General features: G+C 47.6%; 3 protein-coding genes, 1 long non-coding RNA gene, 1 other non-coding gene and 1 pseudogene across 11 annotated transcripts; 1 reads left to right on the top strand and 5 right to left on the bottom strand.

Moving 5' to 3' along the window:
• Positions 1–23,506: 23,506 nt before the first annotated feature.
• Positions 23,507–25,892, bottom strand: LOC125944006 (uncharacterized). Its single transcript, XM_049663693.1, is given in 3 exon segments — positions 23,507–23,749; positions 23,751–24,929; positions 25,830–25,892. Coding segments are annotated over 3 exon segments (1,425 nt in total). The 5' UTR covers positions 25,833–25,892.
• A 17,465-nt stretch (positions 25,893–43,357) lies between these two features.
• Positions 43,358–43,536, bottom strand: LOC119447021 (U2 spliceosomal RNA; annotated as a pseudogene).
• An 18,094-nt stretch (positions 43,537–61,630) lies between these two features.
• On the bottom strand, positions 61,631–85,399 carry LOC119444868 (calphotin-like). Its single transcript, XM_037709209.2, has 3 exons — positions 84,980–85,399; positions 61,813–62,845; positions 61,631–61,720 (listed from the first exon to the last, which is right to left on the bottom strand). Coding segments are annotated over exons 1-3 (1,455 nt in total). The 3' UTR covers positions 61,631–61,718.
• A 13-nt stretch (positions 85,400–85,412) lies between these two features.
• Positions 85,413–129,167, top strand: LOC125944008 (uncharacterized). 5 transcript variants are annotated; one of them, XR_007466055.1, is made up of 5 exons: positions 108,441–108,565; positions 108,683–108,775; positions 108,887–108,913; positions 128,039–128,146; positions 129,028–129,167. It is a non-coding gene; the product is annotated as an uncharacterized LOC125944008 (long non-coding RNA). The 5 variants fall into 5 exon arrangements; XR_007466054.1 differs by lacking the exons at positions 108,441–108,565; positions 108,683–108,775; positions 108,887–108,913 and adding an exon at positions 85,413–85,493 and having other exon boundaries at positions 127,976–128,146; XR_007466057.1 differs by lacking the exons at positions 108,441–108,565; positions 108,683–108,775; positions 108,887–108,913 and adding an exon at positions 108,239–108,364 and having other exon boundaries at positions 127,976–128,146.
• On the bottom strand, positions 98,991–99,172 carry LOC119446922 (U2 spliceosomal RNA). The gene has a single exon (XR_005190852.1). It is a non-coding gene; the product is annotated as a U2 spliceosomal RNA (small nuclear RNA).
• On the bottom strand, positions 107,586–130,311 carry LOC119445882 (calphotin-like). Of its 3 annotated transcripts, XM_049663697.1 has the most exons (4): positions 130,285–130,311; positions 128,380–129,338; positions 127,647–128,095; positions 107,773–107,920 (listed from the first exon to the last, which is right to left on the bottom strand). In XM_049663697.1, coding segments are annotated over exons 1-4 (1,413 nt in total). In that variant the 5' UTR covers positions 130,288–130,311; the 3' UTR covers positions 107,773–107,918. The 3 variants fall into 3 exon arrangements, with proteins under 3 accessions (XP_049519651.1, XP_049519654.1, XP_049519653.1); XM_049663694.1 differs by lacking the exons at positions 127,647–128,095; positions 128,380–129,338; positions 130,285–130,311 and adding exons at positions 108,012–109,350; positions 111,117–111,208 and having other exon boundaries at positions 107,586–107,920; XM_049663696.1 differs by lacking the exon at positions 107,773–107,920 and having other exon boundaries at positions 128,091–128,495; positions 128,556–129,338.
• Positions 130,312–144,179: the final 13,868 nt, after the last annotated feature.

Raw genomic sequence — 144,179 nt, 5'->3', positions numbered from 1 at the left:
AGCAGCTAGCGCAAAACGGGTAATTTGTGAACGTAGGGAGAGTCCTTCGTCCTGTAGTGGATGAATACAGGCTGATGAGGGTGATGATGATAACCGTGTGCTCGTTATAAATTGCACGAGTACCTGTCTAAACATAGTGTCAACCTTCAGTTCGTTGTGCATCGCGTCTTCGTGCGCCTCAGTAAAAAAATGCGACCAGCTTGACACTAGCCGGGCCAACCCTGAAGAAAGGGCGGAGCTGGGCGACGTTCCTTAGCAACTAGTTGATGTAGGCTTAACGTGGCTTAACTTGGCTTTCTTTAGGCAAAGTTGGGCTATCAGGGAAAGGCTAGGCTATCATGGCAAGGCTGAGCGCTGAGGCTTGGCTTGATTCTCGCGTTCTCAGTATTGCGGATCGGCTCGGTGACGTCGCATATCGGTTGCTTTGTTGGCGAGGTAAGCTCGATCGGCACGAAGAGAGCGATTCCTTTCCCGCGTGGCTTCAAGGCTGTTCTCTCGTCGGGCAGCCTCTTCTTCCGGCGTCAAGGTGCGCTTAGGTCGAGCCATATCTCGGTAGAGCGAGAAATGCCCGGGCGCCGCCGCCCGCAGGCTTTCATTAGCGTGGTCACATGACACTGTTTAGCATGTGTTCGGCGCAGCTATGACGTCAATGTCCTGGCTCCTCTCTTGTAAGCATAGAGCGCGGCGCGCGCTATGCTCGAGAGAGACGTGACTCCTCCTCGCTCAACCAGTTTTAGCGTTGCACACCGGAATTTGACAAGCTTAAACTGTTCCGCTGTTAAAGAGAAGATCAAATCAGGAGGTGCTAGAGTTTCTGTGGAAGCCAAAAGCAAGTCAATGCTAGGTATAAGTAGACAAGCGTATATGCTTACGAGAATGTTTCGTTCGCTCACACGCAGTGGGAAATAAACCACGTGTATTCTCACCTTGATCACTTCTTGAATTTACTACTAGCTCTCCATCATTTGCTCACTGGTCGGCTGATAAAGCTTACTTTTTATTTCGTGACTGCTTTTTCTCTTCCACATTCTTTCTGCCTTTAATTTACCCTTCCCCTTCCCCCAGTGTAGGGTAGCAAACCAGAATCTTTTCGCGTTAACCTCCTTGCCTTTCCCACCACGTTTCTTTCTCTCTGATAAAGCTTGTTCGCTTGTCGCGCCGAAATCTTTATGTCGCATTCAGATGCCACCGTCATCAGAACAGACATGTGTATACCTCATCTGCCTCACTAACCGTTCTTTGAAGCACCGTGCGCAGGCAACTTTCATGACATTGTATGTTTAGTTATTAAAGCGAAAGCTTGAAATGTCTCATTAGTGAGTCGATTGAGCGAATACTCGTCGGCAACACGAAACGTACACAAAGGCTATGAACCCTCGGCCTTCCATGGGAGTCGAACGACGACCGTTTCTGGAAGCCGAACCCATGGCCTTTGGTATTAATGAAGGCGAAGTTAATCCAGGCACAGTTAATTACGATAGCGTTGAGGCAGTTGAAGCCACGACCATTGGCGGGAGTTGAACCCATGACTTTGGTCGAAGTCAAGCCCTCAGACTTTGGTGGGAGTCGAACCCACCAGCATGGGTGGTAATTAAGGTCAAGGTAATTAAGGTACAGATTATTAGGATATAGTTAATTAAGGCACTCGAACCCACAACCTGTGGTGGGAGCCGAACCCACGACCTTTAAGCCCAAACCGCATGCGAGCGATTTTGTGCGCGATGGCGACGAGCGACGACTTTGAGCGACGAAACGGACCGTCGCGCGAACAGATCACTCGGTCTTTTCGCTCCATCGCTCGCTTCGAGAAATCTAGAATTCGTCACTCGTCGCTCGGAAGTGCTATGAGCGACTAGCCAATAGCGCGAAGCCGGAACAGGATATAAATCAGTCGAGTGCTACCGATTGTCGCACGGAACGAGCAAACGACCTAATTTTGATACGTGCAAGGATAAGAACCTAGTGCAAGAACTTTAGAAATATTTGTGATGCTCTTTACAGTAAAACACATCAACTTAAATTAATAAAGCACGTGTCGCGCCAGTTTCGGCGCGTATTTGCTGCCCTCATACCTTCAACACCGGGGAGACGTCGCTCGAAGTCTTCGCTCGCATGTGGTGTGACTTGTGAGCGACGAACGAACGCGACAGCTATATCCGTCGCGTCGCTTATCGCTGTCGCGCACAAGATCACTTGCATGCGGTTTATACTTTAGTGTTAATGGAGGTGAAGTTTATTGGGGCAGAAATAATTAGGATACAGTTAATTAAGGCACTCAAACCCTCGACTTTGGGTGGGAGTCGAACCCTCGACCTTTGGAAATGAGAGGAATGATTAAGCGAAGTACACCAAGCGATTTAGGGGAATGACTAAGCCTATTAAGAGGATGAATAAGCGAAATAAGAGGAATGAGTAAGCGAAATAGACTAAGTGATTCAAGGGGATGTGTAAGTCATGTGCACGTCATGTGTCCGTCTTAATTGCTTCGGCACTTGGGCTTTCGACTTGAAGTCGTCTTAGGGATAACAAAAGACCCTGTGAGTGTTTCCCTTTTTTTATTTGTGACTAGCGCGATCTCACATAAAATGTCTTCATGGGGTGGATATTATTATTGCTTTGACATGCGACAAAAACAGTGAAAGATATTCTGCCCCGTCAAGTTGGAGACTTGCGTTAGAATGTTTCTAGCTTTTTCAATATAATGAGTGCTAGGAAATACAACGAATATTTGAAGGAAATAATTCTTAAGAATTATTAAGCTATGAGCATAGGGTGCTGTTTTCTTGTAGCGTGACCTGCGAAGCAAACATTGGGAGCAGTAACAATGTCGTATGGATATTAATCAAAGTGGAAAAAAAATTGGAGAGTTTCTTCTTCTTTCTTCTTCTTTCTGGGGTTTTACGTGCCAAAACCAGTTCTGATTACGAGGCACGCCGTAGTGGAGGGCTCCGGATTAATTTTGACCACCTGAGGTTCTTTAACGTGCACTACAACGCAAGCACACGGGTGTTTTTGCATTTCGCCTCCATCGAAATGCGGCCGCCGCGGCCGGGGTTTTCCCCGGAAGGCGGGCGAAGCATTGAACAATAACAAAATTTAGCATTGTGCTCGAACTCCTTGAATGATCGTACAATACTTGGGTCCAACATTATGGACCCTAGGAGCAGCGCCCTTGTAGCTGTACCTGTAAAGATTACACGGACGCATGCCGTATGTGACAAAAGTGAAATATCTAGAGAAGTACTTTGAGGAAAAATTATTGACGACATATAATGTTAATCATTTAGCTAACTTATCTTAGAGAATTGTGTGAAGGAATTTATAAGACAAGGTTGACATGCAACGTGAACTAAAAAAAAGGTCTACAAAGCACTGGGTGAGTCTGTACTGACATACGAGATAGCAATCTACAGCCAAGCAGCACCCTCTAAATTGTACGCGCTTAACAGCGTTATAAACAAAATAGTACTGAATATCTCCTACGGGGCACTAAATGTAAATGCGGCGGCTTCGCAAAGAAAGCTTCGATTTGAAATAATATCACTCCATGGTTAACTGTGCGTATCCTCATCATCATCAGCCTATATTTATGTCCACTGCAGGACGAAGGCCTCTCTCTGCGATCTTCAATTAACCCTGTCTTGCGCTAGCTGATTCCAACCTGCGCGTATATAAACATCTAAAGCGAACAAAGTTACTGTATTCTGGTAGGCGGGCAAAACAAAACAAATTCCCAATTTCTTGCTGATATTTTATTTTCGTTCTAAGTGCGGAAAAATGCAATCAGAATGATCCTCCAGTAGTTTTCCTTTGTCAGAAAAATTATGGCGCAGCAATTACAGTAAGTATGAAAAAAGACTTTTAAGTCAGAGATGTCTTATTTTTCATCCGACCTCAGGTCAAAATGAGGCCAGAGTGGATAAAATTAAACAACCTCAAAAAGTAGCACAATTCATTGCTACCAAATGGGCACTAGATGGGCACACTTGCTGCAGCTTGTGCCCTTCGTTCATAGAGACCCTCCAGAACTTGCATATTAAGCAAGTTGCACCAGTGCCCTTTCGGTGCAAGCCGTGTACCTGGAAGAAGGCTTTCCCTTCACATGCTTGCGCATTAAATGAGTGCTTTTGCCTTCGTTTTCTTTAGCCTTCTTTGATAGTGTTGCGGACTCGGTGTAGCGTTGAGGCCAGGAATCCTCGAGTCACAGGGATGAGTACGTCTGCGAGTAGGAACGAAAGAAAGAGATTTATTTTAGTTACCAATACTGGCTCCAGATATAGGAGCCCACTCCGATAGGAGCACTTTAAATGTCTGCGCTCAACTACATGTCTGAGCACAAACATGTGAGCACACATCAGGACACCCTCATTGCACGAAAGGCGTCCGCTTTTAAAACAGCCGTCTTCTATAGGATTACTAGACGAGCCAATCTGGTGACTGCATCTTGGCCAATCGGAATCGTCGAATCGTTCGCAAAATCCCACCCATGATGTCGCACCATTCCGACGGACTGCACCTACGATGTTGTGCGATCGTCCCCGCATACGACGCAACCACCTGGCAAATTCGGGAACCTGAAGTCGACGCAGTTCCCGAGGAGGCCCTCGACGCTGGCCCCTTGCATCAATTGTCTACCGCGTCTACAGAATCCGGTGGTTGACAAAGTAGGGAACTTCTTTGTTGAACCGTCAACAGTCGGCGCCGAGGCTCCGTCGGCGTCAGGCGGGCCCTGATGCAGGGGCTGCTTCGTGGGAAGCACCCAAGGGCTGCCCATCGCAGATTTGAGACGTAACAATTTATACTCATCTGGGTGAGTAGAAATTGCCTTGTGGCGCCTTAGCCCACAACATGATCTAGTAGCAAGACGAGGTGATAATTGTGCTCATTCTGCATTCTTTGCTATAGCTTTTATTATTTTAGCGCAAGAGAAATTTCATGGAGGCTTTTATCACTTTCAGTAGGCTCAATGGGTGTTCCAGAATGCCTCAGTGGCATACGAAAAACTTTTCTCCTAGGTCGAAAAAAGCGCGTTCCGCCGCTGGACGGCTTTATTAGCTCTTCGCATGTCATTTTCGGCGAAAGCAGCTCTGGATGTCTTTCTCTTGTATGCCCGTACTATCAAAGGAAAAAAAAGGTTCGGCGGGACCCATCCAACTATGACTGTTCACGGTAAGGCATTTAGCATTTAGTAAATATAGAGGCACAACGTATCGCCACTACCGAAATGAGTTATGTACGAGGTGTGCGCTGCAGGAGGACTCCTCTTTCGCGCATCCTTAAGAATAACTGGCGCCATCTAGCGACACCGCCGTGAAGCGTGCGCATGGCTTCCGAAGCGCATGACGATTGCGTTCGAATGTGTTCAGAATGGAAGAAATTTAAGTGATCTTTTTGGTCATTGTAGAGAGACGGAAAACTATTGGCGCATACCCAGTGCCTCAAGGTGGCATCAAGGAAGATCATTGAAGACCAGCATAGTCCGAGTGGCACATACTCCAAGTCGGCGTCAAGGGGGGGGGGGGGGGGGGAGAAAAACATTATTGAGCTCAATGACGGCGTCTTCTCAGACGTCGGATGGGGTGGTTCCCTGGTTTCGGGACCCATATACGGCCAGCAGCTCCTGGCCCCTAGCCGCCAGCGCGAGCTGGATCGACAGGGCGGGGCTGGACCGTAAGGTCTCCCATCGCTAATGGGGTGGGGTAGTGGGGGACGGAGGGGGGATGGGGGGGTATAGGGGATTTGAGTGAAGTGCACTGCATCAGAATGTGTGAGAGGGTGCCTGTGTTGTTTTTGCAAAATGGACAAATGTCCTCTTCGGTTTGTGGGTAGAATTTATTCATCAGGGCAGGGTGGGTAAGTGAACCCGCCTGAATGCGCCTGATGATTGTTTGTTGTTCCCTGCTCAGGGTGCGGCGCGGCTCGGGGGAAGATGCGCCGATACTCCCTATACTCGGAGGTAATCTCTCTGTACGTGAGCACCGGGTGGGTGGTGTCGGCGTCCTGCCCTGCCCGGAGGGTCATCGCTCAGGCATGGCAATCGGCTATGACATTGCCGGCTACCTCTGTGTGGGCAGGCACCCATACGAGCTCTAAGGCTCGCTCCGGTGCCCTTTTCTTCGTTAATATCGCGGCTGCCTCTGAGGAGATCACCCCTTTCCTGTAGAGAGAGAGAGAGAGAGAGATAAATGAGATGCGAAAGGCAGGGAGGTTAACTGGAAGGCAAATATCCAGTTTGCTACCCTACACTGGGGAAGGGGTAAGGGGAGACGGAAAGATAAAGAAAAATGCACACACCTAGAGAGGGAGATAAAGAAAAGAAAAAAAAACACGTACACACACACACACACACACACACACAAAGGAACTCAGGAGCGTCACAGTCGTTCAAACAGGTCGCTTGACCGGAGGAACTTCAGTAGCGCCCTCGTCGCCTTCTGCTGTGAAGACCGTATCAGTCGGCATTCTAAAATCGTCTGCTCAGAAAGCGGCCGGTCGTCGAGGCGTGCCAACTCCGTTACGAGCGACTGTCTCTGGGAGCTGTAGTGGGGACAATGACACAGGATATGTTGGAGTGTTTCCTCGCTGCCGCAAGTATCACAGGCAGCACTGTCGGCCATTCCGATGCGACAAGCAAAAGCATTCGTAAAGGATACTCCAAGCCACAGTCGGCAGAGAGCAGTTGTCTCGATTCGAGGAAGTCCAGATGGAATGCGTAGTCGGAGGGATGGGTCCAGGCGGTGCAGTCGAGTATGTTGGAAACCAGGTGTGTTCCACATGGCTCGAGTGGAATCACGCGCGATTATGCGAAGCTTTGTTACTGCATCGGCTCTTGATAGCGGGATGGGTTCCTTCACAGCATTTTCGTGAGCCCTCCTCGCAGCTTCATCGGCCTGTTCATTGCCCATGATGCCGCAGGGGCCTGGGAGCCACTGAAAAGTGATGTCATGTCCTTTTTCTGCCAGTTGGTGACAAAGGTGCCTTATTTCCAGCACAAGTTGGTCTTGTTGTCCACGACGTAGAGCGGATAGCAGACAATGCAGGGCGGCCTTTGAATCTGTAAATATGCTCCATCTTCGTGGTAAGTCTTCGTGAATTATGTGAAGTGCGCAGCGAAGTGCAGCAAGCTCCGCCGCAGTCGACGTTGTCTGGTGAGAAGTTTGAAACTGAAGGGTCACAGCTTTTGCGGGGAAGATTACAGCCCCTGTAGATCCGTTAAGAGTTGTCGAGCCATCAGTGTAAATGTGAAAATGGTCCTTGTATGTCTCGTGCAACATGAGGAGAGATAGCTGCTTGAGAGCTGGGGACGAGAGTCCTGCTTTCGTTCGAATCCCTGGTACCGAGAGTCAAACTTGTGGACGAGCCAAACACCAAGGAGGTGATAGCAGTCTCTCGGCAGGCGTATAATCTCGAGGGAGGCAGTCACGGTACGCCGATATCGCCTGGCAAAAGGAGGCATTGGGTCGGTCATTCGGCAGAGTAGCGAGGTGATGGAAAGGGGAGCGGGCAATGTGCCTGATGTGTGCTCTGAGCACTTCCAATGTCATATGAGTTGTCACTGGGTAATCTTGAGCTATTGCAATTGTTTCCGTTGTCGATGTGCATCGTGGCAATCCAAGACAAACCCTTAGTGCCTGCGCCTGAGCACTTTCGATTGTGCGGATGTTGCTTCTGCAGGTATTGCTCAGTACAGGTAAGCTGTATCTCAGATATCCGAGAAACAGTGCCCTGTATAGTTGTAACATTGCGTGTACTGACGCTCCCCACGTTTTCCCTCCAAGAAACTTGAAAACGTGTGAAATGGCCATTAGGCGCTTCTTCAGGTAGGTCACATGGGGACTCCAGTTGAGGTCTCGATCAATGATCACCCCTAAGAATCTATGCGTCCTGGTGTAACAGATGTTTTGCCCATTGATGGATATGGCGTAAGGCGTCATTGACTTCCGCGTAAACGCGACCAGCGCACATTTCTCAGGTGAAATCTGGAGGCCTTGTTCGCTGAGATACGCCGAAATTGATGTCGCAGATTTTTGAAGTCTCGCGCGCACCTGAGGACGTGTTACACCTGACGTCCACACGCAGATGTCATCGGCATACATTGATATATGGACAGCATTTGGTATGCGTTCCACGAGACCGACAAGAACAAGGTTGAATAGCGTGGGACTCAAGACGCCACCTTGAGGAACACCACGGTATGTGCAGTGTTGAGACGTCGGACCGTACTCGGTCTGCACAAAGAATGACCTCATATGTAAGTAGTTGCGGGTCCACCGGTACACGCGGCCACCAAGGCCAACCGATTCCAGAGCATCAAGTATGGCATCATGAGCAACATTGTCATAAGCTCCTTTTACGTCCAGAAACATAGCGACCGATAATCGTTTACATCTCTTTTGATGTTGGACGTAAGTGACCAGATCGATGACGTTATCGATGGAGGAGCGGAGACGTCGAAAGCCGGCCATAGCATTTGGAGAAACTTGGTAGCGTTCCAGGTACCACTCCAATCTGGCAAGGATCATGCGTTCCATCACCTTCCCTACGCAACTTTCCAGCGCGATTGGGCGGTATGACGCGAGCTCGAGTGGTGACTTGCCAGGTTTGAGGAGTGGCACCAGGCGGCTTGTCTTCCATTCTTGAGGAACGTTTCCATCCTGCCAGGATTCATTGAATATATCAAGCAAGGCATTTCGCGCTCGCTCACCCAGGTGGCACAAGATGCGGTACGATATGCCATCTGGTCCAGGAGACGACGGCCGATTACACAAAGCAAGAGCCGCATCAAGCTCCTCGGTGGTGAAAGGCAAGTCCATGCGTGAGTCCCGTGTATGCGGCTCAATGCTATCCGTACCAAGGGGGCCTGTGTAGGTTGATTGACCTGCAATCTTTCTGCAGAAATCTTCCGCTACCTCGATGTCCTCTCGACGTTGGAAAAGTGCCAAGGCTTTGAATGGCACGCGTTGTTCGGGAGACGTACGTAGGCCTCGCACGGTTCTCCATATGTGAGAAAGAGATTTTCGGGGGTCTAGGGATTCACAAAATTTTGCCAACCGTTGAGATTCCAGTTTGGCCATTCGGCGCTGGATTTTCTTTTGCGTGCGTCTGGCTATTCTGAGATCATGGATGGACTTAGTGCGTCGGTATCTTCGCTCGGCCCGCCGACGAATCGCACGGAGTCGCTCTAACTCCACGTCGGATTCGGAGAACCTTGGATTCGGAGAACCTTGGATTCGGAGAACCTCCCTCCAACCGCTGCATTTTGGAATTAATCGCTTGAGCTCTGGCTTCTCTCCTGCCATCATTTTTCTCCGGTGTCATGTTTCGGGGTAAGGGCTTGGTGGTGATTGTCGTCATCCATTCAGTTGGGATGTACCTCTTGATTGTTGCTCTCTCCTTGCGCCACCCTATCTTATCCAGCACCGCGCGGCCATGATTTGTCTGGCTCAGGCGGAGTCGCTGGTTAGACAGGTGGGCTTCTATGAGTTCGTCGACTGTGTTGTGTGCCCCCATGGCTTGAAGGCGCTGGGTCGACGAATAGGTGGGTAGGCCTAGGGCTTGCTTGGTGGCCTTTCTGATGATGGTATCGAGTGTATTCTTTTGAGTCCTATCTAGATTGAGTTACGGGGCCGAATATGTTATCCTGGATGTTATGAATGCCTGCACTAGTCTGAGGGCATCGTCTTCCTTCAGTCCTCTGTTTCTAGTTGAAACCCATCTCAGCAAGGCTAAGATCTTCTCCGCGCTGGTCTTCATCTTGGTGATGGCGGCGTGTGCTTTGCCATTGTCTTGTATTAGGAGTCCGAGAATTCTACATGCGTCCGTCGGCTTGACTGTGGTGCCGTAAATTTGACATCTGCATCTAAATTGACGGCGTCAAGGCTTTTCTTCGAAAAGCGGTACCTACCCAGTCCCTCATCTACAGTGTGAAAGAGGTTGAAGAATGTCACCCCTGTACACATTGGCACATATTCATCATCATCATCATCAGCCTATTTATGTCCACTGCAGGACGAATGCCTCTACCTGCGGATCTCCAAGTACCCTTTTCTTGCGCTAGCTGATTCTAACTTGGGCCGGCAAATTTCCTAACTTCATCACCCCACTTGGTTTTCTGCCGTCCTCGACTGCGCTTCCCTTCTCTTGACCCCATTCTGTAACGCTAATGCTCCACCGGGTATCTATCCTATGCATTACATGGCCTGCCCAGCTGCATTTCTTTCTCCTAATGTCGGCTAGAATATCGGCTATCCCCGTTTGCCCTCCGATCCACACTGCTGTTTTCCTTTCTCTTAACGTTAGGACTAACATTTTTCGTTCCATCGCTCTTTGTGCGGTCCGTAACGTGTTCTCGAGCTTCTTTGTTAACCTCCAAGTTCATTCCTCAAATGTTAGCACCGGTAGGATGCAATGGTTGTGCACTTTTCTTTTAAATGACAGTTGTGAGCTCCCAGTCAGGATTTAGCAATGCCTTCCGTATGCACTCCAACCGAACTTTATTCTTCTGTAAATTTCCTTATCATGATCTGGGTCCCCTGTGAGTAATTGACCTAGATTCTATTACAGACTCTAGAGGATGAATGGAGTTCTTGAATTCTTGTTCCCTTGCCAGGCCATTTAACATTACCTCTGTTTTCTGCATATTAATCTTCAAGTTCACTCTTACACTTTCTCGGTTAACGTCCTCAATCATTTGGTCATTTGTGATATTTCGTTCACATTGTAGCTGAATAAGACAATGTCACCTGCAAACCAAAGGTTGCTGAGATATTCGCCGTTGATCTTCACTCCTAAGTCTTCCCAGTGTGAGAGCTTGAATACTTCTTCTAAGCATGCAGTAAATAGCATTGGAGAGATTGTGTCTCCTTGCCTGACCCCTTTCTTGATACTCAGTGAGCCCAATTGTTCAGGTGGTTGGCGTTGAACCCTGTTCTCTCAGCACAGCAGCCGCATGCGCTATCCATCGACCACGTACTACCCAGTTCCTCAGGTGGGTAGATAGAACGTAAATAGATAGATAGATCGATCGACAGACACACAGACAGACCGACCGACAGGCAGACATACAGACAGACAGATAGCCTCCGAAAAGGGCATAAAAATTATGCTCAAATTCAGCGCGTAAGGTAGCTCTAATGTAGTCCCAATCCAGCGCTTGTGTAGTTTAAGTTCTGCGCTTAAAGTAGTTCCAATCCAGCTCAAATCCTGCACTTAATATAGCTCAAATGTAGTTCCAATCGAGCTCAAATACTGCTCAAACCCAGCGCTTAATGTAGCTCCAATTCTGCTCAAATCCTGCGCTTAATGTAGCTCCAATTCTGCTCAAATCCTGCGCTTGTAAAGTTCAAATGCAGCGCCAATGCAGCTCCACTATCGGGAAACCTGGAGAAGTACGGCGCAGTGATGCGCCGGTGCTTTAGTAGTGCTGGAGGGAGGAGCAATCGAGCGCTTGTGGGGTGGTGGCGCCCTCTCTTGCACTGCGCTGGTACCAGTCTGGCGTTTCAGAACCAAATTTAATGCGTTTCTGCTAATTAGTACGCTCAATGCTTGAATATTCCTGTCTTTTAAATTATTCTGTATTATGTTAGTTTATTTTGAACCGGTTTTCATCAATTCTGCACTTGTTTTTACCCTGTTTTGAGCACTTGTTTTGAACGTGATCACGACAGACCATGCGCGATGGACGCCGACGCCGACAGCCCGGGCCCCTAAAGTGCTTCGCAATTAAAAAAAGAAGAATCTTTCGCAGAGCTGCTGGCTCGGAGTGCGCGGTGTCGCCACTCACCGACACCTCGGGGTAATGTTATTACCCCTGAGGTGCTCCTGCTCTCTGCCGCCTAGAATCTCTTGCTGAGGCGTGCGTGACTGTTGGCTCAGAGTGCGCGGTGTCGCCAGTCACCGACACTTGGGGTAACTTCGCTACTCCTAAGATGCTCCTGCGCCATGTCACCTCGAATCTCTCGTCGAGGTGTGCGTTGCTGTTGGTTGAGATTCCTACGTAGTTTTTCTCGTAGGTGCATGGCAGAACCACTGTGATGCCGAACCCGCCGTGGTTGCTCAGTGGCTATGGTGTTGGGCTGCTGAGCACGAGGTTGCGGGATCGAATCCCGGCCACGGCGGCCGCATTTCGATGGGGGCGAAATGCGAAAACACCCGTGTACTTAGATTTAGGTGCACGTTAAAGAACCCCAGGTGGTCCAAATTTCCGGAGTCCCCCACTACGGCGTGCCTCATAATCAGAACTGGTTTTGGCACGTAAAACCCCATAATTTAATTAATTTACTGTGATGCCAACCTGGTCCAAACCCCTGCCACTAGTATCAAGTTGTGGGTTCTAATGGCGTAAGACGTACGAGTCATTTTAGTAGGTTGTCTACAACCAGAGCTGTATGTAATTCGTCATAGCAGCCATTTGTACATGATGCTACTCAGGTTCAGCGCCAAGCACTTCGTGTCAACCAAGCCCAGAAATTTAGTATATCGCGAGCGGTGCCACTTCAATCTTGCAGCTCCTATAAGCTGGTCTTCCTCACGATTACCATGACCTACCACTGGAGCTGTGCGAGGTGACATGAGCTGCGTCCTGCACGTTATTCTCAACTATGACATAGAAAAAGACAAGCCACAGCCTCTACCACCGTGCGAAACCAAGCAGTGACCCCACGTACCGAGGCTGCCAGCGCGCCAAATGCAGCGTCATACTACCCAGCGTAAGGACTGTGCTCAGACGCAACGTTGTTGCCTTTAACAACGTCGTGTCGAAACCGGGGCACCACTGCTTGAACAAGCAACTCTTTACAACTGGAAAGGCGACCACTACGCTCAGAACCTGAGAACATAGTAGAAACAGTGTGGTGCCTTTCATTAAATATATTCATATATATTACCACTACGCTCAGAACCTAGCATAGTAGAAACAGTGTGGTGCCTTTCAATAAATATATTCCCTAAGTCATGAAAATTTGCTAATAATTCAGACATCGGACTAATACTAACGCCTTTCACGTCATGGAATAAAAAATGGCGCCAGAACCCCTCTCTCGATGACTGTCGACGGCAATGTGTTAGCAATGAATAAATATAGCGACACAACGTACTGCCACCTACGAAACAAGTTATGTATGAGGCATGTGTTGCAGCGGGACTCCTCTTTCGCGCTTTCCTAAGAACACTCGGCGCCATCTAGCGCCGTCGCGGAGAGGCGTGCGGCGGCTGCTCCTTACGGTGTGGCCGCACGGGTGCCGCATCTTGACAGCGACCTGCAGTGTGGACAAAGTGCGCGCCCGCGCGGGCCTCATCTTCAAAACTGATGTGCGATGCGGACAAATACGCCGTGGCGGCTAGCTTCCCATGCGCTGTGCTTTCGACGTTTAGTTTGCGTTGAAGCGATAGACAACAGCACGAAAGTCACTTCGCTCGCTGCTGCTGCCGCGCTTGATTATTAATTAGTCAGTAAAGCTAATGTTTACAATTTTATAAGGCTGCTAAACCTACTTTCCTCAATTCGTATCATCATCATCATCTTTAGCAGCAGCAGCCTATTTGTATGTCCAGTGCAGGATGAAGGCCTGTCCCTGTGATCTCCAATTACCCCTGTCTCTATTCCAACTTACGCCTGCAAATTTCCCAACTTCATCATCCCTCCTAGTTTTCTGTCGTCTGCTTAGTAGCTACTACGTAGTAGCTGTTTACTAATTCGCTATCGCAATCGATGCTTCGCCTTTCGGGCTAAACGGCGACTTTTCAAGCGAAGGTTGTATTGGCTCACAAGTTTCGGTGGTGTTGTCGTGGTCACGCAAAAAAAAACCCGGCTGCTCCCAGAGTAGAGCAGCTATTCCAGAGGTTTACGGAGCTGCACCGGCATCATGCACATCTATTATAAACACAGAGGCAACAGACACAGCTGAGTCAACCAACGGACCCATCACCACGCGATCAAACATGGCGGCACCCACGGTATCACCGTGAAAACTATCTTAAGATTTTATAATATGAAACGGAACGACAGGGATGATGGCCGTTCATAACTATGGCATTCATAAAGGGCTACCCCGAAGAAAACAATGCATAAAAGGTCAAGCAACGTGGGAGGGTCTACTTTCTAAGAGCCAACGCGCAAATTGGTACCCAAGGGACGGAAGGGTGGCGTCACAGAAGGTTTCGTTTAGTGTTGCTGGAGGCTAGAGCTACTGATTTAGCAGAAGGCCTTCCGATTTTCCTCAAATTTTAGTCATCAATTGATAAATGTTTCTATTACACTTATTTTTGGTGCCTTAATTCCAGACGAATGATAGCGAAATGTGCTGCTTTTATTTTTTACTCCTTTTGCTACTTGTAAAAAAGCTTTTACTTTTTTTCTTATACTTACTACGAAATCTGCTGATATTTTCAGTACATAACTGATAAAGCGCGACCAGCATTTACTACGCATGAGCAATGAGCGTTAAGTGCCTTTTTTTTTTCATTCTGATGCGAGAGCCTCAAATGGCCCATTGAGCGAAAAAGGTGGCGTCTGTCGTCTGGACAAGCGAAAAATGGCACCTAAATTCCCATTGGCTGCAATGCCGCGACACGAGCGTGCCTCGATGGCGCCGAGCTGGCGAAAGCGCACACCTGCGGCTGTGTTGCACGCCAGGTGTTGCGTGAGGGGAGAGGGCGTCGCCGAGACGCCACGTCACCCTCGCTCTAGTAGGCCTGTGTTATCCGCGCAAGCTGTCACCTGCCTTCTAACTGCGCCTCGGTAATCTCTGTAAGAAGTTAATGTATAAAACAGAATGAATTTGAAAGGAGTTCGTTGGCGGTAGTTAGTTTCGAACCTAGGACCCCACGCTCATAAGCCGAGTGTCTTAGCCACTTGGCTAAACCACCGCGGCTTACTCGGGAACGTCGCCATTTCATTCTATGATATCCGGGAAAGGTATCAGGACGTCACGGATCGAAGTACACCGGCCTTTGCTATCGAGGAGGCGTTCGCCAACCGTCTCAAAGCGCTAGCTTGCCCGCGAGGAGTTCCACGCTCGAAGGACCGCTCAGCGGCGTTCAATTCGACATTAATGCTTTCGCATTTGCAACTCATAAGAAGTGGTTAGGTGTCGGATTTTTTCGATGGTTCTTATATTCATTGCAACTTGTCTGCAATTAAAATGTATTTTTTCGTGGCCCGAAATTAAAGCCTTAATTGCAAGGTGTATCATATATGTCACGAGGCAATGTTTGGTCAGAAGCTCTCCACCAAGAGCTTCTTAAGAAAAGTGAAGTTGATTTCGGCATTTATGGTATAAACTAAATCTTCCTTCCACTCTCTTTTTATTATTATCCTCCTACTCCTCCCCCCCCCCCCCCCCCCCCCCGTGCAGGCTAGCCAGCCGGAACTCCATCTGGTTTACATCCCTGCCTTTCTATTGATCATTTCTATCTCTCTTGTGTAAGATTTGGCAAAACAAAATTTATGTATTACGGGGTCTCATGAATTGTGTTATTTAGATGACAGAAGTCTATATTCTGACTGCGAGTATATCGCAGAATATGCGTTGTTACTGTGTGGAGAATAGGATGATGCAACCCATTTAGTATTAATACCGTATTTATTCGAATATACTGTCAATAATTTTTCGCAAAATGTCATGCAAAATCAGCTCTCGACCTATATTCGTGGCCAAAGAATATCAATCTATATTCATGAACAAGGCTAGCAAAAAGTTGCGGTCTATCGGAGTTTACATCATGCCCGCTTTGTAGCCAGTCAGAAGATTATCGAGACTAGATTTAAGAAATGCTGCATATCCAGGACACTCGACTGGCACCGAAGACGATGCAGTTTGAAGTGCCAAGGACGCCTGAGAAGCATCCGACGAGGACGACTTCTCTGGCAGTTCCGACGCGGCTGCAGCTTGCGGCATCGTCTAGCAAGATTTACTTGCTGAGCTTGCACTAAATAAAAGTGTGTCATGCTCAACGTTTTTCGTTATTCTAAAAAGAGAGCGGTCGTACCTATATTCAAAGCATTTTCTTTTTATTTCTCAGGGAGTTCAATATTGAGCCATTCACCCAACACGCCGAGAAAACTCGCCAAAAGGCATGGCCTGCACACCACGCAAAATCAGAGCACAGACGCACGCTGCTACATCCTTCGTCTCGGACTAGTCGAATATACCAGCCGGGAGACCAAGTTTGGGTGTGGACACCTGTTCGCGAACAAGGGTTATCCAAATAGATGCTTAGTCACTACATTGCACCCTACAATGAGTTGCGTCGCGTTAGTGACGTCAACAATGAGATATTTTCGGTGTGGCGGGATGTCGTCCCCGTGTCGAAAGCACCACTCAACGTTTGTGCACGTTCTTCGAATGAAGCCGCATTTCACGCTGTAATGCCACTGCCTCCTCAACTTTATGAGAAAGATTTTTCCTCACTATCTTCACGTCAGAGAACATTCAAAGTTGCCCGCTACATCCTGGGTGCAGTCGTGTTCCGAGGCTGTATTGTGTCTGTCGTAGTTGTCCACTTTCGCGAGCATCAGAACGATGCCTTATTATTTTTTTTTAGGGTGGGAATAATGCCACCGGATGCTGCGAGCCGGCCTTCGGAAAGAAAGAAGTGGTTTGGGACTGCACGCGCTGTCATACTCATACGGGGGTTTTCGGCCACCTTAGGCTAGTGCCCGCCATTCTGCTGGTGTAACACCTTTTGTGGCACGTTTTGTAGTACAGCTACAGCGCAAAAAGATGAGCACAAGTGACCGATCACCTGATCACATAAATTGCTTCACGCGACGCTGTTGTGCCCTAGCACGCCGAAAACGAGGATGCCAGGCACCCATCTTTGAAACATGAATCATGTGGCACTTTAGATACCAGTGTGCACGGGAACAGGAGCGCCGCGTACCGTAATTTCCCTGTTCCGTCCATCGGCCACTTGCTGTAATCTTTTTCCGCTGCAGCTGTACGTCACAAGATATATGGGACCACCTATATTCGAGTAAATACGGTAATTCTCACGCATAATAAGTTTCCTTTTCTGCCAGCGAGTACTGCAGACTACGAATGCGGCGGTCCGCATGTGAAATATCTACCGAGGTTGAGTATACGCAGAAAAGCTTTCAAAATACACGACCGGCCATGTTCACGGTTGACTCTGTGATAGAAACTCTGCTCTTTCTTTGGAATCGCAGGTAAGAGCCGCCATCTGGCGACTCTCCGGCGAAGCTCAAAGACGTGTCATTGTTCTGCACCGCAAGGTGTCACTAGCTCACAACGATCTATTTAATCAAACTGCTCACGCTTAACATCAGTGTGAATCAAAGCGTCGAGCCACTTTTGAATTGTGTTCTTGATTCCAACTTTCCCCTTAGTTTCACTTAGTTCACTTAGTTGACTTCGGTTAAAAGAAATAAAGCAATACGTGGAACGAAGATAAAACCCAAAACTTGGGTACATAACACACACCTGGGTAATTTTTAGTGGACGTACGCAACTTTTTTTTTTTTTTCTTTTGAGAGATTGTGTGATGCCTCCTCAATGCATCCTGGTAGCGAGCTCGTCAGAATTCCAAGGTACGCATCGGAAATGTCTGTTGAGGTTGAGCGTTCGCAGGGATGTCAAATAGGCTTTGAAAATAAAATACGATTGAACATCATTATGGCTGATTTCACTTCTGGCACGGTATTTTTGTTATTGTACATCTGCAGTCACCAATTTCGTGAAACGCAAGTGACTCAGTCCAACTCAGCTGGCCGTGAAGAAGTCAAATACCACCGAGAGCGCAAGCGGGTGTATGCCTTGTTTTCCAACCAGGTCTTGTAGTTCGCGGACACTGCACAGTAGAGGGCACGCATAATTACGCAAGTCATCCATCAGCTCTAAAAAAAGTCTAAATGAAACCAAGATGCACTCGTTCAACTGCGCGTGCCTAGAGCCTTAACCGCAAGTGTGGATTTCCTCAACGAAAACTAAGGGTTGATCCTTTAGATAGTGCAGTCTAAAAAGGGGGCCCAATAACGAAAGTAGTGCAGCCTCAACAACAAGCCACACGGTACACTAAGAGCCCATAACGATGTCGGCTTTCTTTGGTGTCAATCGCTGTTTACTCTCCTTTTTATATAGAGCTCCCGCCACGTTGTGTTACATCTGGAAAGAAAACAGGGAACGCTTCGCCAACTTTAGCTATACTTACTTGACATCGTGTGTAATTAAAGCTTTCCCCGCCGACGTGGCGTAGTGGCGTTGGCGTTGGGCTGATAAGCCCAAATGCGCGGGATAAATTCCCGGCCCTGGCGGCCGCATTCCGGTGGGGGCGAAATGTAGAAACGCCCGTGTACCGTGCACGCTAAAGAACCCCAGGTAGTGTAAATTATACTGGAATCTCATACTACGGCGTGCCTCATAAGCATATCGGGGTTTTGGAACGTAATACCTCAGAATTGAAATATAATAATTAAGCTTTCCTTACTGACAGTGACTCTGCTTAACAAATTGTATTTAGAATTTAGCGCTATGTGTTCGTGTGTATGAGTGCTGGATTGCCAGTCACGCCTCTACTGAGCAAATATTCTAAAACAGCATGCCAGTAAGGTAAGATTCGCCATCATAGAAAGTGTTCTTTTATTTATGCAAGATTTTAGTGACAGAAGTGGGAAACTCACGACTTTCATTATTGGGAAAAGTAACTCAGAAGCGAAAGCTATGGATGTTTTACATTATTATTTGGTGTCAAAATATATATACACTTGTGAGGCGGGAAAGAAAGAGCAAGGAGCAGGCTAACGACTGCCACTACAAGGGGCACAACGCCTGCCTCCTCTTGAGAAAGGAGAACGGGACAGAAACGTAGAAATGGCAGACATAGGAAGAAAGGTATGATGGAAAGAACAAGATGACAGATCTCAAAGAGTAAAGCAAAACATTAAGAAAAAAAAAGAGGATACGACCGGTTTCTGTAGGTCACACTAATAAAGAATTCACCGAAGATGACGAAATTTTAGCGCTGCTGTTTAGGTGTATTGAATTCCACCGGTTGCGTCGCTCGCTGTTCAGAAAGAAAGCGTGACATGAGAAGGCGTGACTTGCGCGGAGCGCATGGTCTATAGTGATGGTGCCGCAGGCGAAGTACCGCTGCGGTATGCGCGACACACTCCGGTTTCATCCTACTTTGCTGAGCCACGCGTTTGCCAAGGAAACCCATGGGCATGGCGGCATGACACCGACGCAGTGACGACGACCGAATGACGAAGAAGGAATGACGTCACTGGAACGACAAAGGCGGTATGATTACAATGGCATGACGACAAAGAGGAGATGATTCCTAAATCATGGCGACGATACAATGACGACAGCGTGACGACGATGACATGAAAACGATGGGATTACGACAAGCATATGACGACCATGGCACGGCCAAGACGGCATGGCGGGGACGGTATGAGAACGGGTGCACAATAGGAACTATTTGACGACGACGAAGCGGCGGCGTAATCACGATTGAATGACGTCCGCATGATTAGGATAAAATTACGAACACGGAGTGGCGTAATTCGTCAGATGGACGAAGGTGGTATGATGACGATGCCATGCCGACAATGGAATGTCTTTACCGAAGTTACGAGGACGGTAAAATTTAGAAAGGCGGCAACACCACAATGACAATGATATGTTGAGCGTGGGGCGACGATGGGGGGGGGGGGGGGGGGGGGGGCTACAAGTCGGATGTTGAAGTGAGAATGTCGACGATAGAAAGACCTCGACGGCACCTGGAATGATGACGAATGCAAAAAAAAATGGGCTCCAATCCACGCTGTAAATGTTGTTGGCCAGATGAGCTGTGGTATTGCCTGATCCGGTAGACCAATGTGAGGTAGCTTTGAAAAATTGAGCAATGTACTCCATGTAATTATTGACAGCAAGACCACTAAATGCACTGTACCTAACCAACGTAAAAAGGTACAGCGTAAAAGGCGTCCTAACTGTGCGTGGCTTGCTTTGGGCAGGAAGGGCCGCTCAGCGTATTCACGCCGCTCTTCGGGAGTCCCAGCTACGCGTGGCCTTCCCATAGAGCTATTACAACACAAACGAAATAACTTGCTTGGCGGGTTCTTCTTTTACATATGAAAGTTTAGTGACATCAATCTCTGCTTCGTATGCTACAGTTGCCGCTTCCCGGCAACTGCAGCTAATGCAACCGTAATCTTCGCCGGGATATGCATGCGGCGAACGCTACGTGCTTCGTATTGTTCAAATGCTCCTTATCACGTGGTTTTGACACTTGTTTTGTGACTTTCTTTATTGAAATGAATACTGAGGTGCGTCTTGCATGCGTAATTCCAATAGAGATAGGCCCTTTCACTTCAATTCGTGGATCGCTTTGTCTGTCGACTCTTCTGTCGACGAAGGCGAAGAAATCTCGGGATTCGAGTCATCACAGCTTCGCTGTAAAGCAACGACTGTATGACGCCGAAATGACGCCGATGGTAATACAACGGTATGAGGACAATGGGGTCTACGGCGAGTGCATTGACGAAAATGGCAAGTCGGCGAATGTATCACGAAGCGCGTTTGACGACGATGGCATGACGATGACGCAGTGATGATACTAGGGTGACGAAGCTGACCGACGATGACGAAACAACCACGCTGGCATCACGACGGTTGTGCGACACAGAATGCATGACGACCGTGTGACGACGACGGTACGACGACAGTCGGATGACAAAGCTGAAGTAATGACGATAAAATGATGACAAAGACATCCACGACCACGAGGGCATAACTAGTGGCCCAAGTTATGAGACTAATTGGGACACTGGGTGGGCGTAGAAGTTGAGACCACGACGGCATGACGAGAGTCGGATTACGAAGCTTGAATGACGACGATGAAAATACTATGACGGCATCACGACCACATACCTATAGTGGCCATATGGTCAGCGTATGATAGATAGTTAGATATATAGATGGATAAATAGATAGATAGATATGTAGATAGGCGCAAAAAGGCTGAAGTATAGGCAAATAATTCTAAGCGAAATAAAATGCTGCACATTATCGTCGGAGTGGTAGTACTGGATGTACAGAATTCTGATTGGTACTCAAGTTGATGCCAAACACGCTGCGGCTTCTGCAACTTCTGGTTACACGTTTTATTAAATTACACGGACGCTTGAGGCGTGGAGGGTGAGAGGGTCTCTAGAAACCCGTATGTTTGGCTGCAAAAATTACGTCAACGCTGCGCTTAATCCGCTCGGTGGCAGAGCAAGGGCTGCAGCGTTTTACCTTTCGCAGCTGGTATGAGCATTCTGCGCACTATAATGAATGTGGCGTTCCTGCTGAGCAGTTCTGCGTAATCTCTTGTGCAGGCTGTAAACGTTAATCAACGAGTTTTAGAGTAGGATCTAGCGCTAGTTCTTTGTGTCGTGCGCTTGCAGCGTTTCGACGAGCAACTACGGAAGCTTCAACAAAATGTAATCTAAAGCAAAGCGAAAATTCGGCATGGACACTTAAGACTGCCTCTGGGAATGCGGAAACATTTTACCGTTTGTACACCTCGGAACTTCATGAACGCGCTTATGAACACATCATTAACTAACGCACTAGGCACTCCTTTAGCCAGCCAGAACCGTGTAGCCGCCGCGGCATCGAGGAAGCTTGCCAGTCTCACGTCCCGGAGGCCCGGGTTCGGTTCCCATACAGACGGAAATTTACCAAATTTTCTTTTCAAAGCAATTGCAACCCCTCTGACAAATGTGACGTCAATTCAAACACATTTTTACGTGTTCTTTCTCTACGGAATCGGCTATTTTTGGTGCCATCTTTCGGTCACGCGGACGGATTTTCGCGATATGGGGCATATAATCCTTTCGTATTATTAATGGCTCTTTGAATACGGGCTTCATCATTAATAGCAAGTTTTATATGCAGTGTCTATTATAAAATCTGTCATGTTAAGCTGTGAATTCAATCTCAGCCGACCTAGCATTGAGACAGGCCTTTTCCTGCGTTTGTGTTAGGCCTGGCGGCGTGCATGTTTGGCTGCCGATCTAAAGAATAAGAATAATTTTTCATTTAACTCTTGTTTTTTTTCTATGAAATGAGTGAAAGCGAAATTCTACGACATCATTCATTGCTTTTGATGGCTTCAGGTTAACGAGGACTGGGGTTAAATGTGGTGCAAGGTGAGAGCCGAGGCATCGATGCATGTAGCCACGTGCGCTGACACGAAACTTTTGCGTTGAGTTTGGGTCAGAGTGCTATTTCCGTAAAATAGTATCGCCGTCGAAATTGGTTAGCTCTCTTTGCGTGTCCCGCATGCGCGTTGGATCTGACGCTATTTCTTCGGGGCTGCGAAACCTGTGAGGGCCCTTACTCTAAAACCCTGTAATCTCTTCCCCAAGCTCAACGCTCGAAAATACAACGATCGAAGTACAGTTTCAGGAATAGATAGTTATAGATAACTGTCTGTCGCCTGGCGTACGTGAAAGGAGCTTTTTTTGCGGCACAATACGGTGAGCGTCCGTTCAAGACTTTTGGTTTAACCTACGGGAACGCAAACGTAAGGAATAAGTTAGAGGACAAGAGCGCTTGTGGTGCCTCGAGCCAAACGTATATAAAGCCAAGACAATCCATAACCTACCACCGTATTGTTTCTATGCTGACGCGTCTCTTTAGGCCTATGCACGCCGAAATAGCCGAACGATCTCGGAAACTGGATGCGTTTGCTCTCATAACTAGCATTTCAGGTAAGTTCAAGGGAGGCGAAAGCTCATTTCGACATTAACTGACAATGAACGTTAGTGAGAGCGTTTCCATCGCGAGAATGCAAGCTCAAGCAGGAGCCATGGGCGACCGCATTGTACGACAACGCCATTTCTTAGCGTACGTATACATAACGTGCCGTGAACTTGCCGTATACCATATGTTTGCATGGTGTGCGTAAACCGCGGAAACCCAATAACATACGGAGCACGCACAGTGAGAGCGCTATTTCTTTAAGCACGTAATGCGTTTACGTTGGGTTGCAAACGATATTACCCCATGGTGTTTTGAGCCAGCAAATGATAAGCATTGCGTGCCCAGCAAGAACAGCGAAGAAGACGACGAAGTGGAAGATCCCGCGCCAGCTGAAGAACCGTCCCTTCGTGTCTGGCGTTCTTCGTGTCTGGCTGCTGGTACTGTTGACTGCTCTTGCCTTAGCGCGTGAGAATATTAACTATTGAGGCCAAAGGAATAGCTAACATGCCGACGCCCAGAACGCACTCGTTTACTCTCGTTCACTATGTGAAGCGGAGAGCAATCACGGTGCTTTCATCGAGCTCTCCTGCTAGAACTGGAGGCATTTATTTTCCAGCAATATTTATAAATATGAATAACTGAGCTTAAGCTCAACATATTCTTCTTTTCCTTGTCGTTGGACCATGTCTTCTGAAGAGTAGAGGGTTTTCTGCAAGAAGAAAACAGTAGGCATGACACACTAGTTTTGTGCTACTGAACATATTTTAGCGAATGTTATGTTGTACTTACACTTACTTCTTCCTGCGGAGGAGAGTGTTGTAGTCGAATGGAGTGCCAAGACCATAGCCGTAGTTCAGGCCATACACACCAAAGCCATGGCCGAAGCCATAATGTCCGGCTCCGTAGCCGAGGTTTCCAACACCATAGCCGTAGACGGGGGCGGTCTGGTAGGCATTGTAGGCTGGTGCAGCGTGGCCCACGGTGGCCACAGCTGGGGCGTGGTGGACGGTGGCAACGGTTGGGGCAGCGTTGACTGGTAGCGACAGCTGGGGCTGCGGCGTAGGTGGCGACTGGGGCAGCGTGGGAGACGGTGGCCAAAGCTGGGGCAGACTGGTAGGTAGTTACGTGGGACACAGCTGGAGCAGCGGCCACGGTGGCGACGGCTGGGGCAGACTGGAAGACTTTGGTAACAGTTGGGGCAGCGTAGGCAGTGGCAGCTGGAGCAGACTGGTAGGTGGTGAAGCGCGACACGCTTGGGGCAGCAGCGACTACTGGGGTGCTCTGGTAGGTGACGCGGGAGACAGATGGAGCAGCGTAGGTAGCGACCGCTGGAGCAGCCTGGTAGGTGGTGACGCGGGACACAGCTGGGGCAGAAGCGACGACTGGTGCACTCTGGTAGAGCTTAGTCACAGCTGGGGCAGCCTGGTACGTGACGCGGGAGACAGCTGGAGCAGCGTAGGTAGCGACAGCTGGAGCAGACTGGTAGGTGGTGACGCGGGACACAGCTGGGGCAGCAGCGACGACTGGGGCACTCTGGTAGGTGACGCGGGAGACAGCTGGAGAAGCGTAAGTAGCTACAGCTGGAGCCGCCTGGAAGGCGGTGACGCGGGACACAGCTGGGGCGCTCTGGTAGACCTTAGTTACAGCTGGGGCGGCTTGGTAGGTGACGCGGGAGACAGCTGGAGCAGCGTAGGTAGCGACAGCTGGAGCCGACTGGTATGTGGTGTAGCGGGACACAGCTGGAGCAGCGGCATAGGTAGCGACCGCTGGAGCAGCGTGGTAGGTGGTGGAAACAGCTGGGGCAGCGGCCACAAGTGGAGCGGACTGGTAGCTGGTCACGCGGGACACAGCTGGAGCTGACTGGTAGGTGGCGACTGGTGCCGCGGCGTAGGTAGCGACGGATGGAGCATTCTGAACAGTGGTCACGGCTGGAGCAGCCTGGTAAGTGGAGACGGTACGAGCTGGAGCAGCTACGGCGTAGCTGGCGGATGGTCCGTAGGCAAGGCCGTTGCCGGCACCGAAGCCGGTGAGGCCGGAGTAGCCAATTCCGTGACTAATACCATAGCTGGCGAGGCCAACACCGCTACCGAGGCCAACGCCGCTACCGAGGGCAGCACCATTGCTGAGGCCGACACCACTGCCAAGGCTATAGCCACCGTGAAGGTATCCAGCAAGGGCGCTGGAGGCCAGGGCAAGGATGACGCACACACGGAACTATAAAAAATTGTTCACAATAATGAAGTATGAATTGCATTCGCATTTTTATTATTACTACAATATTTTTCAGTTTTGTGAAGGACATTTCGTTGGTTGGGTAACGCATTTATAACTTACGGGTCACATGCATTAGAGACCCGGAATAAAACTCGGGTGGTTTGAAGCAGGGATATTTTTGTGTACCGTAATGTAAGCGATGTACTGGCCTAGCGGTCTTGGCTTCATATTTTTAATTAGAATGTTGCGGATATTTCCGTCTGCCGGAGGAGCGTTTCTTTAATATGAGGTTTAAAATGCCCAAAGAGCTAGACAGATGCACAAGGGAAGGATGTTTTTGTGTAACGAAATTGTTGGGAGCCCTTTCAAATGGCGTACATTTATGCGAGAGGTACCTTTGCTATGCACTGCCCAATAAGCCATATATTATTAAGTATGGGGCGATTTATATAAGAAACAGTTTTTTTACCCTCTTCCAGAACCCCATTCTGATGTATTATTCCAATCGCGTTCATTGTCACTTATATTCAGAGACAATAGAGAAAAGAGTTTGATTCCCGAGCTATTAAAATATTGCACTTCTGCTAGCCAATAAAAATAACCAAAAAACCGGCTGAGAGCCGAGTTTTAACCGTTCATTAAATAAATTGACGCTCCAAAATAAGGCTTTCTCAAGAGAGTCCTATTTCGAACAGAAAAGTGAATAATTAAGAAGGCTGGGAAATACAGAAACAAACGGTGGAAAACATACGCTTCTGCACACTTTTGCGCAGTCGGGGAAGTGGGAATTGTTGCTTTCATTATTAGACGAGGAGGCGGTCGAGACTAACACTGGAATGAGTGTTCTTTAAAGACTTTCAACCGACCCTAAATGAAAGGCTCAAGGCGGCTTGGGCTTACCATGGTTGTGGCAGTAGTACCTTTGACAAACCAAAGACTGCTGAAGGTGCCCCGTCTCTCATCCGCTTATATACCTTACATGAGAAGAGTGGAAGCGACAAGGAAATGATAATTAGTCCGTGGGGGAGAGAATGCATGAAAGCAAGAGAATTCAAGAAATTTGAACGGGTAGCTCGGAGCACGTACATAAAACCACAGATCCGGTTGAGAACGCACCTAATGTTATATTCTGCTGGAAGAATCGCCGTTTCTTTTTTACCTTTTCTACTTTGTGATCTTAAGCACTGCCTCTTTCTTTTGCTCCACATCTGGAGCACTTGCGCCTCTTTCATCGAAGCTAGGCTGTCTTTTATTTTTGTCCCTGGTTGGCAAAGTATGTGACGCAAGAAGTATACTCGGAACGACAGAGCATGGTAATTAGTCTTTAACGCGACGATGGCACGAGAAGGCTCAGATACTGGTGCTCGCACTATGCGAGTGTCTTAATTGCATGATACAACTGTACGGTCCCAAGGCGTCATTGTTCTTGAGGAACGTGATGCAGGTCGCCGGATGCGTCCCGTTGTGGGTCTCAGTTTATATGTATTTTTTTGCTCTAGAGTTAAAATGAGTGCGTGTCTTGTTAGCGCGTTGCTGACTAAAGCGGTACAGATAACTTTAACGTGGGAATTTGTTACTGGACTTTCAGCGCTATAGGGCTCCACCACTGGAAAGAGTGGCGATGCGGTCGGCCTGACGTAGCATGAGGAATCACGGGTGCACAGCTGCCGTGTCGGCGGCGTCGGAAATAAGGAAACTGGCTGACCAAGAAATTTTTAGCAACTCTAGGATAGCCTTAGCCGGGCTGTGCTTCACTGTTATCCCTCATAAATAATTAAACATCGATAATATTCAGAAAAAAAATCCTTCTTGCGAAGGGCTCACGCATCTCTCGGTGAGGGACGAAGTGTTTAGCCACAGAGCGAAATTATTTTCTAACAGCTTTGTACCGTCACATTGCTCAAACTGCCGTAGTGCTGATTTTACTGTATTGCAGCTGGTAGAATAACTATAGTGGTAGCCCGATGGTGCGCGAAACCAAATCCCAGCCGCGGCGGCCGCATCTCGATGGGGCCGAAATGCGAAAACGGCCGTGTATCGTACATTGCGTGCACATTAAAGGACACTGAGTCCCCACAATGGCGTGCCTCATAACCATATAGTGGTTTTGGAACGCAAAACCACAAAACCTGATCTAATCTCTAACTGCAGCAGTGCTCAGTTTACTCTAGTATAGCACCTGGTTGAAGTAGTTTAACCAATGCTTAGGAGTGAGGATCAACGGCGAATATCTCAGCAACCTTCGCTTTGCAGATGACATTGTCCTGTTCAGCAACAATGGGGATGAACTACAAAAAAAAAACAATTGAGGACCTTAACCGGGAAAGTGTAAGAGTCGGGTTGAAGATTAATATGCAGAAGACAAAGGCAATGTTCAATTGCCTGGCAAGGCAACAAGAATTCAGGATTGCCAGTCAGCATCTAGAGTCTGTATAGGAGCACGTTTATCTTGGTCAGTTATTCATGGGGGAACCTGATCATAAGAAGGAAATTTAAAGAAGAATAAAGTTGGGTTGGAGTATATACGGCAGGCATCGCCATATCCTGACTGGGAGCTCACCACTGCCGTTGAAAAGAGAAGTGTACAATCATTGCATTCTACCGATGCTAACAAATGGGGCAGAAACTTGGAGGTTAACAAAGAAGCTCGAAAACAAGTTAAGGACCGCACAAAGAGCGATGGAACGAAAAATTTAAAATCTAACGTTAAGAGTCAGGAAGAGACTGGTGTGGATCAGAGAGCAAACTGGGATATCCAATATTCTAATGGAAATTAAGAGGGGAAAAAATAGAGCTGGGCTGGCCCTGTATTGCGTGGGATGGATAAGCGGTGGACTATTAGAGTTGCAGAATGGGTGCCAAGAGAAGGGAAGTGCAGTCGAGGATTGCAGAGAACTAGGTGGGGTGAGGAAGTCAGGAAATGTGCAGGCGCAAGTAGAAATCAGCTAGCGCAAGACAGGGGTAATTGGAGAACGCAGAGAGATACCTTCGTCCTTAGCCATAAAGTGAGTGAGAGAGAGAGATTCAACTTTTTTTGGTGCCAGCAATTCACGAGGGCGGATGCAGCCTCCCTCCGCGCCTAGCAGACGGCCGAGATCCCCTTGGTCTCAGCGGCTGCCTCGGCTAGCTGGACGGCCCAGAACTGGTCTTGCTGGTCTGAGCTGAGCAGCAGGGTCTCCCACTGCTGCCGGTTTTGAATTTTGCGTCCCTCGAAAGGAGCCGCCTTCTAGCATGCCCATAGAATATGTAGCAGATCCGCCCTACCTTTACATAATTTGCATTGATCGTTGTATTGCCCTGGATAGAATGGGCTGCAGGCCACCAGGTTTAGATACTTGTTTGTTTGCAGGAGGCACCAGGCTTTGTCCTGTCACAATGCTCAAACTGCAGTAGTGCTGATTTCACTGTATTTCAGCTGGTTAGAATAACTGCAGCGGTAGCCCGAGGGTTGGCGAAACCAAATCCCAGGAGTGGCGGCCGCATTTTGATGGGGCCAAAATGCGAAAACGCCCGTGTGTCGTACATTGCGTGATGATGATGATGATGATGATGATGAATCAATGCTTCCGAAAGACAATTGTAAATGAAGTTTCTTTGAAAAAACAGAAGTGCAAGCATGTTGTACTTTAAAAAAATGTAGTCATGCCTACGTACTCATTCATGACTGCTTTTTCTAAGCTACGCAGTCCTTTCATGTATATGAGGAGCCCTTTCAGGCTTTCGACATACATAGACGAGATATGCATATTCTGAATGCCGCCACATGGGTAGGCATAAGTTAATCCTTTAAAATTGGACATCCAGCACTTTGAAATTCTGAAAGAAGCTTGTAATGACTATTCTTTTACAAGCAGGGGCGAAGCTGCAACACACTGACAAATCCAGCAATAAGCACTAAAAATGCTGAAACAACAAGCGCATAAATATTAGTCAAATCAGTTAAACTATAACACCAATAAAGACAAGCACACATAAAGGAAGACGCACATTTTATTAAACTCGGACCAAATTCTAGCAACACAGATGTTGTAAAAAACGAACACCAAGAACAAGCACACAACAAATTCAACCACAAGTAAATTAAGACGCTAGCAGGCAACAAAAAATTAGCTTCAATGTGCTGGTTGATACAACCTATTCAACAACACAAGCGCCTATGCACCCATTCAACAAAGTTGTTGAAAATACACTATTGGGCCACCGAAAATACCCCATTTAAGGCAAACGCAGGGCGAGACGACTCGAGCCTCCGCCAGTATGGTGGCGCCATCTAGCTAAGATGCCTGCCAAGGCAGCGCCCGCAGGCACAGACGACCAACGTTACTAGACGACGATATGCGATTCAGACGAGGCGCACAATCAACGCGCGCCCGATCTGCCGAGCCTCTGCCAGTATGGTGGCACTATCTAGTTAATGTACCTGGAAGCACGGTGCGCCCGAAATGTAAGTCGATGACCGGTGGACAGGTCAGATCGTCCTCGTGAAAACGAGGCGAACAGACTGCCGCGAAGAACCTGTCGTGCGTGGTGCCCAAATTGGAGCTACTCTTGAGCGCTCCACCAGCTTACGCCGTGACTGTGCTGCGTGTGCCGCGCAGGCCTGTGACTTTTTTTGCCACCACGTGGCGTATTGACACGTGTACATGTTTATCTTTCACCGGTCGCCGCTTTCCGCCGACTAACAAATGTTAAACGTTATCGCTCGGCGCAGGACGCGCCTGTATCTGAAGTTTCTAGAACGTTATCGATGCTTCTTTTCGTTGCCTGTTTTCACCGACGCTTATGTTATCTGATTGTGTGACCGACGCGAATTGTCTAGAACTTTTTGGAAGACACGCGGGCATCAGGGATTAATCTGGAACCTTCGATGACTCAGGTATAAAAGCCGACGCGTCGCGCCGCTGATCAGATTTTCGACGACCGCCGACTGTGTTCGCCGCTTTCGTTGTGCTTTGAGTGTAGCTTGCTTTTGTGGGCACAGGTTCGCCCAATAAAAAATCAGTTTCGTCATACACAGTTTTACGACTGTTCACTTCAGCGTCACTACTACGTGACATCTGGTGGAGGTGCTAGTTCGTTCATGCACCGAACGCCCCCGCAAAGCGGCGAGCCAAGCCCGAAACCGGAGGACGAGACCAACGTCGCCAAGGAACAGCGAGCTAGCCTTAGGCAGCAAGGACTTCTGCTGAAGTACGGACTTCTTCCCGAAGAGACCACTGCAATCAAGGCCAAGTCAACAACCAGAATGGCAGCACCAGCGTCCCCCATCCTGCTACAACAACCTCGGGAGCCACCGACCTTTCGTGGATCATCGGCTGAAGACCCTGAAACCTGGCTGGAGACATATGAGAGGACCGCGACGTTCAACAAATGGAGCGACGACGACAAGCTGCGCCATGTTTACTTCTCGCTTGAAGTCGGCGCCAGAACCTGATTCGAGAATAGGGAGCGTGCACTAACAACCTGGGACCTCTTCCGAGCCGCATTCCTGGAAACCTTCACGAGCGTCGTCCGTAAAGAAAGAGCTGCAGCCTTGTTGGAAAACCGTGTACAGCTCCCGAATGAGAGCATCGCTATGTACACTGAAGAAATGACTCGATTATTCCGGCACGCCGACCCCGCTATGCCAGAAGACAAGAAAGTTCGCTTGCTCATGCGGGGAGTTAAGCAGGAGCTATTCGCCGGACTGGTGCGGAATCCACCAAGGACAGTCCAAGACTTTCTCTCGGAGGCTACGACGATCGAGAAAGCACTGGACATGCGCAACCGGCAATACAATCGCCGTTCGACCCCACATTACGCCGAAGTCCAAGGACTCTCCCACGACCTACGAGACACCACCAGGAAAATAGTACGCGAAGAGATGCAGAATTTGCTACCGTCGTCGCAGCCTCAACTTGCTTCCATCGACGATATCGTGCGGGAGGAAATCCAGCAATCGCTAGGACTTTCCGAATCACCGCAACCTGAGCCGGAAGCGCTGACCTACGCCGCCGTCGCCCGTCGTCGAGACCCCCATCCGCACTCGCGCCAGGGCCCCGTAACGCCGCAGTTCCGACGTCCACCACCGCCGCCGCCAGCACGCCCGTCAGTCGTCCAGCGCAGCTACCAGAGAAAGACGGACATTTGGCGCGCCCCCGACCACCGCCTGCTCTGCTATCACTGCGGGGAAGCTGGTCATATCTACCGACGATGCCCATACCGTGAGATGGGCCTACGAGGGTTCGCCGTCAACGCGCCGCGTCCAGTGCGGGGTGAACGACCGCGCGACATTGCCGACTACCTTGCCGGAGCCCAGTGGCAACCCCGACGACCCTCACGGTCGCCGTCACCAGGCCGCTACATCTCGCCGCATCGCCGTCAGTACACCGGTCCCACCAGCGGCCGATCTCCCAGCCCTTACCCGGGAAACTAACGGCAGCAACCGATGGAGGTGCGGTTGCTGTACGAAGCAATGCCGATGATCCTCCGCCACCGCCGACGACGGCGACGACGATGCGCGAATCATCACGACGAGATATCAGCACGCCGCCTAGAAACAGCCTTGACAGCACTTCGCCGCCGCAAGAAGACCGGCCGACGCGACGTAGCAGCAGCGGAGCAAGCCGACGCAGCCGTGATCCGACGCCACGACTTAACCGTAATGCTAGACGAAGGTCTACTGACTTAGACGTGCTCATCGATGGTCATAACGTCACCGCTCTCGTCGACACTGGCGCCGACTATTCCGTTTTCAGTGGCGCGTTCGCCGCCAAGTTAAAGAAGGTGAAGACGGCCTGGCAAGGACCCGATATCCGGACAGCGGGAGGCCACCTAATAACGCCGGCTGGAATCTGCACAGCGCGAGTCACGGTCAACAACCGCACTTACCCGGCGAGCTTCGTAATCCTGTAGCACTGCTCCAGGGATGTCATCCTAGGCATGGACTTTCTAAACCAATATGGCGCAGTCATCGACTTAAGATCCAAGTCGATAACGCTTTCAACGCAGAACGCGATACCACCGGATACAAGCATAAGTTACCATGCCTTGAATGTGCGTGAAGAACAAGTCACCGTTCCGCCTCGCTCCAGCGTAATGATTTCCGTCGGTACCGAAGTGCCTGCAGACATGGAGGGCATCATCGAGGGCGATCATCACCTACTGCTCGACCGTGAAATTTGCGTCGCTAGAGCCATAGCTGAGATACGTGCAGGGAAAGCAAGGGTGATGCTCACGAACTTCAGCCCTGAATACAAGCACATTAACAAAGGCACCACGGTCGCCTACATCGACGAAATAGTACAAGCCAGCAGTGCTTTCGCCTTCACGGATTCCAGTGCACCTGCAACGACGACTATAATACCTGAACCAACTTTCGACGTCAATCAGAACCTTCCCAGGCATAAGAAAGAACAACTAAAAGCTCTGCTCCTGCAATACAAGGACTGCTTCTCGTCGTCGTCAAAAGTTCGACAAACCGCTGTCGCCAAGCACCGCATCATCACCGACGAAAATGTCCGCCCACTGCGTCAGAGCCCGTACCTAGTTCCGGCCCGCGAACGTGAAGCCATAAGGCAACAAGTCGACGAAATGCTACGCGACGACATCATCCAGCCGTCCAAGAGTCCGTGGGCGTCCCCCGTGGTGTTAGTGAAGAAGAAGGATGGAACCCTACGTTTCTGCGTCGATTATCGTCGCCGCAACAAGATCACGAAGAAGGACGTATAATCGTCGTATATCCACTCCCACGGATTGACGAAGCCTTGGATCGACTCTACAACGCAAAGTATTTTTCGTCGATGGGCCTCAAAACCGGCTACTGGCAAATCGAAGTCGACGAGAGGGACCGGGAGAAGACTGCGTTTATAACACCAGACGGACTGTCCGAGTTCAAGGTCATGCCGTTTGGTCTTTGCTCGGCACCTGCGACTTTCCAACGCGTCATGGATACAGTACTGGCAGGCTTGAAGTCGCAGACTTGCGTCGTCTATTTGGACGACGTCGTTGTGTTTGCCTCAAGCTTCGAAGAACACCTGCGGCGCCTTGAAACAGTTCTTCAAGCAATCAAAACCTCCGGACTCACGTTTAAGCCAGAAAAGTGCCGCTTCGCATATGAGGAGCTCTTGTTTTTCGGCCACGTCATCAACAAATCTGGAGTGCGCCCCGACCCTGAGAAAACTGCAGCCATCTCCAACTTTCCTCCGCCCGCCGACAAGAGGGCAGTGCGTAGATTTCTTGGACTGTGCACCTATTACAGGCGCTTCGTCAAGGAATTTTCGCGGATCGCTGAGCCACTGACGCCCCTCACGAAGGCCGACGTCGAGTTCAAGTGGGAGACGCCGCAAGTCGAAGCATTTCAAGAACTGAAGCGACGCCTGCAATCGCCGCCAATACTTGCGCATTTCGACGAAAACGCCAATACCGAAGTCCACACCGACGCAAGCAGCGTAGGACTCGGCGCCGTTCTTGTGCAGAGGACTGACGGACTAGAAAGGGTTGTAAGTTATACGCTAGCCGGTCGCTATCGAAGGCGGAAGCAAGTTATACCACAACAGAAAAGGAGTGCCTCGCCATCATCTGGGCTACATAAAAGTTTCGTCCCTACCTCTATGGCAGGCCCTTTAAAATTGTGAGCGACCACCACGCCTTGTGTTGGCTAGCTAACTTCAAGGATCCTTCAGGTCGCCTCGCACGATGGAGTCTAAGACTTCAAGCATTCGACATCACCGTCGTTTACAAGTCCGGGCGAAAGCACTTTGACGCCGACTGCTTGTCTCACGCCCTCGTCGAACCGCCGCCACAAGACGACCAGGATGACGACACTTTCTTGGGACCCATCAGTGCCAACGAATTCGCCGAACAACAGCGAGCCGACCCGGAACTAAGGAGCCTTGTAGACTACCTGGAAGGCAAGACCGTCATTATGCCGAAGGTTTTCAGGCGAGGTTTGGCGTCATTTTTGTTGCAAAACGACATTCTCCTAAAGCAGAACTTCTCGCCTCTCCGAGCCAACTACCTCCTCGTGGTACCCGCAGCATTGCGTCCAGAGGTTCTGAAAGCTCTCCATGACGACCCAACGGCTGGGCACCTCGGTTTTTCCCGCACGCTCGCGAGGATACAAGAAAAATACTACTGGCCTCGCCTCTCTGCCGACGTCACCCATTACGTAAGGACGTGCCGAGACTGTCAGCGACCCAAAACACCGCCGACAAGGCCAGCCGGAATTCTACAGCTGATCGAGCCACCTCGCCGACCGTTCCAGCAGATCGGGATGGACTTACTGGGGCCTTTTCCGACGTCGACGTCCGCCAATAAATGGATCGTCGTAGCTACGGACTACCTCACCCGCTACGCCGAAACAAAAGCCTTGCCACAAAGGCAGTGCCGCCGAGGTAGCCCAATTCTTCGTTGAGAACATCCTCCTGCGTCACGGTGCCCCAGAAGTCCTCATCACCGACAGAGGTACGGCCTTCACGGCTGAACTAACTCAAGCCATCCTGCGCTACAGCCAGACAAGCCATCGCCGGACCACCGCATACCACCCGCAGACGAATGGCCTCACCGAACGCCTAAATAAGACCATCGCCGACATGCTGGCAATGTACGTTGACGTCGAACACAAGACGTGGGATGCCATCCTTCCGTACGTGACCTTCGCATACAACACGGCCATGCAAGAAACGACGCACATGGCGCCGTTCAACCTGGTCTACGGAAGGAAACCGGCAACGACGCTTGACGCCATGCTACCGGATGTCTCCGACGAAGAAAATCTCGAAGTTGCCACCTATTTCCAGCGTGCAGAAGAAGGTCGACAGCTCGCCCGGCTGCGCATCAAGAACCAGCAGAGAACCGACAGCCGACACTACAATCATAGAGAAAGAAATTCAACAAGAGGGGACACTCGGCAAAAACTGGCAACAGGAAACACGTCACCATACGTCACGCTATACTTTTGACACCGAACGTTAGCTGCCGCGAGCATCGAAAAAAAAGAAAGTGAACTTAAGTTAACAGGCATTCATTTATTTTTTTTAATTCTTTGCCGCGAAAACTAAAACGTTTTGCGTATAAATGAACTTAAGCTTTGCGACTCATTTTCCTTGCCTTACCTAGCCACAGGTCAATGACGCGCCAGATACATGCGTCATCCGCCAGACACTCCCCCGAAGCCAGCGAGGATGGCTGCTCGCGCGTTTGAGCGCTCGCGCGCGGCGATCCGTCTGTCTCCTTCCTTTTTTCTTTTTTAAATGTAACCTGGTTTATTGGGCTCTCGGCGTATTCTTGCGTTCTTTCTGCACTGGGACAAGACACCAATGCACTATTGGACTACGGCAAGGTGAGAAATCTTGTTTCACAGTCTACGACGCAATTAGGCTTACGGCACGGGACCGAGACTTAAGACGCAGTTAGCGAAAAACAGCTCGGCCATCCTGGCGCAGTTAATTTGAGTAAATGAATCGTGCTGAGGCATGTTTCCGACGCTTCCTAGGGGACTATTGTAACTTATTTCGTTTTTTGAGCCACACTGGCCGCACAGCGCGCTGTGACGCAGTTAGCGGTAAGCAGCTCTGGCGTGGTGATAAAGTTAGTTTGGCGTGTAATGAATCTTAGAGGGACAAGTCTGTGACGTTTTTTGTGGCTCCGCAACAACATATACTTTCTTTCGGTACTCACGTCTGTTGAAAACGCGATGGGCGATTGCCAAGAGTAATAACATGGGGTGTGCTGCTGGCGCCGGCAGAACGCGCGAACGACGAACATATCAGAAACTTGTAATTCGAAAATTACGTCTTCTAAAGGACTGAAAAAAGGCATTGCACCCACGCATTTGTCTTGAGTGCCTGTTGCGTCCGTACGTCTCTGTGTATGTCGCGTACCGTCGCGTCGCCCGAGGCCAAGTTTTGGAAACGCGAAGTCGCTCGTGTATTTGTGCTGCCTAAGTGCAGGAAATAATGCCCGGAAATTGGGGAACGCTTGGAAATCAGATGTTTTCATATATGCTTGGGATGAGTCGGGTATTTTCTACGCCATGTATGTAAAAGCGAATTGCTTTTGTTTGTAATGCCGCCCATTCACTTCTTTCGCACGTTTCGCCTCGCCGTATTCCTATGTCTAAATACCAAAATGACTCATGCTTGTAACATGCTGTTACGTGCTTGCAAATGTAACATGCTTGTAATTTACTTTTTTTTTTCTCAGCTGGTACCGTCCGGTAGAGCTTCATACAGGAACTACTGCCTTACCTGCTGGTGTCACAACGTTGGATGAACGCACGAAAAGCGCGGAACGAGCTTTTATAGAGAGCAAAATAAATATTTCCTCATTGCACAAAAGGTCTTGCGTCTACTTTGTGAAATTGCACGTGGCACAGATTCGATGGGACTTTACGAGATCGTTCGCAATCATTTTTACTAAATAATAAACCCGATTCTGCACGAAGAGCAAAAAAAAAAGGAAAATTTTGGGCGCGCGTTCACAATACGCGCGCCCAAAACCGAAACCGGAAGTGATGCAAGTGTGATCGACACCGACCGCTTGGCACGCTGCAGTCAATTCGGCCGCTGGGCCCTATGGGAGTGTCCCCTCTTGTTGAATTCCTTTCTCTATGCTACAATCTTCGACGACGCTACGTCGAGTACCAGCCCGGAGATCGTGTTTGGGTCTGAACTCCGATACGCCGACGAGGACTTAGCGAGAAACTCTTACGTCGCTATTTCGGACCATATAAGATCATCCGACGTATATAAGATCATCCGACGTATGAGGTCGTGCCGGACGGTATTTCGCAATCACAGCGGCGCCACGCACGACCTGAAGTCATCCACGTGGTGCGTCTTAAGCCCTTCTAGGCCCGCTGAGGAACTTAGGTCCTTTGTTGCTTTGTTATTTGTGTCCCTTTCTGTACGCGTGGTTTTGTTATCGCCTTCGTGTTTGTCGCATCGGGACGATGCTTTTTAAGGGGAGGGTATTTACACGTATACATGTTTATCTTTCACCGGTGGCCGCTTTCCACCCGCTAACAAATGTTAAACGTTATCGCTCGGCGCAGGACGCGCCTGTATCTGAAGTTTCTAGAACGTTATCGATGCTTCTTTTCGTTGCCTGTTTTCACCGACGCTTATGTTATCTGATTACGTGACCGACGCGAATTGTCTAGAACTTTTTGGAAGACACGCGGGCATCAGGGATTAATCTGGAACCTTCGATGACTCAGGTATAAAAGCTGACGCGTCGCGCCGCTGATCAGATTTTCGACGACCGCCGACTGTGTTCGCCGCTTTCGTTGTGCTTTGAGTGTAGCTTGCTTTTGTGGGCACAGGTTCGCCCAATAAAGAATCAGTTTCGTCATACACAGTTTTACGACTGTTCGCTTCAGCGTCACTACTACGTGACAGTATCGACCTTAAAGAATTTGAAGTTCCAGCTATGACGTATGCTATGACGCACAACTAAAGAAAACACATTAAAAAGAATCACACACTGAGACATGCTGAGACGGTCGCTTCATCTCGGCACTTGGAAACGACTGCGCTTATTTATTATTGTTATCTCGAAGATGGCCAGCTGCTTGCTCTACTGGCAACGAATCAACGATTTTCCTAGACAACTGGCCAGACAGCTTGCCGGCATTCCGGAGAGATGTCTCGCCGAGATAATTCGCTCCCGTGAAGCTTCGATTGAATATTTATTTTTCTTGCGCGCTCGTCTTTTACATGTGCACCACTGTCGCCATAGGCTTGCGTATACGTCAGCGTTCTGTTTCATGGGTTTCCTATAGAAACGGCGTGATGCACTGAGAGGCAGCTTTAGGTCGGAGGCTCCTATCTAAATACATAGAAAAGCAGAAATGGCTACCACTGCACCAAATTTGATGAGGCTTGCTGCATGTAAAAGAAAATGTTCAAATTTAGTAATGGTTGGTTGCAAACTTATGTTTAAGGCCATGGATATTTTCATAAAAACTATTAAAAGGAGCAAATTATCAGAAAATAAAACTTTCAAATATACAACACTCTAACTCTATAATAGTATATCATCGTACGTATAAAGCGGACAAGATTGCTTTATTGTACATGTCTCTCAAATATGCCACTAATAAGTGAGTAGTACTTTTTCGAAACCCTCGTAAGCAGTGTACTACATTCACGTAAGATAGAAAATGATATGAAAAATTTGTCCGCTTTGGACTTTCTAACGGAATGCCGTTTAGAGAACTGCGATATATGTTCTTGGTGCTCAGCTACGAATTTGTAAACTTTTTGCTTCTGTTCTTCTCAGACATAACAATTTCAAAAAATTCTTTTTAAACAGGTAACGCCTGTGGGGTCTCACGTGTGCTCTTGGGACAAAGGAACGACAACACAGTAGTGCAAACAAACAAAGCGAAATTTATTGCACCTTTCATGCACTAATGCGCGCTAGCCGAATTACTACGCATAGAACATTGACATGGGCGCGACAAATCAAGGAAGTCCGACTCACCGCGACCGGATAGCGAGCGAATATGTTCGCCCCATGCTATGACACCATCGCCACCGTTCGCGTGGTACATTCACGCGAACGGTGGCGTGTTCGAACGATCCGTGTTCGTCCATACCAGTGTTCTGCTCCTAGCCTCGTGAGACTGTCCCGCCAAGCGGACCGGCGCACGCGCGAAGCGTTCGTGCGTGTTGGTCGCCAATCCCAACCCGGAAAAGGAACAGCCCGCTCCCTTTTGCGCCCGCGTAACCCCCCCCCTCCGCCGTCAGGTGGCGTTAGCAGCGCAACACTAGCGCCATCTCTCGCATTACGCTGCAACTCCGCCGCCGTAGAGCTACGCGGCTAAGCCGGATTATAGGAGACGGGAGCAATGCGGGGAAAACAACATCCGGGGACGCGTTAGAGTTGCGCATCCCCACATCCCCCGAACCATGAAGCACTACACATACTCCGGCGAAACATGTCACACGGTCTGTCAACGCGCGCGTCGCGAGCAAAACTTAGTACATGCGACAGGGGCCGCGCCGAGGAAATGTCCACACGTTATCCACAACATGCGAGCCGACATTGTTTCTGGGGTTCACCGCTGGCGTCCGTTGGTCACAGCACCACCTCTGCAGATTCGATGGCACGACTCCAGCCCATGACTCCAGCCAAACGGCGACGCAGAAGTCGTAGCCGTTTCCGCTGCAACTTCGCTGCTATACGCTGCAACTTCGTCGCCGTAAAGCTACGCGGCGAAGCCGGATCACAGGAAATGGAAGCCATGCGGGGAAAACAACATCAGGGGACGCGTGAGTGTCGCGCATCCCCACACGCCTTAAATACAAATTCCACTTATAACAATCACTAGAATTTAACTTTGTCTCTCAAGTGCATCAAGATTAATTAAAATTGGCCAAGTGCTTACCTAAGAAAAAGCGTTTGTGCGCATTACGTGTATTTGAATAGGCAGCATCACAGTTGGCTTCGAGGTAAAGCTTCCTCTTAAAGAAGCTTAAGCTTGGACCTATCTCCGATGCCGGCTACTCAAACGTATCTAAAACGCAGGAATGCTTTGATGAGCAAACCGCTGAACCGATTTGAATGAAATTGGTTGCACTTAAGAGAGAAAGTTAACTTACAGTGACTACAGCAAACAATTTTGATATAGGCCAAGGAATTTTTGGCAAGAATGGGAAGAAATTCGTACAATTCGCGGCCCCGGTCCAGCCCCACGCTGCCGTAACCAGTTGCTGCCCTTTGCCACGAAGGCAATCGCCAACGCCACGTCAGCGGCACAACGGCCGACTGGCCCAGACCGCGTCCTGTGCCACGCGGGTCTCTGTGGAAGACTACAACCTCATCGCTCTCGACGGAGGTCGACGCCCACGCTGCGCCGGAACCACGCAGGCCAACGTCCTTTGCCACGCTGGGCCGGAGTTCGACAGCACGACTGGCGACGGTCAGAAGGTTTTATATGTATAGCTAGTTCTTGAACCAAGCTAAACGCCCTCATATGCAAGGCGTACAAATGTGCGTTGGGACTTGCGCCCGGAGTGAACACCACCAAGCTCCTAGAACTAGGCTTGCACAATACGCTCGAGGAACTCGTGGAGGCGCAACAAGTGTCCCAACTCGAGCGCCTATCCAAGACCCGCTCGGGCAGGCACGTGCTCGAAAAGCTCGGCATTACATACCACACGCAGTACGGCATCAAACGGCATCAAAGTGGAAATGCCAAGAACCATGCGCGAGCAACTACACGTGCCCCCATTGCCTCGCAACATGCACCCCAAACACCACACGGGGAGACGTAAAGCCAGGGCACAACACATGAACAAAAGTTACTCCAACGACAAGGAGGCAGACTTCACCGACGCAGCCCGTTATCGAGACAGGAAGAGTTTCGTGGCGGCAGTTACTAGCCACCGAGGTAACCACCTCACGAGCGTCACCGTGAACACGACATATGCCGAAGCGGCAGAGGAAGCGGCCATAGCACTGGCCCTTACACAAACCAAGGCTACATACGTGATCTGCGATTCGCAAACAGCAATTCGCAATTTTTCAAATGGGTGCATATCGGAAGAGGCGTATGACATACTCAAGCGACATCCTATACACCAGGGAGAGGCCGACGTCGATAACCGAAGGCACTTGCTTTGGACCCCGGCACACACTGGACTGAGCACCCCCAACGAAGCGGCTCACCGCGTTGCTCGAGGCCTCACTCACCGAGCATCATCGGAGGAAGAGCCCCCGCGGGGTACTGCAAACGTCTGGGCGTGGGAGGATCGTTTGACCAGGTTCCACGACATCACGACACACTACCAGTTACAGACACGCGTATACCCATTCCCTCACGCTAGGTTAGACAGGGCGCAAGCAGTACAATACAGGCAATTACAAACTGATTCTTACATAAACCCAAGACTCTGTGATGTGTAGTGGGCGACACGGTGCGGTGGCAGGAGACTGTGATATGTGTAGTGTGCGACAAGGTTCGGTGCATTTCAAACAAGAAGCAGACGACAAGGAGAGCGCGCGCCGCTGTACCGCGCCGCGCCGAAAACGACGACGCCGAAGACCGTCCGGCGCGTGAACACGCGGCACAAGAAAAACACCAAAACAAAGCGAACCCAATCACAAAAGAACACGGAGCCTCGAGCAGCCAATGAGAAGTCGACGAATCGACCAGGGCAGCAGAAAAAGGAGCCGCGCTGGCAGTAGGGGGGAGGAGTTCCAGAAGCGGCACCAGGACAAGGTCGGCCACCGGATCGGGAGTTGAAGATGGCCGTCGGGTTCCGGACCCGAGCCACCAGGACTTCACCCGGCCGGGGCCTCCTGCCAACCCGTTCCTGGGAGTCGCCACTCGTCCTGATCGTCAACCGCTGACCGAGGCCGGCAAGCGTCTGCGCCCGTGGGCAGAACGAGAGCTGTCGGGCTACGGGCCCGAGCTCCACGACCAGCTGCCCGGCCAGAACGCCGCCGTCGTCAACCCCTGCTGCCAAGTCGCCTGCCTTCCCGGGAATCGCCACCCTGCCCGATAATCTACTGCTGCTGCCCGAGACCGGTGAGCGTCTGCGTCCGTGGGCAGAACCTGAGCTGTCGGGCTATGAGCCCGAGTGCCACGATCAGCTGCCCGACCAGAACGCCATCACCGTCGGCCCGCGCTGCCGAGCCGTCTATCTTCTCCCTCCGAGCCAGAGCTGCCACGCTCTGGTAGCCGGTCCGATACAGGGACCTTTTGGTGAGACCAACACCGCTTATCTCGTCGTCTCGTCGTCTCCGCTTCGCAGCGTCTTGACTGTAGTGCATACGCACACCCGCAGCCTGCCCGAACTTGCCTCATACCATTAGCGTTCTAGCTACATGTTTTCATGTTATCTTTGTGTGTTTGTTTTTATGGGTTAATTTTCGTTTCTAGTTTCATTAAAAGTTTGTGTGTGTGTTTCCTAACAAACGGCTTTGTCCTCGATTGGGTTCTGGGAGGCTCCGCCTCAGAGAACGGCCAGAAAATATTAACACAAAAGAACCTGCTCATCACAGACTCATGCACGCCATGTATCCAGACATGTACACAACAAACAGATGCACATCCTGTGGCGAGGTTGCCACACTTAATCACATGTTATGGGATTGTCAGGACATAACAAACAATTCGGGCAGTGTCGACACCTCCGTCTCTTCCACCGCCAGCCTCCGCTCGCGTTGGAAGACCGCTCTGCTCAGCTCTAACCTGACAGTACAGCTCTGGGCCGTCCAGCGAGCCGAGGAAGCCGCTTCGAGACAAGGTCTCGGAACCGCGTCCGCGGAGGGTGTCCAGACCCACTAAAAATACGCCGGACTCAAATCTTATCGATTTGATAATAAAGTTTACGTTCTTCGTACACTTGAAAAAAGAAGAAGCAGTATGAAGTTTACAAATCGACAACTAAACATGAAAAACAAAGTATCGCACTTCTCTAAATTGCATACGTGGGAGCATCAGAAGCGAAGAAATTTTGGCTTAAATTTACAATTTATGTGAATTTGTTACAATGTTTGGAAGGGCTTTGTAAATACAACATTATCAAATTAGCGTTATGTTTCAGGGTGTCGTAACATATATATCATTGCTGTCCACTTTTGAGTTGCAGCTTACAAAGTTGCGATATCGTTTTTAGTTGCTGAGGTTAAGAGTTGTATACGTCAAGTTTTGTGTTTTTGAAATTTTGCAACCACTCAAAAATTTACTTTAAAAAAGTAGGCAGCTTAAATAAAATAAAGCTTGCTGAAATCACCACATTGTAACTTCTTCAAAATTCTGCATAACTCACCAGATTTGGCGCCGCGGTTGCTTTGAAAAACGATTGCTAATTTCGCATGTATTTAGATAGAAGCCCCCGAGCTATAACTTCCGCTTAGGTTCCAGTTAGAATATTGTACTTGTTGGTAGGATATGTTTGTAAAGTTGCTTGGGAAAGAAGAGGAGAAAAGAAAGGGAGAAGGCAGGGATGTTATCAGAAGAGCGTCTGAATGGCTTAAAATAACTTAATGCCTACTTCTGGAATTATGTTACGCTTAGAATAAATAATTGAAAAAAAATGCTACCTCAGTGTGCACGGGACTATTTCGAAACGCTACGCTGGAAGGTGCGTTGCAGACGTTGTGTTCTTCTCTAATTATTCTTATTATACGGCTGAAATATTATCAAGACACACCCAGACCACCTAAGAAGCACACATCCTGTGTGCGACCCTACAAAATCCAGCAATATTTCCAGCAACGCTGTTTCTATAGAGCAGTTGCATTAGGAATTTTAATTGCTAGTCATATTAACACATAGCTTAAAACTTTGCCTGCATATGATTTTGCAAAGTATGCATGCTTCAGCCTCATTTCCTTCCAATTGAAAGCCAGTGACACGTCTCGTTCTCCCAAGACGCCTAAGAACATGAATATAAGGCTCGTATGACTGTAATTCAATTGCACTTCGACCAAAAACATGGGCCGATCCCGAAGATAGAGCAATACCGGACCGACCCTCGGCGGAGTTGCCACAGGCTGCGAGCACTTCGCCAACTTGCAAAATAAGTTTAATATCTAGGTTCCAAATACAACCCGTATCAGATATTAAACTGATAAGAACATATACTACACTTTAACACCCGTCGGCCATGTCTACGTTCGCACCATACACGTGTACGCCATCCCGCGTATTCAAACTAGTGCCTACCAATTTGAGTGCCTTCCGTCTGCAGACGTCATGCTCTACGTAGGCTCCTTTCCTCAGTTCTGCTCTGACTGTGAAATGGGTAGGCCGCGTTTATTACGGTCTGAAGAGTAACAGCGTGCCTACCAAGAACGACGGCGTGAACAGAAAAGTGAATGGGCGCGGCGGCGGAGGAAGGAGACCACCGGCGATGAGCGGGCCGCGGACGCCAAGCGTAAGCGTGCTGCCCGCCAGGATCGCGAGGCGGAAAGAAATGAGAACCATCCATGTGGCCTCGATCGCAACGATCAATCCCCACATACACGATTCGCTGGTCATCCACCTTCATAGAATGGAATTGCATCGAAATTATTTATTGCACATTTCACGCAGCACAAAAGTTGCACAAACACGGCTTTCCCATACATAGCTGCAGAGGTTCAAAATATTTCTTGGTAATATTTTCATCAATGTTGGGAAAGCTTACCAGTCATAGTGTCTAATCATGAAGTGACAGCGCCAAAAACGTCGTGAAAAATTTTTATCAGAATTTTGCGATCTGCTGTGAGGGTGTATTCGTTCACTGGAAGTATACGATGATATGCAGGCATTGGGGGTACAAGAGGACAAGTGCGGCCGTATCTGTGAGATATTATTCAGGCGAAAGCCTTAGGTGCATATGATGGCGGGTGCCCTCGGAGGTTACCTTGGCGAAACTGTGCAGTGAGGACAAATGACCGACGCCGCAATGAATAAAAACACGTCTACAAATGCTCGGACTGATGGCACATTTCCCAGGGTGGTTCTTGTAAACAAAGTAAATTAGTGGCTTTGAAAAGAAAATTTGGTACATTTCAGTCCGGGTGGGAATCGAACCCAGGCCTCCGGTGTGCGAGACGATCACGCTTCCCTGAAGAAACGGCTGCTCGATGGTTCTGGCTCACTAAGAGTGTGCCTATAGTGCATGCCTGATTACGCCGGTCACGTGCCAGTGCTCGCGCGTTCGTCGTCGTCGTCTTCCACCACTGGATCCCGTGCCGCTTATCATTCCAGCGTTTCCATACCGCCACCCCCTCTGCGAAGACGCGGATCGCACTGGCGGATCCCACTCCGGATCGCACGCGGATCCCACTACCAGTAGGTGCGGCGATTTCGGTGAGTTCTGTCGTGTGCTCCGATGGACAGTTGCCCCAAGTGTTCAGAAACGTATCTTAATCTTGACGGGATGTGTGTCAAGTGTGCCATCAGGCTTTCGCCTTCACGTTTTACGAATGTGTAACACTTGCGTAATTTTATTATGTTTATCAAGCCGATGTTCCTGCGCATCATGTATTCCGAAGTGTGAAATTGTTTCTACAATAATAGCAGCGTGTATTCGTGGTTTTCTACCTAACTACTTTACTCATTAATAAGTGAGGAGCGTTTTTTAGCCAAGCCAAGTTAAGTTCTCGAAATCGAAACCACCCCCTTACACGTAATACGCAGTTAAGCGTTTTGCCTTATCCACGCGTGTGGTAATATTGTAGTGCTGACACCAATTTACGGCACAAGTAGTCGATGGCATTTTGTTTCTCACAGGAAGACCACACAACTCTGGGTACTTACTCGCAAACTGGCGCGCGTACAACCGTATGTGCGCCGCCATGCATTGAGGGATGCCTAGGGCACTGGTTAGCGTGGACTTTCTTTGCTTCGTAATACGCATAAAAAAGCGCAAGCGTCTAATAATATGCGAACTTCAATGTTAAGCAATAAGTATGCTGTACTTAATAACAACCGACTTACGTAGAGTAATATATACTACATCCGGAGTACCAAGGTTTCGCCACCAGGCCACTCCACTTTCTGGTTTTCGAGACTTTCAGTACCAATTTAAAATTATAATTCCTACTTATATCGCGAGCAGCGTGCTGAGTTTTATCACAATAAGTAATGGTCATTTCATTTGCATCAACGTCTGGCCAGTTGTCAGTCCCCAGTCAAAAAATCCGTCAAAGCGTTCTTGTCGGAACGACAGCATTCTTGTCGGCAACGACAAGATTCTTGTTTGCAACGACAGAATTCCTGTTTGCTGCCTTCCGACACCGACAGCAATGCTGTTTGCAACGACAGCATGCCTGTTTGCTGCCTTCCGACACCGACAGCAATGCTGTTTGCAACGACAGCATTCCTGTTTGCTGCCTTCCGACATCGACAGCAATGCTGTTTGCAACGACAGCAAGCCTGTTTGCTGCCTTACAACACCGACAGCAATGCTGTGTGCACGATTGACTAGCAGATCGACACTAACGACGGAGCTCCAATATGGCGCCCGCGATTAGATGGGCTCTGCGAAATGCGTCGCGGCGTCGACGCATGTTAGCTAATGCACGCATTTATGAAGGCACGAGGCAGCACCAAACCACAGGTATTCGATAAAGTGTATCTTCATGAAAGATCGATGCAAGTAGATTGGTATGGTGAGCCATCAACGAAGAAGGAAAGACGTCGCGATGAGTTGCCAAGGAAGCCCTGTCTTCTGCATGGCTCCGGCATTATTTGTAAACGCTGAAAACAGTCGTCCACGCGTGTCAGCTGCGTGAAGGCAAGAGCGAGTCTACGGGTGCATGCGCACATGACCAAAGTTGCCTTCTCAGTTGGCCTGCATGCCGGCGTATTTCAGAAGATTTGAGCTACGTACGCGCGCGGCAACTATATGCGAGCACCGGTAAAGAGCGCTGCTTACGCTCCACGCCGCTAAGACTTCACGCTCTGAGATAGTGCAGGGAACTGCGTAGATTTCGCATTTGATAAGCGCGTCTTGCCGAGACGCAAGCGACGCACTATCAACTCGGCTGCCATAAAATCCCTATATAATAAAAGTACCGCCATCCTTTGATAAACGCCGCTTCTCTCTCTCCTGTATCTCCGATTGGACGATGATAGCGCGCGCTTTTCACTTCTTTATATTTTCTTTTTTTCCGCCTCAGAGCCATGTTGAAAGTCCTCTGCGCAGCCGCAGTCGCCGCCGGCGGCGGCGGCGCGCGCCCGGCCTGAAAGCTTCAACGTGGACTTTCTAGGTACGCCACCGTCGACTTGGCTTTCGCAAGCAAAAAGTAAAGAAAAAAGCAAGCGCTTTAGGAGAGGAGGCGGCGGAGGAAAGAGTAGATGGCGGTACTTTTCTTATATAGGGACTTTAGGCTGCAAAGGCTGCAAAACAACGAAGAAGCCAAGTAGACACGCTATCACGCTCCGCTCAGTCAGCTTTGTAGCGGAGCGAGGGATGCGGTCTTCGTTCCGCTGCCGGTATGAGCGTCGTGCGCAAGCGCAATTATATCGTCCCCGCTAAGCGGTTGTGTGGCATTTGCTAGCATATGGGTTTGGAAAGGAGACTCACAGTTGTCAATCCAAGTGAAAGGAATGCCTGCAGGACAAACTTGTGCAGTGGTGATGCTATACGTTTGCGAAATGAGAGATGAAGTGTCTATAATAGGACGCTAGACCAAGGAAACTCCGCAAGTGTTTTTGATGTGGGCGAGGAAGCCAAGTACGGCAGCAATCTTGTCATGGTCTTGTCGGACGCCATCCTTGCTGACAAGGCAGCCCAATACTTTGGTTGCCTTGCTAAGAAATCTGCGCTTTTTAGTGTTGACGTGAAGATCGGCCTTCAAAATTCAACCTCTGAAGGTGCTGGTGAAATTGGAAGAAAAATAACGATGTCGTAAAGATAACACAAACAGGTTTTCTACTTCAGGCCACGTAGGACTGTGTGTGTCATACGTTCAAATGTTGCAGGAGCGTTGCACAACCAGAACGGCATCGCGTTGAATTTGCAAAGTCTGTCTGGTGTAGCAAAGGCGGTTTCGTCCTTGTCTGCTTCGTGCATAGGTATTGGCCAATAACCCGATCGGAGATCGAGAATTATGAAATGTTCATCGCACTGGAGGGAGTCAAGGACATTTTCGATTTGTGGCGTTGCGTATACGTCTTTGCGCGTGATCGTATTGAGTACTCCATAATCGACCCAAAATCATACAGAACCATCATTCTAGTGGAGCAGCACAACAGGAGACGTCCAAAAGCTTGAGGAAGACCGGATAACGTCGCGTTTGAGCAAATGTCGCCGACATTATTTTAGATTATGTTCCACTCCGCGGAAGACACGCGGTATGGACGGTGGGGTACAATTGAGCTGCCGTCAGTTACGATGTGATCCACTGTGACGGAATTGCAGCCGAGAAGTTTTGAGCGCACGTCAAACAAAATTCTCTTCTTCAACATAAATTATGTTTTTTAAGCAGAAATAAAAATTCAGCTCAGCTCAGCTTGCCCTCAGCTGAGGGGAACCCTCAGCAAAGTGGTGCAAAGCTAGGCGAAGAGGAGCGTGTTTTAGCAAAGCAGCATCCAAGCAAAGCAAGGTCTAATGGTGTTAAGCATTGCTTTGCTATCGTTTTCGCTTGGCTATCAGCATTTCTAGGGTACCTCTTAGCTATTTCTTCGCTTCTTGTTCGGGAGTTCTAGTGGTTGGCATGGCCATTGCGCTAGGCCTAGAAAGTACAGGGCGAGAAAGAGGCCCGCCGATGTGTGAACGCGCTTGTTACTAGGGAGCGCTGACGTCATTACTAACGTCATACCACGCGTGCCCTGTGCGGCTGTGCATTGGCTCTGCTCCCGCTCAACTCCACCCTGTCACCTGTGGCGCCGGTCCTCCTCTCCAGTCACCTTCCCCCTCGCCACACTCTTCTCTCGAGAGAGCTTTCCCTTTCGCTATACACTTGCACCTCTCCCGACTTGGCTATGATGCGAACATCGCTTCGCTGTAGAACAGCTCCGCTGTAGAAGGTCTTCTTTCGGCGCATCGTGAGGTCGACGTTGATGGGGGTGGTTAAAGCTGGAGTAGCATAAGCGTAAGAGCTAGGTTCGGTGTCCGTAAATAAGTCAAAGCGGTGTCTTGGGGCAACACAATTTAAGTTTTGTTATGCACTTTTACTTGCGCTATCCTGCCGTGAAATCTCAACAGGCTAAGAGCTATGGTGAGCCCACTAGAGATGTGGACGCGGAATGGTACAAGGAACGCATGACTATTATTGATGATATCCGAAGTCAATGTGAGAGTATGCTCATGGCCAGGTGAAATCAAGCAATCGGCAGCTGTGACGAAGCGCAGGCGGTTTTTGTCGAGTTCAGATGAGCATTCAAAGTCTCTCATATGAATTGCACGTTGACGGCAAGAGATGAAAGCTGCTGCAGATGAGAGTTAGTCGCATCCTAAAATGACTTTGTGAGGGCAAAGGGCACCACGAGACACCGAATGTGGTGATGGATGCCTTCCTATGAAAACGCGCACTGTGGAAACTCTGGAGGGCTGAACAAGGACGTGATTAGCAGAAGGAAGTGGTGGGACATTGTACGACGTCTTCGTTTTTAGCAAACAGAAGCAGAAATCATCGCTAAAAAACGATTAGCCTTGCACTCGGTCGCGCAACGCTGGAAACAGCGAAGCTGGGCGATCGTAGCCAAGCATTTTCCGTAAGTGCGCGCGAACTTTTCATCTCATTACTCATGATGATGATAATTTCTTTTCGCGCGTCTCGGACTTACGGCCGTCACTGCGCGTTGCATAGCACAGCTTGCAACACCGACACCGCGTTGCAATACAAACAACGCGTTCCAGCAGACGGGCTCCGCGAATGCGTCTCTCTCTTTCTCTCTCTCGCTCTCATAGGGCGCAAAACCTCTTCACCTCGCAGAGCTCGAGCGTGCGAACGCGCCAGCTGTGGACGAAGACGACGACGCTCGCACGCAATCATATGGATCGCATAAATGCAGGCTCTGCAAGCGTGGCTGTAAAAAACAAAAGAAAGAAAAAGTAAGAGTGGTTGTATAGCCTAGTCGCTACGGACGCCCACCTTGGGACCGAGGGTACGCGGGTTCGCATCCCACCTCGGCCAGAAAGTTTATTTTATTTCTTCATAGTTTCTTGATACGAACGACAAATTACGGCTGGCTTAAACAGCTTCGGTGTTAGAACTTGAAGTGAGGCACCCGTATGAAGCACCCGGGAAATGTGGAGAGCTTATGGAGACCTCGTATCCCAACACACCTGTGCTACTTCTAGACGATTTTAACTTCCCGTCAATCGATTGGTCTAATCTAGCTTCCTCGATAGCAAAAAATAACATGGCCAGTGACTTCATCAGCAAGTGTCTCACATTTGAATTATCGCAAGTTGTCAGTCATCCCACCGCACCACAGACCATTTTTCTAATATAATGAATTGGTGCGAACTTCACACCATGAAAACCTTTCCCTTATCAGGTATTTAAATGGCCTCAGTGACCATAAAATATTGCACGCTACATTTTCGTGCCATCTGTCCAAGCAAAAAACAAAAGAAAACACTCACACTTTATGACACAGGCGACTATAAACAGCACGACCCGAGATTTAACAACCCTTTAGGATAATTTCACGGTTACCTTCTATTTTCGTTCACTTGAGTCTAACTAGTTACTGTTTAAATCTGAATTCTTGCGTGTAGTTAAAGTGTATGTTCCCACCATAACAATTAATGAACGGAAACAATCCCCGTGGTTTAATAGCACACTAAAACGCCTAAAGAACAAGAAAAAACGTCTCTTCCGTTCCGCAAACTCTTCTCAATCCGAATTTGAGTGGGAGAAATATAACCTTGCACTCAAGCAATACGACAAGCAGGTCTCGGAGGCCGAACATGGCTTTTTTTCAACCAGGTTACCCTCTATGTTGCACAATAACCCGAAACGTTTCTGGCAATGCATTAATCCCCAATGGTCCAACACTGTTTTTCTCCGTGACAGTTCTGGCTCCCCAGTCCCCGAAACCAAGGTTGCTGATGCTTTAAACACTGCTTTCTCTTCTGTTTTCACTAATGACTACCCTGAAACTCTTCCAGTATGGCCACTTTCTACTTATCCCTCCATGGCAAATATCACTTTTGACGTGAACGTAATTGCTAAAATTATTGATTCATTAAAAAATCGTCTTCGTGTGGTACTCATGGCATTAACTCCAAGGTATTAAAAAGCACTAAGCACATCAGTAGTCTTTTTCTAACGCTGATATTCCAACAGTCTCTCACAGTCGGTAAAATTATTCCCATTTAAGAAAAGGCAACCATACAAATCCTAGCAACTACCATCCCATTTCTATCACCAGTGTTTGTTCTAAACTCATAGAGCGCGTCATACATTCACACATTGCCGCTTTTCTGTCAGATGTCAATTCGTTCATCCTAACCAGCAAGGATTTCTCAAAGCTCATTATTGCGAGCACTCGATTTGCTCTGTTCCTACAAATATTTACATTCTCATCTCGATCGCAACATCCCCATCGACGCTCTCTTTTTGGACTTCGAAAAAGTTTTCGATAAAGTGTCACACATCCTTCTCCTGCATAAAATTACCCACCTCAACCCAGTGTTGCCAGGTCCGACGAGGCGGCGTAGCCAAAAGCTAGAGAAGTTGTAGCCCAAATGTAGCCAAACCCAAAAAGTGCAAAAAATTTCGTAGCCAAATATAGCCATTTTTATTTGCAGTTTTATTTGTGTATACATTTTCACATTCGACTACGGCAATCCTTTTTTGCACAACCCGTCGTAACAAAATGTCCGTGCCGCCGTGATGGTGAGCCCTTGACATCTACAACAGCGACATCATGCTTGCACAAAACTCTTTATGGCTGGCCCCGGAAGCTCTTAAGTTCCAGCGAATTGCTGCAGAGGGCGAAATCAGTGCTTTTATTTTATGACAAATAGTACATAGTTATTATTTTTAGGTATTTACAGTAATATTAACTACGAAGTCTGCTTTTTAGCTGTCGTGAACCCAAAATAACGTTTAGCATCATCGATCTCGCGTCATCTCTACCTATGGCGTAGAGTTCAGCTGTCCAGCGATCTGCGACGGCGACGTGCTCACGGATTCTTTTTTTAGGAGCTAAAACAAGTCTTTCGCGCTATGATATCTCCCGTTATTTGTCTCATCGTCCTATCTTGTTTTCTCGTTTATTTTCAATTAGTTTGGCCCGGCTTAGCTTGTGCATGGTCTATACACTGTCCCTTTACATCAACCTGGCCGCCATATTAGGTCTCTAGCACGGCAAGAACATGCGTTAAAATAAATTGACCGACAACAGACGCCACTCACTCTCTGAATCGGTGTAAGCGAAGCTTTAAGAGATTACTGCGCAAAACGGCACACCAGTGTAAGAAGCGCGCTGTCGTTTTTGACGACGAGCACGTCCCGAACGTAACTCGCTCGAAATGGTAAAAGCCGCGTCGGCGCACAAAGGGCAAAGGTATACAACGAATTGATAATAGTGGTTATGCTGTGAAAACCAGTTACTGTCAAAAAGCAAACCATCTTGATGTGCTAATAAAGTTTTAGAATAGGGGCCCCCAAAGTTTGGGGCCGCCCCAAAGAGCTTGGCGGGTGTTAGTGTTGGGGCATGCAGGTGTGAATAGTATTTAGAATAGGCGTTTTGCGTTTGCGGGGAGCGTGTTGTGCTTGCAGCGTCACTACGGCGTCAAAGTAAAGCTGTTATAAATAATAAAATGAAATATACCATTTGTAATAATAATAATAATAATAATAATAATAATAATAATAATAATAATAATAATAATAATAATAATAATAATAATAATAACACCACCTTTATTCTTGAAAACAAGTCGTACAAGGTGCCAAAACAAGTTGCTACAAACAGCAACTGGACTAGTCCTAATAACCAGAGGGTCCAAAAGCAGCAGACAGCAAAAAGCGAACAGAATAAACAGATGGGGAAAAAAGGAGAAAATGAAAAACAAAAGAGAGAAAGGAAGGAGAGAGTAAGAGAATATAGCACATAGATCACATTTAAACAAGTTTGCTTCACCCATCAAACAATTAATTTTGGAAAAACAAACAATATGGATATATAGACACATACAACTCTTGAACAAAAAAAGATTAGATATATAGTCAAACCCAATTCTTGGGGCAGTAAAAATTATACAGTTCTCTGCCAGGACATTTAGGCACATCAATGGACGCAGATCTGAGAATATTCAGAAAAGTGGGGAGAGTGTAACCAATCATCTGGTTACCATAAGTTGAACGCCAGTATTCCAGTATTCCGGGGACCTAGTGTAAAGAAGAGTAATTTAGATTTTCGAGTTTTCGCGCTTAATTACAATTTAGAACTTATTCTATTAGAAGCAAGCAACTTGTTGTGCTTAGTTTAGCCAAGTCAATCCGTGATAGGCCTACGAGCCATGAAATCGACAATTGAATTCGGAATCAGTGGCGTCTGATGAATCAATCTTCATTACACATGTTACTTGAGAGAAACCGATAACCGCAATCACTTCTAGCTTACGAACTTCACGCGTTACCACGAATCGAGCCCAATTTGGTCCTACGTCAGAGCCGTCGCTTCGATGGGCGCCGTCATGTTTGTTGACGAGAGTTTTCGGGCAGCTTTTGGGGTTCCCGCTAAATCGATGAAGTAGCGTGCCCGACGCAAAACCCAAACACAGTTTGCGTTTTGCGCATGCACAGTGCTTCAACGCGATTTCCTTGGGGCCCCAAAACGTTTGAGGCCGCTATTCTAAAACTCTAATAATTGCTGGGGTTTTACGTGCCAAAACCACAATTTGATTGGGAGGCATGACGCAGTGGGAGACTCCGGATTAATTTTGGCCACCTCCGGTTCTTTAACGTACACCTAAATCTAAGTACACGGGTTGTGATGTGTGGTGCGCGACGGTGATATTTGTGGTGTGCGACAAGGTGCAGTACATTCAAACAAGAAGCAGACGACAAGGAGAGCACGCGCAGCTCTACCGCGCCGCGCCGAAAACGACGACGCCGAAGACCGTCCGGCGCGTGAACACGCGGCACAAGAAAAACACCAAAAGAAAGCGAATCCAATCACAAAGAAACACGGAGCCTCGAGCAGCCAATGAGAAGTCGACGAATCGACCAGAGCAGCAGAAAAAGGAGCCGCGCTGGCAGTAAGGGGAGGAGTTCCAGAAGCGGCACCAGGTCAAGGTCGGCCACCGGATCGGGAGTTGAAGACGGCCGTCGGGTTCCGGACCCGAGCCACCAGGACTTCACCCGGCCGGGGCCTTCTGCCAACCTGTTCCTGGGAGTCGCCACTCTTCCTGATCGTCAACCGCTGCCCGAGGCCGGCAAGCGTCTGCGCCCGTGGGCAGAACGAGAGCTGTCGGGCTACGGGCCCGAGCTCCACGACCAGCTGCCCGGCCAGAACGCCGCCGCCGTCAACCGCTGCTGCCAAGCCGCCTGCCTTCCTGGGCATCGTCACTCTGCCCGACAATCAACTGCTGCTGCCCGAGGCCGGTGAGCGTCTGCGCCCGTGGGCAGAACGAGAGCTGTCGGGCTACGGGCCCGAGCTCCACGACCAGCTGCCCAGCCAGGACGCCGCTGCTGTCTTCCCGTGCTGCCGAGCCGCCTGTCTTCTCCCTCCGAGCCAGAGCTGCCACGCTCTGGCAGCCTGTACGACGGTCCGACACAACGACTTTGGTGAGACCAACACCGCTTATCTCGTCGTCTCGTCTCCGCTGCTTCGCGTCGAGACTGTAGTGCATACTCACACCCGCAGCCTGCCCGAACTTGCCTCATATCATTAGCGTTCCAGCTACGTGTTTTCATGTTATCTTTGTGTGTTTGGTTTATGGTTTTCTTTTAGTTTTATTAAAAGTTTGTGTTTTTCTACAAACGGCTTTGTCCTCGATTGGGTTCTGGGAGGCTCTGCCTCAGAGAACCGCCAGAAACCATTAACACAAAAGAACCTGCTCATCACACGGGTGTTACTGCATTTCGCCTTGATCTAAATGCGGCCGCTGTGGCCGGGAATCAAACCCGCGTCCTGCCAGCAGCACGACACTTCACAAGCTAAGCTAACACGGGGGGTGAAGTTCATGTGACGTGGTGCACTGATGTCATCGTGGCAAACACCTTTCGATATTAAATGAGTATCCGCATCCGTGACGTTACGGGCAAACCATCTAGAAGTAAGTGGACCAGAACCCACTTTTGGCTTGGGGTCTCGCTGGGTCCTATTCTTTTTTACATGTTCTCGCATAGTTGGACCACTTCCCCATGTTTGGATTATCCTCTCTGAGGAAGATACGATCTTACGTCCCACCTATCGAAATGAATCTTGAATGTAAGCACGAACAAAAATTCATCTAGCAGGAGAAGGAAAATGTCAGTAAAGCTTCGTGCGAGAAACGTGGAGTAGGTCGAAAGCTGCGCCCGGCGCGATACTTCACCTAGAAGACATGGCCATGAACACACTGGAGCATGTCATCCACCTGTGCTTCCCTTCTTTCATGACGGCGCCACGATCGCCCGACCGCCCCGACCCTATGTTATTGCTCCCCTTTCTTAAGCATACCCATGTTAGTACAGTGTGCTGTCAAAAACCCATTGCTCCCAGGTTCACCCCGATGCCCGGGGATCGGGTGCATAACGGTCAAGCGGGGCGTAAGTTTAAGCGCATCAAAGATCAAAGCCACCGGCTCAGACAACGGCGCAGAGAGAGAAGGGGAGGAGGGGGGTCATTTTGCGCACGCGCACACCCACAGCCACGCGGCTGGCTCAGCAAGCTAAAACATAGCCTTCGAGATTGGCTTCTACCCGGTCAGAGCCACCTCTGGAGCGTGGGTTGGGCGCCACTTATAGCCCAAACAAAGCCAAGTCGCAGGTTTTCAGCAGCCCAAATATAGCCACATAGCCAACGCGTCCACGTCGACGCCAAAATTTTTTTCCTGTAGCCCAATTTGGCTATAAATAGCCAAACCTGGCAACACTGCTAGTCAAGTTGCTGTTTATAGCAACTTTTTTTTACTAATGCCTTGGCTCCTTGTACGACTTGTTTTCAAGAATAAAGGTATTATTATTATTATTATTATTATTACGATTATCATCATATCATCATCATCATCATCATCATCAAATGGTGTATTTCATTTTAATATTTATAACAGCTTTTTTTGACGCCGTAGTGACGCTGCAAGCGCAACACGCTACCCGCAAACGCAATACGCCTATTCTAAATACTATTCACACCTGCATGCCCCAACACTAACACCCGCCAAGCTCTTTGGGGCCTCAAACTTTGGGGGCCCTTATTCTAAAACTTTTAGCACATCAACATGAGTTTGCTTTTTGACAGTAACTGATTTTCACAGCATAATCACTATTATCAATTTGATGTACACCTTTCCCCTTTGTGCGCCGTTGCGGCTTTTACCGGCCATTTCGAGCGAGTTACGTTCGGGACGTGCTCGTCGTCAAACACAACTGCGCGCTTCTTACACTGGTGTGCCGTTTTGCGCAGTAATCTCTTAAAGCTTCGCTTACACCGATTCAGAGAGTGAGTGGCATCTGTTGTCGGTCAATTTATTTTAACGCATGTTCTTGCCGTGCTAGAGACCTAATATGGCGGCCAGGTTGATGTAAATGGACAGTGTATAGAGCATGCACAAGCTAAGCCGGGCCAAACTAATTGAAAAAAAAAACGAGGACAACAAGATAGGACGATGAGACAAATAACGGGAGATATCATAGCGCGAAAGACTTGTTTTAGCTCCTAAAAAAAGAATCCGTGAGCACGTCGCCGTCGCAGATCGCTGGACAGCTGAACTCTACGCCATAGGTAGAGATGACGCGAGATCGATGATGCTAAACATTATTTTGGGTTCACGACAGCTAAATAGCAGAGTTCGTAATTAATATTACTGTAAATAACTAAAAATAATCACTATGTACTATTTGCCATAAAATAAAAGCACTGATTTCGCCCTCTGCAGCAATTCGCTGGAACTTAAGAGCTTCCGGGGCGAGCCAAAAAGAGTTTTATCCAAGCATGATGTCGCTGTTGTAGATGTCAAGGGCTCACTATCACGGCGGCACGCACATTTTGTTACGACGGGTTGTGCAAAAAAGGATTGCCGTAGTCGAATGTGAAAATGTATACACAAATAAAACTGCAAATAAAAATGTCTATTTTTGGCTACGAAATTTTTTGCACTTTTTTTGGGTTTGGCTACATTTGGGCTACAACTTCTCTAGCTTTTGGCTACGCCGCCTCGTCGGACCTGGCAATACTGGTATACCGTTCTCTTCGCATCGTTAATTGGGGACTTGTACCACTCGAAAACGCGTCAAAATGCATCCGGGGGAATAGCAAAAGCGGCAAAAGTTAGAGCGCGTGGACTAAGCCTACACAACCGGCCGTGAACTGGCCACTGCGGAGCTGAAGATCCTGGAGGCAAACAAACACGGAATAAACAAATTCAGAGTGAGAGAGATCTTTCATCATAATGAGGCAGCAATTGGAGGCAATGAAAGAGAGCGATCATGCGATTGCACGATCCGTGGCCTAACTATCGCGTATACAAGGCTGCCTCTACTCTGTTGGCGCTCTAGGCACATTTTTTTCTTCTTTCTCTTCACTGAGCGCCTGTTACAGATATTGAAACATCTCACATAGACAGCGCTTTCACTTTGATTTCTTTGGGAAATGAACCGAGCGCACGAGCAACCAGAAACTTCCTGTGTGTGTGTGTGTGTGTGTGAACTAAATGTGCAGCCGAAAGAAGCGGATTCACAAGAGTAACGATAAGTGTACGTCGCAGCAACAATGTCTTGCTTCTCCGGTTGCACAAAAATTTTCCCGACTACCGCATGTCGGAGTGCTTCTAAGTGTGTGCACACAAGTTGGGGAGCCACATAGAGACAAGTGGTCCACCGAGCGTGTCATTTAAGTGCGGATTTTTGTGTCATAGTAGCGGTGTCATCATAACCAAATGCACCACGTACCGAAAGTGTTGTCAATCTTGAAAATATTCCCGACGACGGTGTTTTCTTTTTTCTTTTCACGTATTTTCTCTTTCCTGAGAGATGTGGAACAAAATAACACCTTCTTTCCGCAACGGGGCAACGACGGTAGCTAATAAATCTTCTGGTCACAGCACTCAAGATCAAGTTTACTAAGCCTGAGGATCATGGAGCTGATATGCGCGTGCCGTGGAATTCTCGCAGCAGATGCTCCATTATCTTTACTCCATTTGCACGAAAAGAGTAAACACGTTTGCTGTGGAGTAAGTGCTCCACTTACTCCATCGTGAATCCTTAATTTTTCTGTGCAAGAAACCACACGATGTGGCCGACATATTTATAAGGTCACTATGTACTGTTTATGAGGTCACAAATGTTTGAACATATAATAGCAAAACACATTGTTAGGTTTCTCGACGAGAACAGTTGACTATATTGTTATAAATATGACTTCTAGCCCGGGATATCAGCCGAAGCACAGCTGATAAAGACTACTCAGGATTTTACAAGAGCAATAGACTGAAGTCAGCACATTGCAGTAGTATTTGAAGATTTCAAAAATTTCAACAAAGTACGCTGAGGCAGATTATCTTTGATGCTATATACGCTAGGCAAGGATCAATAAAATTGTATTGAAAAGGATTGAAGCGTACTAAGCGAACGGCCAGTACTAAAATTACATGGTTGTACATCAGGTCCTCTAGCCACTCTTTCAGGAGTGCCTGGGGGCTCAGTATTGAGGCCACTGCTATTTCTACATTATATAAATGACACCAGCAGCTTGGCAGTAGAAAATGTTCTGCTTCAGCTTTTTCCTGATGAACATTTAATATACACCACAATTACAAACCCAATTGACCAGGTGAATATCAAGGAATGCTCGCAAAATTAAAATTATCGGTGCATAAAATAAAATAAGGGAATAAATTACTCCAAATCAACGTATAAATTGGCAAGTAAAAGTAAAACTATTTATTCCTATATTGCCGTGGTACTTGTTAGGTAAAACATGTCAGTTGAAGTACTCAGGAGTCACAATAGCGGAATAATTTGCATGGAACTAGCGTATAGATAACGTCTCGGGCGCTCCTTACTGAACAGACAGACAGACAATGAAGTTTTATTGAGGTCCTGAGGGACTAGCCGGCGGAGACCCGTTGGGGCCCCCGGCTCGCGGCTGGTTGCTCCCATGTCGGAATCGGGAGGCCAAGCCTCTCCGCTCGTTCACGGGCCCTCTGGACTGCCATAGACTGGAGCTTGAGTTCCATACTAGAGATGGCCTCGTCCCAGTCCTGTTCGCTGGTGAGTGACGTATCCCGTAACGCAGGACACTGCCAGAGCATATGGGCTAGAGCGCTAAACTCCTCCCCACAATCCGGGCACTGTGGGTCAATTTCTGTGTTAATCCTGCTTAGGAAACCTCGCGAGGATATGACCTTGTCTGAAACATCCTAAGCGTGATCGATTGAGCTCTACATAGATTTGGGTGTGGAGGCGGGAAGCGCCTGCGTTCCTCTTTATAGTGGGAGACGATCTCATGGAATGTTAATAAGGGGCCGCTGTGGCCGAGCTCCTCCGGATTAAATGAAGCCTCACCGCCGTCGCGGCGCATGAATTCACGCGCACGGCGGGGAGCAATCTCATTGGGGTTCGGGCGGCCCGGCACCACGTTGTCGCCCATGTGAGCGGGGAACCACGTAATGTAATGGACGGGGTCAGAATTAGTTCTGGACTTGCTTTTCAGAAGCGCCTCTGCCTGTCTCGCAACCATTCCCGAAGCGAAAGCCCTGACGGCCGCGCGTGAGTCAGTGTATATATACGGCCTTTTAGAATCATGCATCGCCAGCGCAACCGCCACCTGCTCTACCACGTCGGCCGTGACAGCGCCTACCGAGGCCGCAGATAGGAGCTGGCCCTTCTGGCTGACCGCCGTGACCGCGAATTTACCGGAACGTCCATATTGAGCTGCGTCCACGAAGGTTTCCCTGCCGACCGTTGTCTTTAAAATCGTCCTGGCACGAGCTTCTCGCCTGCTCGCATTATGCTGTGGGTGAACGTTTCTAGGGAAGGGACCGACGATGTAGGTCCCTCTGGAGTTCTCGTGCAGTTGAGTTCTCCTTACTGAAAGTATTAGTTTTCTTAGGAAGAAAGCTGGCGCATCCATCCCGTGATGTACAACTCATTCTTTATACAACTGTCGAATATTCATCGGTTGTTTGGAGTCCCCATCAAGTGAAATCGAAAAAGAAATGGGAAATTATTCAAAGATTGGCCGTGTGTTTTATTTATTCGGGGTATCATAGGATGGAATCAGGGACGCTGATGTTACAGTCGTGTAACTTAGATCTTCTTGAGGTACGCAGGAGGAAATACAGGCTAAAGCTTATCTTTCACATAATGCCAGATCAAATTAAAATGGATATGTATACATGCTACATGCTCCTGGCAAAATAAATGCACGAACGAACTCCGATTACGTTTTCCATCCGCACAGAGCTCGCCGTGATATGTTTCGCAACTCATTCTTCTCTGATGTAATTTAAATGTGGAATAAACTACCAAAAATATTGTTGCACAGACAGATGTCGGTGAATCATAACATGCAGTGGATGTGTATTTGCATGAGTTTCATATCCCATTTTTATCTGCCGATCGATGCACGTGGTCTCATGTACATGTACAAAATTTCATGCACGTGTATGTATTGTCCTCTCTATTATGACCCTCAATTGAGGGTTCGGAATAATAATGAAATCAATAAACAAATTATCGTGTGCCAGAGCTATGAGTTACACAAGCAGCAAGCTTTCAAGCAGCGTCCTGCTATGCACAATGCATCGTTTTCAGCCAGCCCATTGGTACCGAAACATGGTCGGGGATCACGCATGTCAAGTTTTTGTCCGCAGAAAACGTTGCGCGACAGCGGTCCTTGCTGCCCTTCAATCAAGCGCTTACCATTCCTTTGCTTGCTCGCCTTCCACAAAGTCACTCAAGGAAAAGCACTGCCCACCAGCAGCAGCTCTGTGGCTGCACACCTTATACTGCGGTGGTTGCGAGGGCGCGCGAAGAGCACATAACTCTTTTTCAGCCACGTATTCCGGCTCCCGTCCCCTGGGCCGGACCTGTCCATGCAAGCTATGGTGAACGCGCATAAATTAGTCATTGTGGTTCACATATAGATATCCCAGACACGTCGCAAGAACTTTATTCCGTCGTGCGCAGGCCACTCAGTCTGTTCGCACTTTGACTTTATACGGAACATCACGGCAACGATGAAGACACCGGTGGAAATTCGCCTGGCGTGACCATCTAATTGCTTTAGCATTAAATAAATACGCATTTTGTTCTGTGGGCTTCAGCACCTAGAGTGCGGTGATAATTTGCCGCTGCGCATAAATCTATCTTATGCGGAAACAAGATGCAGGAAACAAAGTGCATCATGCAGATTTCTTGGAATATTGGCGCCAGGCAAAGATGACGGAAGACAAGCGCACTTCCATACGCAAACACACGCGCTACTTAAACAACATTTTGTTGCCTTAAAATAAGCACGCATAAATACCATCTGCCGAGCAAGTCATAGAACATGGTGACATGGCTATTCGGAAAATCCCCCCCACCTCCACCCCCCCCCCCCCAAAAAAAAAAGAGATCGAGCCGACTTGTAACACTCGCGTATCTGTGGAAGATAGTCCCAGTTCAAGCACCATGCTAAATACGGTGCTAACGGTAACACTACTGCGACCTTCAGGAGAAACTTCCCAACTTACTTTGTACATTGTACACAGGATACATTAGAATAAACTGCAAGTACTGACAATAAGGTTCTCAGCCTAGCGTCGCAAGAAATAACACAAATTTCAAACTACTTTTGTAACGAGGAAAGTATCAGTATTACACCAGAGATAGCTGAGCGAGGAGAGAGCAGCGTTTCATGTCCTGATAATTAAAGGTCCGAGCGAGCATATAAATGAAATCATAGTATCCATCATACCTCTTGCTCCAATGTTCTCCAAGCAGAGTAGCCGGAAAGGAAAGGTAAACGGGGATAGTTTGAGCAATGCGTCCAGATGGATCGCTAATAGCTCCATGGGGCACCCATAGTGAAATCGTTCACTAAAATAAGGGCACAGTAATCACAATGCTTTGAAGGAGCTCTTTTTGTACAACAGGAAAATTTTATTTTGCAACTATGTTTAACAACCTAAATAAATGAGCCTAGGCTCAAGATACGCTTCTTTTTCTTTTCGACGCAGCATCTCTTGTGAAGAGGGGACTGTTTTCTGCAAGATAACAAAGAGTACGGATGAGACATTAGTTTTTTAAGTAATAAACGTGTAATTTACTGTTAAAGAGAATGCTGTAATGTACTTACACATCTTCCTGCTGAATAGGTTGTTGTAGTAGAAGGAATTTCCAAGACCATAGTCGTAGTTCCGGCCGTAGACAACTCTGAGGCCGAGGCCGTAGTTGCCAGCGCCGTAACCGAGGTTTCCAAGACCGTAGCCGTAGATTGGGGCGGCCTGGTAGCCAGCGAAGGCAGGTGCAGTGTAGCCAACGGTGGCCACAGCTGGTGCGTAGTGGACGTTCGTGGTGGCAACCACTGGGGGGGCGTAAATGGCAGCGACAGCTGGTTGAGCGGCGCAGGTTGTGACTGGGGCAGCGTGGGCGATGGTAGGCACAGCTCGTGCGTAGTGGACGCTGGTGGCACCAACAGATGGAGGGGGGTAAATGGCAGCGACAGGTGGGTCAGCAAAGTAGGGGGTTAATGGGGCAGCGTGGATGGCGGTGGCCGCAAATGGGGGCGACTTGTAGGTAGTCACGTAGGACAAAGCTGGAATAGCGGCGACAGCTGGGGCAGACCGGACGACCTTGGTGACAGCTGGGGCAGCGCTAGCAGTCGCAACTGGATCCGACATCGAGGCGTTACCGCGTGAAACTTCAGGGGCAGTCGTCGCGGTGGCTGCAGCTGAGACAGCAGGGGCGACTCGAACGCTCCGTGAGTTGATACGGGAGACATCTGGAGCAGCGTAGGTCGCGACAGCTGGAGCAGAGTGGTAGGTTGGGAAGCTGGACACGGCTGGAGCAGCGGCGTAGTTAGTGACAGCTGGGGCTGAGTTAACAACGGTTACTCCTTGAGCAGCACCGTAAGTAGAGGCTGTACGACCAATAGCTGGGGCAGCAACGGCGTAGCTGGCGGCTGGTCCGTAGGCCAGGCCGTGGCCGACACCGAAGCCTGTGAGGCCGGAGTAGCCGATTCCGTTGCTAAGACCGTAGCTGCTGAGGCCAACACCGCTGTTTATGGCAACATGACTCCCGAGGCCTGCGTCGCTGCCAAGGCTGTACGGCCGGTGAACGTATCCAGCAAAGGCGCTGGAGGCCAGGGTCAGGATGATGCAGGCACGGAACTGTAATGAATAATTCCCAATAAATGACTGTGAATTGCGTGGACATTTTCCTGAATATATTGACGCTTGTTAGTTTTGTGAAAGACATTTTATTGGTAAGCTACACATACTTGTATGCCACGGGGGATGCTTCAGGCGCACATAAGTTTACTGAATAATAATTCGGCAGGAACACTTAACACCACTTAGGGACTAGAATGCGCAAGCATTATAATTGTTTTGGCGAAATGTAAGTAAAAGCGCACGTTTTGGGCGATTTGCTGACGAGTTGCCTGCGTTCGTACAGCGTCAATCTCTCTACGGGCGTTAATGCACGCACCAGCACCACCTTTAGTCAGTCAGAACCGTGGAGCCGCCACGGCGTCTGAGACACGGGCTCGTCTCGGACCCCGGAGCCTGGCTACGCTAACCACTCAGGCCAAAATGTACCAAATTTTCTTTTCGAAGCCATTACTTTACTTTATTTCCAGGAACCTCCCAGAGAAGTTTGAAGTAAATGGGATAATTGTTTGACGTGTTTTTACTCTTTGCGCCATCGGTCATTTTTGGTACCATCTCCAGGTCACCACGATGCCGACAGATTTTCGCGTAATGGGGCAATAATGCTTTTGCAATCAAACTTGAGTTGATTGAAGCAGGGAACTGTTTATATTCACTAATGTAAGTGGACTGGTTGGTTAGTAGTCGTGTCATAATATTATTGATCATAGCGTTTCTGGGATTTAGAACTGCGGTAACTTTATTGTGTTGACACGATGGTTAAAACACGGGGAGATTTAGTCGGAGGCGAAACTGGCAGAAGCTTTTGAAGTGAAGAATTGTCGCGAGCTCTCCCAAATGGTAGAAATCATATCCGAGGTCTAATTTTGCTGTTCAGTGTCCAATGAAATCTGTTTGTGTAAGGATAGTGCCTTTTGTAACACAGCCATCTCTTACGGCTTTCTCCGAAAACAATTATCCCTTTTAATATTCTAATGGCCTGCGTTCTGAATTATATTGAAAGAAAGCAGAGGAAAGAGTTCTACTCCTGAAGTCATAAAGTTTTTCCCTTCGATAGCCAATCAAAATTAACGGAAAAGCGGTTTTGCGCCAAATTTAGTTCGCTCAGTAAGTTGATTTACTGGTCCTCATAAGGTTCTTTCTAGATGGTCTTCTATGAAGAAGAGAAGTGATTAAGTAGAAGTATGACAAATGGAGAAACAAACGCAGGGACTTGTGTTTCTCCACATTTATGCTCATTCTGTCAACAAAGAAATTGCTGCTTCCATGTTTAGACGGATGTCCGTTCCAAACTAACACTAGAATGACTGTGCATTAAACGCCTTGAACCGAACCTAGATGAAAAGCTCGAGGCGGCGCGCGCTTACCATGGTTGGGGCAGTAGCACCATTACTAGCCAAGAGCTACTGAAGTTGCCCGGTCTTCAACCCGCTTATATACCCGACATGAGAAGAGAGAATGTTAGCGGGAAGGATAATGATTCAGTGAGGGAGCGCTGTACTAAAAACCTCTTGGCATAATATCAATTGTAGCTCAGTGCATGCAGATAGAACCACAGATCTGTTTCAACTCACTTAACGTTACACTCACTAAGAGCACACTGAACGTTGCATTCTGCAGAGAGAATGCCGATTGGCGTTTTTAGACCTATCCTATTTTCTGATCTTAAGCCACTGACCCCTTCTCCTGCCCTCCTTTTTGAGCCCTTTCGCCACTCTCGTCGACTCCAATCTATCTTATATCCCCCCCGAAGGCAAAGGTGAGGAGGCAAGAAGTCCACTGAAGGTCAGTGAGCACGGTAATTAGCATAGAATACGGCGATGGTGCGAGGGCTGCGATACGGCCGCTCGCACTGCACGAGTGACTTGTATCGGGCAGCTGCGCGTCCGCCAGATATCGTTGATCTTGCGGAAAGTGAAAGAGTGCGCCTGGTACGTCCCGCTGTGTGTCTCCGGCATACGCTTTTTTTTTTCTGCGCAAGGATATAAATTAGAGCGAATGGTTTACGCGTGCTGTTGTGTAAACGGGTATCGATAACACCTACGGTCGAATTCGCTATGCAACTTTCAACGCTATATTGCATTAGCAGCCCGTAACGAGCGTATGCTGTAACACTGCGATGCTTAGAGAGAGGAAGTGCGCCGGAAATGCATGTTCTTTTTCGCCTCCCGTCTATAAGGTGCCATAATTAACATTAGCCAAGCGGTTAAAACAAAAGAAATGGCTTAAAAGTATGGTGCAAACTATGAGCTTAAGACCTACCTTGTTGGGTATTCAGACCTCTTGCGACCGAGCACCGTAGGTCTTATAATCCTTTCTTGCATTGTGTTTTTCCGATAATGTTTTCTTTGATCAGCTTGCCTAACGCTAGCTGATGCGCACATTATGTCAGTGAAAGAGCTTTCGGGAATGTGTGACTGGCATTCGCTGGATAGGGGAGCAGCTTACATTCTTGGGGATACTTTATTGATTTATCCTTTGAACTATAAGAAATATGCCCAAAAGAAAAGATTGGCAATGTTAGTCCATGCTTAGTCGTTTGTGAACAAGAACTGTCGACTCAGAACTTCGTGTAAGGGCTTTACATTAGTTAAGAAGTTTTCAACCAATTGCACAATTTGTGCTGTTCACTATGTATGATGATGAGGATGATTAACTACATGGTGCACTATAATTGCCTGGTATACTAGGAAACACTGAGGTTCCTGATATACATCATGTTGAGAAGTTATGGTTTGTTATGCCATTATACATTTGCACATAGTTCTGTAAAAGAAAATTTGCGGGAGAACTTAAGGATTAGACAATCATCCGAACCATATTCATCCATCCTGCGTGTTTTATTATTTTTTATGAACAACCTCTTGTTTAAACTTCACTGGGGTATCAAGAATTATGACGCGAGACCAAAAAGTAGAATGGCCGACAGTCCATTATTTTTAGCAGATTTTATTGTGCAACAATGGTAGAGAGAAATTCCGTTCAAGCCACATTTCGTACAAGAGCTGCGTGCATTACACGACACCAAAACCAATTTCCACTGAGCAGGCGCTTTTCTTATCATTTCTTTAGCTAAAGGCGCGACCATTAGTTGTAGCATGCGATGTAAAATGGTCTGTTGCGATCTCCGACCAACGACACGAAGTTTGTCCTTTCCTACAAGATGCAGGAAATCACAAGGGTAAAACAAAAGAGAGGCAGCTGTAAGTTGCCACCTTTTATAATAACTAGCTTTCTTACAGGTCCATATTCCACCTATTTTGTCGATATAGTCTTAATCGCACCTACAACTCATGAGAGGTATTGCTATGTGTCTAAATGACGTTGATCTCGAGAAGAAAAATTCCGTATTCCTCTAATAGTGCATTTATATTTCCATACATGTCATCCAGGCACGGAATATAATATTATAGAGACAAAAACGAGTGTTTTAAGCAGCACTTTGATGACTTGTGATTTTAGAAATTGTCGACATTGTCATGAAACACGTGACTCTCTATATCAGCAGCATCGATTGCGTGATGTGAAATATTTCACTTTCTAAAGAAGGAATTCCTAGGCGGAAGTGGCAGTAAATCGCAAATGCCATTGTAAATGCAAAATTGTATATAGCACTAATCCTACAACAGTCTCCCGAGCACGCTAATAAGCAACCTAGAGACGGACTGAGAAACTATACCCCACTAGACTATTATGCCACCAGCTCCCAGGAGCAGTGAATAAACTGCCACATCCAGTCGATATCTTCAAGTGTAAAATTACAAGCACCTTCAGACGAGCATTGCCGGGTGTGAAGCAGGTTCTTGTAAGGGTTTCAAATGGGCCCTGGAGACAGAACCTGAGAGTACCCACACCAAACAAAGCGGTTCGTCCCAGCAAAACACACAATCTATGTAATGCACACAGCATGGAAGAACAGTTAATAAACACTTAAGGAAATTAAACAGCAGGGATAATTAAACACACAGTACCCGAAAACAAGCAATGTGGTGTCATTCCGGATCGAGAAAGTGCATAAGCTGGATAGTTCAAGTTAAACCTGTTCTGCTTTGGCTGACGGTGGGCGAGGCGATGAAGTCGTGATCATCATCAAGGAAATTGCCAAACTTGAGAGAATTCAGCGCCTGGCTGCATGGTTTATTTGCTCCGATTGAAAAACGTCATCATCAGCTTCTGGTTTATTAGTCAAACTAAGAGTGGATCCGCTCCACGTGTACCGTAAAATAGCGAGGCTGAATTTTTCGAATCGTTGTTTCTAACCAAATAGGCTTAGCAAATGCCACATATGTTACTCGTCAACCAAACAGGTCGTCACGTATTTTTTATTCTAAAGAAGTTCATTCATACTTCGCGAGCAAAAAAAAATAAATAAAAAAATTTAGAGAAATTGTATTTTTCTTAAGAGTGAAGAACGTAATAATTTACTGGAAAGTGTTGTTGAATGCCTGTCTCGTGTTCCCGTTGAAAAATGGTTGAAAAAAATAAGAAGCCATTGAACTCTGTGAAGGCGGATGACCAGCTAAGCTGTTTAGCACACGACACAGAGGTGGCACAGAATTTTGAACAGAGGCACGAACGCATTTATTGGCTTGATCTGTTGTCATCATGATGATGGGTATGCACACACATCCTCGTATTGTCTCTGTTGTTAGTATAATAATTTCATCATATTCGCATTTAGCCCGGACTCCCGAGGAACAATGCGCCTGCAAAGAGCGATGGCCGGAGCAGAGACCAGAATGAAATCATCGCCGGCGGGCAGCAAACACCACCGATGAAGATCTTGCACAAAACGCCAAGCGAACAGCAACTTGCTTTTCTGGTTGTTTATATATATTCGCGTGAACGACGGGGCGACAGCCCCGAGGAGCCGGCAGAAACTGGACACGCCTGGCGTTCCGACGGCACGGCCACCACGGTACAGAGGGAGGAAAGGAAACTAGATAAGCAAGCGCTTGGAACGCCGATAAAGAGAGGGTGGTGCAAACGTAGACATGGCCAAAGCGGGTCGGTCTTTTGGGTTAAGATCCAATTATAGCTGTTTTCACCCTTGTGCCTGGGACCTCCTTGGGTCCTAGGTATGACAAGGGTAGTTGAAGGGCGTGTGGCAGGTCCCGGAGCCCACCACCCAAGTCCACAGTGGTATGTGCTAATGCGCTTGGACCCTTTCTGCACAGGCTACGGGATCGGCCCATGAGACTGTAGTGTTTGCTCGCGCACATGAAAATTTCATGGGAGCCTAGCCGAAACAGCTTTGCTCTAAAACCATCTTTTGTAAACCCTCACTTGCTTGGTCAGCCTTGCTGCCTGCACTATTGTGTAAATTAATAACATAAAATAAGTAAGCAGTGAAGTTCTCACCAAGGCAATGGTGGCGTTGAGTGACGCGTCGCGGATGGGTGGTTCGAAGTAGTCGCCAGCCGGTTGAGGAGACGCCAGTCCCGCATCAAAGTTGATAAAAGAATTCGGCAGTGGGCAGTGACGTCCTTGCCGCGCCTGTCGGCTATCTCGAGCCTGTAGCGCGACCGCTTGCCTTCTTCTCACAAGCACTGGAGTTCACAGGCCTTGCGGTTTACTGTCTGGTCAACTCGGATGGGTGAAGCTTAGTGGCTCGGGTCCGCAGACTGGTAGCATGTCTTCAACACCTGATCTCGTGACCGACCTTCTTCCGGTGTTTCCCTGCGACTACTCCTCCGACCCCGCACATCGCTTTTCCTTCTTCTCTGACCCTTGTATCTTTAGCGGATTGGTTGTCTTCGTGATTCCACCTCTTTAAATGATTGGTGTTTCGGAGATCCATGGATTTCCATGATAGCTTCCTTGTTCCTTGATTTTTTTTCTCTTTCGCCACGTGTCCTCCTGATTGCCGCACTTCGACGTCATTGTCTTTTGTAAAACATGGGGCTCTCATCCTCGCACCCACGCTTTGCTTTTGTTTTTTCGTCTCCCAATTCTTTTTCCTTCGTGTCGGTCACTGTACTTTACAAACCGGGCGACAAATGTTGAGTGACCTTGGGTTAAGTGAGCATCTAAACTGCCAAATTAACCTAGGAGCTGCCACCCTCTTAATTCCTTCCTATCACTAAAGACAAACCGAACAAAAACCATATCAAGGAATATAAGTCTGGTAGCTGTGGAATCTGCATTTCCCAGATTATTCACGTATGTCTCTTATACTCCTTCATTACGTAACGCCTGTACGACTGCTAGCGTCTCTACTGAATCAAATGCATTTTCATAATTCATTAAAGTAAGGCAGAGAAGTGGATTGTTTTTTTTATTAGCTGGTTGATGACGCGGATGTACTACATTGCAGAATAATACTTCCTGAAGTCAGCCTGTACTCTTGGTTAATTGAAATTATGTGCCGCCCGGATTCAATTGAAGGATATTTTGGTGAATATTTTACACAATATTGAAAGCAAGGTAATGGGCCTATAATTCTTCAGTTCTTTAACGTCTCACTTCTTGTGGATTAGTATAGTCAATTGGCACGATTCTAGCTCTTTGCTACACTTTTTGTCATGAAGCACTGAGTATAAATGGCCGCAAGCTTTTCATGCATGATAGCTCATCCATCTTTGAATAAATTGACTGTTATTCTATCTTCTCCTGCCGCTTCTCCCTGCGTGCTCACTTACAAGGGCCTTCTAACTTTATCGCTAGTTAGATAAGGAGGTTCTGCATCCGGCTCATCAGTACGTCGAATGAAGGTAAGCGTAGCTGCTCTGGGTGCTGCACATGTCAGTTGAGCATTCTTCTACTGCTTTTACTGTATCATCCAAACTGTTGATAACAGAACCCTGCGTATCTTTCACTGCATACACTTTGCTTTTTCCTATGCCAAGTTTTCTTCTCCCTGATTTCAAGCTGCGGCCATTTTTTGCTGCTTCCTCAATCTTCCTCACGTTATAATTTCTAATATCACTTGCTTCTTGTTGATCAATTTTGACAGTTAAGCGAATTCTATTCCATCGTTGTAGTTAGACACTTTCATGCTTGGTCGTTTCTTATATTGGGTCCTTTGCTACGTCGGAGTGCCTTACCTCCTACCTCAAATGCTGCTTCGGAAATGAGCCTATTTCGGTTTCTATCATTACCTCTGTTATATACATCTCCAAGTAAAAAGCTGCATTTTTGTTCGCGAGCACTGGTCTGAACTCGTTTGCTTTTTCCTTTTGTGTCTAAGTGGGCCTGTTTCTTCTTGAAAAATTTTACTCTCACTTTCTTGCAATTGAGAGAAATCCTAGAGCTCAACAACCTATAGTCACTGCCCTTTGCCCCTACCTATAGCTTCTACACTCTGCACTATGCTGGGATCGGCAGAGTGTATGGAATCTACGTCATCTCTTGTTTCACCATTAGGGCTTTGCAGGTCCACTTCCTGTTGCTAGACTTCCTGAAGAAGGAATTGATTTTCGGACCCTATTCCTTTGCGGGCATTCTATCAACATCTCTTCTCTAGTCTTCCTCGAATCGATACCCTAGTTGCCAATGACTTGTTCCTGAGCTTGCTTTTCCCCACTTTTTCATTGTGTATATCACTATGTGTAGTGTTTAGTAAAAATTTACTAAGAGCGATTACGGTTAATATCAGTATAATAAGAAATATTACGATGAAACGAATTAGGCATTAATAAGGCTCCTTAAGACTAATGAAGAGTATGAAACTATAATGGCGATAAATTTTTCAAATAATGTACGAAATTATGAACTATTATTTTTATTTAGCCGATTAGTATTATTTAGGGCAAATTATTTGGCCTAATGAATAAGAATTTATCCTATGTTTGATGAATTACCGATCAGTTGAATTATGCCAATCAGGAATAGTCCATGGTAAAAATAGGACTTAATTCAAATTAGGATTAGTTCTTATTGCATTACTTGAGCCCAATCAGCATTATTAATGTTTATGAAAATTTATTCAGAATACACTTGAGCTGAATTGATAACACTTTAATTTCTCCCAATAAAGATAATTCCGACTAATTATGTTCCATAGTAAGGTAACAGCAACAGCACATTGCAAGAGTTGAAGCATATTGCCTCATCCTCGAAACCGTGTGTCGTGATGTGTGTAGCTTGGCCACTCAGTCCGTCATACGTTGCATGTGTGCAAGATGAGCGACTGGAAATATTGCTTCCGCATTATTTGACAAGTCCCACTAGGAAGCTTCTGCAGTTATCTTTTTGAAGTCAGTTATACGGTTTCCGCCGCCGGACGAAGTTCGCTAATTTGACGACAGATATTCGTAGGGTAATGTCCAGCAATTTGGATGATATATGTAGTAAAAGCAGCAGAATAATTCTATACTGAGCTGTACAGTCCTCAGAGCAGCCACGCGTCCTTCATTCTACGTACTAATGAAAGGGATATAAAGGCTCCTTCTTCAACTAGCGATGAAGTTAGAAGGACCTCGCAATGCATGACCCGGGGAAAAGCGGCAGGCGAAGATCGAAGAAAGTCGATTTCCTCAATGATGGAGCAAACATACTGCTTGAAAGTCTTGTGGCCCTTTATACGCAATGCCTCACGACTTCAAGTATACCAGGGCGCGGGAAGAATGCCATCATTATCCTAATGGGTAAGAAGGGAGACGTTAAAGAATGGAAGAAAGATCTGCCCATTAGCTTGCTTTCGGTATTGTGTAAAATATTCAAGCTAATTTCCAATAGAATCAGGGAAACACATGACTTCAATCAACCAAGAGAAGAGGCTGCCTTCAGGATAGCATATTGAATAATGGATCACATTCATGTCATCAATCAGGAAATCGAGAAATCTGCGGAGTACTCAACCTCTCTATATGGCTTTCATAGATTATGAAAGTGAATTTGATTCAATAGAAATAGGCATTGCGTAATCAAGAAGCAAAATAGGAATGCTTGAAAAGTTTGGAAAACATGAACAAAGATTCCGAACCTATACCTTGGTTATCCCCAAGAAAAGTATAAAGTTACCTATTCAGAAAGGGGGGAGACAAGGAAACACAATATATCCGTTCGTATTCACTACACGCTAATACGAAGTATTCAAGCTATTAGACTGGAAATGCCCAGGAGTGAGTATCAATGGTGAAAATCTCAGCAACCTTCAGCTTGCAGATGACGTTGTCTAGTTCAGCAACACTTGGGGCGAAGTACAACAAATTATTGAACACCTTACTCATGGAAGGGATGGAGTTGCGTTGAAGATTAATATGCAGAAGACAAAGATAATGTGTAATATCATGACAAGGGAACAATAATTCAGTATCGCTAGTCATCCTGTAGAGTCCGCATAATAGGAGTACATTTATCTAGGTCAATTACGCACAGTGGACCCTCATCGTGAGAAAGTAATTTAGAGAAGAATGAAATGACATGTATAGAGGAAGCCTTGTGACGTGGTTTCGATTGCGCTGAGCATCGGCGAAATTAAAATTACCTTTTCCGCCATTGTAGAGCGGGATACACCTAGGACATGTGCACCTAGTTGCCCAAGTTGGCGCCAAATACGTTCATAGAAGTACGGGTCACACCTACTGGCTGATTGCTCCAAGTCAGAGTGCTTAAAGTCGGTGCGAAAGAATTTAATTGAAGAGCGGTACCTACCCAGCCCGCATTTACAGTAACCAATTTCGGTGCAAAAGAGGTTTGCTTAAGAGCTGCACCTACTCCGCCAAACCAGTTGGTGCGAGTGTTGGACCCGAACCCTGCTTCCTGAGCCCAGCAGCCCGATGTGTTTCCCATTCAACCATGGACTGCTCGGTGATCCACATAGGGGGGAGGGGGGACGGTTAGATAGATACAAATCTAGCCCCTATACGCTCAGATTACGAAAGCATTAAAACTTTGTTAAAATGAAAAACTCACCTTCGCACCCATCATCAGATGACAGATGGTTCATGGTAATGCGTTAGCACTGAATCACTATAACGACACAACGTAGTGATACCATCGAAACGAGTTATGTATGAGGTGTATACTGCAGCGAGACTCCTCTTTCGCGTTTCACTAAGAACTCTCTGCGATATCTAGCGTGGCCCCAGAGATTCCCAGCCGTTGCCTCTGAAGTGTATCGTGCGTCGGTGCCTGCGAACGCAGATAAATGCGTCATGCAGGAACCGGCCTCCTCTCTCGCGTTTCTTTCTGGACACGCTGAGCCATCTAGTGACACTGCCGAGAAGTCCGCGCGTGGCCTCTGAGACAAGGGTCATGGTGCTCCAGGGGCAGCGAATTCTTAAAATTCTTCCCTCGCTTGCCGCGCACTCAATCGCACATACTTTGTGAGCCAACTTCGCGAGGGGTTCCTTGAACAGGGACACATCTCCAGTGCATTCATGGGGCAGCTCGCTAAATTTTTGCCTGAAAGGCCTTAATTGAAAAGCGCCACATACTCAGCGCACTTGTGATGCAACTTGCTAATTTGTCGGGTTGCGGTCATTGAGGAACCCTTGTGACGTGGGTTCGATTCCGCTCACTGTCGGAGTCATTCTAGAGCGGCACATACACATACTCAATCACCCAGTTGCCATGAAGAAGGTGCACTCGAGACCAGCACTAACAGAGTGACACATTGCCAGTATACTTCAAGTCGGCTACAACAATTTCTTCGAACAGCAGTACTTACCCAGTCCCGCATCTAGAGACTCAAGTTGGCGTTGCAGAGCGGCACGTATGTACACATTGCCACCTACTCAGGGACCAAAGTGGTTACGATGGTTGGTTTCGAACACGGGTACCTCGACACAGCAGCCCATGCGCCACCCATTCGACCCCTAAATATCCGACAAGAAACATCATCATCATCAGACAATATTCATGTCCACTGCAGGACTAAAGGCTCTCCCAGCGATCTCCAATTGCCCCTATCATGCGCTCGCTCATTCCCGCTTGCGAATGCATGCTTCTGAATTTCCTCACCTCACCTAATTTTGTGCAGTGTTCGACTGTGCTTCGCTTCTTTTGGAACTAGTTCTGTAACTCTAATGGTCCAGCGCCTATCTGCCCTACGCATTACATGACTTGTCCAGCTCCATGTTCTCTTAAGGCCATACACAATATCGGCTACTGCTGTTCTCTCCCTGACCCACAACGCTATGTTCCTGTCAATTCAGGTTATGGCTAACAATTTTCGTTACATCGCTCTTTGCACTGTGCTTACCTTGTTCTCGAGCTTCTTTGTTAACCACGAAGTTGCTGACCCATGTGCTAGCACCAGTAAAATGAAATGATTGCAAAGTTTCCTTTTCAACAGCAGCGGTATGCTTCCAGCCAGGGTTTGGTAATGCCTGCCGTATGCCCTCCAACCATTTTCTTACTCTGCTGTAAATTTTCTTCTCATTATCAGAATCCCTTACGAAAAATTGACCTAGATAAACGGATTCCTTAGACAGCACAGGTTATCTGGCGATCATGAATTCTTGTTCTCTTTCCAGGCTATTGAATACAATACAAAGTTAGTTTTCAGCGTATTATTGTTCAACCCTACTCTTACCCTTTCTCGGATAAGGTTCTCAGTTATTTGCCACAATTCATCCCCAGTGTTCCTGAATAGGACAATGTCTTCTGCAAACCGAAGGTTGTTGAGGTAGTCGCCGTTGAAACTCACTCCTAAGGTATTCCAGTCTAATAGCTTGGATACTTCTTTAAGTATGCAGTGAATAGCACTGGATAGATTGTGTCTCCTTGCGCGACCCCTTTCTTGATAGGTAATTTTCTTTTCTTCTCGAGATTCAAAGTAGCTGCGGAATCTTCATAGATATTTCCCAAGATATTCATGTACGCCTTCTGTACTTTTTCATTGCGCAGTGCCACCATCACGACTGATATTTCTACATAATCAAATGGCCTCACTGGCCATATGGAGAGGCTCGTTGTATTCAGCCGATTCCCCAATTGTCTGATTGACGACATAGATGAGATCCTTTGGAGAAAAGTAACAGTCATATATAGATACACATATAGATCTGCATGTATAGTTCCCGAAACGTTCGTGAAGTACCCGAATAGTTCTAGCGCATAAACATGCTGCGCATTAAAATAGACTATCAGGCTCCCTCTGTTATCAGAACATGCGCTTAAGACTCTGTCCTCTCTGTGCCTAGCATGCGACCACATTTTCGGAGTTTGGTCGCCAGTTCCTCGTTTAAAGCTTACGACTGGGCTAATTATTGCCCGAAACTGGGGCGGAGGATGATTCTGGAACCAGTAGTAATAAACCCACGATGATTCACATATTGGGTGCTCCGCAAGAGTGTTGTTACTAGTACTTATTTACAGAAATAATTGATCTTGGTACATTTTCTGCCTCTATCTTGGCACAAAAAAGGTGGGCAGCTTGCACTATAGTGGTGCAAGGCTGGAGTCAACAGCGGATCTGGTGATCGACCTAGCTGCTTCAATGTTTTACTAGGCTTGGCTAAGTTTTCATAGGAAATGCTAAGGGATGCTAGCCACTGCATTCTGAATCGGCTCGCCGCCGACACGCAGAATCTTGCTTCGACGCGTGATGCGCTTCAAGATGAGCGGCTTCTTCTTTGGGTATCCGGATCTTCTTTGGTCGTCCGAAGAAAGGCTAGATGTAGTTGCCACAGAGTCAACGAGAGTTCTGCCGCCGTCGCGGCGGCTCCGTGCTTTATCAGTATGTTTCTGTATGCTTTATCTCGCCGGTGACGTCACGGCCAAGCTGCGCCTGCATACTTGCCGAGGCATGGCTAGTCGAAACCTGTCAATCCGCCGCCAGAGGCGCCGGCTGCAGTCACCAGCACCGTGCGCGTTGGGCGCGAACGCGGGAAAACGCGGGAAAACGCGGACGGCGTCGGCAGCAGCTCTGCGCGTTGCCTCGTTGGTGCTGCTACAATTTCTTTCTCTCTCTCTCGCTCTCATTTTCTCTTTCTCTCTCCCGAGCATAGCGTGCGCCGCGTGCATGCTCTCCTTCCCTCTCCTTAACGTCCCATGTCAAGGCAACATGTGCACGGCACGGAGAGGAGGTGGAGCTCACGCCGCTCCACGAGATGGTTGCTAGGCAACGCGTGGTGACGTCATCGGCAGGCGCAGTTTTTTTGTTCCCAGTACGCGGCCTAACCAAGAGCTTAAACAGCTTCGCTGTAAAAATGAATGCACTTGTACTATCACGCCAGTACAAAACACTAACATTGGCTCTTCTGGCTCTCGACATTGATGTAATGTTTAGTCAATGTCGCTTTCTTTAATGCGCCTTTAACTTACAGAACGACATTTATTTCATACGCGATATTGTCGGAGGCGCATACCTACACTCAAAGAGCATGCCCTTATGTACGAACCCTCCTTGTGTGCATGTTCGTTTCGCTGGTTAAAGCGCTACGGACACAAAATCTTAAAAGCTTACGAAAATGCTGAAAATGAATCCTCAGTGTGTGATTACACCGAAAAGAAGTAGTCACTTAGCTCATTTTTGATCCGATGACTTTATTTCTGGGGTTTTTGTGAGTGCGCGCCTCGCCGCCCGATCCGCGCGAGTTGGAAGGCGTGACGTCACGACACCCTGGTCGGATAGCCAGCCGGCCCGCCGCGGTGATTCGAAGCGCGCCGACGCCGCCATCACGAGCATGGATTCTAGTTCTGGTGTCTCTACCAGCTATGAGCAAACGTCTCAAGACGAGGACCATTCCAACTTGGCAAGAATTATTAGCGCTTACAGTTACGAGCCTTCCGCGTCAGAGAGAGTAGATTTTAATGAAGAGAAGGGAGGAGAGGTCGGCCTGGAGAGCGTGTCTCTAGCCTGCTAATCCTCACTGGGGTAAGGGGAAGTGGGTAATTCCGCGTCAAACGACGAAAAAGAGCAGGCGGCCGTGGAAGTGCCGGTCAGGCTGTCGCGAACCGTAGAGCGAAGATTTCGCTCTGCACCAGACACTTGTGCAAGAATTATTTGTCATTTCCTCTGTAAACTTGCTTTTTCAATATCGCTCGTAGGCGATGCAGCTGCTGGGTACTTCTGCACTGCGTGGATGACTGAATAGTTGTTTATGCCGTCGGCGTGAGCAACTGCTGTGAGGTATCAGTACCTGCGAGACTCTCACGTCCACTTCGCCAGCCGCCCGACAGATGGCATCACCTGTCTGGCGTTCTCCCCAGTTTTTTTTTTTTTTGCCTGTGGAGAAGCAGAGCCGCGTGTGTTTGTCTGCCCGACTAGCCTTGTATTGTTTTACTATGCTTTGCCAACATTTTTAAAGACATTACTGCCTTCGTGCCCAGCCTCGGGCATCTCGCCCTAGCCACGCCCTCGCACTGCTCAAGAAGGCTGCAAGTGAACGAAAACAGTGGCGACATCTTTTTGCCTCCTGTTTTCAAACGCGCCGATGATCATTTCTGTCTTGCGTTTTCCTGAGAAGACCGATGGCACAGCGTCAAGCTTTAGGCGTTGCCTTTTGAGCGGCATGCCAAGGCTTTCCAGCACAGCCAGGCTGCCCCCCCCCCCCCCCCCCCACGAAAGTATTGACGTAGCGGCAGTGCTTAAGATTTGCACTTCCGCGCAGCAGCCCCGAGAAAATATAGAATGGTAGAGAGGAAGGAGAGAAGAGACAGAGAATGGGTAAAGGCAACGCCATCACGAAACGGGTGAATAACCACGTTGCTACTCTTTGCTCGTGGGAGCTTGTATACATGGGAGCTTCGCAAGAGGAGGGAAAGTTCTAATGTGTTATAATGCACCGGCATCATAACACATACACTTGATCGGAAACGAAAACAAAACTGCTTTGTGGGAAAATTGTGGTAAATTATTAAGGGCACTGATACGTGCCAGTATTTTTCCTAGGGTATCGACATCAAGTATGTGAATATAATTCAAAAAAAATGAAAAACCAAAAATGCCCAGTGAACGTCCTATGGACGTCCGATTTCCGCAAGAAGAATTTCCCACAAGCTTAGCTCGGACATTTTTCGGGACGAAATGTACCACAGGCATCCCGCATAGACTTGGGACGTGCATCTTAGACGCAATACTATCGTCCATTGATAATTATACACCGAACGTCCCAAATGCCCAATTTTGGCTTTCATAAGACTTCCCTCGGAGAGCCGATTTGCGTGCTCGAGGCGGTCCCGCGAACGTCCTTGGATGATCTGCGCGATTTAGACAGATGTCCTTCAGACGTGCGAATTCGCCACAGCGGGCAGACGTCACTTGTGACGTCACTTGTGAGTGTTGGTCCAATGGATTTCAGGCGCACGAGGTAGAGGGTTTCAGTGACCCTGAGTGCATTCTCAGGTCCCGAGTGCAGTGACCCTGAGTGCAAGAACGGTGTCGACGCAACGCTAAATCTCGTCAGTGGTGTAGCAAGGGCAGAGTTCACCCTACTGCTCACTATTAACACACTCGCGTTCTCCCCAGACAACGAACAACATCCAGCGGACGTCCTAAAGATATCCTGACACCCCACGTCCTATGAAAGACGTCCCGCAGGCATTCATCGGACGTAGGATTCAGCGAACTTCCCAACAATGAACAATTCGCCTTTTTCATTTTCCTGTGCTGCTCTCTGCCGCGCGCCGCTGGAAACGCTTTGTTAGGGTGCTGGGGCTTTCGCCGGTTGATTTGTGAACCTGCGCCCGTGTTAAGTGCGCATCGGTTGTGCGTTTCGTGGATCGCGAATAATTAGTAATGGCTTCTGGGGGGCAGCATGTCGTTCCTGGGAGCCATGTAGCACTCACCAACTATATACATGTAGGGTGAGCAGGCCTGAGTGTGCTGTTTTGTTTACACTGCGGCCGATAAAGGCACGCTGAGTTCCCTCTGCCGTAGCGGCTGCTTTGGAGTTTCTTGGCGCTAACTCCGGCACTTGCACCTCACTTTTTTGTAATTATTTTTACACATTCTTTAGACATTTCGCATAAATAAGATTTTTCGAGTGCGCAGCCTTCCGCGTCGGATTTAGCAAAGCGATGCACTTGTTTACATCGGCATCTACAGCCACAGATTGTTGTTAGCGTCATAAAATGGGGGAAAGGTGCATATCTGAAAAGGCGCTGATATGAAAGAATGCCAAAACGTAGAATAAAACACACATTTTTGCCCATATGAGCCGCGTTGTTCCATCGTCAGACGAGTCAGTATGAGCGGCTGAGGCACTTAAACAATGGCGGCTGTGATCCAGTTACAAATATTGGGCTGTTGTTTTATTACTGATTCTCGCTTTTTTTTAACTTCGCGATAGTTAGTTTGCGCGTGTCATAAAGCATTATTAGAGCAAACTGTGCTCGCATAAGCGCTCATTTAAAGGCCGTGTTCTGCAAAAACGCGGATGCCATCGCTGACACCGTTGGTATATAACTGAGCGAAGCGGCTCTTTATGCTGCTGTTCCGAATGTACCGTCTCTTGTTTCTGGTTTGACGCAGAGATAAAGAGTACATCTCAGGAATTAAGAAATGTGTCAGCATGCCAACACGTAAAAACCCACCCATCTACGTTGCGAATACGACCGGCAGCCTACGGGAACGCTGACGTATACAGATGTTGGCACAGGCGTTGGGCACAGCGCTGTGTCCCCGCTTGCAGCTTATTGTGTACGCGGCGATCGAAGCGAATGGTAGTTTATTTCAAATCGCTAAGGCTAGAATTGGACTATAAAAGCAGTTTCTTTCATTATAACTTGCTTACTTTTCAGTACGGGTCCGCCGGTAGCGGGTGCGCGAACTCGACGGCGCCAGGCCTAACCTTCGCTGAACAGGATCAACATTGGCTCAAACTTATGTGCATGGATTGAGAGGGTCGAATCTTGTGCATTTCAACTTCGTAGGCATGTCTTGACTCACTTTGATTGCGATTATTTATATATACTAACGAAGCCATTGCGGCTATCACGTTATCGGTTCGACGGCCGATCGCGCGGGGTTCGGTCGAATGATAGTCGGCACGCTGATTTTATCGGTTCCGTCGACAAGAAAGCCCGTCGCAGTACGACAACTCGCGCTCGTCGGTTACGTCTTGTAGGCCTGGTATGATAAAACGGTCTCAGCGACACTGTGCTGAATGGTCGGCCAATCGTAGGCGTGCGCGTCTTGTCGGTCTCGTATCGACCCAGTGTTACCGCGCCTTGAACGAGTACGTGAAGTCGGGCACACGCTGCCACTACCAGCAAGCGAGGACCGACGCTGCAAGAAGTCTTCGTCAGCAACGCGTTTTTAAGTGTCGTCCAAGTGTAACGCAGGGGTTTATCGATAAATTTGCTATTACAGCCATCAATGCAAGGCGGCAACTACGTGGTTCCCTGTGCAGTCTAGACGAAGCCCTCACCGCTTTCTGTTTAAAGTGGAGTTGCAGCATTACGCTACGCACGTTTTCGGTACCGCACCGACGTCGAGGTACGAGTGAAGTTTCAACGAGGTACACAGCACGAGTTTGCACTTGCAGTAGCGCGCGTGCGAGCGCATTTTTTTCTTTTTTTTTTTTTCGGGGGACGTTCCCCCCGAGACGGGGCCGCACGGCCGCGCGCGCGACCCTTCCAAAAGGTTTCGCGACTAATCCGCCAGGGCAGGGCGCATGCGCCGTAGCGCCGTGAAAAAAGGCGGATTGTGCACGTTATCGGAATGTCTTGCTCGGCAGCACGTTGGAAGCGCGCACAAAACGGCCCAATACGCTGTGCATTTCGTTGTTCTTTTTTTTTTTGCGACTAAACCAAAAACGCTGCACATATTGATAACTTTTGCAGCTTATGCACACTCTGATGGCCAATTGCTCCTGTGTAATTTATAAATATCCTATTTCCTCCCTGTCAGTAATGTAACAGCGAAATTTCGCAGGATTGCACATGAATGTTCCGGGCTACCGCAATCGATTTTGACGCATTTAAATAGGAAATGCAGGGCAATTGAGATGTGTTTTAGCTACTAGAGGAAGCTAATGCCGAGTGGTGGATACACATTCAGCGCAGCAAATGTAGTTCTTATAATGTCATGACGTTATTTAAACTCCTGCATTGGCGTTTGGCTGCCACCGTGCTTCTAGAGCATACATGCCATGCGCAGAATGACGGAAGCTACAGAATCATACCCTACGAGATTTGTTTTTGTAAGGTAAGCAGAAGGGCAGCTGGCCGTAAAATATGACACTATCATTAACAAAAGCATTAGTCATAAAATCTAGTTCGAAAGTTGACTACTAACACAAATGCTTATAGTTTATATCTACCTTTTGCTAAGGACGATGTCTTCGCCATCATTTTTGCCGTAGAAGCGAACCCAGGCCGAGCCAGGCCGAGCAAGAAATTGCCCGTTTTTTGGTCACAAGAAGTATCGCGCATACTTTGGTATTGTGCAAAGGTGACTATAAACGCAATTTCTATGCTCTTGCTCGCGTTTTTTTTTTTTTTTTTTGCACGCATGCTTAGCTTCTCATGAGTCAATGTGGTCGTGTTGGCTATTATGCTTCTTTAATTTTGCTCTGTGTACTTTCTTAGTGCGATAGTGGGAAGCCAATGCGGATGTCGATTGACGGTGACCACGAAAAGCGAGAAGCATTGCCGTTTGAAAATAACAAGAGTAAGTGATGTTTGCCCTGTGTTTCATATTCTATGTCTCTTTCTTGAATAATTTTTGCTTTCTTTTGCTGCATTTGTTTTGTGCGCTTGAGACGCATAGGTCATTGAGTTTATTTGTTCAAATGCTGTCAGTATAGCGGCGCAATATGGCTTCCTTGCCACCGGCTGCAGTTTATCGGCGCGTCCACCGTAAGCTAGTAACTGACTTGAATCACATGTTCTAGTCCATTGGAAAACCTTAAGAAGCTTCAGCAGATGCACCAGACTCGTACGCCTCTAGTGGTGATGAAGAACCGTCGTTGTCCTCACATCCCGTCGTATGGGCAAGATGCTGAAGCGACGTGCGGCTGCTGTGATGCTCCGCCAGAAGGGGCAAGCGACATTGGCCTCAGTGAGTGTAGTGGTATTTAAAACAACGCTGTCAGAGGCAGAATACGTCTCTTTTGACATTCAGGAATCTTCACAACGAGGATTTGAAGATGCCGAGCGCATATCTGCACCTGAAATCGTTTGCGGAAATCTACTGGAAATACGTCATTGTGTGACAGTCAAATTTTTTCGCCAGTGAATCACATTGCGTTGCCGAAGTATTGTTTGTTATGTAGTGCACAATATTATAGTTCAATGTAGCAGCAAATAAGGAGAATTAGAATGAAATTCTGTGCATGTCTTTACATGCAAAATAACAATCTCTATAAGTCATGCTGTAGTGGGCGACTGTAGAATAATTTTAACCACCTAGTGATCTTAAATGTGAACACGAGAATTTTAAATTTTGCTTCCATCACAATGCGTCCACCGTGGAAGGTAATATGGTGGATAAACTTGTTGCCCCAGCATTCAGATAAATCAGATGTGCCTACCGATGTGGGATATTTCAGTCCGAGTGGTTTATATATTTGTCTTGTTTGCTAGCTGCAAATACCATATGGCTGAGAACCTTTCCGCTAACTCAAAGCTACATGTCTAGCAATTTGTAGGGTTGGCCTTGCTTTGAACTTTTATCTATTACCTTTATAACCACAACTCTTTTCGTTCCGGTGATGAAATCACCAAAAATATGTTTGCACTTTTTTTACTTGCAGTCACGCTCAGAGACTGGCAGGTGTCATCTCAAGCAACCGCAGCTCTCAAAGAAATAGACAAATTTGCAATGTCATGCACCAAGCGAGCCGCTCCAGTGGAGAAGAAAGGAGCGGCTGCTGTTTACTCAGCTGTGAATGTGGTGTTTTCTACAGTCTTGGTTACTTTCTACTTTTGACGTAACTGAAGGTGTTGCGCTGTAGATGGAGGTTTCCCTTAGTTGCAGGCTCTCATGTACTCTCATTCATTCTATTTCTGATGCCTCCCGAAGGCCTTTTTTTGTGCATTGATGCATTGCTGATGGCGACCTTGAAAATCAGTAAGCAACCTAAACCTCAGGAATTCGCTCTGTATTGGGTCATATGTATATTTCCGTTGTATGTATAGCATGGTCGAATAGAGACTGAATTCTCTCTTAATTTCTGGATTGCGAGATGCTTGAAATCGAGTCACCACAGCGTTTAGTGAAAATTGGTAGTGCATATGCTCAGTGAAATATTTATTTTTATTCTCTTCTTAGGTATGTTCCTTCTTAACTGAATAACTATACAGGGTGTATGTCTTTTTATTCCAGAACGAAGTTTTCAAAAATTGCCCGTGGCAGATAGCTTCATTGTAATCCTTGATCTGAATTGCTTGAAGCAGAGGACTTTACTTCCCCAATAAATCGAAATGCATAACCAACTAACTGGCAAAAATACTAGGTCCTAAACGAATTACTTTATGGCACATATTGCAATTTGCAAATTGTAGCTGTCAAGTCTGTAATGCATATTACTAGGAACAAATACTAAGGATGGCATTAGTTTTGAGTTAGGCACCGTCAAACCTAAGGTAAAAGTTAACTGCTCCACTTTCTTAATGCACAAAAGTAACGGGAGGCCGATGTATTCTGTGCCAAACTGAAAATTAATTTTAAGTGGATATGCACTGTGTACGCACTGGCTATAATTTGGAAATTGCAACACGTGCGGCGATTTAATTAGAAGTGTCATTAGCAAAGTTCCCTTCATTAGTCGAGTATGCATTTGTATTTCACGTGAAAGTAATGTCCACCGCGTTCAGTAATCTAGCACAAGAACTACAATTGACGTAGCTCCACACACAATTTTTAAAATCTTTCTTATGTCGAAAAAATTATTTGGTCCGTTTTTGCACATAAGAAAATTTTTGTACATAAGAAAATGTTCAGCGACATTCTGGCCTACATTTCATCGTTCTAAGCTTTTGTTGTTCAATACTAATTTCCAACAGTGTCTGTTTAATGTACTTTGGTTTTGCTTCTTAGCTTCCTAATTGTTTTTTCGATCACTTTCTTCCTTCTCTTAGGGGCCTGATGACTCTTCGCAAAGTGCATCCACTTAGGGAGCCCAAATACAAGTTAGAATCAAGCTGTGTAAGTTTTACATGGTTGCTCCACTCATTTGCATGCAAATGCCACCATGTGGGTCCAACAAGCATGACTAATAACACCCATCTTACGTGCCGAGCTGACGATATATCCTCCATTCCACATCCAGATAATGTCCGAAAAAGACCCGACCAGAACTTTTGTTGGAGATATATTCGCTGTTTCACAAGGGAGGTATTCTGGAGTCTCGCGTAGGAGTGTTTAGGAACATTCATAGGATCTCCTCAAGGAACATCCATCAACCGGCCTTAGGATGTCGGTGTGTTGTCTGGGTCGCGTACGCTCTGATCTGGTCAGTAAACACGAAGATAACGGCATCTAATATTTCATTCTGTGCTGACTAATGCTGATGGCTTCGTCTAGGTCTTCCCTGGGGCACCTGCAGCCTCACTAGCCAGGCTATTCACACCAATGTTGTGAGACACATGGTAGTAGCAAAAGCACTGATCTTTCTGTCAAGCAGCGTTAACTTGCGTTTCGAGTCGCGAAGACAAGTCACACTCGCGTGCCTGCGGAATACAGACCGAAGAGTTCAAGCCCCAAGCTAATTACGTTGCCATCGCTGTCATTACGGCGGCCTTCGGTAGAAACTGACCAAATTGTTTTGTGTATTGTATATAACATACATCAGTATAAAATACAAGTACTGCATGTCCATAGAAGTAAAGGTCCGACTGAGCATTACATGTGATATCATAGCATCCACCATACTTATTGCTCCAATCTTCTCCAAGCACGGCATCCGGAAACTAATGGTGAACGGCGATAGTTTGAGCAAGGAGTCCACCTGGATCGCTAACAACTCGTTGCTGCACCCACCACGCCCTCCTTCACCATATTAGGGGACAGTATCCGTAATGCTTTGAACGAGCTGTTTTTGTACAAGAGAGCAAAATTTATTTTGCAACTAGTTTAACAACCTAAACATCTGAGCCTCAGCTAAACACATTCTTCTTTTTTCTTTCCGACGCACTGTATCTTCTGAAGAGTAGACTCATTTCTGCAAAAAGACAGAGTGTGGATGATACATTAGTTTTGTAAGTACTTAACAGGTCATTTGCCATTATAGCGAATGCTATAATGTACTTACACGTGGCCTGATAGGTAACGAACGTCGGTGCGGTGTAGCCAACGGTGGCCACAGCTCGTGCGTACTGGAAGTTGGTGGTGGGAACAGCTTGGGAGGCGTAAAGCGCCGCAACATCTGGATCAGCGGCGTATGTGGTGACTGGGGCAGCGTGGGGGACGGTGGCTAGAGCTGAGGCCGACTTGTAGGTAGTGCCGTCGGACACAGCTGCCGTAGCTGGGGAAGACCGGGGGACCTTGGTGACAGCTGGGGCAGCGTTGGTTGTGACAACGGAAGCCGACTGGGAGGTGCTGATGCGTGACACGGCAGGGGCAATTGTTACGACGGCGGCAGCCGAGGGAGCAGCGGCGACTCGGACCCTCCGGGAGATGACACTGGAGACAGCTGGAGCAGCGTTGAAGGGGGTAGAAACTGATGGGACAGCCGCCACAACAGGAGCGGATTGGTAAGTGGTGACGCGGGGCATAGCTGGAACAGTAGCGCTGGTGGCGACAGCTGCAGCAGTGTGGTAGATGTTAGAAACTGCTGGGGCAGGGGCCACAACTGGAGCGGACTGGTAGGTGGTCACGCGGGACACAGCTGGAGCAGCAGCAACGGTGACGACAGCTGGGGCAGCGGCCACAATTGGAGCGGACTGGTAGGTGGTCACATGGGACACAGCAGGTGGAGCGACCAAGGTGGCGACTGGAGCGGCGGCGTAGGTAGCGAAAGCGGGAACAGAGCTAACAGCGGTCACTCCTGGTGCAGCATCGTAAGTGGAGACGGTGCGACCAACACCTGGGGTGGCAATGGCGTAGCTGATGGCTGGTGCGTAGGCAAGGCCGTGGCTGACACCGAAGCCGGTGAGGCCGGAGTAGCTAATTCCGTTGCTAAGACCGTAGCTGGTGAGGCCAACACCTCTGCCGAGGCCAACACCACTGTTTGAGGCACCATCGCTGCCTAGGCCTATATCGATGCCAAGGCTGTAGTGGCGCTGAAGGTATCCAGCAAGGGCGCTGGAGGCCAGGACCAGGATGACACAGACACGGAACTGTAATAATTAATTGCCATTAAATCACTGCGAAAGTCTAACGTTTTCATTAATATTTTGACGCTTGTTATTTTGTGAAGTACATTTTCTTGGTAGTGTATACGCACTTATATGTTACAGGAGTGCCTTTAAACGCACAATAATTGCTTAAATAAACTAGTATTTATTGAAGCAGGGAACTGTTCGTATACCCTTACGTAAGTGGAGTGGTTGGTTAGGGGTCGCGCCTTGACATTGTTGATCATAATGTTCCGGGGATTGCGAACTGCGGGAGTTTTACTGTATTAATGAGATGTTTAAAACACAGGCAAATTTAAACTGAGGCAAAATTCAAAGAAGCTTTCGTGGTGAAGAATTGTTGCGAGCTCACCCAAATGGGGTAAGTAAAATCAGAGGTGTACCTTCCGTCTTCAGTGTCCAATAAATTCTATTTTTGTAAGTAGAGTGCCTTTTATAACATAGCCAGTTCGGAATGTTTTCTCCTGAAACCATTCTCCTTTGTGTTATTACAATAGCCTTCGTTCTGACCTATATTCGCAGAAAGCACGGAAAAGAGTTTGACTCCTGAACTCACAAAGTTTTGCACTTCGATAGCCAATAAAAAAACTCTGAAAGATAGGCTTAAGGCCAAACATTTTCGTTCAGTAAGTGGATTTACTGGTCCTAATAAGGATATTTTGTAGATGGTTTCATATCAAGCAGAAAAGTGATTAAGCAGAAGCGTTGGAAATGGAGAAGCAAACACATGTTAAACATGTGTTTCTGCAGACTTATGCACTTTTTGTCAACAGACAAATCGCAGTTTCCATGCTGAGACGAGAATGCGGCGGAAACTAACACTAGAATGAGTGGGGTTCCAACCGATCCTAGATGAAAGGGTCGCGGCGGCTCGGCCTTACCATGGTTGAGGCAGTAGTGCCGTTTACTAGCCAGTGGCTGCTGAAGTTGCCCCGTCAGCAAGCCGCTTATATACCCGAAATGACAAGAGTGAAAGTTACCAGAGAGGACAATAATTCAGTCAGGGAGTGCTGTGAAGAAAAAAAAAAAGAGAAGTTGACACCTCTAGCCATAATATCGCTACTAGCTCGGTGCATGCAGATAGAACTACAGATCCATTTCAACGCACTTAACTTTACACGCCCAAAGAGCGCACTTAACGTTACATTCTGTAGGAAGAATGCGGATTGTTGTTTTTACGCCTGTCCCATTTTGTGATCTTAAGCCCCTGACTCCTTCTCCTGCCCTCCTTTAGAACCATTGCGCCTGTCCCGTCAAATATAATATCTCTTATATTTAGTGATCACGGTAGTATGCGTAAAATACGGCGATGGTGCGAGGGCTGAGATACGGCCGCTCGCACTGCAAGAGTCGCTTGTATGAGGCAACCGTGCGTCTACAGACATCGTTAAACATGAGGAAAGCGAAAGAGCGCGCCCGTTACAACTCACTGTGCGTTTCGGCTGTTTGATTTTTTTTTCTGCTCACGAGTTTAAGTTAGCGCGTATCGTTTTCGCGTGCTATTCAGTAAATGGTAATCGCTAACTTCTATGGGCCAACTCTTTACGCGACTTTCAACGCTATATGTCATTAGCAACCCGTAACAACATTAAGTGGATTACTCAAGGCCCACTGAAAAAAAAATGTGCTCGCAGTTCTATCACTCCGCGATGCTCAGAAAGAGGCGGTGAGCCTAAAATGTGTGTTTTTCGCCTCCGTTCTGTAGGGTATCCAGTTAACCTTAGCAAAGCGGTTAAAATAAAAGGCTTTAAAGTACGGTGCAAGTGGTGAGTTTAAGACTAAGCGTGTTCGGCAGTCAGACTTCTAGCTACCGAGCACCGTAGGTCTTCCAATCCTATATTGCATTTACATGCTTTTTTATCATGCTTTCTTTGATCAGCTTGGCTAACGCTAGCTGTATGCAAGTGGAAACAGCCATCAGTAATATGTGACTCACGTTTGTTGTGTAGGGGCGCGGCCGTGTACAGGGTGTTTGATTTTTGCTGCACCAAATTTTGCAAAAGTTGCCTGTGGCAGATGGCACAATTATAATCCTTGATCTAAACCACTCGTTGTGGCGGCCATTGTTTCCACGAGAAATCAAAACGTCCAATTGAATAATTAACATAATTACGTTAATTTACTTTTTAATTATTTTTTACGCCACATATTTCAATCTACAAATTATAGCCGCGAAGTTTTCAAGGCGTATCCACTTGGAACAAATTCTCAGGACTGAACCAGTTTTGAGATTTTAATTCTCAAGGTATCCGACGAAATGCCTGGGCGTTCCAGTTAACTTCTTGAGGAAAACGCTGTTTGATGCATTGAAGCACAAAGTTAACTGGAACGCCCATGCATTTCGTCGGGCACTTCGAAAATTAATATCTCGAAACTGATTCAGTCCTGAGAATTCGTTCATACGCGTTGCGAACTCAGGCGGCTAGAATTCGTAGATTGAAAGATGTGCCGTGAAATAAATATTTAAAAAGTTAACTTGCATAATTATGTTAATTATTGGATTAGACGTTTTGATTCCTCGTGGAAGTAATGGCCGCCTCATCGAGTAGCTTAGATCAAGAATTTTAGATGTGCTATCCCGAGGCTAAAACAAAAAAGAGATGGGTGTAAATAGAAATTTTATATTTACTAGCTTTCCTTCAGGTCCAGATTCCACCTATTTCGTCAATGTAGTTATAAATCGCGTCGTACGAGTTGGGCTTGTGCCCCTCATGAAACGCATTGCTGTCAGCCTAAATCACATTCATCTCGACAAGAAAAATTCCGTATTCCTCTAACTGTGCATATATGTTTCCACATATGTCATCCAGGTATAGAATAGAATCATCATCATCATCAACCTACATTTATGTCCACGGCAGGACGAAGGCCTCTCCCTGCGATCTCCAATTAGCCCTGTCTTGCGCCAGCCGATTCCAAATTGCGCCTGCGAATTTCCTAACTTCATCACTCCACCTATTTTTCTGCCATCCTTGACTGCGCTTCCCTTCTCTTGGTATCCATTCTGTAACTCTAATGGTCCACCGGTTATCCATCCTACGCATTACATGACCTGCCCAGCTCCACTTTTTCCGCTTAGTGTCAACTAGAATATCGGCTTTCCCCGTTTGTTCTCTAATCCACACAACTCTCTTCCTGTCTCTTACCGTTAGGCCTAAATTTTTCGTTCCATCGCTCTTTATGCGGTCCTTAACTTGTTCTCGAGCTTCTTTGTTAAACTCCAAGTTTCTGCTTCAAATGTTAGCACTGGTAGAATGCAATGATTGTACACTTTTCTTTTCAACGACAGTGGTAATCTCCGCGTCAGGATTTGGTAATGCCTGCCGTATGCATCATCATCAACATCATCATCATCAGCCTATATTTATGTCCACTGCAGGACGAAGGCCTCTCCCTGCGATCTCCAATTACCCCTGTCTTGCGCTAGCGTATTCTAACTTGCGCCTGCGAATTTCCTAACCTCATCATCCCACCTCCATGCACTCCAGCCCAATTTTATGCTATTATAAATTTCATTCTCATGATCAGGGTCTCCTATGAGTAATTGACCTAGGTAAACGTACTCCTCTAAAGACTCTAGAGGCTGACTGGCGATCCTGAATTCTTGTTCCCTTGCCAGCGTATTGAACATTTTCTTTGTCTTCTACATGTTAATCTTCAACCCCACTCTTACACTTCCTCGGTTAAGGACCTTAATCATTAGCAGTAATTCATCCCCATTGTTGCTAAATAGCACAATGTCATCTGCAAACCAAAGGTTGTTGAGATATTCGCCGTTGATCCTCACTCCTAAGTCTTCCCAATCTAAGAGCTTGAATACTTCTTCTAAGCATGCAGTGAATAGCATTGGAGAGATTTGTCTCCTTGCCGGACCCCAATTTCTTGATAGGCACCTTTCTACTTTTCTTGTGGAGAACCAAGGTTGCTGTGCAATCCTTGTAGATATTTCCCAATATATTCACGTATGCCTCCAGTACTCCTTGGTTATGTAATGCATGTATGAGTGCTGGTATCTCTACTGAATCAAATGTTTTTTCATAATCTATGAAAGCCATATAGAGAGGTTGATTGTACTCCGCAGATTTCTATATTACCTGGCTGATGGCATGGATATGATCCATCGCAGAATATCGCTTCTTGAAGCCAGCCTGTTGTCTTAATTGGCTGAAGTCAAGTGTTGCCCTGATTCTGTTTGAAATTACGTTGGTGAATATTTTATACAATACTGAGTGCAAGCTTATGGGTCTATAATGCTTCAATTCTTTAACGTCTCCCTGTTTATGGATGAGCATAATGTTGGCGTTCTTCCAGCTTTCTGGTACACTTGAAGTCGTGAGGCATTGGGTATAAAGGGCTGCAAGCTTTTCAAGTATGATATCTCCTCCGTCCTTGATTAAATCGACTGTTATTCCGTCTTCTCCTGCAGCTTTTCCTCTGGTCATGTTTTTCAAGGCCGTTCTAACTTTATCACTAGGTATAGAAAGGGCCTCAGTATCCTGTTCATCACTACTTCGAATGAAAGTAGCTTGGCAGCTCGGGTTACTGTACAGGTCAGTATAGAATTCCTTCGCTGCTTTTACTGTATCATCAAAATTGCTGATAATATTACCCTGCTTATTTTTCAGTGCATACATTTTGCCTTGTCCTATGACTAGTTTTCTTCTCACTCATTTCATGCTGCGTCCATATTTTGCTGCTTCCTCAATCTTTTCCGCGTTATTATTTCGGATATTCCTTACTTTCTTCTTGTTGTTCAGTTTCGACCGTTCAGCGAATTCTATCTGAACTCTCCAGTTTGACAATTTCATGCTTTGCCGTTTCTTTATTAGGTCCTTTGTTCCTTGGGAGAGCTTACCTATTGGTTGTCTTGGTGCCTTACCTCCCACTTCAATTGCTGCTTCTGAGATAAACCTAGCTACGGTTCCATTCATTACCTCTTTGTTGTCTTTACCTTCCTGTTCTAAAGCTGCATATTTGCTTGCGAGCACCAGCCTGAGTTGGTCTGCTTTTACCCTTACTGTGTCTATAGGTTGGCGTTTTTTTTTTCATGACTAACTTTTTTCTTTCTCTATTTAAATTGAGAGAAATACCCTACTTAACACTTCTACATCGTGCACTATGCTGGGATCGGCAGAGAGTATAAAATCCATTTCATTCCTTGTTTTTCCATTAGGGCTTTTCCAGGCCCACTTCCTGTTCCTGCGCTTACTGAAGAAGGTATTAATTACTCGAAGCCTATTCCTTTCCGTGAATTATGCCAACATCTCTCCTCTAGTGATGCTAGAATCGATGCTGTAGTTGCCAATTGCTTGCTCGCCAGCCTTTTTCTCCACTTTTGCATTGTAGTCGCCCACGACTACAGTATACTGAGTTTTCACCTTTCTCATTGCTAAATCAAGATCTTCATAAAACTGTTCTATTTCTAAATCATCGCGACTGGAGGTTGGGGCGTAGGCTTGTACAACCTTCATTTTGTACCTCCTATTCAGCTTTATTACGACGACTGCTACCCTCTCATTATTGCTGTTGAATTCATCAATGTTGCCCGCTATGTTGTTCTGGACAAGATATCCTACCCCGGATTCTCTCTTGTCTGTAAGACCTCAGTAGCAGAGGACGTGGCCGTTAGTCAGCACTGTATAAGCCTCACCAGTTCTTCTCACCTCACGAAGGCCAATACTATCCCAGGAAATACCTGATAATTCCTCAAATAGCCCTGCTAAGCTAGCCTCACTCGATAGGGTGCGCGTGTTGAACGTTGCCAGTTTCAGTTTCCTATTGGAGGCCTGTCCGGTCCCAGAGATTCTTAGCACCCTCTACCGCGTAGCAGGTCTGACCACCGCCTTGGTCAGGTGCTCCGCAGCCGCTGAGAACTGAGGGCCATGGGTAAAGTTTAGGAGTCATTCGGGAGGTAGCGGCCGCATACTGCACCAGGGAAGGCCAATTCCTGCTCTGGTGAGGGTGTGACTTATGTTGAAGCTTAGTGGGCCTGCCTAATTTGGTTGCACCGTCACTAGTATAGCCCCACTAGCTCTCGGCGATATTTTTTTTTGCCGGTGTCAGGCGCCACTCCATGCCTGAAAATCTAGTGGACTGGAGGAGGATTCAGACTTACCATTAAACGTGCAAATCTAAATAATCTAAATTAATCTAAATACAAATCAAATTATTATAAATATTTCATGTACATATACTGTAGCAGTGAATGGCTACCTTCAATGCTCTGGCCCAGCTCTCCACGAACAACGATCCGGCTGAGCTCATCATAAAAGAGAGACAATGCCTGAGGCCAGCAGGCACTTAATGCTCTCCCGAGCTCAAGGAGGTCAACTGCAGACCGAACCAGTTCCGCAGGAGTGGCATGGCTTGATGAAGTAGATGCGGACAACTGTAGCGATTCACTTGTCCTGGTTCTCCTATCAGACGAGCACACTGAAGTGTTATTTCCACTCAGAAATTTTCTCCTTAAATAGTCAATCTTTTACACACACAAGTTTGGAAGATAGCAGTTTACTTTTGCTATCACAACTGAAAATTAAAGAAAGGGCAGCCCAAAAACAAGAGGTATATTGTTCAAATAAAATACACAAAAAAGGAAGCTGAAGCTAAAATAGATCAGCATGAAGAAAAGAAAGTAGTAAGACTGCGGAGCGAACAATGCTCACTTGAATACAATATTATATACAAAAAGCCTAGAGTTAATGGTTTCTCGCGGACGTGAAAGTTTCAGAAGTCAAGGCAGGAATCACCACAAATTAACTGTGCAATATAGAATAAAATTGCTGATTTTTCCGATTCCGCTAAGCTACAAGATGATTTTCACAGCATATCTATTTCATGCAACCGGGGGCTTATGAAATCAAATGTTCGTAAATCCAATTCTATGCGCACATCACGGCCCTCTCCCGTGACCAACGACTACACATTGCATTTCTTCAATGATGCTGGTCTGTGTCTAGTAAGTTCTTACAAGTATTTCGGGCTTCATATCGCTCATGATCTGTCAAACAGAATCATGTTCACTACGTAACCACTAACACTAATCGCATGCTCGGTTTCTTGCAGAAAAATTTTCCGCCGTGCCCTTATCTTGAAAACTGACACTTCTTAAAAAAAAAGGTAATCGCAAGAGCAGTATTAGCCTTTTTGATTGAAACCCATCTTGACAAGCGAATAAACTTTATTGAAGAGGCCAGTGGATTGAGGCCAGGGCCTAGGACGCCCAATTGAGGGGTGGTAGAGAGACCCGGTCTCCCAGCCGCCTTTAGAGCTCGCTGGATGGCCCGTAGTTGGTCTTGCAGATCTGAGCAGTTCAGCGCTGGTTTTCGAGGGCGCCCCAAGCTGTTCCAAGGAGACTGCATTTTTGTCGTGTACATGTGCGCATTCCCATGAAATATGTTCCAGAGTGACGCGTTCTGTCTGTCCTACATAATTTACACAAGTCATCTGGGTACAATTCGGGGTAGATGTGATGTAGGTGCATCGGGTTGGGGAAGGTTCTGGTTTGAGGTCACCTCCAGTCAACCGCCTGAGATCTGTCTAATTTGGAGCTAGGAGGTGGGAATTTGCACCTCGATTTTTGGTAGAAGCGGGTGATGTCACAGAATCTGAACATTCTGTCTTCTCCTTCCAGGCCTCTCCTCCCGTTCTTAGGGAAAAGCTTCTTCGCGAGCATGGTAAATCAGACATCGCGCGGCGCGGTGGGCTTCCTCGTTGAGATTGGAAGCGGGGGTCTCACAGGAGGTGTGGGCTGTCAACCAAATGATGTATCTTTCTTCGAATTCCTCTGACGATATGAGCTGAGCTTTCTCGTGGAGTATGTTAGCGGCCTCGGGCGATATTCTGCCTCGCGCGTAGTTTCTGATGGCCGACTGCGAGTCGCTGATGACATATTTACATCTGGGGGAAATTATTGCGTGGGCGATAGCCACTTCTTCTGGCATTACAGTATTATTAGAGCGTATCGAGCACGCGCTTATGTAATCGTGGTCAGAGTTTATTACTACCACGACGTAGGATTCGTGACTCGGGAACTCCACTGCGTCCACGAACAACGCCTGCTTGTCTCTACCGCATGCCTTGAGTAGAGCTTTATTTCTGTTCTCTCTACTGCCCTGATTATGTTCGGGGTGCATGTTTTGGGGCAAATCTGGGCCTCGAACTTTTCTCTGACGATCTTGGGGACCGACATTTTACATCCATTTTACATCCTTATTGATGGTGATAGTTTATCCTTAACTTGCCGAGGATACTCCTGCCAGTGCGCGAAGTGGCTAGTCTCTCGGACTGAGCAACCTGTTTAGCCCCTATCAGCTTCTCTAACTTGTTTTGTATGCCCAATTGAAGTAGTCGCTCGGTTCTGGTGCTATCTGGAAGGCCTAGAGCTTGCTTGTACGCCTTTCGTGTGAGTGCGTTGATCTTGGCGTTTTCGGATGAATACCAATTGAGGTATGCCATCACGTATCTCATGTGACGTATGGCGAAGAAATAGATAAGTGTGACGACGTTCACCTTCATCATTCCCTGGTGTTTGTTTGTGACTCTCTTGATTAGCCTTATTGCATTGATGAATTTGGTTACTAGCCTCCTCACGGATTCTCCGTTAGTGACCTTGGATTCGATTATGAGTCCTGGGACTCTGATCTGTTCCACTATAAGTGGCTGTGAATAAATGCCATGTGTGCCATCAATTGTTATGCGCTGAGAGATTTGTACATATGATGCATGTAGACTGCCTATCTATGTACACGCTATTATGTACTGACGTGTAGCCTTTAAGAGTGATATGTATAGACTGTGTGTTTGTAAACATATAGTCTGTGCCTTCTCGCACACTTGTCAACAGTGATATTATAGTAGTTTTTCATTACCACTTATCACCCCTATTTACATTCCTGTTCCCCCCTTCCCTTTCATTCCATTGTGTAGTATAAGGATAGAGATACGCGCTTCGGCAAACCTCTCCGCTTTTCTTGTCACTAAAAATTTCCTATACATGGCGTACTGGTAGTCACAGGAAGGCTGAACTCCGCTCATAGGTTAAACAACAGCCATTTATAGTGACACTGGCTTGGGCTGCAAAGCCCTGCTAGTAGTTAAAAATCCCTGTTCCCCCCTCGCGCTCGACCAAGCATTTCTTCTTTTCTTGACCGGCACGGCGAAGAGAGTGACGGCACTCTGTCGAAAGAAGGTAACTGCAGTGGTGCTGATTTTACTTCATTGTAGCTGGTTAAATTAATAGCAGTGGTACTGATATTACTCTATAGCAGCTGGTTTAAACAGTTTAGCCGCTCCTTGTAAGAGAAAATAGTTACCAAAAGCTTCTATTAAAAATTACAAATGCAAGGTTATCCCACATTAGAGAACTGTTGTTATGCTTACGTACGTAGTAGTCTTCATTCCGGGCGCCGTTGTGTATTGTACGTAAAGTAAGAAGAATTAAACACCATCCTCAGCAACATAAAAATGTTACGTCTATGAGGATGCCCCTTTCAGGATTTGGACATACATACTCTGAGAGCCTGGAATGAGCACTAGCACCGTGTAGGCATAAGTTGTAGCCTTTACTAATTGGACATCCCTGCTCTTGCAAATGCTGAAACAAGCTTGTAGTGACTATTCCCGCACAAGCAGGGCTGAAGTTGCATCAGGTTCACTAATTCAACAAAAAAGCACTCGAGATGCTAAAAACAAAGAATTGCACGAATATTACCCAAATCAGTAGAAATGTAAGATGAATAAAACGAAGCTTAGATTGATAGACTTGCACATTTTATTGAACTAAGGCCAAAGTGTCCTAACGCAGGCATATTGAAAAACGAACGTTAAAAACAAGGTAAAAAATCAACTACAAGTTATTTAGGCCGGCTGCAGGCAACAAAAAAATAGCTTGTTAAAGCAGCAGCATAAAAATATTCTACCGCTGCTGATGATGATAATGGTCTAAATTTTCCAGTTGACCATACAGGCATCCTTGCTTCACTATATGAGCAAAGTTGGACTCTGTACACATTTGTTTCATCGCGTAGGGTGTTAAGTACAGTACATGTACAGCGTAGGTAACGTAGTTTTTGTCGGCAGACTGGAATATGATATGCTTGCTTGTTCACGTAAATTCACAGGGTACCTAGTGCTAGAAAAACATGTGCAAGACTGATCACGAGGGTTCGGCTACTTAACCCGGGACAATAACGTTCTTGAAAAGAAAAATGCACTGAGAGAACAAATCTTTCTGTGTTCTGTTTTCTTTTTTACATCCCGTTCACCATTGCTGCAAAATTTTGCAACGTCCGCGTGGGCTTAAAGTATTCATCTAAGATGAGTGCAGACTTGAAATTCTAAATTTAATTAGTTGCACTAATTGTGGGAATAAATATAGCCGAATGATCAACTTGGTTGAAGAAATAGCGAAGCAAATAGGGGAGGAAAATATAGGGAACCAGTAGCGAATTCCAGTATCCTTTAGCACAATAATTAACTTGTGCATTAATATTCCAGAATTCATTCTCCGCCCTTTGCTTCAGAATTCCAAGAGCGTGTTTAATATTGATTGCAGTTCTGTTTCCGCAGTTAAATTATCACGCACAGCGCACTGCGAAGCGGTACATCAAGACTCCATCTGAAAATCTATACATTTTTGGGCGGCAACAAAATATTGCAAACGGCTTGGTGTTTGGACGCGTCTTTAGCCCTTGAAAAATGTAACCAGATGTACTTAAACTCCTTTCATTGATTCCTCTCGTAGCTGATATACGAAATGTACTTTGGGCAACTGAAGACAGTCTAGGTTTTTCATTTTTTTGCGGCCGATTCACCCACCATTCAAATAGTTTCCAATCTCCTCAACGTTATTGTAATGCAAATATCTTTCTATTTTATCGTGATTATGTTCCAACTCTGTTGGTTTGTCTCTCTCCAATTTGGCCCTTTTACACCACTACCAAATGTCCTTATCTGCTTTCCCTCGTAGGCAAGATAAACTAGAATAATGACTTTATACTGAGATGCCTGGCTGTTTGGTAATGAATAAAATGACTCCTGCCGACTCTCCTGTGGCGTGAAAAGCATGTCTTAAACCTGAGCCCCAGGCTCGGGGGTATGCTTTTCCCCCGTCTACCTTTGTGACGAATAACGTTAACGGGGCGCAATTGTGCGCGCTAGCGCTGAGTGAATGATTGCAGGAGCGACGACCACGAAAAGGGCACTCGGCCTTGAAAAATAGTTTGCGTGGTGCCAATATGCAAATCTGATCTAAATTAACGGCAGAAAAATAGCTGATAGCAGAAGGATCGACCACGCTTTATTTCGCCATTACCCACATCGGTTAGCTTCTACAAGCGTTGACGTTGTTTCATTTAGGAGAATGTTTCTAGGCCGTTAGGCGCCACTAAGGGACCAGACAAAAATCAGACTCGCACACATTACCATAAGTGAAGTGGAATGGACAGTTGATAACGTAGAGCTGGGAAAGTGACCCGGTCCCGATGGCCTCTGTGCGTCTATCTACAAATGTATCAAAGCAGTATTATCACCCTCACTCGCTGTTCTCTTCAGTGAAGCGTATAGGGTCACTCAGTTACCACGGTCCTTCGGGAAAACGCACACCGTAACTATTACGAAGACTGACCATGCAGTAGCAAGAAATTAATTATGTTACATCGTACGGATCAACAGCACTAGACAATGTGGACTGTTAGATTTTTATGAAGTTCGTCGCAGGCAGGCTACAATTGATAATTAAAAATATAGTAATTCCGCTGCAAACCTGCGGAATTAAAGCCGAACGATAGCCACAAGCATCCATACAATTAGATCGGTACTTGAATGCTGTGATACTTTGAGGTCGCGTGCTGCGATACCCCAACTCGATTTGGATAAAGCTTATGATTGGGTCGCACGTGTGATTTTCTTAGCCACATTATATCGCATCAATGTTCGGTCCGTAATCACTTAAGGGGTGGCCTTGGCGTACGGAAGCTGGACCACCAGGCTAATGGACAATAAGTCATTGGAGGCGCCATAAACATCAAGCGTTCCGTGAGTCAGGGCTGCCCTACCAGCCCGCTTCTATTCAGTATTTATGTAGAAACACTGTGTCGATCAAATATTGAAAACGAGGATATCCTAGGCTTTCCTTGCAATTGCCGCAGATACAACTGCTAACGTACTCAGGCGATGTCGCTGTTTGTTGCATAGACCGAGAAAGCGTTTCAGAATCGGTACATGTGATTAGGAATCGGGTAATATCACGGGTAGGCGCGTAAACTTGGGCAATTTTCTTGGCAATTGGCATGGGGAGGGGCCATCGGCTCATGCCCTCTTCTCCAATGCAAAATGAACAACAGACTTCAAAATACTTAGCTCTGCCGCTTGAAGATTGCAAACAAAGCGACAACTACTGGCAAGGACAAATAAAATCTCTGCGAGAAAGCAGACGCATGGATGTGTACTCACTTGTCGATATTAGCTATGGTCATAGCGGTAATCTGTTTTTCATTGCCAAAGGGGGGGCTTATGCCATGCAATTTAATCACTGTAACAGAGGAAGTGCGCTGCAATTTTACAGCATTTTTGCAGTTTTTGTCCGGAAGTGAGGGTGGGACAGGTGCAGTCGCCGCAATGGTACTAACTCACTTATTTGTTACTCAGTAATGATTTTTTCTTTAGCGAAAATAGAGAATAGAGACTCTTTCTAACAAACATTGCGTAAGTAAGGCTTGGATGATTGTTGCCAGATTTTATTGTTCGCACACAGAGAATGCTTGGGGCGGTTCGAAAGTGATTTTATGAAAGTGGTGTGAAGTGTACGTTAATTCAGTGTACGATTTTCTCCTGAATGATTTTTCGTGATTTAGAGAAAAAGCTGTATAACGACATATACGATATTGTACTCCTTACCCGACTGTACAGAGCCCTATACAGTAGAGGATACAATCAGAACGTTCTAAAATGGGTCAAAAGAATGCCTCCAGGTATGAGTACACAGCGAAGCTGCCTATGGTTAGTTTCCAGCGGATCGATGTACGCGTAGACCAAAAATACCGGGTCGACCGGCGGTGGAGATGAAGCAGGCGTCAAGTACTCCGCCAACTTGCAAAAATAAGTTTAATATCTTAGGTCCAAATACAACCCGTATCAGATATTAAGCTCATAAGAACAGATACTACAGTTTAAGCCGCGTCGGCCATGTCTACGTTCGCACCATACACGTGTACGTCATCCTGCGTATTCAAACTAGTGCCTGCCAATCTGAGTGTCTTCTGTCTCCTGACGTCATGCTCTACGTAGGCTCTTTTTGTCAGTTCTACTCTAACTGTAAAATAAACCGTCTGATGAAGAGCAGCGTGCCTATCAAGAACGACGGCGTGAATACAAAAGGGAATGGGCACGGTGGCTGCTAAAGGTGACCACCGTTGATGAGCACGCAAGCATTCCAGCCCAAGCTCTTAAGATACGTCTTGGCTTACCACGAAGTGCGTGAACGGCTGAAACCATTGCCATTGCGCAGGAGTACCCAATCACGACCCAAATTACTGTTGAGACAATGCGTACGCATCTCAGACACTATGCTAGGACCCTTTCCCAGCACCTGGCGAGCCTCACTGCTGAAAGGCCCTGCTCGAAACTTAGCGCTACTGTCAGTGCACATCGTGCATCGTTTACTTCAGAGTACGCACCTGCGGCCAAGCCAGTGTTTCCTCCGTGGTGTTTGAGCCCTCCACAAGTACCTATAACGATTCCAGGACTACAGAAGAAGTCATATCTACCGGCCCCTGCTCTAAAACAACTGAGCTTACTCCTTTTGCATGAAGTGTAGTAATGGCGCATAAACCACACGTGCTAATAATAAGAGAAACTTGGTTACACACAGGTATTAATGATTACGAAATAACACCACCGGGCTACAGGATATACCGTAATGAGAGAGATTCCCGGGGTGGCGGTGTCGCCATTTTGTTTCAAGATTCTCTAAGTGTGATGCGATTACCCGACGTCAAGTGAATCAAAAGTGTTATCGTTAAAGTTTTTCTAGATGAGCTCAATATTGTCATTGGGGGTTTTTATCGTCCACCGAATTGTTCTGACGAGTTTGTGAATCAATTAAATGAATTTTTGTGTATGTATAAAACTAATGCTTGCAACTTACTAATAGGTGGTGATTTCAATTTTCCTATGGTGAATTAGGCAGAAGAGTTTCCTGATGCCCTCTCAAGTGCTTCCATATCTTTTCTCGATGTTTTAATGTTCCATGATCTGACGCAGCTGGTAAAAATGCCCACTCGTATTCAAAACGACTCTAGCACAATTTTATATCTTTTTCTTGTTAGCAGAGGCATATGCCGCCGTAGTCCAAATGTGCAAATATACGATGGCATTTCGGACCATAAAATAGTGTCTCTAACCATCCAGCTATGCTTTGTTAAAAAGTTCAATAAAGTGACGAGCATTGTACCTGTGTTTTCGCGTGCTAGTGACGTGGACATTCTAGACACTTTGGACGATTCTTTTTCTTAATTTTCAACACTTTTCGAACAAAATAAGTGTACTGTCGACGAATTGCGGCGCTTCTTCAAGGACCTGGTGATAAAATGTACTAATAATTTCGTTCCACACAAGCGCAAGGTACTAAACCAATCCGTGCACGGGCCGACTGAAACACCTCCGTGCAAAGGATGGAGGTACCATACCAGTGGTCTCAACCATCAGGATCCTAGACATACCTATCGAGTCAAGCGGCACTCACTCACTCACGGCAATCACTAAGATCATTCGCCAAACAGCCAATACGTCGCGTCTCCTCAAACGCGTGACAAACAGGAGGCAGGCAATGAAAGAAAAGAGCCTCGTTCGCCTCATTTACTCGTTCGTCATCTGCCGCTTCACTTATGTAGCGGTTTTCACAATTGGTATAAGGCCGGAATAACAAAACTCAATATCATCATCTGCAGTGCCTACAAACTCGCCCTAGGACTTCCGAGCAACACAAGCACAATTATTTTACTCCAATTAGGTCTGCACAATACCCTCAACGAACTGATTGAAGCACAACGCCATTATCACCTCGAGAGACTCGCACACACTGAAACTGGCAGACACATTTTGGACAAACTCGGCATCAACTATCATCAACAACACGGAGACAAGCACTCAATTCTAGGTAACCTCCGAGCCTGGCTACACATCCACCCAATCCCCAAGAACATGCATCCAAAACATAACAAGGAACGGCGCAAAGCACGGGCAACCTCCCTTATAAAAGGCTATGGAGAAACAAACGGCGTCAGTTTTGTGGACGCAGCTGAATACCAGGTCGGACATCGATCGCTTCATGGCGACAACAACCACTGGCGGTAGGCTACATCATGCAGCCAATGTCATCTCTGCAAATGTCGAAACAGCCTAGGAGCTTGCCATAGCATTAGCTATGCTCAATCCGAATTGCCCTACCATTGTAAGCGACACTGCCACAGCCCTGAGCAACTGCCAGAGGAAGGGTCTCCCCTCAAGCACTACGAATTCTACACCAAATTACTCTTAGACACAAAAACCAAGTCACTCCAGTCTGGTTCCCAGCGCACGCAGGCGACATCCATCCGCATCTTACCAACCTCAACGAGCTAGCCCACTCCACTGCACGAGGTCTCGTGTACCGTGCCTGGAGGTCGCACAGGTGAAGGCGTTGACCGCGATCGTCTCACCAGCTACAGCGACCTCACCAAATGATTGTACCTCTCTCTAACAACCTTCCCTCCGCCTAATCACAAGCTATGCAGAGCCCAGGAGGCTACCTAAATTACGCCTGGCTACAAACTTGTACCCGTCACTTTCCCGATATCACAAGATTTACCCCGACAAGTACACTACCAACATTTGTAACATATGTAAGACACAAGTAGAATCGCTTCCACACATGCTGTGGGAATGTCAGGTCCAATATAACAATGTTAATACCGAGACCCTCTTGTCGAGATGACGCACCGCCCTACGAAGCTCCCACCTCAACGATCAGCATGGGCCATCCAGCAAGCCCGCGAGGCGGCGAGGAGGCAAGACCTCGACATCCCCACGTGGGAGGCCTAGGCCGGGTCATTAAAATTGCTGGTTTTCAATAATTCCTCCTCCTCATGCCTCTGATCTAAATTCTGTGTCACCTCTATGTCGCGTGCTAAACTGCTTCGCTGGTAGTTCACCTTCACAGCAGTGCAATGGCGCGTGATTATTTTCTTTGTATGCTGTTGCGTCGGAGAAAATTAACATGATCATTTCAGCCAGTAGCAAAGTTCATTCATCTACGAATAGGAATGTGGCTCATCCTGCTGTGTGTATCGGCAGGTAAGGTGCAATGCAACTGGTGAGAACGAACGAATGTGTTGCTCTACATAAAAAAATATAAGAGAACGGCAATGCTGTCATGCACGCGCATGCTGTAAGCGTGAACAACACGGCGTATACTCGCGGACAACTTTCTGTGGCAATGTAGGAAGATATGGAGGCAAAGCCCGCACAAATGAGAGTGCTTCTGAAAAGAGTCCCGTATTTTATCCACGTTGGTTTAAGCTGGGGAAGAGAAAGCATAAAGAGCTTATTAGCAACCGTTAAATAAGTCAGAATACACCACTGAGTGTAGAAGTTTTCTTAGAAGTAGAAATTTCTGTAGAAGTTTCAAGTCTGAGCAAACGCGAAACCGTCACACGTGGAAGCTGTGTCGATTCAGCGTCTCTTCCGAGCACCCAAAAGCACTGTGAAACGCTGCCGGACTACTTGGCGCGGTAACAGAAGTGTAGCATCCACGCGCCCGTACCTATCCCTTCATTAGCACTGCAAGTTGTACGCGAGTATAGTTGGGTAGCACACCGTCATCATAGCTACACTTCAAGTCTTTGCGATGCTTAACGGCACGGGGCCAAACGTGACGTGTGTGCTGATCAACACGGTGGGGTTGGCTAGCATGCCGTCGTTGTAGCTACAGTGCGAGTGTTTGCGATGCTGAGCGACACGGAGCCAAACGTGACGTGACTGCTATTCGTAATTTTTATGGAAGCTCGTTATCGTATATACCTGCGTGATATAATGTATTTGATTGTTGTGTCTGCAGTGTATTTCTTTTTTAGGGGCGAAGCTCCTTAGGGTGTGGGTCGTTCCCTCCTCTGTAGTAGTAGTAGTAGTATGCAGCCACCTGTAGTTTTATGAACTGTTCACTCGATGGCGTTCCGGTTCTGCTTCCACTTCCAGTTCCACTTCCGGTTCCATTTCCGGTTCCGGTTCCACTTTGCTCGCGTTCGGTGCGAACGCGGGCAAAACGCCGACGGCGTCGACAACAGTTCTGCGCGTTGCTGGTGCTGCTGCATGTCCAAGTTTATACAGCTGATAAAACTACCTTGAGGCGACCCCATGGCTGCTTCGCATACTACTCAGGGTTCCCCTACGGGAAGATGGTGTAATTTTCTCTCTCGTTCCCGACGCGCGCTCTCTTTATCTCTCGTCCGTAGCTGTGGTTTACCCGAATGATCCCCCGGTGCTTCACCCACTCATCATCATTCACTTCGTGGATATGCTGTGATTTTTTTACAGTGAAACTCTTAAGGGCTCAGTCTTCGATGGTTCCGTCTGGACGTGGAAAAAAAAAACTCATTGGCCGTATGCTGTATGTGCGAGTGAAAGCGCGCGAGGGACGCGCGCTTTTACGGGGAGGGTACGCCCGGCGGAGAGCAAACGCGACATCTTCCGTCGCACAAAAGGCCGTGGGGGGACGGGAGGGAGGGACGGGAGACGACGTTTAGCAGCCGCACCAAATGCATATGTTGCGACCGGGAGCAAGGGGAACTGGCGACTCAATCTCCCACGCGAACGGAGGACAGCGGGAAGGCAGCCCCGGAGGGAGGTGTTGCGGCTTCTGCTCTGCGATCCACTTGTATTTGGCGGGGCGCCGGGCGGTCGCGCGCACTGCATATTGAAATGGATCTGCTACACAGATCCTATCTTTGTATGCGCTGTGCTTTCGCCGCTCAGTTTCCGTTGAAGCGATAGACCGCATGAACCTTCGCTCGCTGCTGCTGGTGCGATTGCTCACGCCAGCGTTTTGGCAGCGCTTGTCTTAGGTAACACAAACATCGCGCATAACTGTTGTCGACGGCGGCGACGTTTTGCTCGCCTTCGCACCAAACGCACGCGGCGTTAGTGACGTGTTTATGAAGAACGTGCCAACCTTTGCCGTACACCCTATGGCTGTGTACCGTAGCGACCACAAGGCCATGGTCCCTGTGGTCACTAAATAAATATAAACCACCGGATTATATATATATATATATATATATATATATATATTGTAATGAAGAAAAAGACGCACCTAGGCTCGGGCGCTCGGACTGCGGGCACGCACAGGGAGAAGACGACGAGGCAGAGAATAGAACAGCCGGCCCAGAAACGGGTGCTGTCTCTGTGTCTCCGTTATTGCATTACAATGGCGCAGCCGACTACAACGGACCTGACCTAAGGCGTTCCGGCCTTAAGTGTTTCCTCGCACGGTTCTTCAGCGTGCCCGGTCCCTCCTGCGCAGGAACGCCGTACACGCTTCCTCAGCTATGGAGCCGGCCACCCTACCACCGTCGCAAGCACCCACCGCACCACCCGGGGACGGCGTCCAAGCCTCCTCATTGGCTCTTGGACAGGACTCTACCGGTGATCTCGTCCAAGCCATCGCCAAGCTGAATCACCAGCTCACGCTTTTGACGAACACCTTCGCATCCGTCGGTGGTTGCGCCGTTGCACGTCACACTGAGACAGCGCTTCGGCCCCACCGTCTTGGACCTGTCTTGCCTGGGAACGCCGTACACGCTTCCCTTGGCGAGAATATCATCGTGAGCACTACTTCGACTCCTCAGCCACGCAGATATGCCGTCCATGCTTCCTTGGTGGTAGAACCGGCTGCCGCGACTACCACAACGACCGCACTATCCGTGGACACCGGCACTGGTTCCTCGGGCAGCTGGACAAGTAGCCTGGCTGATTTGAGCCGCTGCGAATTCCAGCAGCCGGCTTACGTAAAAATACCGCCTTTTCGTGGCTTTGAAGATGAGTCACCCTTTGGGTTCACACCATCAATGCCTTGGGTGATCGTCATGCCTGGCCAGACCACACAAGATGGCTGGTTGCCGCAAAACGACTCTGCGGTGCCGCCAAGGCATGGGACAACTACGCAGGCATTAAACTTGGGTCGTGGCCCGAATGGAGTGCAGCTCTGATCGCTGCTTTCGGCCCGCCCACGTATGCCTGCGTCGAGCCCGGCCAGGAGTGCTCTACGGCCGGAGCTCATGAGGAGCACTACCTTGACGCGGCAGTAGTTCCCTGCAGCGCCTCGCCATGCAGGCCCGCCGGCTCCCCGAGTGTCGTCCTTGGCCCCATCGCAGATGGTGGGAAGCGCACGGCGACGACCGCTCCCGCTTCGAGTCACCACCGAGCGGCAGATCACAAACCGGCGTCATCGGCTGCACTACTACCCATAAGCACGCAGCAGAGCACCGCTGCTACTTCGACTTGGCATTCTTCTGGCACCCGGGACTCAGTACCCGGGAGGGTATTGGCAGATTGCCTCGGCACCTGCCCTGCTGTAGACCCAGGATGCGGGCCAGTTTTCCCACCACGGGTCTCGGACTCTGCGTCTACCACTTCCGACGCTTTACCATTCCTTTGAGAGACCGAGACCACTTTCGGTCCGCAGCCGTCAGCGAAACGGTTCCGAAACACATCAACGCAGGGGTGGATGGAGGCGCCGACGCTGTCACTCCAGGAACCCGACCTATCCACGGATCGTGGCAGAGAGATGCTTCCTGACTCCTCGGAGCCACATCGTTGTATGTCCACGCAGTCGTTCGCCGACTTTGCTGCCGTTCACAGTGGACTGAGAGAGGCCTCGCTGAAGGTAATCATCAGCAGAGAGCTGCCCGCACGTGACAGACGCGTAGCACGCGCAAGACACCGAAAGAGGCGCGCAAAAGACCAGTCGCGCAATGCTCGCGGTTTTTTGTCAAGCGCGGCTGATTCGCGCGCAACTACGAGCCTCGTTCATTTTGTGGCAACGTTGCGAAGAAGTATGCAACAACTAAGCAGAGCGGCTGCACATTGTGCACGGTCTCTTGCCCTACGTGGTGTCCAATTGCGACGGGATATACGTCAACGAGACATGCGACCCGATCGTAACACGGAGTGCCGACCCCCAGAGACGCTGGTTGCGCGCAGGACGGCTTTCCCTGGTTTCCACAATCAGCGTGTCCTCACAACCACCTGAGCTATCTTCGGCAGCGTGGCCGAGTGTAATGAAGAAAAAGACGCACCTAGGCTCGGGCGCTCGGACTGCGGGCTCTCGCAGGGAGAAGACGACGAGGCAGAGAATATAACAGCCGGCCCAGGAACGGGTGCTGTCTCTGTGTCTCCGTTATTGCATTACAATATATATATATATATTTCTCATTCTTTAATAGTTCAAATAACCAATTACAGCATCACATCTTAATAGTCATAATTGGAAATACATAATTTCCACCATAGTACAGCTTCGCTCGTCTTCCATCTCCACCCAAGTGGAAGGGCTGACACATTTTTAAGCCAAGCTTTGTTTACTTCTTTCTATTTTGGCGCTGATGCTGCTGTTTCCTTGCACGCCGTGTTGGGGGGGGGGGGGGGGGGGGGTTCAAAGCGTGTATCTGCATGGCAGGAGCGTGACTTAGGAAAGTCGACGCGAGAAACTCGTTTGGCCTTTTCATCGAGTGGTAATGCGCGCAATTCCCTCTGAAGCTTCCTGGGTGTCGCCAAATTACCCGCTTGACCACTGTAATTATGCGTCACCCCGATCAGAGCATTGCAGTAACCGCAGTACTTACGTTTTCACTACCGTGCAACTCCATAGGGTACGTAGATAGAAGAGGGAGACGAGATAGGCGACGTCAACGGCGTTTCGGTAGAACAGGACCACAATGCCCTCTGACGCGCCCCGGAAGACGCCAAAATGCCTTCTCAAGCTCCCTGGGGTACGCAACAGTGCCCTCTGGACGCCGTAATTAGGCGGGTCCCCAGCAAAGGCATTGCAGGCGCTGCAGCACTTGCATCCATGCTCACGCGCAACAGCAACGACAATCCAGGGAGGAGGTGATAATGTTAGACTGGGAGTAGAGAGAGATAAGGCAGAGAATGGGTACAACCGGATCCCGCATCAAAGCATTCCGAAAACGGGTCATTAAGCTTACATCTCTGCGCATGTGGCAGTTCACCTAACATGACACGGTAGTCAGAAAGCATTGCTCATTTCGGCTCTTTTCAGTGAAGGAATGAGTGAATGAATGCATGACACGTCTCTCTGTGTTCTGTATACTACGTGGACAAGCAGATAGTAGAGGCAAGGTAACATTTGCCGTATGCTGTCGTACGCCGTCAACATCGACGCCACATACCGTCAATGAACGCAAACAGCACAGATAGCCTCGATTAGATCGATTCGCAAAGTGGTGGGATTTGCATATTTTTCATAGACGCATTAAAAATTCTTTTTCAGTAAACATGAACAAGGAACAAACCTGCAAGAAGTGGCCTGCCAAGTTACAGCGCATCTCGTAAGAGTTAGCGGGTGGCTGCGATCATTTCGTAGAGCCCGATGAGAGATCTGCTGTGAACGCTCCCATTTTTCCGATAACCATCGCGCGGCTGCTTGCGCGATGGAAAATTTTTGAGTATGAACTCGCCATAACATATCGACGGTGCACCCAGAATGCACTCGTTTACTAATAGCACGGGGACAGCAATCATAACACCTTCAACGAGGTCTTTTTTGTATAACAGGAAACATTTATTTTGCAACAGTATTTAACAATATGGACAACTGAGCTTAAGCTCAACATATTCTTCTTTTCCTCTTCAACGTACCATATCTCCTGAAGTGTAGAATAATTTCTGCAAGGAGAAAAGAGTAGACATGTCAGATTAGCATTGGAACAACTAAACGTGTCCTTTAGCTTTTGAGCGCATGTTCTATTGTACTTACACTTCTTCCTGCGGAGGAGGGTGTTGTAGTCGAAGGGAGTGCCAAGACCATAGCCGTAGTTCAGGCCGTAGACACCAAAGCCATGGCCGAGGCCGTAGTGGCCAGCGCCGTAGCCGAGGTTTCCAACACCGTAGCCGTAGACTGGGGCGGCCTGGTAGGCAGCGAAGGCTGGGGCAGCGTGGGAAACGGTGGCCACAGCTGGGGCGTGGTGCACGGTGGTGGTGGCAACAGCTGGGGCGGCGTGAACGGTAGCGACAGCTGGGGCAGCGGCGTAGGTAGCGACTGGGGCAGCAGCGTAGGTGGCGACTGGGGCAGCGTGAGCGACGGTGGCGACAGCTGGAGCAGACTGGTAGGTGGTAACGTGGGACACAGCTGGAGCGGCGGCGACGGTGGCGACGGCTGGGGCCGACTGGAAGACCTTGGTGACAGCTGGAGCAGCGTAGGTAGCGACAGCTGGAGCAGACTGGAAGGTGGTGAAGCGCGACACGGCTGGGGCAGCAGCGACGACTGGGGCGCTCTGGTAGACCTTAGTCACAGCTGGGGCAGCCTGGTAGGTGACGTGGGAGACAGCTGGAGCGGACTGGTAGGTGCTGACGCGGGACACAGCTGGTGCAGCAGCGACGACTGGGGCGCTCTGGTAGACCTTAGTCACAGCTGGGGCAGCCTGGTAGGTGACGCGGGAGACAGCTGGAGCAGCGTAGGTAGCGACAGCTGGAGCAGACTGGTAGGTGGTGAAGCGGGAAACGGCTGGAGCAGCGGCGTAGGTAGCGACAGCTGGAGCAGCTTGGTAGGTGGTAGAAACAGCTGGGGCAGCGGCCACAACTGGAGCAGACTGGTAGGTGGTCACGCGGGACACAGCTGGAGCTGACTGGTAGGTAGCAACAGCTGGAGCAGCGTGGTAAGTGGTAGAAACAGCTGGCGCAGCGGCCACAACTGGAGCGGACTGATAGGTGGTCACGCGGGACACGGCTGGAGCAGCGGCCACGGTAGCGACTGGGGCAGTGGCGTAGGTAGCGACGGCCGGAGCGGCGTGAACAGCGGTCACGGCTGGAGCAGTCTGGTAAGTGGAGACGGTACGAGCAACAGCTGGAGCCGCAACGGCGTAGCTGGCGGCTGGTCCGTAGGCAAGGCCGTGGCCGACACCAAAGCCGGTGAGGCCGGAGTAGCCAATTCCGTGGCTAAGGCCATAGCTGGTCAGGCCAACACCACTGCCGAGGCCAAGACCACTGCCAAAGGCAACACCGCTGCCGAGGCCGACACCACTGCCGAGGCTGGAGCCACCATGAAGGAACCCAGCAAGAGCGCTGGAAGCCAGGGCAAGGACGACGCAGACACGGAACTGTAAAAAATTATAGAGTATGAGTGCCTGTGAATTGATTGCCTGTGAATCTTACTATTCTACCCTTGATATTTACGTTTTTGTAGCGTGAGCTACACTGGCCGAGGTTGAGCAGTTTGGCGTGGCTCCTGGAGAGCCGTACTGCGCATGCGCCAGGAGCAGTGACGTCACACGGCGCACAGCTGGCGCACCGGGCGTTTGCCCGGCGTCTGCGCTGGGCGTTTTATCGTTTGCGCTGGACGTTTGCCAGTGTGGTAAAGCCATGGAGAAGGAGAGCGAAATTGCTGCTCAGCGGCGCAGAAGAGCGAAGAAGCTTAACTCATTGGATCCCGAAGTAGCTGCCTAGCAACTAACGGTTGAGCGTAGGAAGAACGAACAGAAGAAGGCTAAACGTGTTACGGAGACACCGGAGCAAAGGGAGGAACATCTAGCAAAGCGGCGTCGCCAGGAGGCTGAGCGACGTGCCCGACCATCTCAGCAGCAGCAACAAGACGCCGTCAATGACGCCAAGGCTCGCCGATTGACTGACTATACGGTGAAACTTAGCGAAAGCGCCAGTACGACTCGGACCTTCAAGATGGACTTCGTAAACAATCCGTTTGGATATGTGTGAGACGTGTATGAAAGACTGTGGCACTTGAAAGACTTGATGCCGGTAAGTAGTGCCATGCGTAAAACTTTGAGTTTAGTGGCGCCGCCTGAGTGGTGTGAAACCATAGGGCGGGTTTGTAAAATGTGCAAGAACTTTCTGGTTAAGCAGAAGATGCTACGCTTTAGCATTACCAATGGGTATCGTTACCCGTCCTTGCCACCAGGTCTGCCTGTTCTGAACGATGTGGCCGACTTAGCTCACGCAACGTATATCCTGGCATAGCCGAGCTAAGCCACTGGTAATTTTTTTTGAAAACTTCTTTGTTCTTAGGGTAAAAACAGTCTGAACTTACGGGGGATGCCTAAGGCACATGTGGAAACCTAGTATAAAATATGAATTGACATGGGCAGGCACCTTTCGTATAGGTTAATGTTAGCTGACTGGTGGCTTAGTCGTTGTCACTTCATATTTTTCATGGTACGTTGTGGGCATTTCGAACAGCGGAAGCAATAGTTTCCTATAATAGGGTTAAAACGAATGCAAAGCTAGCAATTTCAAATGAAAGAATACGTGGTGGTAAAGAATTATCGGAGCCCTTTAAAATGGTGTAAAACATATCTAAGGTGTACGTTTGCTATGAAGTCCCCGATGAGACCGTATTTTGACACGGGTAGTGCGCTTTATTACAAATCGTCTTAAGCTGGCTCTCCGCTAAGACCCTTCGCGTTTGTCATTATGCAATCGCATTCGTTGGTATTTATATTCACAGAAACGAGAAGAAGAGAGTTCGAGTCATGAGCTCATCAAAATTTGCATTTATGATAGGTCATAAAGAACGTCGAGAAACCTACTGAAATTTTCGACGAGAAACCTGAATCCAAAAAACGGGAATTACAAGCCTACACGGTAAGAGGCTTAACTGGTTATAATGAGGCTTTCTTGGAGATAATCTCTTATCAACCAGAGACGTAAATAAAGCGAAAGTCTTAAAAATTTGGAAACAAACTGAGAATGAATACTTGTTACCTCACACTTAAATGCATTTTCTAAACGCGCAAATTGCTGTCCATATGCTTATTAGATCGGGATGTGGTCGAAGCTAACGCTAGAATGACTGTGCTCTAAACACATTCAACCCATCCGGGGTGAAATGCTCAACGCGGTTTGCGCTTACCATGGTTTTGGCAGTGGTACCGTTGGCTAACCAAGGACTGCTGAAGTTGCCCCGTCTCCGACTCGCTTATATACTCGACTTGAGAAGAGTGAAAGCGAAACGGAAAGGACACTGAGTCAGTGAGGGAGAAAATGCAAAGAAGGTGACACCGCCAGCCACAATATCGGCCGTAGCTCGGTGCACGCACCTAGAACCACAGATCCGGTTGAGAACACGTTTAGCGCTATATTCCGCAGGAAGAATGCGGATCGCCGTTTTGTTTTTTACCTTTCCTTTTCTATTCGATCTTAATTAAGCAGTACCTCCTTCTCTTGCTCCCCTTCTGGAGCCTTGTCCCTCTCTCGTTGAAGCTAAAATGTGTTCTATTTTTGCCCCCGGTAGGCAAAGCTGATGGAGCAACAAGTGCACTCGGAAGGACGGAGCGTGGCAGTTCACGTTTAACATGGCGATGGTGTGAGAGGGCTGAGATAAGGACGCTCGCATTACGCGAGTGACTTGTATAGGGCAACTGTGCGTCTCCCAAACGTCATTGATCTTGGGGAAAGTGAAAGAGTGCGCCGGCTGCCTTGTGCCGTGGGTTTTGGTTTATTGTATTTCTTTCCTACTCTAGAATTTATATGAGTGCGTGTCTCGATGGCGTGCCACTTAATAAACGGGCGCCGGTAAATTCTGCATGGGCATTCGTAGCACGACTTTCATCGCTCTGTCACATGGGCAACCATTAACTCTATTTCGTGTGAACACTCAAGGAACACTTTTATAATGTGCTAGCAGCGATAGCAGACTGAGGTGCTCAGGAAAAGTCCGCGTACCGAAAACCGTGTTTATTTTTTTTCCTGCGTTACACAGGGTAAGCAAATTTGGACGAACAGCGAGTGTAATAAAAACGCGATGGTACCTACGAAAAAACGGTTTGCACAGCTGATATGTGCACTTTTGCAAGCACAAAGTTTGCGAATAATTAGAGTTATCGAACAGATAACTAAATAGCATAAACTTCTTAATTAACTTTTTTGCTATCATGATTATGGCACATGTTTGTATCCGAAACTTCAATACGATCATTTATGAAGACAAGTACACTTTGTTTGATTCGCTGGTAGCGCTTTTGGTTCGAGATAATTAATCATCATCATATTTGACACTCAGTCAGCTACGTTATCCACATTGAGGGCCATAGATCTGAACACAACGTGAAGCCGTGAGGTAACGACAGTTTGAGGGACAGGGAAAGTCTTTTGTTGTTTTCCTTCTCCAGCATGTAGAAGAAAGGCAGCTTTTTAAATGGTTGAATAACGCGATATTTGGAGCTTTCTTTTCCTTTAGATTGGTCGTTCGAGCTTAACTTTGGTTTACGATAGTCACTCGAATTTGCCTTCTCTATTCAGGCATGGGCTTTGCCATAGAAACCGCGGTGCAGTGTTCGTGTAAGCGAGCGCATTTGTCTTCTTCGTATACATAGGCAGCAAAATCACTTTCGTACACTTGATAAATGATTGATAATTTTGTTATTACTATTATTATATACTGACTGTGATCTTTTTTGTCGAGGCTCTCTCTGTATTTAGTTGTCGCAGTATGAATTAATTTGTAATGATGTCGAGATTTCCTTCCCATTATGTCTATATTCCGTGTGGAGCACGCAATTAATTTTATTTGCAGGTCAGTGCTTTGTCGTATGTGTCCCGCACTTCACGCTGTTTAGACTTCGATGTAGGATGTTTTAGTGTGATGGCAATTAAATGGACCATTCAGGCAAATTTCCGCCGCCGTGATGTTCCGTATAATGTCCAAGCGCAATAACATCGCGGCAGCTCGCCATATGCTTTAAGTGGGAAAGAAAGCTTGCGAGGGTGAGCCGAGAAGGATGGCGGCTTGATTCAGTAGTCTCCTCTCCTCTCGTGCTTCGCAAGGGAGGAAGGCGGGAACTGTGCGCGCCCTATTCTCACATCCTCAAGGGAGGGGGGGGGAGGAGCTAGAGATATGCGCACTTGAGGAATGGGCAGGTTATATATAGTGCGCGTTTCCTGTTCTATTAGAGCTGCGGCGGCAAAGCGTGTACACGCGCGTCCTATCTTGTAGGCAATCCACGCTGGGTTCGAAGGCTAGCCGACCTAAGATAGCTGATGGCTCCTACACGAAGCCATCAGCCATCGTCTGCTGTGTTTTCGCGCACCTAGTTAGCGTTGAAGCGAGAGGCTGCATGAAGGCGAATTCGCTCGCTGCTGCTCCCGCTCTTGATCACGCCATTGTTCAGCCAGCGATTGTCTGCGGTCATCGAGTGAGATGTGTTAGCGTCTGCCTGTGCGCGCGTGACAGCGTGCTTGTAAATTTAGTGAGTAAGCTTATGTTTAGAACAGTTTATACTGCTTATAAAACATGCAACTTTATTTCGTGTATCTGTCTAAGAATTTGCTATCGCAATCAGTGCTTCGCTTGCTGGTCGAAACTATGAATTCTTTTTAGCGGGAGGAATGATGAGGAGAGGTGTATGCATGCAGAAAAAGCACGACGTCAGAAAAGCAGTAAGGTTCATATTATAATCTACCCGTTATGCTATCTCGAAAAACATCAAATCGCCTATTGTTACAGAACCATTGCATCAGCGCACCGGCATCGTTCTCCCGCCTTTCAAATCTAGTATATTGAAATCACAATACGATGTCAACGTTAGCCTCCTGTATGAGGCCGATGGCCTTGCTCAACACAACGATTCCTGCGGTTGGTAAACCTGCATGTTACAAATAAGATTTGTGCTTCGACATCAGCTTTTTGCCCTGTAAGGCATTATATCCAAAGGGGATCGCATCATAAGAATCCTACGACTATTTGTGAGGACACAATTTCCGTAAGACGGGATCAGTAAGACCGAAAAAAAAACACGGTTCTTACTCCGGAACGACACTACGGATGGTCATGCCGCATGCTTGGACCATGTGCCGTTTAGAACAAACAGATCTACTACCAAGAACCTACCAGTGCTTCGGACGCTCGTGCAGTCCGTAGCTGTACGTTCAACCATGCTGTTAGGATCGTCATATGTTTCGTCAATAACCATGGCAGCTAAACCAGAGCTTAGAATTCTAATAAGAATGCTGCAGTGAGGTCAAATTCGTTAAACGATATTTCAGAAATGCACAAATGATTTTCGAGGCGTCTTGCAGGCTCAAAAACGCGCGCGCACACCGTGCTCAATGCTCCATACGCCCCAACACCAGGAGAAACTCCGGCCATGCCAACTTAGATCACTGCAGTACGTCTCACAGCACCTTTTATCACGTGTAGAAGACGCCCTGCCATGCTCAATAGACCGCATGAATGCGACAGAGCGACCAAAAACTGACGCTGAGCGCATGCCATCGTATACAACTCGGAGCGCTCGCACTAGCAAGGCCCCTTCATACACATTTTCGCCAACCACGTCAAGTACCGCGAACTTAGCATCCTCCTTCACACTCCTCTCTCGCTCACCCCCTCAGCATCTGGCTTCTAGCAAGCCAGCATGCCGACTGCCCATAGATGGCACCATTTCCTCTGCAATATGGCGGCGCCCGTGAAAAACGGTCCATATATGTGATTAGATGGCGTAGCGACTAGTCGCGTAGTGTCTACTGCCTGCGGTGCGCCAGGTTCCGGACACTGAGGCTAGTTTCGTGTCTTTGCCGGTGATGGCACCTCAGTCGTAAATGGCGTTTCGAGCCAAATTCCAAGAAAACTGCTTTTGTTAAAAAATATACGCTGCTGCCGATGCCGAGTCTTATAAAGTTTCGCTGCATAAAATATGACCAAATATGAAATAGAAAGGAACATGCGCTTTATAACTAACGAATATTGAGCTACAGAAAGCGGCGATCGCGAGCATAAATAAACCGATTTTGTGGTCAAGCCAGTTCTATCTGTATTCTCGACATGCGGGGCTCCACGGCCGCTTTTTTCATCATCCTTGCAACCGGAAGTGCGACATTCGTCATTTACTCGAGCTTTCAGTGTTTTGCCATAGAGAAAGAAATGCAACAAGAGGGGAGACTCTGCGAAAACTGGCAACAGGAAATACGTCAAGCTAGTAATAATGTCGTACCTTAGCTACCGGGAGAATCGAAAAAAAGTATGTCAAATGAAGTTAACAGACATTCTTTTATTTTTTTTTATTCTTTCCCGCTAAAACTAAAAGGCTTTGCGTATAAATGAACTTATACTGTGCGACTTATTTTTCTTGCGTTACCAGCGAGACGCCAATGACGAGCCAGATGCAACCATCATACGCCAGACACACCACCGAAGCGAGGGAGACCGTCTGCGCATGTGAGCGTACGCCTGTTCGGCGACACGTCTGTCTTTTTTGGATGTAGCCTGGTTTTGTGGGCTCCCGGCGTATTCTTGCATTCCTTCTGCACTTCAACGCTGCATCACTGCACTATTGGACTACGGGAAGGTGAGTAATTTTGTTCGACAGTCTGCGACGCATTTCAAGAAATTTAGGCTTACGGCATAGAACTGAGGACTTGTGACGCAGTTAGCGAAAAAGAGCTTGGTCATTCTGACAAAGTTAATTTGAGTAAATGAATCGTACTGTGACATGTTTGCCACGCTTTCTATGGATCCAACCATTATTCTGACGTATTTCGGTAGTTTTGGGGCACGCTCGCCGCACCCGACATTGTGACGCAGTTAGCGAAAAGCAGCTCGGCCGTGTGACGCAGTTAGTTTCGCGTGTACTGAATCTTACTACGACATGTTCGTGACGCTTTCTCTGACCCCCAACATTACTGTAATTAATTTCGTTACTTTCGGGCCACTTTTGAGGCACGCTCGTAGCGCCTGGCGTTGTGACGCAGTTAGCGAACAGCAGCTCGGCCGTGGTGACAAAGTAAGTTTGGCGTGTACTGAATGTTATAAGCACACGTTTTTGACACTTTTTATGCAACAATATATAACTTCTTTCGGTACTTACAAGCGTGAGTACCGAAAACGCTTGTGAAGACGGTGAATGGGTGGCATTACAAACAAAAGCAATTCGCGTTTACATGCATGGCGTAGAACATACCCTACTCATGGTAAACAAACCCCTAAAATATGAAGAAAGCATCTGATTTCCAAGCATTCCCCTATTCCCGCTCGTCAAAAGTGGACGAGCGATTGCCAAGTGTGATAACACGGGAGTGTGTTGCTTGCACCGGCAGTACGCGCAAAAGATAACGCCAAGGCGCTAAAAAACAGGAACTTCTAACGCAAAAATTCCGTCTTCCGAACGACTGAAAACAGGCTTCGCTCCCACACATTTGTCTTAAGCATGAGTAAAAGGCATTCTACGAGTGCCTAGCATAGTCTTGCACGGCCTGTGTTGGTGGCCACCTCTGTACACGTAGCGATCTCGTCGGCTGAAACTAAGTTGTTTTGGAAACGAGCAGTCGCCCGTATATTTGTGCTCGTAAAGTACAGGAAGTAGTGCCCGCGAATGGGGGAATGCTTAAAAATAAGATGTTTTCTTCAAATTTTGTGGGTTTGTTTGGGATGAGTCGGGTATTTTCCACGCCATGTATGTAAAAGCGAATTGCATTTGTTTGTTTTGCCACCCATTCACCACTTTCGCACGTTTTGCCTCTACACGCAGTTTTCCTGTAAGGCCTAAAAACCAAAATGACGCATGCTTGTAATTTACTTTTTTCCAGCTGATGCCATCCGTTGGAACTTCTTACCGGAACTACTTCTGCTTACCTGGTGCCACAATTTTGAATGTATGCACAAGAAGCCCGGAACGAGGATTTATATAGAGCAAACTAAATGGTTTCCTTATTTCTCAAGACGTCTTAATTGCGTCTGCTTTATGAAATTGTACGTGGCACAGATTTTATGGAGGCTTGTAAAGATCGTACGCAATTATTTTTACCAAATAATCAAACGATTCTGCACGGAGACCGCGTGCGATTGACCAGTAGTAGCAAAAAAATGCCGCCCCGATCTGCGCAGCCGGCATAATGCGTGCCAGCTAGCATTCAAAACGCGCGCGCCCAAAACCGAAACTTGAAGTGTGGTTCCGGTATTAATGCCGGCGCCTTGGTGCGCCGCAGTCAATTAAGCCGCTGGACTCTGCGGGAGTGTCCGCTCTGGTGGAGTGTCTTTCTCTGTGGTATTTCGAGAAGGCAGGCGAAGCACAATTTGCTGCCGCGCTGCACAAGCGACCGAATACCGAGGACATCCGGAAGAAAGATAAGACGTTGCTCGTTTGAAGCTTGAGTTTCCCTAGTTGCAGCACTGCAGGACAGCTGCGCCGCTGCTGCACTTAAAATAAATTGTTCTGAGTCCTTACAAACATTTTTTTTACAACTATGCGCTAATGTCCAGATGAATGATAATTTATTAGCGAAAATTATTTCTGTTTTTTGTTGTGTACGGAACATTAAAACGTGTCCCTCACATGGCGATTTCAGGGGCAATTAAATGGTTGAATAACACAGCGATTCACATGCACAAAGCATTGATGCCAGGTAGAACACGCGCAGATGCTCGGTGATTGATATATTGTAACCAACCACATGCTGGTTGTTTTTCCGGCGCTTGTTGCGTGTCAGTAACGACATGGAGATAATGTGTACCTTTCGTAGAGTTAGGCATTCAATGTCTGCCTTTGTAGAAGAGCAGGTACATGGCGTGAGCAGACACGCGAGCGCGACCTCATGAACGGGCAGTAGGCAGTTGGCTTCTATAGGACCTTCTACCTGGCAAAGGTGTAATATTCAACCAACTAAAGTATACAAAGTCAGTGTTATCAGAAAATGCGCTACCTATGAGGTACTGTTGAGCTGCAGGTGTTAAAGGTTTGGGTTATAATTTGAACGTGCAAGTAAACATGTTTCTCTTTATTGAGGACTCGAAGACCAAACCTTTGTGTGTACCGAAAAAAGGCCAGGGTGTGACGTCCTTGGGATGTCCCTGTTAGTGTAACACATCGGAATAACCTAAAATTTCAGGGAAATAAAAAGCGACCACCCACCTGGGAAGCAGACACATCAATCTGGGACGCCGTCGCCTGATGCTAGCTCGGAGAAAATATTCAGCGTGCTCACTCCACGTCCCAATCATGTCCGTGATGGCGCGTGTTATGGACCTTGGACCTAATGGACCGTGATGGCGCGTGTTATGCACGGTGTGACGTCTTTGGGACGTCCCTGGTAGATTATTCCATTCGGATAATCTAAATTATCAGGGAAATACAAAGAGACCACGCAACTATGACGCAGACACACAGCCATCAGGCACGCCATCTCCTGATGCTAGCTCGCACAAAATATTTCGCATGCTGACTCCACGTCCCAATACTGTCCGCGATGGTGCGCGTTTTGGACCTTACCAATCAGGACGTTCCCTGGAAATCCGCCGGACGTCTCGAATATGATGTGGCATGTAGACCCTTTTGGGGTGTCAATAGAATTTTTGTGTCGTCTGGGTTGATTGCAATAGAAATTTTTGTGATATTATTTATAAATCGTATGTTCAGGTTGGTTGCTTTAATACGGAGTATGTTAAGCATTTTTAAGTGCGCAGCACTTTAGAGGCCCGGAATGTCGGCGTGTGATGTGATCTCATGTCGTCATGATCACGCGCAAAAACAGGGTCAAAACGATGCAGAATTGATCAAATCCGGTTCAAAATAAACTAACATGATTCAGAATAATGTAAAAGATAGGAATTATCAAGCAGTAAGAGCATTGATTAGCAGAAACTCGTGAAAATTGTTTCCCAAGCGCCAGTCTGGTATCAGTGCAACGCAAGAGAGGGCGCCACTACCCCACTAGCACTCGATTCCACCTCACTCCTGCGCTACTCCAGCAACCGATCAGCGCGCATCGTGTGGCAAGAGAGAACGAACAGGGTTTTATAAGCAGTTGGCGCGCTTCGGAACTTTCTTTGTGCCATGGACGCCGAGCTGCCGGCGCGTATCGAGCGACAACGCTGGCGCATCACTGCTTGGCACTTCCCCAGGTTCCACGTTAGTGGAGCTGCATTCGCGCAGGATTTTAACTACACAAGCGCAGGATTTTTTGTGCATAATTAAGAAGCTACGTTAATGAAGTGTTGAGGAATTGAACTTAGGTGGGAAAAGCAAAGTAGTAGTTCGGAGCCCGTCCTCGAGATTATCTAGCTGAGCGAAGAAATAGTTATAACACGAGCTCCTCTAAAAGCTACGCTAACAAGTGTTTTCAATTTCAAAGCTGTGTGAAAGCGTAATCGACGCCGACAAGGAACGTCTATAACATCCACTTCACTGCGCCCACCCTTTTGTCATGTTCCCATTGTCATCAGTAGCACGGAGCAGGTTCCTTGCGGCCAGCTTGCTTTTGTTTTTTATTCACTTTATTTATTTCGAAGGCAAGTTGTTTAAAGTTTATTGTCGAAGCAGCAGCAAAGATGTGCTGCCGTAAGCTTGCTGGGACACCGAAGCAATAGACGATGCAATGATGGTGCAGATTTAGCTCGTCACCCGTATCAATACATTGTGTTGTTGCCGACGTAAGGGAAGTAATGAAGGGAAGCCGTTAGGCAGCTCCTCACGGGGCCGTGTCGATGGTGATGGGGCCATTGTGACAAAATGCAGGGTGGCGATATTGACGTCACCGGCGCTTCTTTTTTTTTTTTGTGCCTCAGTTCCTCTTTCACAAAGATATTGCTATAACGGCATTGTCATTCGTTGCTGTCTAGAGGATTCATGTATGGGTTTACCTGAAATCTATGGCCCATTTGTCTCTGATAATCCGTCTAAGCAAGAGAAGACTCTCTCCTCTCTCACGCACACACAAGCACATACGCACGCACCACACACCCGCGCATAATGACACGCACAGATACGCATGCGCACACATACACGCAAACACATGTTAACATGGATGCATGCTCACACACGAACCCATACCTCCGTATACATACCCACTCACACACGCGCGCGCAACGAGAATGCACGCAGATACACACATGCGCGCAAGCTCACACATGCATACAGGCACTCGCGCTCGCGCAAATGCACGTACGCGGACACACGCACGCACAAACATGCGCGCACAAAAGCACACGCACGTATTGTCACTCTCTCTCCCTCCCTGATGCCTCTCCCAAACGGGCGCGTAGAAATGGACTGAATGACACTTGCTCTGCCATTATCGTTCCAATTCCTGCTTTAATAAATTGATTTACTGTTTAAATTCGTCGCCTCTTCAAGTCAATGTATCCTCTGCCTGGAGTATGCAAAACGATTTGCTCCTGTCGTGCGGCGTCACCGCTCTGCCCTGACCAAAAAAACACTGCTCTAAAGCAGCATCGATGTTACGACTAAGTGCAGCAAATGTAGGTGTTCATAGAAGAGAGTACCCTATAGGAGCTGTTAGCTGAAACTTGTTAAAACTAGGCTGATATTATGAAATCTAATCACCTAAAGAGGGTGCCCCATCAGCTATACTGGTACATTGCCGTGCAGTTCCAAAGAATGCCGAAGGGGCAACGTACAAAATTTTTGTACTTGTACAGACGATGAAACTACTATCCTTAATAATTTGTATCACTGTCTAATGATTTGTTACTGCAATCAATACTACACTTATTCTGGCGAAACTGAGACATCTTTTTGGACTAGTCGAACAGAAGAGTTCTTGCCGAGGCTAGGAAAGCTGCGAAACAGCTGGCCCTGTAAACATGGCCGTCAATGGCTGCAAACTTCCCGGTGCCTCAGCGTCGGTTAGCCGCACTCACGCCAACTGGAAGGCTATCTTTCGATCACCAAGAAGCTGGGATCATTTCGTACGGCATTGTCTCGCCCAGAGATTATGAGGAGCGAACGAGCCTTTACGTGCAGCAAAGTCGTCGGGTCGTCGAATGTAAACAGTGCGGCCAGCGAGCAAGACGCACGCGACGCTTTCGGGGGTTCGAACACCCCCGCTCCCGATGCCGATTTCACCCGCCTTTTGGTTAACCCATTTTTCTTTCCTTGCGCATTTCAGTACTGCCACTATGTAAGACGCGCAATCGTCTGCACACTCGCAAACTTGCGCAAAAGGTAATTTTTTTACAATTTCCCGTGTAGAAATTGAAACTAGAGCTGTTTTGGTGGTAGTCGCAAACCAAGGCAAACTGTCAACCCCCCCCCCCCTCCCCCTGGCAGAGATCCTCATGCATGGGGATCTGCCAATATCCAGAACGCAAGTCGAGGCTCGAAAAGTATTCGGCACCTTGTACGGTATCCAATGCATCGTCAATACGAGGCATAGGATAGACATCCTTACGGGTAAGTTTGATTAGTGCCCTATAATCGATGCAAAAGCGTACCGACCCGTCTTTGTTTTTAACTAGAACAACAGGAGACAACCAAGGGCTTGCTGAAGGCCTGATAACGTTGTTTAGTGCCCTATAATCGATGAAAAAGCGTACCGACCCGTCTTGTTTTTAACTAGGACAACAGGAGATGACCAAGGGCTTGCTGAAGGCCTGAAAACGTTCCGCACGAGCTTGTCGCTGACTTGGTCTTCTATAAATTTGCGTTCAGCAGACGATACACTGTAATGGCGACGACGAATGACGCGGGATCCGTCTGTTTCGATGTGATGAGCGGCCACGGTTGTTTGACCGAACCCATCTGAAAAAATGTCAAAGCAAGTTTGGCGTTTCCTTAAGATGGTCAACAAGGCATTATTTGTGTGGGTTGGGATGAGATCTGAACTCACAGTGGCCCTGAGTGCACTGGGTGAGCCGTCCGTGGGCGTACACTCGGCGAAGGACGAAACAAGCTAAGCAGTGACGACACATGCTGGTGCTGTGTCGATAATAACGACAACAGCGGACCCCTCCGACAGCAAAAGTGGCTCTGGTGTCGTGTTGTTAGCGGTCAGACTGTCGCAGCCTGAGTGCGAAGCGCACTAGACAAGAGAGGATGGCGATTCCCCGAGAAATGCAGCGCTGAGAAGGGGAAACCACTGCGTCGCCGTCAATATTTTCTCTTGATCTAATGGTTAGAATACTGGCTTGGGCGGGTGGAAGGATAAAATCTGCCGCTTTAACAAGGTGGGGTGGCTAGGAATCGGCAGCGTCCGAGAGCTCGGTGTCCGTAATATGTATAAGTGATTGTCCACACGAAATGAGGGCAGATGCAGTTGACATGAAATCCCAGCCTAAGATGATCTGATGAGCGCACGGCGATGGGACAGTAATCTGTATATGATGGTGAATTCCATCGATGAGGACATGAGCAGTACACTGTCCGGTAGGACAAATCGGACTGTAATTGGCACCACAAAAGACCGGACCAACATACGGAGTTCGCACTTTTCGTAGACTGAAACATAGTTCGCGATGAATAACAGAGATGGCGGCGCCAGTGTCTATAAGAGCGTCGACGGAAACACCTTTCGCACAAACAGCGAGTAAATTAGTCGGGCGAGCAGGAGGAATTGAGGCAGTTCGCGAACAAGCACTTTCTCCTCCAAAAACTGCAGCGTGTAGTTTTCTGTATGGTTGTCGAATGAATTGGACGCAGGACGCAAGGGCGATGAACTATACGGCGGAACGGTGACGGAGAACGACTACGGGTAAGCGAGAAGACCGCGATATGCCGTGCGACAACGGAGGTGAGGGCGAGTGACGTGACGAGGATATATAGGGTCCTAGAACGTAGGCGTCAAATCTGGGCACATAGTCTCTCATAAGCGGAATAGCCACGTCATTCATCTTGCTGGCGCCGGCGGCCGAAACGATATATGACCCCGTATGCAACAGGAGAAACATACTGGGCGGGAAGGGCGCCAGGTAGAGTCGTATGGTTGAACGGGGGCCTTCGCTGCCATCGAGGCCAGGTGGTCGCAGACAACGGCAGCAGGAGCTGATGGAACTGGTACCGCAGGGCGCGAAGCAATCTCGGCGTAAGAAGACGCAGAAACAGGTGCAGGGTACCGGGCATGTGTGAGACTTGTCATGGATGCCAGTTCTTCTTTAATGATCTCGCGCAAATTTGGAGGAGGAGCGCGCAGAGACGCAATGGCGGTGTTAGGCGGAGCATGGCCGTGAAGCTCCTCTCCCACAATGATGCGGATGAGCGCTCGCATTTGCATGGTTTTTTAAGGTTAGCGTCGCAGGAGGCGCGTGGACGACAAAAGGAGCAGATCGTGGCAATGCGTTGGCATGCCGTGATGATGTCACTAACTGAAGTGGGGCTCTGAATTACAAGAACGTTAAAGGCAACGGAGTTGATGCCCTTCAGGGTATGGCGGATACGTTTCACTTCGGACATGTCATTCTGAGCGCGACGGCAGAGAGCCAGAACGTCTTCAATATAAGAGGTATAAGATTCCTCGGCTCCATGGATACGAGTAGCGAGCTTCTGTTTCGCTACTTCGGAGCGCCCAGCAGATGTGCCGAATATCTGAGGCAGCTGCGCAGTAAATGCTGACTAATCAGGGAAGTGACGAACCAAGTAGGCCCAGCTAGTGGAGCCGTGGTGGAGGCAGCAGTGGATGCGACGGTTTGTGTCATGATTGGTGCTGGCGAGCACAACCACCGACCAAAGCGGAACGGCCAGGGCTGACCGGTAGAGCAAGAGGACGGGGAAATCAACGCACGCTCTACAACTTGTAAGACGACGCCCGGGACGAAGGCAGAGCCCTTGTATTTCAACACAGCGCGAGACAGCCAACGAGCACCAACCCGGCAAATGATAATGATGATTAAGAGGATGGGTATATGCAGATTAAGACGATGATAAACTGCACATTTGGCGCTCACAGTATGGCGAATTACTATTACATTATTATATACAGGGTGTCCCAGCTATCACGCAGCACGATTTAAAAAAAAAAGAGGAACGGCGTTACGCGAATCCAATCTAGTGCGTATTGTTTCCAGTACAGTGGAGTAGCCTCCAGTAATTTTTTCGTTACTGAGATTTAATTAATAAATTGTAATCAATTATCTAACTCGAGAAGTACTGTCCTAATTATCAAAGTGTCAATGAGAAAGTTGTAGAGCAACATGGAAAACTGCTGATACAGCTTTTGGTTGCTCAATACGTGCTATTTAAAAGTGTTTTTCCGAGCTTCAAAGAAGCCCGCGAATACACGCAGAATTGCCGCAAGACTGGACGCTCGAGGCACTTTGCGTGCATTTGCGGGCTTCTTTCACGCTCGGAAAGACGCATTTATGTAGCACGTATTGAGCAACAGAAAGCTTTATCGGTAGTTTTTCATGTTGCTGTACACTTTTCTCATTAACACTTTGATAATTAGGAGAGTACTTCTCGAGTTAGATAATTATTTACAATAAATTAATTAAATTTCAGTAACGAAAAAACTACTGGCGGCTACTCCCCTGGGGCGCTATAACGTAAAATGATTCCAAACTGTTTTGATTATAATTTCTGCAATCAGCCTCCACGATTGGTCAAAAGATTTTCGAGCCACTCCCACCTACGCCTGTCTGTCACGCGACGTCACGAAAACCGCGATAGCTCCCCATCTGATATAACGTGTACACACTGATTATGCATGATTAAACCGCACAAAAGAAAAATAATCATTCCTGATTCGATTCCTTTTCACCATTAGCCCACTGCTATTGGTCCAATGTTTTCTGGCTACGCCCACTTCGCCTGTCTGTCACGCGACCTCACAAAACCACGAAAACTCACCACGTCAAAGTGACGTGACACGAAAAAAACGCATTAATATGCCGAACAAAACTGAAAAATTTTCTCTATAGCCACAGACTGACCCGTTCCGAAAGGAATCGAAGATGGCTGCCGCCGATCGCTCAGGCCCTCGCTACTCGAACCTGCCGGTGAGCATGTATTTATTTGCGCATGATAAACCTTTTTGTGTGGCAGTAAAACGTTATCGAGCCCTTCCGGCATGCATACGACATCGCTCTGCCAACTCTTCCTTGCTGAGGATCTGTTTTAGCGGCATTCTTATCCTTCCGTTGCACGCCGCCGCGATTTTCGACCAGCCACCGCAAGCTAAGTAAGGCGAAGCGGACCAATCGGAGAAGCCGGCACCACCCTCTTCATGCGGTTATCTATTTTCACTGTGCTGGCTCGGCCCCATCGAAACCCTCTCCGCTAGAGCATGCTCCTCGCCTCTTGTCAGCCAATTAGATAAGAAAAACCGCTGAGTGTAGACAATGTTATTGGCTTTGAAAGCGAACAAAGGTGACCTCCTATAAACGAGGAGAGTGTTTGATTGGGTTGTTCAGACAACGCTGCGGGTCACCGCCCGATGCTTGCGTCGGTGGTTACGTAAATTTGACGTCAGGAGTTTGGAATCAAAACAGTTTGGAATCATTTTACGTTATAGCGCCCCTGTACTGGAAACAATACGCACTAGGTTTGTCTCACGTAACCCCGTTCCTCTTTTTTGAAATCGTGCTGCGTGATAGCTGGGACACCCTGTATATGAACGAGCTCTAAGGCAACCGAGGTACCCGAATTTTATTAGTCATCTCATAAGAAGTCCACCTACGCTGACACACACATATACATGTGCATATATATATATTGTGAGACGTCGGCCGATGCGATGCCTTTATTTGCGATGCGATGCCTTATATATATATATATATATATATATATATATATATATATAGTAACGGTATTTTGAGGAGTAAAATACAATGACTGCTTTATTAAGGGCGAACCTGTGCCCTGAAACTAACTATGTGCACGACGAGATTTCAAGAACGTTCCACACGAGCGTCTCTGCGCCGAACGCACTTCTTTCTCTCCTCCAGTGATGGTCCGCGCCACGGTCTCGTGCTCGTGCACGAGCGGCATACATTGCACCACCCCACGAAACCAAGCAGACGCGCGAGACGTAGCAGACGCTCTTTTGACAGAGTGGCTCGCTGGCTACCGTCGTAGAACACATCTTTAGGAGCAGACTTGCGGCAATATATATATAGAGAGAGAGCATTCTACCGGTGTTAACATATGGGGCAGGAACTTCGAGGTTAACAAAGAAGCTCGAGAACCAGTTGACGACCGCACAAAGGGCGATGGAACGAAAAATGTTAGGCCTAACGGTAAGAGACAGGAAGACAGCGGTGTTGATCAGGGAGCAAACATGGATAGCCGATATTGTAGTTATAAAGAAGAAATGAAGAGAATGACATCCCGGGCTGAGCGATCATTATCACGAGGAGAAGGCACGAGATCGGCATTCGAACACCACCATCTTGTTCTCCCTGCGTACTGTTCCAAGCTACCGCTTGTTTGTTGCACTCGCCCAATAAACCTCTTTACATAGTTGACATAAAGCGGAAAGAATGGAGCTGGGCAGGTCATGTAATACGTAGGATGTATAACCGGTGGACCATTAGAGTTCCAGAATGAATACCAAATAAGGGAAGCACAGTTGAGTATGGCAGAAAACTAGTTGGGGTGACGCAGTTAGGAAATTTGCATGCGCAAGTTGGAATCAGCTAGCGCAAGACATGGGTAAGTGGAGATCGCAGGAAGAGCCCTTCGTCCTGCAGTGGACATAAAATGTAGGCTGATGATGATGATGACTATGAAATATGACTCTTAAGTGATTTACAATGACCACTTCGGGCGTCCGCAAATTATAACGAGAAAACCTGAATGCTGTTTAAGTATCAGTCCAAATGTTTTGAGGATTACTGCAGACACCACAGACATTGTTCGGGCATGTTAGAGGTCTACGGGCGTCACCTGCTGTGTGAACCGGCCTAAATCGCTTCCTCGGTGTGCTTCGTAGCCGTCAAAAAGTTGGACGGGTTTGAAATTCATTTATTCGTGGCTGATGACGATGATGATGGTATAGGCTGATGACGATGATGATAGAGAGAGAGAAAGTGAGAGGGAGAGGTCAAATGGTGTGCGGTTTGCCCCCCCCCCCCTCAAGAAATAGTTGGTACGCCACTGAGTATGAAGGCAGGCGCTACCAGTCCCTGCGGCTGAGATACGAAGTTACAGCCTCGCATGGAATGTTTAATGACACGTTAATCAGGTAGCTATTACTTTCGTTATTAAAAGCTCCTACAAGCCACCCCAGGTAAGTATTAAACATGAAATAGCTGAGAAAGGTAAACGCAATGCTTCCAGTCCATATAAGTAAGGGTGCGACTGCGCGTATAAACGAAAGCATCGCACCGCCACACTGCTAGTTCGATTCTTCCCCGTTCGCCATTCATTTCCACCGCTGGAAAATGAATGGGGAACGGTCATAGTTTGAGCAGTGACGCCAAGTGCATCGCAAGAGCTCGACGCTACTCCCACAATGCAATCGTTCACTATGCCAAGGTGATAGTAATCATAATGCATTCAACGAGCTTTTTGTGTACAGCTTGAAATATTTATTTTGAAACAGTATTTAACAATATGGACAACTGAGCTTATGCTCAACATACTCTTCTTTTCCTCTTCAACGTACCATATCTCCTGAAGCGTAGAATGATTTCTGCAAGGAGGAAAGAGTACGCGTGACATATTAGTATTGGAACTCAACGTGTACTTTAGCATTTCAGCGCATGCTATATTGTACTTACACTTCTTCCTGCGGAGGAGGGTGTTGTAGTCGAAGGGAGTGCCAAGGCCATAGCCGTAGTTGAGGCCGTAGACACCAAAGCCGTGGCCGAGGCCGTAGTGGCCAGCGCCGTAGCCGAGGTTTCCAACACCGTAGCCGTAGACTGGGGCGGCCTGGTAAGCAGCGAAGGCTGGGGCAGCGTGGGAAACGGTGGCCACAGCTGGGGCGTGGTGGACGGTGGTGGTGGCAACAGCTGGGGCGGCGTGAACGGTAGCGACAGCTGGGGCAGCGGCGTAGGTGGCGACTGGGGCAGCGTGAGCGACGGTGGCCACAGCGGGAGCAGACTGGTAGGTGGTCACGTGGGACACAGCTGGAGCAGCAGCAACGGTGGCGACAGCTGGAGCAGCGTGGTAGGTGGTAGAAACTGCTGGCGCAGCGGCCACAACTGGAGCGGACTGGTAGGTGGTCACGCGGGACACGGCTGGAGCAGCGGCCACGGTGGCGACTGGGGCGGCGGCGTAAGTAGCGACAGCTGGAGCAGCGTGAACAGTGGTCCTGGAGCAGCGTGGTAAGTGGAGACGGTACGAGAAACAGCTGGAGCGGCGACGGCGTAGCTGGCGGCTGGTCCGTAGGCAAGGCCGTGGCCGACGTTGAAGCCAGTGAGGCCGGAGTAGCCAATTCCGTGGCTAAGACCATAGCTGGTGAGACCAAAGCCACTGCCGACCTTGGTGACAGCTGGGGCAGCGTAGGTAGCAACAGCTGGAGCTGCCTGGACGGTGGTGAAGCGCGACACGGCTGGGGCAGCAGCGACGACTGGGGCGCTCTGGTAAACCTTAGTCACAGCTGGGGCGGCCTGGTAGGTGACGCGGGAGACAGCTGGAGCAGCGTAGGTAGCGACAGCAGGAGCAGACTGGTAGGTGGTGACGCGGGACACAGCTGGGGCAGCGGCGTAGGTAGCGACAGCTGGGGCAGACTGGTAGGTGGTGACGCGGGACACAGCTGGGGCAGCAGCGACGACTGGGGCGCTCTGGTAAACCTTAGTCACAGCTGGGGCGGCCTGGTAGGTGACGCGGGAGACAGCTGGAGCAGCGTAGGTAGCGACAGCTGGAGCAGACTGGTAGGTGGTGAAGCGGGACACGGCTGGAGCAGCGGCGTAGGTAGCGACAGCTGGAGCAGCGTGGTAGGTGGTAGAAACAGCTGGGGCAGCGGCCACAACAGGAGCGGACTGGTAGGTGGTCACGCGGGACACTGCTGGAGCAGCAGCAACGGTGGCGACAGCTGGAGCAGCGTGGTAGGTGGTAGAAACGGCTGGCGCAGCGGCCACAACTGGAGCGGACTGGTAGGTGGTCACGCGGGACACGGCTGGAGCAGCGGCCACGGTAGCGACTGGGGCAGCGGCGTAGGTAGCGACGGCTGGAGCGGCGTGAACAGCGGTCACGGCTGGAGCAGCATGGTAAGTGGAGACGGTACGAGCAACAGCTGGAGCGGCAACGGCGTAGCTGGCGGCTGGTCCGTAGGCAAGGCCGTGGCCGACGCCGAAGCCGGTGAGGCCGGAGTAGCCAATTCCGTGGCTAAGACCATAGCTGGTGAGGCCAACACCACTGCCGAGGCCAACACCGCTGCCGAGGCCGACACCACTGCCGAGGCTGTAGCCGCCGTGAAGGTATCCAGCAAGGGCGCTGGAGGCCAGAGCAAGGACGACGCAAACACGGAACTGTAAAAAATAATTTAAAACATATATCTTTGAATTGCGTGGATATTTTTTAAATACTGTGATGCTTGTTTCGTTTGTAAAAGAGATTTCTTGTTTGGCTAAACGTATCTAGAATTTATGTGTGATGCCTCAGGCGCACATGGTGTCCTTGGATAAAATGTGAGTTTACTCAGGCAGGGAACTTTTTGTAGACTGCAATGTGACCTGAGCGTTAGCTTAGGTTTGGCTTCATACGTTTCATGATAAGTGGCGGATATCTGGACCTCAGGAGCAGTAGTCTGTTAATAAATGGGCCAAAACGCACGGAGATCCTGAGAGAACATCAAGTGAAAGAAGCTTATGTGGTGAAGAATTGTGTCACGTTCTGCCAAATGGTGTATATAATGCGCGAAGTGCACCTTTCTTTTGCAGCTCCCAATTAGTTGTTATTGCATGATATTCAGTGGTATATAATTTGCGAAGAATACGTTTCTTTTGCAGTGCCAAATGAGGTGTATTTTTTCATGGTTAGTGGGCTTTCTCCCAAGACCTTAGTCTTTTGTAATAATCCAATTGCATTTTTTCTGACATATTCACAGTAACCAGAGAGGGCAGTTTGCATCCTGATCTTCTAAAATTTTGCATTTCTGATAGCCACTAACAAAAGCTGGGAAATTGTCAGCCAGCGAAATTTTATTCGTTCAGTAAGTGGTTTAATTGGTCATAACAAGTATTTTTGCAGTTAGTCTCTTATCAAGCAGAGTAGTCAATGAAGCAAAAGCCTGTGAAATATGGAAAGAAAGGGGAGACGAACACATATATTCGCGCACTTATGTGCTTTAGGCGAAGTACAAATTACAAGTTCCTTGCTTAGATGGGAATGTTGCCGAAGCTAACACACGAATGAGTGTGCTTTAAACACTTTCGGCCGACCGCAAGCGAAAGGCTCAAGGTGGTTTGCGCTTACCATGGTTGTGGCAGTGGTACCGTTGGCTTACCAAGGACTGCTGAAGCTTGCCCGTCTCCAACCCGCTTATATACCCGACACAAGAACAGTGAAAGCGTTGGGGAAAGGATACTGAGTCAGTGAGAGAGAGAATTCAAAAAAGGCGACACCTGCCGACACAATATCGCTCGCAGCTCGGTGCACGCACGAAGAACCACAGATCCGGTTGAGAACGCGCCTAACGTTATACACTGCAAAAAGAATGCGGATTGCCCTTTTCTTTCTTTTTTTTAGGTTTTCTGTTTTTGGTCTCAATCACTACCTCCTCTTGCCCCCCTTTTGGAGTACTTGCCCCTGTTTCGTAGAAGCTAAGCTATCTTTTACTTTTGTCCCCTGTAGGCAAAGGTGATGAGGCAACAAGTCTACTCGGAAGGACTGAGCGCCGCAGTTGGCATTTAACACGGCGATGGTGCGAGAGGGCTGAGAAATGGCCGGTCGCATTAAGCGAGTGACTTGTATGGGGCAACGGTGCGTCCCCCAAGCGTCATTGATCTTGAGGAAAGTGGAAGAGTGCGCTGGCTGCGTTCAGTAGTGTTATTCTTTTTTTTTTACTTTTCTTGCACTCTAGAATTTAAATTAGTGCGTGTCGTGTTCGGGCGCTACTGAAAGAGAGGGCACCGATAAATTCTACACCAGAATTCGTTACACGACTTTCAGCGCTCTGTCCTATCGGCAGCCCATATCCGAAGCCTGCGGATTACTCAAGGAACATTACTTAAAACATGCTTGCAGCGATAGCGCTCTGGGATGCTCAGGAAGAATGTTAAATAGACAATAATATATTTAAAACGCCGTACGAAAGCAGCTTGCATGTGCGCTATAAGAACATTTGCACACAGCTTTTTCGCGAACAACTTCATTACCTTTTTTTGCTAATAAGCTTGTGGTATATGTTTATAGCTGAAACGTCAGTGCCATCGTATGTGAATACAAATTCAATTTACCGTTGCGTTGGCGTAGTGACTTTGGAGTTGCGCTTTTAAGCCCAAGGCCGTAGGATCAAATCTCGGCCACGGCGGCTTCAATTTGATGGGGGCGAAATGCAAAAACACGTGTACCGTGCATTGGGGCCACGGTAAAGAACTTTAGTCCCTCACTACGGCGTGCCCCAGAGTGATATCATGGTTTTGGCATGTAACACCCGGAATTTATCTTTTATTTAGGTTGACCTTGTTTGATTCGACGGGAGCGCTTCCGTTCCGAGACACCCAGCATCACATTTGACAGGCACTCAAGTAATTTCGCATTCACGCACATACATCTCAGCACAACGTGAAGCTGTGTCATAACTAGAATGTGAGGGAAAGGGGAAAAGTGAGTCGTTGTTTGTTTTTGCCAGCCGATAGCAAAAGGGTAGATGTTTTCAGCTACGCCAACTTACAAACGATATGCTCATGCCTGGTAACCTACATAACACCATGGGCTTAACACTGTATCGAGATCCATGGGTGGTGTAACGTAAAAGTATTACAATCTCTTTTTATTTTAAATCGGCCATCAGACCTCCGTGATAAGTCAGAATGGCTCGGCTTCAGACCATATGGGTTGGATCCGACCGATTCTGACTTATCACGGAGGGCTGAGGGCCGATTTGGAATAAAATAAGATTAGAATAGCTTTACGTTATACCGGCCCAATGGCTTCTGGCAGCGAAATTAGCTGAATGAGTGTCAAAACTGATGATGAATATCTAGGAATATAAATGATCAAGGAAAATCAAACAAACTGAAGTTGTGTTCAAGTACGATTGCTTCAAAACTTCAAATATATTCATACTGGGATCGCAACAGGAGGAAATTTCGAAAGCGTTTCTGCATACTTTGTTTGGTTATTCAAACTTTTCGCACACATTTTTCCGTCAAAGCACAGGAACCAGCTGGGTAGTGCATTTGCCATTATTGGCATACCCTTTGAATAAACCTAATTTTAATTTAACTTTAAGAACCAGTATACATGCTTGAACGACTATTTTCAATGTTTGGCAGCCCTTTGTTGGGTTGGAGAGTGGCTATTCGGATACTTCAGGGAATTGAAGGTAATATGACCAATATTGTTTGTTAATATAAGCAGTACGTTCGACGAAATTACAAGCAATATCAGTGTACAGTCAATATATCTTTGAAATGTAATGTAGTATTAGTACTTGATATACTATCATTACACTAGTCTAGCAGTTTTGAAGCAGTTGCACAATTTGTGCTATTCACTTAAGAATACATGGTAATGTCTCGTCAGCTATGAGTCACTGAGATTTCCGGCATTTAGAAAATTAACAAGTTAGCGTTCTCGATGTCTGTATACCTTTACGTAGAATTCGATGAAGGGAAATAAAAAGGAGAAATTTGAGGATTGACAATCGTCTTAACCATACTGAAAAGGCAGGAGATCGCACGAGGACCGATACTTGATCTTAAGCGTTCAATGACATCACAGCGCTCCTTTTATTGAAATGGTAGCTACAACAGCCTTTACATTGTGAAACATGTTTATAAAATGAGTTCATTGCTGCCACGAAGTGGGAAATGCGAAATACATGTGTCCACCTCAATCTGTGCCTATAGCACGAGCCAGAGAAAAGTACTGTGGGGCCAACTAGAAACTCGCACTTTTCTTACCCAGCGCTCTTTGCACTTAATCTTTCCCGTGTCTGCCCTGTCCAGACAGAAGATCTCTCTCATATCATGTGGAAATGCCCCATCAAATCGTTCCCCCGCACTCTCAAATAATTATTTAGTAGCGAGGAGCTGTGGGAGACTGTCCTTTGGTGAGCTCAGGAGGTGCGGAGGCCTAGGATGACTGGTAGACGGACGTCTAGTTACATAAAGTGGTGACCGATGCCTGCTGGGACTGGAGCACATAGACCTCCCTTTCTCCCCCAGGGCCCCTGCCGTTTTGCTAAAATGAAAATCAAAGTTTATTCATTCATTCATCCACTTCCGCAGTGCGACAGGAATTTTTCCAACATGATCGCCGTTGTACTTGACTTAACACCGATAATAAACTACATTTGCTGGAAATTGCGCCTTGACATCAAGAATCGAGGAGCGAAATAAGCTATGAAGGTTTTAAAGCACATTTGTTTTACCTGATTTTATTGTCCAACTATACAACAAAAAACCTGCTGAAGAAACACTTCCTGCAATAACTGAATCCGACACTACACGACGACGAATGCCATTTCAGCCGAGCATGCACTTTTTGTTCCATTGCTTAGGCTAAAGGTATGACCATTATTTGGTGCATCTGATATAGAATGGCCTGTTGCCGTCTTCGACGAACAGCACGAAGTTCCTGTATGAAGCCCTGCAGGAATAAATCCGTCACAAGGCTGAAACCTAAAAGAAGGAGGTGCATGTAAATTATGAATCTACTTCAAGCGTGCAATTCAATACTTTATATGCGAAAACGGAGCAATAGTGATTGCACAATAAGTAGATCTGTAACTAGTGCCCCATTACGACTTCTAGAAAGTCCACAAAACATCAACCAACCAGCGTGTTTCTTACAGAGGAGTGTCGAATGCCCTGTAATATAATTCTGGAACTTTTCCACAGTTATAGACAAGCCATCATAATTCAGGCTGAAGGTGATATTAATTGTTAGAATTGTGTGGTGTGAGACAATTTGTTTTCGTAAAAAAGGAATCGCATAGGCCAAGTGTCAGTAATTTAGTCGACTCAATAATAAAGTGTTGCACTAATCTTACCATAATTACATGAGTACGCAAAAGAACAACCCAGAGATCATTAGCCGAGCAGCCATACACACCACGACCAATATCCAAAATACACCAACTGCCACGACCTATTAGCCACAGGAGTAGTGCAATAACTGCAAGATCAAGTAGACATCCACAAGATGGGAGAATACAAGTTTCTTCAGACGGGCACTGCCGGGCGAGAAATACTGAGTGAGCTTGTGCACGACATATCTATACTGCCAACTTTGCGCGAACTCTGTCTGAATTTCTAGCTATGGAGAAGAAAAAACCCGTTTTCCAAGATTATAAGACCGGTACACCCAGAAAGTCGACGGCATCGCGCCGCAAGCTTTCACTTTTACCTGATTAAAGGCACCTGAAGTATCGTTAAATAATACGGCCGTAGATAAAGAAACGATCGCTTCGCGACTAAACTTTGCCCAGCACTTCCACTGGGGAATGAACTCATGTGCCAGCGGCCATATGTAGCTGGAATCCCGACGCGCTGCCTGCCGATAACTGGTCATTTGTGCAGGGCTATCTCTGTTACGGAGAATTTGAGAGTGGTGGTTTCTCCGCGTGTTTTTTCGGTGGCCACAGTAGTAAATATAGTAGCGGACGAATACAATGGTGTGACGGTCATAAAAAATAAGTATTTTTGATAACATGGCTCTGTCGGCTTTCCGATTACTTCTGTCGCGCATAGCTGAGAGCCAGATGAATCGCTAAGATTCCCATATTTTATACAGCTCTCCAAGTCAGCTTTCGTGCTGATGCAGTGAAAGCTACGAGTAAACGGAAAGTGTAGTGGTACGGTATGATGTTCTTGCTTTGAGGACAAGAGACGCAAGAATGGTAGAGCTATTGAAGAATGATGCAAGGTGTACTCCACTTCCCAGTTATAATGCACTTGTGTCTCAAGGGGTGATATCTTGACAATATAAAATATACAATAATAATAATTAGGGGTAGGCGAATATTTGAAGCTTTGAATAAGAATCGAATAATAGAGATTAACTATTCGTATTCTTGTTTGGAAAAGAACTATTCGGTATTTTGTTATATGAAAATTGAAACCGAATGCCAAAGTCCGGTTACTGTTCACCATCTGCTAATCAAAGTATCGAAAATCATCACAATTGTGACGACAAAATTCAAGTAATGCGGAACCAATGTGGGTAATACAAGCTTTGTTTCCGTCTTCGCAGTGGAAGCCCACATGAAAACCTGTGATTATAGCTCATAGCCTGTCATATAGTGTTTTTAGAAGTCTAGTAATGTCGGTGTTTTATTTATTATTCAGCAAAATGGGATGTTTTACTTGCAAAAGGGTTTTTACATGTGTCTGTGGTACACAAGTCCTTCAGCAGCATTTTTGCGCATTCTTGTTCTTTCGGGGGTTTTACGTGCCCAAACCAGTCCTGATTATGAGGCACGCCATAATAGAGGGCTCCGGAATACTTTTGACCACCTGAGGTTCTTTAGTGTGCACTACAGCGCAAGCACACAGGCGATTTTGCATTTCGCCTCAATCGAAAAGCGGTCGCCGCGGCCGCGATTCGATCCCACGACCTCGTGCCAGCAACGCAACGTCTTAGCTAACTGAGCCATGGCGGCGGGTATTTTTGTGCACATCTGATGTTTTCTCGTCAACCATTTATTTATCATTTTATTGCGATAGCAATTATATGGACACTCCAGGCGGATTTCTGCCGTCGCCGTCGTCGTCGTCGCCGTCGCTGTGAGTTTCCGTATAAAGTCCAAGGGTGATAAAATCATCGCCGCGCTCCATATGCTGAATGTGCAAGGGAGGCACATACAACGCGCGAGGGACGCGCGCTTTCACGGAAAGCGAACACAAGGCGGAGATCAAACGCGACGTCTCCGTCGCGCGAAAGACCGTGGGGGGGGGGGGGGTAGGAGGGGGGTTGGAATCGAGGGAGGGGAGGCGCCATTGTGCTCCGCAACCAACTGTGAATTTAGCGACCCGGCGCAGGTGATCTGGCGATTCAATCTCGCGCGCGAAAGCAGGAAAGTGGGTAGGCAGCGCGGGAGGGAGGGAGTGCGACTTCATATGAGTGCTTTGCTATTTCTTCGCGAGTGAGTGCTGCGAGCAGTCGCGAGTGCCCACTGTATCAGGTTGAAGTGCCAGTGAATGTGAGTCGATCTAGCAGTGAGTGTGAGTGGAGATGAGTGGCGGCTTCTACTCTGGCAAGAACTGCCCACTTGTATTTCGCGCTGCTGCGAGCGGTCGCGCGCGCTATCTTGACCAATCTGCACACAGCTGTGCTGCTTCACCCTCAGTTTCCGTTGAAGCGATAGACCGCGCGAAGCTTCGCTCGCCACTGAGGCGGCGCTTGCTCACGCCAGCGTTTTGACAGCGGTTGCCTGCGGTCATCGAGTGGGATCTATTCATGTTTGCTTGTGCGTGCGTGCTGACCCCATGCTTGTTAATTTAGTTATAAGCGAATGTGTCCAAGTTTATACCGCCGATAAAACTACTATCCTTTCTACGTATAGCTCTCTAATAATTTGCTATCCGCAATTGATGCTTCGCCTTTCTGGCGAAATTGCGACTTTTTTCAATGCTAGTCTTGCCAACCATTATTTCCTGGAAAGCTTGTTTGCAACTAGACTGAAGTTGCTGAGAGGTTATTTGTGCAGTTTCTTTAATCACAGCTTTCATCTTGTGTTTGAAATTTATCCGTTGTTCCTTATTGTTATGCTTTGTTTTTGCACTAATCAGTGCAGGGGGTTACCTAATCATACTGAAATAAATATTTCTGTAGTAAATATACGCATCTGCGTTTGACGATTCGACATTCGATTTGATATCCGATATGTACTATTCGTATTCGGTTCGTATTCAACGAACTGATATTCGCCCACCTATACTACTACTGCTACTACTACTACTACTACTACTACTACTACTACTACTACTACTACTACTACTACTACTTACTACTACTACTACAACTATTACTTAAATATAAAATAATAATAATAATAATAATAATAATAATAATAATAATAATAATAATAATAATAATAATACAGGCTATGTGTCTCATTCCGGGTGAATTGGTGTTTGTGGGATTGCGAGTGATTTCGCATAAGCTTGGTTCAGCTTTGATTGTAATTATTATTTCGACAAGCCTGCATGCCAGCAGTTATCGTCGTGTTAATATGACTCCGCGTACTCACAAGGGTGGGTTGAGCAGTAAGCCTGCTACAACAGTAGCTGTAAGTGAAACTAAGTGAGCACAGAAGTACTGTTTAATAATTTTTACATGCAAGCTACCAATCTGCTGGTATATATGACGTATTTCTTAGCCTTAATGAAATTGCGTTTCTGACAGAGAGCAATATTTTTTTAATGTGTTCCATACACGAAGAGGCGTACAGTACTTGTTCAAGAAATCAGAATTCTTATTTTGACAGTTAACAAGATATACCTCAAGTTTTCTGAACCAGCTCCTCTTGGAACGAATTTTGAAGTTAGCGCCTGTTTGGGCCAAGCGGTGACAAACTTGCATTAGAAAGCAATGGTCTACCACGTGTTTATCAAAATTAAATCTCAATAAGTACAGGGAAAAGTTAACTGGAGCACGAATGCATTTATTCGCCCGAATAAAGGGAACACATCTCGAAACTAGGGTGCGCTTAAGAACATATTTTAAGTGAACATGCCTGGCAAACTCACACGCTCCAATTTGGAAATTCAAATGTGTACTCTGAAGTCATTACTAACTGTTAAAGAAAATTTGTTAGAAAATCATTCATGAGGATTTCTCGTGCGAGTAAAGCTTGTGTCCTGAAGTAAAGTGGTTGAAGGCGTATATATGTGCCGTCTGTCACATGTAATCCAAAATTTTATCGGAATAAAGCAAGCCTGGTCTACGGTAAACGATGCACGCCGTTGGCTGCTGTAATGATAGTGCACCCCGCCAATTAAGAAACATCGCGGCAATACATAACTTTTGCGGCATATAAGAGCGTGCACAAACATCGTCCCTCTACAGCACGCAAACAGAAACAAATGCTCACACACACAAGCACACGTACGCAAACTGCACACACAGTCTGTGTCGCACCGTACACACATACGCATGCGCACATGGGCGCAAGCACGCAAGTGCAACCTAACATGCCAGTTTTGTCGCGATTACATATATGTCAAGCCCCATCTAAAACGTTTCAGGCATAAAGAAAAGCTACAAGGGAATGGACGACCAAAGAAGGTTACCTTAGGTTGTCTACTTCCACAATTTTGGGGTAATCTTTATTACTCTAAATTTTGGGCAACCGACGTACTATTTATCGGTTTAACTACGTAGGTTCTAATTTCAAACATTGCCTTGCATTAGAAAACGCTATATTTATAATTTCCAGTCATTCATTTTTCTTAGGTCTTTTTTTTTCTTATTAAAAGTTATTGCGGAAATGTTCAAAAAGAGGGTGTGAGCGCGTGTTTTTTCCTGCCTTGCGTGCACGGCAGCAGCACAATTGAAAGCGGTTTGGAACAGCTAAATACACTGAATTGTCGAATTGACCCTTCCCAACTTGGCAGCGCAAAATTGTTTAAGCGTCGGCGTTTAGTTGAATTCCGGCACCATGAACAAAACGCGTGCCCTGTAGTCGACGGAAGAGTTGCCGGGTTTTGAAGGTAATAAGAAGTTCCATTTTTCGAAGAACAGTTACACTGATGTCTTGTTGCTTTTAAGCGGCTGCCAAGTCGGGAACATAGAGAGTTAGTTTAAAACCTTGGTTTTAGAACAGCGAATGCTGACTGCAATTGCACGCCCTATAAAACTACGACCCTTACTTCATGTAGTTTCAATACTTTGCCATCACTATCCATGCTTCGCCTTTAGGGCGAAACTGCGGTATTTATTAATTCATGTTTTCGCTTAATGCTTCCAATTTCGACAATAGAGAGAGATAAAAAAGAGATTGGTTGACAGAGAAAAAGAAAGCCTGCTGACCGCAACGTAACTCGCTAACACGTGGAGAGGGGACGGAAGGATTAGTGATAGAAATGAACAGAGTGTTTCTTGTTAGTAGCTGCACTGGCATAAGGTGCTCTGCGAACACTAGACGCACTTAGTAGAAATGCGGAAAGCAACAAGTCCCGCTGCGTCCACTTTCTTGTCGTCTGCGCATCCCGCTACCTCGCGTACATTAGGCGCACCGTTAATACTGAGCAATCACCGAACCTGGCCAGGCAACAATGGGCCTTATCTCGTACGCGGGCGAGTCCACGTGGTCAGAGGAGGCGTTACACGCAGCCAATAGAAACACCACGTTCACAGTACTCATCAAATGACATTTTACTGTAGCAAGCTCGGTGCCACGCCGCTGCAAATACTGAACCGGCTTCATTTGCGCGCACTGGCAGCTTAAGTCCGATCTGACGAGACCAAGGCAGACCTTTCCCGCCAAAGCCCACGCGTATACGACGTGGAGACAGAGCAGCACCACACGCTGATGTCGCGATAACGATCGCACGCATATTGGGGCAAATCGCTACCCACGCGCTGCTCTGGGACCCGGATGTAGTGCGGCGAGAACTGTTCGGATGAGCATACGTGTGTCCTCCGCAGAAAGTGCGCGATTAATGAGTGGTTGGTGCCCAGCCTCTGCGGCACGCTGGTCTGCTCAGCATTACCAATGACACCGCAGACTCCAGGTGCTCATTGGACGCGATGGGACGTGCCTCTCTCAACCAGCCCTGCAACCTTCGTTGAAATGTCGTGCACAAGAGGTGCCACACGGCCACTCGTTTGCAGGCGTCTCAATGCCGCAGGTGGATCGCACAGCACAGCCCATTTCATAGGCAACGGCGTCGCTGGGAGGACCTAGGCTTATGAGGACCGAGGACCTAGGCTTATGGCTAGGTCCTCGGAAAAGAAGACTGAACTCGGAAAAGAAAGCTCAATTTTGTTGAGAAAAAAGTTGTCGCAGTTTCACCTGAAAGGCGAAGCATCAATTGCGATAGCAAAATTGTAGAGAGCTATACGGAGTAATGATATTAGCTTTATCAGCTGTATAAACTTGGACATGCAGCAGCACCGGCAACACGCAGAACTGTTGTCGACGCCGTCGGCGTTTTGCCCGCGTTCGCTCAAAATGCGTGCGGCGTTGGTGACTGTGCCGGAGCCTCTGATATAAATAGGCACTTGGTGCCGCAGCTAAACGTCGCCTCCCTTCCCTCCCCCTCCCCCACGGCGTCTCGCGCGTGGGGGAGGGGGGCGCGTTTGCTCTACATATATGGTGATTGTAAAGGAGGAAAGAGACGCCTACTTCTGCAGCCCTTAAGCGAGCACGGCGCAGAACGCGCGTTTGTTCTCCGCCGTGCGTTCACTCCCCGTGAAAGCGCGCGCCCCTCGCGCCCTTTCACTCGCACATACAGCGTTCGGGCGACGATTTCATCTCCATTGACGTCATACGGAACCTCACGGCGACGGCGACGGCGACGCCGACGGCGACGCCGACGGCAGAAATCTGCTTTTGAGTGTCCATATAATTGCTATCGCAATAAAATGTTTTTTACTTCTTTTCTTTCTGAGTGCGTAAGAAGCTGGGAAAAAAGCTCAAAAAGGTGCAAATTAGTACATTGATGGAAACTATGCGAGAGTTAGGTTGGCCTATACACATCAGGATCGGTACCCGAAGACGATCTGCCCGTGTCTTACTTTAGTGCTAAAGTGCGCGTGAGTCGACAGATTGTTAAATCTGTGTAGCATTAGGTAGCTACTCTGCGTTTGCATTTCTTCGCTTCATGGCAAGCGCACCATCTCCGAGTAGTTCCATATGACTTGCCTGTGGTGGCACAAAAACGCACACCTTTCCTCCTTTTCGTTTTCTTTTCAGGAATTAATCCTCCCGTAGCTGTTCTCTGCAAAGGAGCAGCTAGCTAGCTTGGCTTTGCTGTCGGTCCCATTGTCACAAGGAAAGCCACCGCAGGGTTTTTTTTTTCTGGTTACTGCAAATTTCAACGGATCTTTCCGAAAACCGCGGCGCAGCGCTGGCCCCTGGTGGGTGCGCTCAAGGTGTTATGGGACTACAGTGCGTCGGAGAAGCGCGAGCACACGAGCCCTCGTTGTTTTGAGTGTACAAGCCCGCCGTGACACAGCGGCCGCGGACTCACTTGAGCGATTGCTCGCAGCATGCTTTAACGCAATAGCGCTGAGGACCCCGTGTCTCAGAAAAGCCGGTGTCGGTGTCAGCGTCCCGGGAGCGAAAATTCTTGTATATATTTATACTCCATCTCACGAGCTGGTTGCAGCACTGCCGTAGGTACGAGGCAAGGTACAAGTCCGCCAAGGTCTTGACGGCTCAGGAACAGCCTTTCCATATAAGGTTGGTGCATATATTGCGGCCCCTCACCTGCCATTCATGGAGGATTGGAATATGTAGGTAAGAAAATTAGTTATGGTTCGCTCTTATTAAATGGCGGCTAACTATTTATTTATCATGGTTTGCGGTGTCTGCTTGTATTGTGTTTGGTTCAAAATTGCGTGAATGCTGCATTTTAGTGGAAAGCGGGATCATTGTATTCCAGCAGTAGCTTTGACTGAAATAAAGAGTATAGTCAGCCTCGTTCCTTTTCAACAAGTTCAACACGGGACTGTTGAATTCTACTTATTTATTCTACATATTGTCCCCAATTTCGAAATTCTCACGAAAATTAGGCGAGGTTATCTTAGACATTTTTGAAGCCGGAACGCGCTTCGAGTTATATTCCGGGTGATGACGCTAATGTAACGTTTATTTTATTTTATTTTATTTTATATTCGTGAGGTCACTGTTATCTCATTGCCCGCTGCCACCTCTGCTCGGGCAAGGTTATGCCACTGTGCATTTTGCATCATGTTCCTCCTCATGAGTTAGAACGCTGTTAGTGGCGCATTAATGTGGTTACGGAGTGTTCATCGCAAACATGAGCAAGGTGATCGGCGCTGTTGTGCAGGTGCGTCAAGCGAGCGGTCTTCGGGGCCGCGCGGTGCACCATTACGCATTCTGTGAAAGGCTGTCTTGCTGTGTTCGATTGTATCGCGGGCACTTCTGCATTGTACCGCTGCGACTGCGCTAGTATTTAGCACCTAATGTAGATGTCCTGCATTGTGTGTGCTCCGTATTGTGTACGTATAAGCACGGCAGCCATGGTTAGAAAAGTAATTTGTCGGACTAAATAATTTCATACTTCGAGCCTATCCTGTCTGGTACTTGCTGTTGTGAACGTAGGCTTCGGGCAAGATGCTACGAGAACCGATATCTGATACAACTAATCTCATGTGTTCTTCACCACGGAGGGTAAACAGGTAATTAAATGGCCGTTATTAAACATTACAAAAAGTGACCATATATCTGGGAGCTTAACTTTCAGAAGCATACCGATGGCTGTATTATTGAGCATTAACGGAAATTAAGGTACGAGCACATTGCAAGCTTCCCGGCGAGCCGCGCACCGGCCGGCGGTGGATTTTCTGTAAATTGCTCAAGCGAGGTTGTTCTCCGCTGCCCGTTGCTGACGTTTCTCCGCTGCCGGCGAGTCCGTTGATCGGTCTTGTCGCGTATGTCGCTCATAGCATGCCGCTGCTCATAAATGGAAAATTCATAATTTTGTCAGCTATTTGTCGACGGACAGTAGCCTGCATCTCAGAAGTGCTACAGGCGAGGTTGCAAACACACGTGGTACCTGCAACCTGAATTTCACTCTGAATTACAATATATATGTGTAGCTTCGCATATTTTACATTTTGGGCTTCGAAGAGAGGAAATGTGACCTTGTTCAGTGAACACGACTATACTCTGTCTGTTGCAAATGTACTTATGCAGCTCTTGATTTCCAGCTGCAAACGCATATATATGCTCTCAGTGAGAGTTCACGTAGAATGTCATTCCTGTACAAATGTCCATGTCCATTGTGTTGGAAATTAAGCAAAACTACATTTTTTTAGCTCAATGTTGCTTAGTTATTAAAAAGGTTTCTCGAATGCGTTGCCAATTGTGTTCGAGTTTTCCAACTTCAGTTTTATGGCGAACATGATCGACTGAAATCAGCTGCAGCTATGTGACTCATCTAATGGCGTTTTGCATAATGTTTCTTTGATTTTCTGATCGCAGTTCAAAGTGAACTAAGGTCTGGAAGTAGGATTGATGAAAATGAACAAGAATTGAAAAAAGTTCCTTCTGATACTTAAATTGCTGAACTTTTCTGTACCGCAAAACGCTGCTTTAGAAGCGTGCTTGCGACCCAAGCTTGCAAAGCGTGCTCTCATTATTGCAATGAATAGACCCTTTTTCTGATATCGCCTGCTTTTAATGGTTTCCAAATGTGCAGCATTTTAAGAGTGAACATTAGCGGAAATGTCAGAAGAAATTCAATCAATGTTAAAGCAGTGAAAAAGCTAGTGGTCATTAGTTACCGCTTTTAGGCTAAAGAAAGCGGTGTTTTCAACTCTAAAGCATCATACTCTGATTATTAGGACTTTTTTCCAGATACCACTAGGTGACCTTATAGGACCTTGTATTGTCTGGGGGGAAAAGGCTCCTCACCTGCAACTGTGAGCAGGAAAACATTCAGATCTGTGATAGAATATCCGTAGAAAAGGCACTAGTGATGCGCCTATGTCTTCATTACATGAAATATATAACAATATTGGCAGCATATAGCCAATTTTTCGTTCTATCAGTTTTAAAGCCAGGACCAAGCAACGAAATATAATGGGCGCAAGCAATATTAAAGAATTTGTTCACTGCGTTGCGCATTTAAATCGAGCTCATAGAGAGACTTATGCTTTCTCAGCTAACTGAAGATGTTTTAACTCTGTACCTTTCCTTCTGAAACATCAACGTTTCATTGTATCCTATATTCTGGGAATGAATCTGTGAGTAAACTATTTATCGCAGGGCGAAATATGTGCCATATTTGTTTCGCTGCTTATAATATTCGGCCTCCTTAGGAAAAGAGGCCACGGGAAAATAATTTTATCAGCGATTTTCAGCGAACCATCGGAGAAAGAGTGTAACACCATGAGGATTTCAATGGGGAAAATGCTGTCCTGACGTCCCTATCCTGCACGCGGCTAGCTATCATTGAATGCGGGGACGCCGCAGATCACGGTTTATAGGGCATTCGTCCTTTTGT

Source organism: Dermacentor silvarum, chromosome 3, assembly GCF_013339745.2.
Source record: "Dermacentor silvarum isolate Dsil-2018 chromosome 3, BIME_Dsil_1.4, whole genome shotgun sequence".
NCBI classification, from domain to species: domain Eukaryota; kingdom Metazoa; phylum Arthropoda; class Arachnida; order Ixodida; family Ixodidae; genus Dermacentor; species Dermacentor silvarum.
The sequence above is the reverse complement of the archived record's forward strand: the minus strand, read 5'-3'. Positions and strand labels throughout refer to the sequence as shown.

Bases quoted from the DNA above. Each gene is read 5' to 3' on its own strand.
- LOC119444868 (XM_037709209.2), bottom strand. From the start codon at position 85,399: ATGCCCCGCGTCACCACTTACCAATCCGCTCCTGTTGTGGCGGCTGTC. The intron at 62,846-84,979 runs GTTGGCTACACC...TATTCATTACAG, and splicing joins ACGCACGAGCTGTGGCCACC to TTCCGTGCCTGCATCATCCT.
- LOC119445882 (XM_049663697.1), bottom strand. The intron at 128,096-128,379 runs TGCTACCTACGC...AGCCGTGTCCCG, and splicing joins GTCCAGGCAGCTCCAGCTGT to CGTGACCACCTACCAGTCCG.